This window comes from Neoarius graeffei, chromosome 17, assembly GCF_027579695.1.
Source record: "Neoarius graeffei isolate fNeoGra1 chromosome 17, fNeoGra1.pri, whole genome shotgun sequence".
Classification (NCBI taxonomy): domain Eukaryota; kingdom Metazoa; phylum Chordata; class Actinopteri; order Siluriformes; family Ariidae; genus Neoarius; species Neoarius graeffei.
In genome coordinates this window covers 6,032,331-6,176,509 of record NC_083585.1, presented here as the reverse complement: position 1 = coordinate 6,176,509, position 144,179 = coordinate 6,032,331, and the positions used below count along the sequence as shown (strand labels likewise).

Genomic DNA, 144,179 nt, shown 5'->3' with positions numbered 1-144,179 from the left:
AGTATCTTAATATACCTTTCCTTTGAACCCTCAAAACAGGGTACCCTCAAAAAAACAACTTTTCCACTGAATGCCCATCATGTGACACAAATAGTGACATAAAGGATTCATATAAAATGTAAAAGTGTGAAGTTAACTGAAAGTTAGTTGATACCTTGGGCTTGTCACATTGGATGACAAGTGCTTAAGCTGAGCAACAGTTGTTCACAGTTTATACTCACACACTGAGGTGAGAACTGCCATATGATCTTGGAAAGATCCCTTAATATATTGGGAAAAGGAATCCAGCCAGGTTATGCTTTCACATTGAGCTCATCCTCTGAAAGAGCTCAAGTTCCGAGTGATGCCAAGTTTGTACCTTGCTTGTACGGTCCGCTGTACTCCAGCTCAGACCTCATGGTGCAATGGTAGCGCATCTGACTCCAGATCAGAAGGTTGCGTGTTGAGGTCATGCACCAAGATAATGCTGTTGTTTTTTATGCACAGTCTCATGCAGAAACTTTCAGATAGACTCCTATCTCTATGATGACCATTCAGGATTTTGTTAAGCTCATGCAAAAAGCTAAGATTGCTCTGCTAACAACTCTTTCACCAATGTGCCTTTCGTAACTTCACAACGTAATGCAATATGTTTCCAAAATTTGTCCACTGGGCTTGCTTGAAAAAATGCTGCAAAATACTGCTTGAGAAGCTTTCAGAACACAGGTTTCAGTGGCCTTGTTGACGGATGTCTGAGCTTCAGAAAATGGTATAGGTAACTCAAAGAATGTTGAACCTTGGTCCTATCTACTGAGCTGTGCAGGCTCTAAGGTGAGCTGTATTGTGTGAAGTTAACTTAAAGAAAGTTGACACCTTGGTCTTGTCACATTGGATGACGAGTGCCTAAGTTGAGCATCAGTTGTCCACACTTTATACTCACACACTAAGGTGAGAACTGCCATATGATCTTGGAGATATGGTTTAATATATTGGGAAGAGGAATCCATTCAGTTTATGCTTTTGTACTGAGCTTGCGCGCGCGCACACACCCCTTCTGTACAAATAATTGTTCAGTATCTCTTTAATTTTTTTATTCTACTTTCACTTTCTCCTTTTCCGCATTTTGAAATTTTTTTTCAGAGAATGCCAAACTCTGGAAGTTTTAACTCCCATGCAAAGACCGCAAGCAGAAGCCATCCATATCGGATCTTCCTTAATATCAACAGATCTTCAATTGAGGTATGTAAATCCATTCATCATAGCACATAAAAGGAGTCCTTTTTCCCCGCGAGTGTTGGCATTAATTACTAATCTTTTTTTAAATTTTTTTCTACAAATAATTTTCCAGCCCTGTGATGACCTGGCGACTTGTCCAGGGTGTACCCCGCCTTTCGCCCATAGTCAGCTGGGATAGGCTCCAGCTTGCCTGCAACCCTGTAGAAGGATAAAGCGGCTAGAGATAATGAGATGAGATGAGATGAAATAATTTTCCAGTATCATCTTCATTGTACTGTCGCTTTCCTTTTTGTACTTTCCACTTTCACTTTCCTTTTTTTTTTCTTTTTTCGGAAGAACGCCAAGACCGAAAGCTTTCTTTTTTTTCCCCCTCCTCCTGCGTAAAGACCACAAGTGGAGGCCATCCACATCGGATCTGCCTTAATATCAATAGATCTTTGATTAAGGGTATGTGAATCTTTTCATCATGGCACACTTTCAGCCTGTTCAGTGTGCTGAGTGCAGGATGTTTAGTCATTCTTCCTCTGTTGCTAGCAATAGCTTTATTTGTGATAAGTGCAGATTAGTTAGCTGTCTGACAGAGAAGATTACAGTGCTAGAAGTGCGTGTCCAGGCTTTAGAGAAGGTCAGTGAGCATGAGACCAGTGTAGTTTCTGTAGAGGAAAGTCTGGATGCCCTAACTGGCAGAGGAGGAGGTGTTGTGGTTATTTATAATGATTATCTAGGTGCAGGGGCGTAGCCATCATTTTAGAAGTGAGGGGGACAAATTGTTCAGAGGTCTATTGAGTGATTTATCATCCTCTCGCATTCATTTGCACCTCTCCTTCGCAGCTAAAGAACCACATAACCACAAACAGCACAGCACCAGGGAACCAACTTTAGTTCTTTAAAATGATGTATCAAAATCTAAAGTCAAAATCTATAAATCCATAAAGTAAAATTTATAAATAGAATTAAGAATAGTAGTAGTGACATAGCTAGTTATATTCTCTTCTCACCTGTGACCCTCTAAGTTAGCTAGCTAGCTTAACTAACTAAATTGACATCTATTTGTCATCTTTTAGCTAAACATTATCTACATTCAACAGCCTTACTCAACTTAGTGTTTGGAAAAAACTGTCTAAAGTCTTTAGCCTCTTGGCTGGTTTGCTGAACATACAGAAGCACTGCCCAGATCTGAATCACACCAAAGATACTCATACAATATTTTCTAAAGCATCTCTGATCACACACAACAGCGGTGTTTGTTTGCCGCCTTAGCTCCGCCTGCTCATGATGCGTTTAGAGGCAGCTCGGAAAAACACGTTTCCACATGTTAAAAATGAATTGAGTGGTTGTAATGGCTGTAAAAAATGTGCGGGGGACAGAGGGTACAAATACGGGAAGTGCGGGGGACATGTCCCCCGCGTACCTCACGTCTGCTACGCCCATGTCTAGGTGTAACACAAAAGCCTGGTTATAAATTCAATACATTTGAAGTTCTTTATACCCATATAATGTATGTAGCCTCGAAAAATAAGTCTACTCAGTTAATTCCATTACTTATTATTTACAGGGCCCCGGGGCAATATTCTGAGTTTCTTTCTGAATTTGCAGATTTTATCTCAGATCTGGTTATTTCCTTAGACAAAGCTTTAGTTGTCAGAGATTTTAATATTCTCTTCGATAACCCAGAAGACCCTTTGAAAACAGCGTTTGTGTCCATTTTAGATTCAGTAGGGATTAATCAGAATGTCATAGGACCAACCCATAATGGTGGTCACGCCCTCGATCTAATACTAACATTTGGGTTAAACGTAGAAAATATAGTCATATTTCCACAGTCTGAAGTTATCTCCGATCATTATCTCATCTCATTCAAATTATGTCTGAGTAATAATATATGCACCTCACCACGCTACTGTATTAAACGTACATTCACATCAACTACTGCACAGAGCTTTATAAATGATCTCCCAGAGTTATCAACTTTGACTGGGTCACTGTCAGCCCCTGCAGAACTCGTCCACTATAGACACATGCACACCTGTAGTATGTAGTAGCAATGATTTCATGAATTTTTTTAATGACAAAATTGAGAATATCCGACAAAAAATTCAAACTAGTAATTTAAGGTCAGACAATGTAAGTGACCCTGTAGTTAACAATATCAATCAATCAATTAATCAATCAATCACTTTTTTATTGTCATTGTCATAAATAACAACGAAATTCTGTTGGAGCAACCCAGCCATACATAGTAGGTGTAAAAGTGCATAATGTAAAAAGTGCATAGTAGTGCAAAGTCCCATAATACCCATTATAAATAGAGTCCAGTGTAGGCACGAAATGTAAACGGTCATAGTCGTATCAGCAAGAAGTATATCAGAAAACAGATCAAGAACAGGGGCACCAAAAACAGAGAGCATGGTCAGATGTGGAGTTAATGTAATGTTGCAGCAATGCAGAGTCCAGTTCACAGTTATTGTAGGGTGAGGTGTGGTCTACTGTCCATGGGAGGAGGGGAGAGGGGCACTGTTCAGCAGCCTCACTGCCTGAGGGTACAGGCTTTGGGCTATTCTGGTTGTTCTGGCTGGTAAGGCCCTGTACCTTCTGCCTGAGGGCAGCAGGTGGAACAGGTGATGGGCCGGGTAGTGTTGGTCATGGAGAATGTTACACACTCTCTTCAGACAGTGGGAGGTGTAGATGGTACTGATCTCTGGTAGAGTGGTCCCCATGATTTTCCCTGCTGTTTTTACCACCTGCTGGAGTGCCTACTGTTCGGCCTTAGTGCAGCTGGAGAACCACACAAGGAAACCATACATCAGAACCCTGCTGATGACACAGTTGTAAAAGTTCACCATCAGCTGTTTCTGGATCCCAGCATTCTTCAGTTGCCTCAGGTAGTAGAGCCATTGCTGGGACTTTCCTACTGCTGAGGTGGTGTTGATGCCCCAGGACAGGTCCTCAGTGATAGTCACTCCCAAGAATTTGAAGTACATCACCCTCTCCACTGCCTCATTGCCGATAAAGAGTGGAGGGTGGTTGTTTTGTCTCTTCTTGTGGGGGTCCACAATCATCTTTTTGGTCTTCTTGATGTTCAGTATGAGATTATTACCCACACACCATGACGCTAGATGTTGCACTTCAGCCCTGTAATCCATCTCATTATTGTTGTTGATAAGTCCGAGCACTGTGGTGTCATCAGCAAATTTAACAATGAGATTGGAAAGAGAAGAAGCAGAGCAGTCATGTGTGAACAGGGTGTAGAGCAGAGGGCTAAGCACACACCCTTGGGGGGCCCCAGTATTGATTGAAAGGGTGGAGGAAGTGTGCTTGTCTACTCTCATATTCTGTGTTCAGTTTGTCAGAAAGTCCACAATCCAATTGCACAGTGAGATGTTCAATCCAAGATGGTGTAGTTTGGCTTAGAGCTTGAAGGGCCAGATTGTATTAAAAGCTGAGCTGAAATCAACAAAGAGGAGCCTCACATAGGTGGTGTTCTGCTCGAGATGCTCCAATAGTGAATGGAGCACGATGGCAATAGCATCCTCAGTCGACCTGTTCTGTTTGTATGCAAATTGGTATAGGTCAAGTGTTGGTGGTATTGTGCCTTTAATGTGTTTGATGACCAGTCTCTCAAGGCATTTGGCAGGAATGGAGGTGAGTGCCACAGGTCTGTAGTCATTCAGACATGTGACATTTGACTGCTTGGGGATGGGAACTATTGTAGCTGCCTTAAAGCAGGCAGGGATCCATGATGTGGACAGCTATGTATTGTAAATGGAGGTGAAGACATCTGTTAGCTCCACAGCACAATCTTTCAGCACGCGGCCCAGCACACCATCCAGTCCAGCTGCTTTTCTGGTGTTGATGCTGCGGAGGACACGTCTCACCTCATGAGAGCTCAAGACTGGAGCAGGGTCAGAGGAAGGGAGGGGGGGCAGCACCGGGTCTGTTTTCCCCCTGTCAAAGCGGGCATAAAAATGGTTTAAATCCTCAGCTAAGGTGGCATCAGCTGAGGAAGATGTTACTGTTGCTTTGCTCTTGTAGTCCGTGATGGCCCTGATGCCCTCCCATACCTGCCTGGGGTTTATAGAGTTGTTGAAACAGGCTTCAATACGCCTCCTATGTTGTTGGTTGGCAGTATTGATACCTTTCCTCAGTGCAGCCCTGGCTCTGCTGTATGCCCCAGAGTCCCCAGAGCTAAGTGCCGCCATTTTCCTACATTATAACTGCATCAGATCATCAATTAGAATGTTTTACTCCCCTAAAAGAAACTGAATTACTTTCATTAATCTCAGCATCAAAAGACTCAACTTGCATACTAGATCCCTTACTGACACGTCTATTCAAACAGATAATACCTGAAGTAATTGAACCCCTTCTAAAAATAATAAATTCTTCTCTTAGGATTGGCTATGTACCCAAATCCTTTAAACTAGCAGTTATCAAACCCCTAATTAAAAAACCTGACCTTGATCCTTGTCAGCTGTCCAATTATTGGCCAATATCAAACCTCCCCTTTATCTCCAAGATCCTTGAAAAAGCTGTGGCACAGCAGTTATGCTCATATTTACATAGGAATAACATCCATGAAATGTATCATTCAGGATTTAGACCTCATCATAGCACAGAGACAGCTTCGGTTAAAGTAGTAAATGGCCTACTGTTGGCATCTGATCAGGGCTGTGTCTTGCTGCTTGTGTTGCTTGACCTCAGTGCAGCATTTGATACCACTGACCATTCCATTCTTCTGGATAGAGTAGAAAATGTTGTGGGAATTAAGGGAACAGCTCTCTCCTGGCTCAGGTCTTATTTAATTGATCGCTATCAGTATGTTGATATAAATGGTGATATTTCTAGACGTACTGAGGTAAAGTTTGGTATTCCACAAGGTTCTGTTTTGGGTCCACTGCTTGTTTCTTTATATGTGTTACCTCTGGGTAATATTATTTATAAACATTGTATTAGGTTCCACTGTTATGCTGATGACACACAGTTGTATGTTTCTGCAAAACCTGATGAGAGACACCAGCTTAATAGAATTGAGGAATGTGTGAAGGACATTAGACACTGGATGCTTATTAACTTTCTTCTGCTTAACTCTGACAAGACAGAAGTACTTGTACTAGGACCACATGCAGCTAGAAGTAAGTTTTCTGATTACACAGTAACTCTGGATGGCCTTTCTGTTTCTTCAGGTGCAGCAGTAAAAGACCTTGGAATTATTGACCCGTCTTTCATACGAAACTCACATTGATAACATTACCCAGATAGCTTTCTTTCATCTCAGAAATATTGCTAAGATAAGAAATTTAATGTTACTACATGACGCGGAAAAAAATAGTTCATGCTTTTGTTACCTCTAGGTTGGATTATTGTAATGCCTTACTGTCTGGATGTTCCAAGAAGTGCATGAACAAGCTCCAGTTAGTTCAAAATGCAGCAGCAAGAGTCCTTACAAGAACTAGAAAATATGACCACATCACCCCTGTCTTATCCACACTGCAATGGCTCCCAATCAAATTTCATATTGATTATAAAGCACTACTATTGACCTTGAAAGCACTGAATGGTCTCACATCACAGTACCTGAGTGAACTTCTGCTCCTCTTTGACCCACCCCGCCTACTTAGATCAAAAGGTGCAGGCTATCTGCTGGTACCTCCCATAGTGAAGGCTACATCAGGGGGCAGAGTTTTTTCTTACAAAGCCCCACAGTTATGGAATAGCCTTCCAAGTAGTGTTCGGGAATCAGACACAGTCTCAATGTTTAAGTCTTGGCTGAAAACATATCTGTTTAGTCAAGCCTTTTGTTAATGGTGTTTGAGGTAAAGGTGTAGCTCTGGAGGGTCCTCAGACATAGTGTTTTGGTAAACTGGGATGTATGGATGCTGTCAGTCCCCACTCGCTTGCTCACTCAAGTTTGTTGATGGTGTAGTGGCTGCTGCTTTATGTCCCAGGGCTCCCTCATGCCTGTGTTACCTTCTGGCTCTCCCCTTTTAGTTATGCTGTCATAGTTAGTTGCCGGAGTCCTTGCTTGTACTCAGTGCAATATGTATACTGTTCCTACTTATTCAGGTGACATTGGGCATACCCAACAACCTGTGTTTTTCTCTCAGTTCTCTCCCCCCCCAATCTGTCCCTGTGAGTTACATGTCGGTCCTGGGATTGAGATGCTGAACCTCTTCTGCTCCTCGGACCTGCCTGATCCATCCTGGTGTCCTGTGTCTGGTTGGAGTCTCATCGCATCACTCCTGTGGAGGACGGCCCCATATGGACAGTTGGGGATCATGCCTGGAGGATGCTCTGGACTCTTGCAGTGGTGCTTTTGTGGCTGGGGACTGCAGTTGACTTGCTGGCTTTGAGACTGTGGTTGCTGTGAACGGTTTTGCACTTGGGTTTCCGTCGGTGGGGGGTTTATAGCATTAACAAAGCTGACTTTATGTTAGGACTGTTAATGTTATAGCCATGTTGTCTGTTGTTGCCCGGATGGGGATGGGTTCCCTTTTGAGTCTGGTTTTTCTCGAGGTTTCTTCCTCATGTCATCTGAGGGAGTTTTTCCTTGCCACCATCGCCACAGGCGTGCTCATTGGGGATAGATTAGGGATAAAATTAGCTCATATTTTAAGTCGATCAAATTCTGTAAAGCTCATGACCATAGGTGAGAGTCGAAACGTAGATCGACCGGTAAATTGAGAGCTTTGCCTTTTGGCTCAGCTCCTTCTTCACCACGACGGACCGGTAAAGCGACCGCATCACTGCGGATGCTGCACCGATCCGCCTGTCGATCTCACGCTCCATCCTTCCCTCACTCGTGAACAAGATCCCGAGATACTTAAACTCCTCCACTTGAGGCAGGACTTCTCCACCAACCTGGAGAGGGCAAGCCACCCTTTTCCGGTCGAGAAACATGGCCTCGGACTTGGAGATGCTGATTCTCATCCCAGCCGCTTCACACTCGACTGCAAACTGCCCCAGTACATGCTGAAGGTCCTGGTTTGAAGAAGCCAACAGGACAACATCATCCGCAAAAAGCAGAGATGAAATCCTGTGGTTCCCAAACAGGATTCCTTCCGGCCCCTGGCTGCGCCTAGAAATTCTGTCCATAAAAATTATGAACAGAACCGGTGACAAAGGGCAGCCCTGCCAGAGTCCAACATGCACCGGGAACAGGTCTGACTTACTGCCGGCAATGCGAACCAGACTCCTGCTCCATTCGTACAGGGACCGGACAGCCCTTAGCAAAGAGCCCCGAACCCCATACTCCCGAAGCACCCCCCACAGAATACCATGGGGGACACGGTCGAATGCCTTCTCCAGATCCACAAAGCACATGTGGACTGGTTGGGCAAACTCCCATGAACCCTCGAGCACCCTATGAAGGGTATAGAGCTGGTCCAGTGTTCCACGACCATGACAAAAACCGCATTGTTCCTCCTGGATCCGAGGTTCGACTATTGGTCGAATTCTCCTCTCCAGTACCCTGGAGTAACCTTTCCCTGGGAGGCTGAGAAGTGTGATTCCCCTATAATTGGAGCACACTCTCCAGTCCCCTTTCTTAAAAAGAGGGACCACCACCCCAGTCTGCCACTCCAGAGGCACTGTCCCCGACCGCCACGTGATGTTGCAGAGGTGTGTCAACCAAGACAGCCCCACAACATCCAGAGACTTGAGATACTCAGGGCGGATCTCATCCACCCCCGGTGCCTTGCCACCAAGGAGCTTGCAAACCACCTCAGTGACTTCGGCTTGGGTAATGGACGAGTCCACCTCTGAGTCATCAGCCTCAGTCTCCTCAGTGGAAGACATGACGGTGGGATTGAGGAGATCCTCAAAGTATTCCTTCCACCGCCCGACAATGTCCCCAGTCGAGGTCAACAGCTCCCCACCTGCACTGTAAACAGTGTTGGCAGAGTACTGCTTCCCCCTCCTGAGGAGCCGGACGGTTTGCCAGAATTTCTTTGAGGCCGACCGATAGTCCTTCTCCATGGCCTCCCCGAACTCCTCCCAGTTCCGAGTTTTTGCCTCCGCAACTGCCCGAGCTGCAGCACGCCTGGCCTGCCGATACCCGTCAGCTGCCTCAGGAGTCCCGGAGGTCAACGTGGCCCGATAGGACTCCTTCAGCTTGACGGCATCCCTTACTTCCGGTGTCCACCACCAGGTTCGGGGATTGCCGCCACGACAGGCACCGGAGACCTTGCGGCCACAGCTCCGAACAGCTGCATCCACAATGGAGGTAGAGAACATGGTCCACTCAGACTCAATGTCCCCCGCCTCCCTCGGAAGCTGGGAAAAGCTCTCCCGGAGGTGGGAGTTAAAGACCTCCCCAACAGAGTGCTCGGCCAGACTTTCCCAGCAGACCCTCACCATACGTTTGGGCCTGCCAGGTCTGTCCAGCTTCCTCCTCCGCCAGCGGATCCAACTCACCACCAGGTGGTGATCAGTTGACAGCTCAGCCCCTCTCTTCACCTGAGTGTCCAAGACATAGGGCCGGAGGTCAGATGAAATGACTACAAAGTCGATCATCGAACTCTGACCTAAGGTGTCCTGGTGCTGCGTGCACTTATGGACACCCCTATGCTCGAACATGGTGTTCATTATGGACAAACCATGACTAGCACAGAAGTCCAATAACAAAACACCACTCGTGTTCAGATCGGGGAGGCCGTTCCTCTCAACCACGCCCCTCCAGGTGTCACTGTCGTCGCCCATGTGAGCATTGAAGTCCCCCAGTAGCACAATGGAGTCCCCAGTCTGAGCACCCCTCAGTACCTCTCCCAGGGACTCCAAGAAGGCCGGATACTCTATACTGCTATTTGGCCCGTAGGCACAAACAACAGCAAGAGCCCTCTCCCCAATCCGAAGGCGCAGAGAGGCGACCCTCTCGTTCACTGGAGTAAACTCCAACACCCATGGTCATGAGCTTTGGGTAATAACAGAAAGAACAAGATCGCGGATACAAGCGGCCGAAATGAGTTTCCTTCGCAGGGTGGCTGGGCGCTCCCTTAGAGATAGGGTGAGAAGCACAGTCACTCGGGAGGAGCTTGGAGTAGAGCCGCTGCTCCTCCACATCGAGAGGAATCAGCTGAAGTGGCTCGGGCATCTTTTTCGGATGCCTCCTGGACGCCTCCCTGGGGAGGTGTTCCAGGCATGTCCCCCCGGGAGGAGGCCCCGGGGAAGACCCAGGACACGCTGGAGGGACTATGTCTCTCGGCTGGCCTGGGAACACCTCGGTGTTCTTCCCGAGGAGCTGGCCGAGGTGTCTGGGGAAAGGGAAGTTTGGGCTTCCATGCTTAGACTGCTGCCTCCGCGACCCGGTCCCGGATAAGCGGAAGAAGACGAGACAAGAAATTCTGTAAAGCTGCTTTGCGACAATGTTTATTGTTAAAAGCGCTATACAAATAAACTTGACTTTCAGGAAGTGCACCTTCCAAGAGCAATCTTATTCAGCCATGTACCAGAAGAGGGAAATTGGAGGGTCTTGGATGCAGATCATGAATGCAAAATTCCAAGTTCCTTCTACTTAATACTGGCTTCCTTTGCATTCTTTGTCTCATCCTGGGACTTGACCATGTCTCAGTAAAATAAACAAACAAACAAATTAATAAATAAGTAAATAAATGAATGACTGATAAACTTAAAGTCTTCTGGGCAAATGCTGATATTTTTGAAAATATTTCCTTTTATTGTGAAGGATAATGTTTATGTCCAATTTATCATAGAATTAACTGAGATGAGACTGAACTGGCTGCATCAACTGCTAAATTGGCTGTATTGCAGGCCTCAGATCTGTAAAGTTCTTCTCAAGCACCCTCAGATGGCATGAACTATCTCGAAAGGGAAAAACGGAAATGGCAATCCATCAACATCTTAAATCCTATAGTGAAGGAATACAATCTGTGATTTTGGAAGCCAACAAAACAAATCAGTGTGATGAAGGGATCATTTCCATCTAATGACCCACAATTACCAGATGTGCAAAGAAAGGAAATGGAACAGTGGTCTGAGGCTGCCTCAAAGCAGTGGAACAATCCCAATGAGCAACAGCAAGAAACCAGTATTATGAGAACATTATAACAAATTTGTCGCCAGCCAACAATGGCACCAATGGAGGGTGAGCAGAGGCAATTCTTATATCAGCAAAGTGGTCAATATTCATCTAGTGACCTCCTTACCATCATGCACAGACAAAACGACATAACTGCATCTTTAGTGCGACAACAGTACATTGTCTCTGCCACCCCAAGAAATTCCCATATTTGAAAGGAATCCACTCCAGGAAAGGGCATTTATCAAAGTCTTTGAACATGGAATGGAGCAAAAGGCAGGAAAGGCAGACTGCTTGTACCATTTGGAGCAGTTTACAAGAGGATGACCACAAGAACTAGTGTGCAGCTGTCAGCAGATAGCTCCTGAGAAAGGCTACAGTGCTCAGCAAAAATGAGTACACCCCCTTTGAAAAGTAACATTTTAAACAATATCTCAATGAACACAAACAATTTCCAAAATGTTGAAAAGACAAAGTTTAATATAACATCTGTTTAACTTATAATGGGAAAAAGTAAGGTTAATAATATAACTTAGATTACACATTTTTCAGTTTTACTCAAATTAGGGTGGTGCAAAAATGAGTACACCCCACAACAAAAACTACTACATCTAGTACTTTTTATGGCCTCCATGATTTTTAATGACAGCACCAAATCTTCTAGGCATGGAATGAACAAGTTGGTGACATTTTGCAACATCAATCTTTTTCCATTCTTCAACAATGACCTCTTTTAGTGACTGGATGCTGGATGGAGAGTGATGCTCAACTTGTCTCTTCAGAATTCCCCATAGGTGTTCAATTGGGTTCAGATCAGGAGACATACTTGGCCACTGAATCACTTTCACCCTGTTCTTCTTCAGAAATCCAACAGTGGCCTTAGATGTGTGTTTAGTCATGTTGGAAAAGTGCATGACAACCAAGGGCATGGAGTGATGGTAGCATCTTCTCTTTCAGTATAGAGCAATACATCTGTGAATTCATGATGCCATCAATGAAATGCAGCTCCCTGACACCAGCAGCACTCATGCAGCCCCACATAAGGACACTGCCACCACCATGTTTCACTGTAGGCACCATGCATTTTTCTTTGTATTCCTCACCTTTGCGATGCCATACAGTTTTGAAGCCATCAGTTCCAAAAACTTTTATCTTGTTCTCATCACTCCAGAGTATAGAGTCCCAGTAGTAATAATAATAATAATAATAATAATAATAATAATAAATTTCTTAAAAACGCATATTCACATAGAAATCTCAATGCTTTTTATAGTAAAAATCATGAAAAATACTAAAAAAAAAGTGATAAATATAAAGAATTATCCCCCCACCCCAAAAAAAAACATTTATGGCAAGAAGAAAAAGATGATAAAATGATACTAGTAGCTAATAAAAAATAATCATGGTGGTTAATCACGTAAACAAAAACGTCTTTAACTTAGATTTAAAACTATCTATTGAAGGAGAGTCTTTAAGCTCAGCAGGGAGAGCGTTCCAGAGCTTCGGTGCTACTACAGAGAAAGCACGATCTCCATAAGTTTTTGTGTATGTGCGCGGAACAGCCAAGAGATTCTTCGTAGTGGACCTCAGACATCGAGTTGTAGAGTAATCGTTCAAGAGACAAGTTAGGTATTGAGGTGCAAGGCCATTACGTACTTTATATGTCAGTAACAGGATCTTGTAGATTATTCGATCTCGAACTGGGAGCCAGTGTAACCTCCTCAGAGTATCTTGGATATTATCATCAGGCTTTGGTCTTGCGACAACTCTGGCAGCAGCATTCAGGACCCGTTGAAGCTTGTTGATCTCGTAAGCAGGTAAGCCATACAACAGGCTGTTACAGTGGTCCACTCTAGAGGTGACAAAAGCATAGACCAACTTTTCAGCTTGGTCTTGATCCAGATATCATCAAATCTTTGCAATGTTACTCAAAGCCATAAAAGACACTTTGCAACAATTAGTAATCTGACCCTTTAGAGATAGATTATGATTGAAGAGAACACCAAGGTTGTGGGCCTCAGGCTTGGGTACTATAATTTTATCACTGACAGCAATTCCAGGTAAGGTAGAGAGTGACCGGGCAAACTTTGAGTGAATGTGCAAGAGTTCAGTTTTGCCATCATTCAAAACAAGCTTGTTGGCAGAACACCAGGACTTGATATCACGTATGCAGTTCTCAAGAGTAGATTGTGCAGAGTCTTGCCGATGCTTCTGGATAACACAATACAGTTGTGTATCATCAGCATACATCATAGGCGATATTCCATGAGATGTAAATATGTCTTCCAGTGGTGCAATGTAGAGGCAGAATAGGACTGGTCCAAGAACAGAATCCTGTGGAACGCCAGAGTCCAGTAGATAGTTGGGTGATAAGGAACTATCAATCTTGACGCACTGAGTCCGGTTGTTAAGATAAGAATGAAACCAAGAGATAACAGTGCCAGAGAACCCAAAATGCTTTTCAAGATGTTGGAGAAGTAGACAATGATCAATCATATCAAATGCAGCTGAAAAGTCTAGCAAAATCAGGAATGCCTCATTGCCTTCATCCAGAATTCTAAGAAGATCATTGTGGCAGTGGGGGTGTGGTCAAGAGTTGGTCTGTGAATGGAGGGCGGAGTCAGGGAAGGTAAGTGGCAGAATCACTACACCTGATGTGAATTAACCTGTGTTTGTGTGTCTTCCCAGCAACCACGCCCTATATAAGGAGAGAGAGGGCAGAGGAAGGGCTCTCTCCCGAACCAAATGTCTTATGTCTGTGTGTATGCATGTGGCTGGGAGAGTGTACGTGTGTGTCACTGAAAAGTGCAAGAATAAAGAGTTTTTGGAACTTAGTTCTGGCCTGCCGCCCTTCTGTGCTCCACCCACCTGCTCTGAAGTCTACAATCATTTTGTACGCGGAGTAGTGCAGTCTCGGTACTATGGCAAGGGCGATAAGCAGATTGAAATTCAGGATACAGTTTATTCTCATGTAGATAGGACAGCAGTTGAGGAAGAACAGTGCATTCAAGAACTTTCAAAAGAAAACGTAGATTGGAGATAGGTCTATAGTTATTCAGTATGTTAGCGTCCAATTTCGGCTTCTTAATGCAGGGAGTAACCAAAGCGGACTTGAAGACACTAGGAACAGATCCAGAGGCCAGAGAACTATTGATGATGGAAGCAAAACATCAATGCATTCCTTTAACAACACGGTAGGCACAGGATCCAAACTACAGGATTTAGAAGGCGATCTCATGACAATTGAGCGAATTTCATCAGTATCTGGCAAGATAAATTCCATCAAGTGTACAGAACATGTGTTTTCAGGAAGAGCAAATAGATGTTCAGAGTCAGTAGTGGATGATTGAAGATTGTCAACTTTGCTTTTAAAATGGTCACCAAAAGCAGCTGGCAAATCAGACTTATCAATGTAAGTCGGTAGAATCGTGGCCTTTCTTCCATGGACAAGCATGTCAACTTCTCTGAATAAAGCTTTTTGGTCAAGATCTTTCAACTTGTTATGATAGGTAGACTTGGCATGCTTGAGTAGCTGTTGGTAAATTGCACAGTATTCATGATATATTTGGCGATCTACTTCCAAACGAGTCGAATGCCATTTTCTCTCCAAACGACATTTAATGAGCTTGGCATTCCTTAGTGAGTCATCGAACCAAGGAGCATGAGGACGTAACATTACATAGTGCGTATGTTGAGGTGCATGCTGTTCAAGAAGGTCACATAAAACGGTGTCAAATTGTTCTGTTAGTGATGAAAGGTCAGCAAAAGGTTCACAAGTCAAAGACGAACAGATCACTGATTCCCTAAATTCATCCAGATTGATGCTATGTAGGTTACGGCGAGTCACCAGAACTCTAGTCGGGCATGGTCTAGGCAAGGTTACACAACAAGAGATCAAGGTGTGATCAGATGGTAAACCAAAGGTGACATTAGGCTTGATGACCAATCCGCCAACTGATTTAGTAATAATTAAGTCGAGTAGATGCCCACATTCATGTGTAGGATCTTGTACATGTTGGATCAGCCCAAAAGACAAGAGGAGATCAGCGAAAGTAGAAGCATCAAAATTACTGGAAATAGCATCTAATTGAAAATTGAATTCGCCAGCAATTATAAGATTATGGGTAGGGATCGAAACAGTCTCCAGAAACGTCGAGAACTCATCAAAAAATTGGGAAACAGACAAGTTATTTTTCCTTGATGGAGAAGGACGATAGACAACAATAATACGAAAATGAGTAGATCCAGATTCAACTCGTAGATCCAAATGCTCAAAAGATTTAAATACAGATGTAGTGTTCCTTTTGACAGAGAAACCTTTTCTCAGTATAGCACATATGCCACCACCCCTTGAGGACCTTGACTGTTGGAATACTTGATGATCCATCAAACTGTTCGTAATGTCTGCTATAATGGGTGAATCACGGACATCATCTTTAAGCCAGGATTCTGTTATAAGCATGATGTCAATATTCTCAGAAAGTACAGTATCGCACACAGCCATAGTTTTTTTAGTCAGTGAGCGAGCATTCCATAAAGCAAGATGAGAATCAACATTTTGAGAAGAAGCTTGATTTTGACTAACATTTATTTTAATCAAAGTTCTTTCACGAACGGAATTAGCATGTCTCTGTGTGCAACGTTGCGTAACAATAGATTGAATTTTTAAGTTCGAGGAAGACCTTTCTTTTACTTTCTTGCCAGCTCTGTTTCCTCTATAATGTGACTTGAGTTCAGGAAAAGCTACTTGAGGAACATAGCAGCACTGGTATTTTCATTGGAGCGAAGTAGGGCCAGTAAAATGACGACACAAACCACTCAAATCTGGCATGATGTTGTACAGGACCAGTCTTCATCTTTGTCAGCATGGGCCCTGGCAAACTCTAGGTGGGCTTTTTTGTGCCTGGGCTTTAGGAGAGGCTTCTTTTGTGGACGGCATCCATGCATGCCATTCCTCTGCAGTGTACGCCGTATTGTGTCACAGGAAACAGTCACCCCAGTTTGGCTTTCTACTTCTTTAGATAATTGCAGTGAACTTGCATGCCGATTTTCTTCAACCCTTCTCGTCAGAAGACGCTCTTGTCGAGGTGTTAACTTCCATGGACAACCTGGATGTCTCTGTGAGATGGTTGCAGTTCCATCTTTCAAATTTTTGTACCACTTTTTCTACAGTATTCTGACTGATAAGTAAAGCTTTGCTGATGATCTTGTAGCCTTCACCTTTGTGGTGTAAAGAAATTATTTTCTTTAGGGAATTCTGAAGAGACAAGTTGAGCATCACTCTCCATCCAGCATCCAGTCACTAAAAGAGGTCACTGTTGAAGAATGGAAAAAGATTGATGTTGCAAAATGTCACCAACTTGTTCATTCCATGCCTAGAAAACTTGGTGTTGTCATTAAAAATCATGGAGGCCATATACAAAGTACTAGATATAGTAGTTTTTGTTGTGGGGTGTACTCATTTTTGCACCACCCTAATTTGAGTAAAGCTGAAAAAATGTGTAATCCAAGTTATATTATTAACCTTACTGTGGCAGCGGGGGCGTGGTCAAGCGCCGGTCTGTGACAGGAGGGCGGAGTTGGGGAAGGTAAGTGGCAGAATCGCTTCACCTGAGTGTGATTAATCTGTTTTGTGTGTGTTCTCCCCAGTAAACCGGGCTATTTAAGGAGGGAGAGCGAGAGCAGAGGAGCTCTCTCTACAACCCGAGGACCGGAATGTGTGTGTGTGCGTGCGTGTGTCAGCAGAGCCAGCACCAGGCACTCGTCACGCTCCGGAAGAAGCAGGAGCAGCGCTTCGAAGCCCTGGTGCTGGCTCAACAGGAAGACCGAGAGGCGTTCCGGCGCCTCCTCGCGTCGGCGGGGTCCGCCAGTGCACCGGCCGCGGGCCCGTCTCCCATCACCTTGACTAAGATGGGCCCGCAGGACGACCCCGAGGCATTCATCGCGTTGTTCGAACAGGTCGCCGAAGCCTCGGGGTGGCCGATGGAGCAGCGCGCGGCGCGCCTCCTCCCCCTCCTGACGGGAGAGGCACAGTTAGCCGCACTACAGCTCCCCGCCGACCACCGGCTGGCCTACGCCGACCTTCGCCGGGCTGTCCTCCAGCGCGTGGGGCGCATGCCGGAGCAGCAGCGCCAGCGCTTCCGCGCGCTGCGAATGGAGGAAGTCGGCAGCCCATTCGCGTTCGGCCAGCAGCTCCGGGACGCCTGCTGGCGGTGGCTAAGGGCCGAAGATCGCAACGCCGAGGGGATCATCGACCAGGTGGCGCTGGAACAATTCATCGCCCGCCTACCCGCCGGAACCGCGGAGTGGGTCCAGTGCCACCGCCCGGCGTCGCTGGATCAGGTCGTAGGACTGGCGGAGGATCATCTGGCGGCTGTCCCGGCGGCAGGACAACGGCTGTCATCTTCTTCTCTCTCCTCTTCTCTCTCTCTCTCTCTTCCCCCTCCTCCCGTGTCCCGTCCTCGCCCCATTCCCCCACCACGGAGGCGGGGGCCGGCTCCACCCCAGCCGGCCCGCCGCACCCGTGGTGCCCTCCCGTTTCTCCCTTCTGTGTCTGTCTCTCCCCCCCCTCAGGTGAGTGACCCTCAAACCACAGCTGCAGAGGGGAGGCCCGGGCCGGTTTGCTGGCGCTGCGGGGAACCGGGCCACCTGCAGCAACAGTGTGTCGCGATGGAGGTGGGGGCGGTGGTGCGGATCCCTGACGCGCCAGAGGCTGCCCTCGATCAGGCCGGAGCATATCGCATACCGGTAAGTGTACAAGGGGCGACATATCAGGCGTTGGTGGATTCGGGTTGCAACCAGACCTCGATCCGCCAAAGCCTGGTGCAAGACGAGGCATTGGGGGGAGCACAAGGGGTGAAGGTGTTGTGTGTGCACGGGGATGTTCACTGCTACCCGTTGGTGTCGGTCCACATACATTTCAGAGGGGACAAATCCATAGTAAAGGCGGCGATTAATCCTCGCCTTACCCACTCTTTGATCTTGGGGACTGATTGGCCGGGATTCCGGGGGTTGATGGCACACCTAGTAAAGAGTGGGTCCTGCCGGTTAGCGGGGGGGGGTCCCGGTGTCATTTTGGCTGGAGCTGCGGTCGCAGAGCCGTCTACGTCATCTCCGCGACAGAGTGAGGAGCCCCCGGCCCCTCCTCTTTCTATTGGGGAATCCCTCGCGGATTTCCCACTGGAACAATCGCGAGACGAAACTCTGCGACACGCATTTGACCAAGTGAGAGTAATCGATGGTCAAACGCTCCAGCCGAACGCCACCCCGAACTTCCCCTATTTTTCCATTTTAAAGGATAGGTTGTACCGAGTGACGCAGGACACTCAGACGAAGGAGCGTGTCACCCAGTTGTTAATTCCAAAGAGCCGCCGGGAATTGGTATTCCAGGCGGCTCACTTTAATCCCATGGCGGGACACCTCGGGCAGGATAAAACACTCGCCCGGATAATGGCCCGGTTCTATTGGCCGGGGATTCGCGGCGACGTCCGTAAGTGGTGTACGGCGTGCCGCGAATGCCAGTTAGTAAATCCCGCGGCCATTCCAAAAGCGCCTTTGCGCCCCCTACCATTAATCGAGACCCCGTTTGAAAGAATTGGGATGGATCTCGTCGGGCCATTAGATCGGTCAACACGAGGGTACCGCTTTATATTGGTTCTGGTGGACTATGCAACGCGATACCCGGAGGCGGTGCCTCTTCGCAATATCTCCACACGTAGTATTGCAGAGGCCCTCTTCCACGTCATCTCCCGGGTCGGAATCCCGAAAGAGATTCTGACTGACCAAGGCACCTCGTTTATGTCACGAACACTGGCCGAACTGTATGGGCTACTGGGTATTAAGCCGATCCGCACCAGCGTGTATCACCCACAGACGGACAGTTTAGTCGAACGGTTCAACCGCACCCTCAAGAATATTATCAAAAAATTCGTAAGTGAGGACGCACGTAACTGGGATAAGTGGCTCGAACCCTTGTTGTTTGCAGTGCGAGAGGTCCCCCAAGCCTCCACGGGGTTCTCCCCGTTTGAATTATTGTATGGGCGTAAGCCGCGCGGCATCTTAGATGTACTGCGGGAAAATTGGGAGGAGGGACCTTCGCAGAGCAAAAATGAAATTCAATACGTTATGGATCTGCGCGCAAAACTCCACACACTCACCCACTTAACTCAGGAGAATTTGCGGCAGGCCCAGGAACGGCAAACCCGCCTGTACAACAAGGGCACGCGCCTTAGAGAGTTCACTCCGGGAGATAAGGTACTCGTCCTGCTGCCCACGTCGAGCTCCAAATTAATCGCCAAGTGGCAAGGGCCCTTCGAGGTCACACGGCGAGTCGGGGACGTCGACTATGAGGTTAGGCGAACGGACAGGGAGGGGGCGCTACAGATCTACCACCTCAATCTGCTGAAGCTCTGGAACGAGGAGGTCCCCGTGGCATTGGTGTCGGTAGTTCTGGAGAAGGCGGAGCTGGGGCCGGAGGTCCAAAAAGGGTCATTGGCATCTCGCACCTCTCCGGTCCCCTGTGGAGACCACCTCTCCCCGACCCAACTCACGGAGGTCGCCCAGTTGCAGGCCGAGTTTTCGGATGTGTTCTCGCCCCTGCCCGGTCGCACCAATCTCATAGAACACCACATAGAGACGCCCCCGGGGGTGGTAGTGCGTAGCCGTCCTTATAGATTACCCGAACACAAAAAAAAGGTGGTTCGGGAAGAACTTCAGGCCATGCTTGAAATGGGCATCGTCGAGGAGTCCCACAGTGACTGGAGCAGCCCGGTGGTCTTGGTTCCCAAGGCCGACGGCTCGGTCCGGTTCTGTGTGGACTATAGAAAAGTCAACGCGGTGTCTAAATTCGACGCGTACCCAATGCCTCGTATTGATGAGCTGCTCGATCGACTAGGCACGGCTCACTTTTACTCGACACTGGATTTGACGAAGGGATATTGGCAGATCCCCTTGACTCCATTATCCCAGGAAAAAACGGCCTTTTCCACACCGTTCGGCTTACACCAGTTCGTCACACTTCCGTTTGGGCTGTTTGGGGCGCCCGCTACGTTTCAGCGGCTGATGGACCGGGTCCTCCGGCCCCACGCCACCTATGCGGCCGCTTACTTGGATGACATCATCATTTATAGTAATGACTGGCAGCGGCACCTGCAACATCTGAGGGCTGTCCTTAGGTCGCTGAGGTGGGCGGGGCTCACTGCCAACCCGAAGAAGTGTGCAATTGGGCGGGTGGAAGTACGGTATCTGGGCTTCCATTTGGGCAACGGGCAGGTGCGTCCCCAAATTAATAAGACCGCAGCGATTGCGGCCTGCCCGAGGCCCAAGACCAAAAAGGGGGTGAGACAGTTCCTGGGGCTGGCTGGCTATTATCGTAGGTTTATACCTAATTATTCGGACGTCACCAGCCCGCTGACTGACCTCACTAAAAAGGGGGCACCAGATCCGGTCCAGTGGACGGAGCAGTGCCAGCGGGCTTTCTCTTAGGTAAAGGCTGCACTGTGTGGGGGGCCACTGTTACACTCCCCTGACTTCTCTCTCCCTTTTTTGTTACAGACGGATGCGTCGGACAGAGGGCTGGGGGCCGTTTTGTCCCAGCAGGTGGGGGGAGAGGATCGCCCAGTATTATACATTAGCCGGAAGCTGTCGGTGCATGAGGGGCGCTACAGCACTATCGAAAAAGAGTGTCTGGCGATCAAGTGGGCGGTCCTCGCCCTCCGTTACTACCTGCTGGGGCGCTCTTTCACCCTCTGTTCGGACCACGCGCCCCTCCAGTGGCTCCACCGCATGAAGGATGCCAACGCGCGGATCACCCGTTGGTATCTAGCGCTCCAACCTTTCAATTTCAAGGTGGTCCACAGGCCGGGGGCGCAGATGGTCGTTGCGGACTTCCTCTCCCGTCAAGGGGGGGGGGGGAGTCGGCTGCGGGCCGGACGGGCGCCCGGCCTGAGTCGGGCGGTGGGGGTATGTGGCAGCGGGGGCGTGGTCAAGCGCCGGTCTGTGACAGGAGGGCGGAGTTGGGGAAGGTAAGTGGCAGAATCGCTTCACCTGAGTGTCATTAATCTGTTTTGTGTGTGTTCTCCCCAGTAAACCGGGCTATTTAAGGAGGGAGAGCGAGAGCAGAGGAGCTCTCTCTACAACCCGAGGACCGGAATGTGTGTGTGTGCGTGCGTGTGTGACTGAGAGAGAGAAACGCTTCCGCTGAAAAGTGCGAATAAAAGAGTTTTGCGAACTCAGTCTCTGTCCTGCCGTCCTCTGTGCTCCACCCACATCTAGCGAACCTTTACACTTACTTTCACGTTATAAGTTAAACAGATGTTATATAAAACTTTGTCTCATCAACATTTTGGAAATTGGTTGTGTTCACTAAGATATATTGTTTAAAATGTTACTTTTCAAAGGGGGTGTACTCATTTACGCTGAGCACTGTATATAGTGGCAAGGGATCTTTTACAGGAACGCTTTGGGAATCCATAGAAAATTGCAACTGCCTATATGGAAAGAGCTCTGGCATGGCAAACAATAAAATCTGAGAATGTTAAATCACTTCAAGCCTACTCCTTATTCTTGCATGGTTGCTGTAATGTAATAGAGGAGCTGCCATATGTGCAAGAGCAGGACATGCCAGTGAATATGAGGACCATCATCTCAAAGTTACCTTTTAAGATAAGGGAGCAATGGAGGATTAAAGCACATGAAATAATGGAAACAACTAACCATAGAGCTCGTTTCAGTGATCTGGTTACATTCATTGAACGACAAGTCAAAATTCTCTCCAATCCTTTGTTTGGTGACATACAGGATCCATCATTTGGTGCCGTAGGGGAAAAGAATCCCAACAAGTTTAAACTGCAGCCCAGGGATAGAATAAAAGGAAATATTGTCACCACAACAATAACATCTATGGATTTGTCTGAGGGAGTTATTGAACCAACTTCAGATTTAGAGACATCTAAAGGAGTTGTCTGTCTTTGTTGTGCTCGTAGTCACACTTTGGATGAGTGTAAGAAGTTTCAGAGAAAGGGGCACAAGGAAAAGATAATCTTCCTGAAGGAAAGGGGAGTTTGCTTTGCATGTTTATGTTCTGGACTTATGAGTCATAATTGCCAGCAGTGCTTGATGTGTAAAGCATGCAGTCAAACTCATCCTACTGTGCTTCATATTAAGGGGCATCTTGCAACTCTGGAACAATCAAAGGAACCATCCAATGACCAGTTGACCCCACTCAAAACATGTAGCCCAACAGGGGCCGGTAAAGACCGAGGTGCTCTATCCATTTTACCTGGAAAGGTGAAATTAACAAAGGGGAATCAAATTATACATACATATGCCTTCCTGGATGCCAGTAGCTTGGCTACATTTTACTCAGAACATCTAATACAGAAATTGAATGTTACAGGCAGAAGAACTAGCCTCCTGTTGCGGACTATGGGCAAGAAAAGATTGTTCCAGCCTATTCTTTGACTGGTTAAGAGATAACTGGTCTGGAGAGCAATGATTTTCACATCCTTCTCAAGGTTTTTACACAGAAGGAAATGCCTGTCACTGTAGATGATCTGGTAACTCCTGAAGACCTGACTAATTGGCCATATTTGTCAAAGGTGCACATCCCAAGCATTAAGGCAAATGTTGTGCTGTTAATTGGTATCAATGCTCCCAAGATAATGGAACCTTGGGAGGTCATCAACAGCTGTGGGAATGGTCCATATGCCATTAGGACATTGCTGGGATGGGTCATCAGTAGTCCACTGGCTAGAAATGATGAGAACTTGGAGCAACGGTTTCTTTCTGCTACAGCAAACAGGATTTCTCTGTCCAAATAGGAGAAAATGCTGACAGATCAGTACAACTTTGTAATAAAAAGGGGATACATTTCTGTTTTTCATGTATTTTGATCATGCATTGCATAAAAAGTGGGATTTTCCTCACTGAAACAAAATTGTCTTGTTTATCCATCATTCAATGCAGGCACAATCTTTAACAGGTTCCACCAACATTTGAACTCAGATGCCTGGATTCACCATCCAGAGTGCTAACCATGACACCATGGAGCCAAATCATTCAGCACTTGTGCTTTTTGGAAGATCAATACAGACATATAGTGGCCAATACCATCAAAGCTGCGATGATATTGCAATAAAGCCCAGATTCAAAATTGCAGAACTGGCCCGTACCTATCTTGAAAAGAAGTTGTTTCATGGTGACAGACACAAAGGGTTTGGGACATAAAAGCTGGCTTGACCAAAAGGAGCCTTCTGTTGAGACAGTCTGTGCATGTTTGGAAGCTGCAAATGAAGGATTCACAGGTTCCACTGAGATTTGAACTCAGATCACTGGATTCAGAGTGCTCACCATTACACCATGGAACCAAAGTCAAACAGTGTGATTGTTTTAACTATCAAATTACTGGCATCGACCTGGCAAAAAAAAAAGCACAGACCAAGATGTACACAAGCCACAGTCCTTGATGCTGAAATCTGGGCTTGAGCCAAAGATGCTTAGATTTTCAGCTAACACACTCCCAACTGAGCTATTTCAGCAACTCCTGGGGCAATTACATCACGGCTCTATCCAAACAGCTGGATACAAAATTTGTCCCTTGTCAAATACATACAGCAAGCTGAAATTTTGTTTTGAGATTACATTAGAATACATTACAGGCATTTAGCAGATGCTCTTATGGGACTGTGGTCGCAACAGCTCCAGTTCAAATCTGTGTGACAGCATTGCTTTTTCCAGGTCACTCTTGAATGCTGGATCAGTGGAAAATATCGATGGACAAAAAGTGTTTGCCCATCAAGTGAGCGGTCCTCACTCTTCGGTACTACCTGCTCGGACACCCGTTCACCCTCTGTTCTGACCAGTGGGACCACCGCGCGGATCACTCTGGGTATCACCCTTCAGCACTTTAAATTCAATTTGGCCTTCAGGCCGGGGGCTACATATGGTGGTGGCAGATTACCTCTCCTGCCAGGTAATGCCAGGAAAATGACAAAAAGGAGGTCATCAAGATTGATGTCCATTGACCTTCTCAGGGCTCCGAACCAGGCTTTTAGCCTATCAAATGCACATTCTATTACCATCCGTGCACGGCCCAAAGACAGTCCGAAGTACTGCTCTTGGGCAGTGCTCCCCCCATTGGCGTATTCTTTGATCAGATATGGGAGCAGTGGATACGCGGGGTCGCCCAGTAGGTAAATTGGTATGGCCTCTTCTTCGTCAATAATTTGCCTGGGACAGGGTGGAATATTTCCATTTTTCAGGTCTGTGTTTATGTAGTGGGATGAATGGGCAGAGCTCCTGGTAATGGCGATCATGAGCCAATGGGTATGCTGGGAGCTTATATATAAGGATATGGAGATCTGGCCCAGGAAAAAATGCCTTCATTTCCTGGTCCTACCTTGGCTCCCCGTATACCCATTTCCGCCTGATCACCGGTAAGATTTCCTGTTTGTTTGATGCACGTTGTTCTTTGTCGTGGCTTATTCCTCGCATTGTGGGTAATGTGTTCTACTTTCTGCAGCCTCCGTTGGTGAGCTACGTTAATACCTTGCTGCACGTTTGAGTCTGTATATCCTGTACCGGTAGGTTCCCGTTCAGTTTATGTTGGCAGCTTGTTCCGTGTTTATTGTAACCAAAAAACTTTCTGCAGTATTAAAGAATCGTGACTGAACCTGTGGAATTCGGCATCGCAAGCAACTTGATACTGCTCCCCCGGTATGCAGCTTGATAGAGCATTGGAATGAACTTGTTGTTTCACCTATTTTTTTTATTAGCGTGACATTTTATGATGCATTTTAGGAATCGTGGGCATACGCGACATTCATTGGGGTGCCTTCTGCTGTTTTGCTTGGCCCTGATTTTGTGTGATTGGCCTGACGGCGAACAGAGTTTTTGCTGTATGTCAGCTGCAATTGTGTGGCGTTGCTGTTTTGTTCACATTGTGTGTGATTGTCTGTGAGAGTGAGAGAGTGCCTGTATTTGTAATTCATCTTTGTTATATTTTGTTTTCTGTTGGCCTACTTTGTGTGGGCTAATTGTTTTGTGTGTCTTCTTTTCCTTTGTGTACTGGTGGGAGGATTTCTGACAACTACCGTGGATCACCAGTATACACTTTTCATTAGTTGTTTATTGGTTTGTTTTTGTTTGTTTTGGGTTGCTTTGTTTGAATTAATTTTGTGTCAATTCAGTTTAACTTGTATTTTATTGTGTTTGATTTATACCAATTTTGTTGAGTAGATGTGTGTATGTGTCTTTGGGTGTGTTTGTTAATTGTGTCCACCTCCAGTTATATTAATTCTCTTTCCAGTGTGCTGTGGTCACGTGTGATTGTTAAGTTGGATATCTTTTGCTGTGGGTGTGTTCACATGTGAGTGGGTGTTTATTCCTGGGACCTTTTCTAGGCCAAAGACTTGCCCTTTCCGTGGGTAAGCCCCCAGCCTAGACATTTCTCTTTTTTTTCTCCTCCTTTTCCCTCTCCATTTGAGGTGGTACATACAATTGTGTGGTTGTGAGGGCTGAGTCTGTGTTTCATAAATATATATTTTTATACTTTTTCAATAAACTTAATTTCATGGATGGAAACACGTTTCTTGTCTTGCGGGTACAACGAACCTGTGCACTATAGAACAGTCTATGGGTAATAACTGAGACACCTGTTAAGGTGATACTGGTCTAGGTAAATTCCCTAGTGGCATAGTCAGAATATTACAATCTCCCCTCCCCCTTTTGCTACAATTTGGCGTAGCCAGCAGGATTTGCCCAATATTAGCAGAAACGTGTGTTCCAACCCTATGGTATTCATTGTTGATTAGTCTATTTTGTTTTGTGCTAATTTAGATTATTTTCTTAATACTGTTTATTTCTTTTTCTGGTGTGAGTTGGTCAAGCAAAACAGCAGTGGGTGCCTGCCGAAGCGCTGTGAGATCTGGTTGGTAGAATTTACTGAGCGTCACTTCAATCATAGTAAGTCTTTAGTCTAAATATTTGCCATGGAGGATGAATTACAAGAGTTAAGGGAACTGGTTGCACAACTAAAAGCGGATAATGAAAAATTAAGACAGGAAAGGGTAGCTGCTGCGTCGCAGGGCGATGGTGCTGGGGTCTTTGTGGTCCCTGTGGATTCTGCACCACCAGCTATTGAGGCAGCAGCCTCTGGAGGTCCTGGCACTTTGGCCGCCTCCATAACTAGTGTTATTACGGCCCCTTCGATAACTGAAAGATTGGTTTTTGTCCCACGTGACCGAAAGTGTCCAATGTTTAATGGCAAGTCAGGAATAAATGTAATTGAGTGGGTCGAAGAGGTGCAAGCCTGTATGTGGGCTCGTCGTCTCTCAACAGCCGACCAAGGTTTTTTCTTGTATGATCATCTAGAAGGGGAGGCAAGGGAGGAAATTAAGCACTGTTCCAATGCTGATAAGAGTGACCCTGAACGAATCATTGCCATCTTACGGGAACTGTATGGGTGCTCCCAGTCCTATGTAGCCTTCCAGGAGGCCTTGTTCTCTAGAAAGCAGCAAGAGAGTGAGACTTTATTGGAGTTCTCACTGGCTTTGATGAAGCTGATGGATAGAATTAAGCAGTGCGCACCTAATGGTTTAGCAAATTTTGAGGTTCTTTTGCATGACCAGTTTGCCAAACATGTGATTGATGGTGCATTACATAGGGAGCTTAAGCAACTAACACGGCGCCAGCCCACCATCACCATGTTATAATTAAGAGCTGAGGCAATCAGGTGGGAATGGGAGGGCTTGCCAGGCGGAGCCAGAGGGCGTAGCTATTCAGTCCCATCAGCATGTGATATTCAATATGGTGTACAGGGGGGCCCCAAATTAGTCCTAGTGCCTCCTCTGGGTCTGAAATGGCAGAGTTAAAAGAGCTGTTGAAACGTCAGCAAGATCAGTTGAACCAGCTTTCACAGAGTGTTTCCTTGTTACAACGGTCCCGCTTCCCACCCCGTAGTAATCCAATTATATGTAAAAGGTGCCAAAAGCCTGGCCATTTTGCTCGGGAATGTGATGGGGAACGGGTTGTTCCTCATACCTCACCTCCCTCAACAGCTCCCTCTAGTGGGAATAGACAGTCTTCTCACATCCCGGAGGGAAACTAGCTCCCACTGAATTGCAGAGCCACAGTTTAGGTGGGGGCCTGATTGGCTCAAGTGCTAGTGGTGGCAGGACAAGCTTAATGTCATCATGCCTGCATTTGGATGTGCTTATGGAGGGGGGGGTATGTGTGCCCTGCCTAATAGACACCGGTTCTATGGTGTCAACAATTACTGAATCCTTCTTTATTGCTCACTTTCAGTCATGGGGCTCTGACTGTCTGCAATCTTGTCAGTGGTTGCAGCTCTGTGCAGCTAATGGCCTGGCTATTCCTTACATTGGCTATTTGGAACTGGATATAGAACTCTGTGGGGAGTTACCTCATTGTGGGGTGTTAGTTGTTAAGGACCCAGCTGGTGGGGTAGGCTTGCAGTCCCCAGGGGTCGTAGGGATGAATATACTGAGCAAATGCTACCATGAGCTCTTTGGTCAGCATGGCCCTGCCCTTCTCAATCTGCCATGGGTCTCACAGGCTCATAGCTTAGTTGTTCAGGCTTTGCAATTTTGCCATCGTGCAGACAGCAACGTCACCAGGCCTGGGAGGGTAAAGGTCCAGGGTAAGCAGGCATATCGAATTCCTGGTGGCACCAGGATGATGGTCACCATGACATGCTCAGCCCAGTACTCCCATAACCCTGTGTTATTTGAGCCCCCCGAAACAGGCTTACCAGCTGGCCTGTTGGCTTCCCACACCCTGATTCGAGTGACTCGAGGCACTGGCTTTATACCTGTGGTTAATGTAGGCAGTGATGATGTTTTATTATACCCTCGTACATGCTTGGGTAAGTTGTACAGTGTACAAGTGGTTAGCTTGCCTGCAGATGTGCTGGAGGTTGATGCCATGACAGTAACCATGGCATCCCATACAGTGGTTCCTTCCATGCTGGATCAGATCGAGGCTATAGACTTGTCTGCTCTGTCTGATGCAGACCAGGGACAAGTCACTGCTGTGCAAGTTTAGTGGAGTCTTTTCTACCCACGATGGAGATTTGGGTTGTACTAACCTTATTTGCCATCATATATCCCAATCGACGATGCCCCTGTTCGACAGTGACACAGGTGTATCCCTCCCTCTGAGTATGAGTTGGCCAAGGCTCATATCAATCAGCTGTTGGAGGCGCAGGTCATCAGGGAGAGCAGTAGTCCTTATGCTTCTCCTATCGTCTTGGTGCAGAAAAAAGACGGTATCCTGCATGTGTGCGTGGACTACCGCCAACTTAACGCCAAGACTCGTAAGGATGCCTTCCCTCTACCCTGAATAGAGGAGTCTCTGGATGCGCTGGCAGGGGCCCGGTGGTTTTCCACAATGGACTTAGCCAATGGATATAACCAGGTTCCTGTCAATGAGGGTGATCTTTCTAAGACCGCATTTTGCACTCCATTTGGCCTCTTTGAATGGAATTGCATACCATTCGGGCTTTGTAATGCCCCTGCGACCTTTCAGAGGCTAATGGAGTGGCTTTTTGGGGATCAACAATGTCAGACTTTACTCTTGTATCTTGACGATATTGTGATTTTTTCTTCTTCAGTTTCCCAACATCTGGAGCAGTTAGAGGTGGTCTTGGGGCGCTTACAGCGGGAAGGCCTGAAGGCCAAGCTGGGGAAGTGTGCTTTCTTCAAGCAGGAGGTAGGCTATCTGGGCCATGTCATTTCACAACATGGGGTAGCCACAGATCCCAAAAAGATTGAAGCTGTTGCTAGTTGGCACTTACCCAGCACAGTGTCAGAATTGCGCTCCTTCTTGGGCTTTGCCAGCTATTACCGCCAGTTTGTGGAGGGGTTTGCCAAGTTGGCGGCACTCTTGCACGGACTGGTGGCTGAGCTAGGTGCTACAAAGTCCAGGAGAGGCTCCAGCCATAGTCTTGGCTCTTCCTGGATGGAGCAATGCCAGCATAGCTTTGAGGAATTGAAAAGAAGGCTCACCACCGCTCCTGTTCTTGCTTATGCTGACTTTAGGCTGCCGTTTATTTTGGAGGTTGATGCCAGCCATAGTGGCTTGGGAGCGGTACTCTCCCAAGAGCAGGAGGGAAAAGTGCACCCCATAGCATATGCTAGCCGAGGTCTGAGGCCCACTGAGCGCAATATGTCCAATTACAGCTCCATGAAATTGGAGTTCCTTGCACTCAAGTAGGCCATGACCAAGAAGTTTAGGGAATATCTGCTGGGACATCATTGCTTGGTCTATACAGACAATCCCCTCAGTCATTTGTCCTCGGCTAAGTTGGGAGCCCCGGAACAACGGTGGGCTGCCCAGTTGGCCTCTTTTGATTTTGAAATAAAGTATTGTTCCGGTCAGCATAATCATAATGTGGATGCCCTGTCTACACAGCACCCCACAGACTTGTCTGGTTCAGTAGAGTTGGCCTTAGGCACCGTCCTCCCTGCCTCATTACAGCAGGCAATAGAAGCACAGCCAACAGCAACAGTCACCCAGACCATTATTACTGCCCTACCGGGACATAGTAGCTCGAAGTTGTGCTCCATGCTGGAAGCAGATCCTAGCTTACAGGAGGTTCTGCCCCACTGGCAACAGAAAGTGAGGCCTAGCTCTGAGATGCATAAGTGCATGTCGAAATCTGCGATAATCCTGTTACGCCAGTGGGATTGACTGGTGGAGAGGGAGGGAATCATGTACCGAAGGGTTCTGCAGCCAGACGGTGCAGGAGAGTGTTTTCAGTTGTTATTACCAGCCAGACTCCAAACAGAGGTATTGACTCAGCTCCATCAGGATCACGGCCACCAAGGCATCGAACGTACTATGGAGCTGGTTAGGAAATGATGCTATTGGCCGGGCATGTCTACTGATGTGGCCCGTTAGTGCCTTGAGTGTGACCGGTGCCAATTGGCCAAGGACTCTCAACCAGTGGCCCATAGTTTTATGGGACATCTGCTGGCTTCACAGCCACATGAAGTGTTTGCCATTGATTTTACCCTGTTAGAGCCATCTCAGTCTGGCCTGGAGAATGTCTTGGTTATGACTGATGTTTTTAGCAAATACACTCTGGCCATTCCCACTAGAGATCAATGCGCTGCCACTGTAGCCCAGGTGCTTGTTTGTGAGTGGTTTTATAAGTTTGGTGCCCCAGCTTGCATTCACTCTGATCAAGGCAGGTGCTTTGAGGCATCCTTAATTCAACAGCTTTGCCATCTCCATGGGATTAAGAAGTCTCGGACTACCCCCTACCATCTGGCTGGAAATGGCCAGTGCGAATGCTTTAATTGCACATTATACAACCTTCTCCACACGCTACCTGCATCACATAAGAGAGACTGGGTAGTTTGCCTTCTGCAACTACTCCTTAGCTATAACTCCACCCACCATCCAGTCACTGGGGAGTCCCCATACTTCCTAATGTTTGGTCAAGAACCGTGGTTACCCACTGATTTTTTGTTGGGGAGGGTTCAAGAGCCAAGAGCAGGCAGCCTCCATGACTGGGTCATGGAACATCAGACCAGATTGCAGGTGGTCTTTCAGGGAGCCCGTGACCATTTGCAGACTGCAGCAAATCAGAGAAAGGAGACTCATGATCGTCGGGTCCATGATGCACCATTGGGGGAGGGTCAGCTGGTATATCTGCGTGACTTAAATGTGCGAGGTAGACATAAAATTCAGGACCTGTGGAGCCCAGTGGTGCATCAAGTTATCAAGGCCCCCCCCAGCCGGAGGAGGGGTGTATACTATTGCACCAGTGGGCGATCCCAGTAAGGTAAAACATGTACATCGTAGCCTATTGAAGGCTTGTCTAGGACAGGACCCTCCCGTGGGCCCTACTCAGACTGGGCCACTGGTTGTGGAGGCTATTTCTCCAGAACCGGAGGAGACGGCCGATCTAGCCCTCCTTGTCCCTGATGGACCACTGGTAGTGGAGCGGGTGACCCCACAGGAGGAGGAGAGGGTGGATTCGGCTCCCCCTGGCCTTGAGCTTGCCCAACATCCTCCAGAAGTGCCTAGAGCTGTGCCTGCGCTTCCCCCTCATGCCCCTGAGGCCACCTTGGGCCCAGCCGCCATACTAGACCTGCCCCCCATGCTATTAGGCTCCACCATGACTAATGTGAATGTCCCAGTTGTACCATCAACCCCTGTAGAGGACCAGTGTGGTAACATCAGGCTATCCTTACGTCAGACCACAAGGCCCACAGCTGGTCACCACCCTAATATTTATCATCTACCACGACCAGTAGGTGGTGGGGCACTTGGTGCTAGCAACTCTGCATCAACTACCGTGGATCACCAGTATACACTTTTCATTAGTTGTTTGTTGGTTGGTTTGTTTGTGTTTGTTTGTTTTGGGTTGCTTTGTTTGAATTAATTTTGTGTCAATTCAGTTTAACTTGTATTTTATTTTGTTTGATTTATACCAATTTTGTTGAGTAGATGTGTGTGTGTCTTTGTTAATTGTGTCCACCTCCAGTTATATTAATTCTCTTTCCAGTGTGCTGTGGTCATGTGTGATTGTTAAGTTGGATATCTTTTGCTGTGGGTGTGTTCACATGTGAGTGGGTGTTTATTCCTGGGACCTTTTCTAGGCCAAAGACTTGCCCTTTCCGTGGGTAAGCCCCCAGCCTAGACATTTCTCTTTTTTCTCCCCCTTTTCCCTCTCCATTTGAGGTGGTACATACAATTGTGTGGTTGTGAGTGCTGAGTCTGTTTCATAAATATATATTTTTATACTTTTTCAATAAACTGAATTTCATGGATGGAAACACGTTTCTTGTCTTGTGGGTACAATGAACCTGTGTGCTACAGAACAGTCTATGGGTAATAACTGAGACACCTGTTAAGGTGATACTGGTCTAGGTAAATTCCTTAGTGGCGTAGTTGGAATATTACAATCTCCCCTCCCCCTTTTGCTACAATCAGATTAGAATTTGCAAACATACGAGCATCATGGACGCTCCCCAGCCGTTCATTTTTACATGATGGTGGCACAGGTAATGGTGACAGGCCGCAGCAGCTGTGTGTGAGCGTTGTGATCGTATGAATGTCAGTGCGTGTTTTTTAAGCACTAACCTCCTTGTTTTTTGTCTTTATCATCATTACTAACAAGTTCGGACTATTGTTACTATTTACTGCAACAATTACAATGACTTACCGCAGTATATTGGGCCTTCTGTTTCTCATCACTTTCTTCTGTCACCTACTGAGTGGATTATGTGACCACCAAGGGCCTCTCCAATACGGCCGCGATTTCCTGCTGCTTCTGCGGGACAACAACGCTGGCAGTGTGGATCCCTAATCCACCTTCCCCGCGGAGATCATCTGTCCAGTATACAATCAGCGGTAACCAGGGCTGGGGTCCCAGGCCATTGAGGAAGAGGAGGAGACGGGGTAGTGTGCACCAGAGACTGAAGAGGCAAGGCCACCGCCAGATTCCTCTGCCTACTGTCATCTTAGCCAACATCCAGTCACTTCGCAACAAGATCAACGAGCTCCAGGCAAATGTCAAGTTTTCACCTGAGTATAAGAATGCTTGTCTCCTTGCCTTGACTGAGACATGGCTCAAAGATCATGACCCCCAGTCCAATTTGGAGATCAACGGCTTTGGGGAGCCTGTTCGCTTGGACAGAGGTCCCTCGGTGACAGGTAAATCACTGGGGGGAGGCTTACGTCTCTATGTTAATAAGAACTGGTGCAGCACGGTGATAGTCACTATGTACCCCCGACATTGAACTGTTGTCTGTGCCCCTTCATGCATTTTATATACCAAGGGAATTTCCACAGTTATTTGTAACACTTGTCTACATTCACCCAAAAGCTAATGCCAAGTTAGCAACCCAGGTTATAGTCAAGGCAGTGCAGCGGCTACAAGGGATTTCCCCGGATGCACTGGTCCTTGTCATGGGTGATTTTAACCATTGTAAACCAGGGAAGCCCCTGTGTAATTTTTACCAGTATGTGACTTGTCTGACTCGCCATGGAAAATGTCTGGACCTCTGTTACAGTTCTGTGAAGGGTGCTTACAAGTCCTTGCGCAGAGCCCCACTTGGTTTGTCGGATCACAACACCGTGTATTTACTTCCATCCTATAAACCGGTCCTGAAGGAACACAAGCCAGTGAAACGTTTGGTTCCGGTTTGGTCAGAGGAATCAATCCAAAGTCTACAGGACTGCTACAGCTGTACAGACTGGGCCTTGTTTAAGGAGGTCTGTACTGATCTAGATGATCTCACAGAGACTGTGTCAGCATATGTAATCTTCTGTGAGGACTTGGTTATTCCACTCAAACAGGTTTCTTTCTTTCCGAACAACAAACCATGGATTTCCAAATCAGTTAAAAACTTAATAAATCAGTGTAACATTTGTTTTTATCAGGGGGACACTACTAAGTACAGAGAGCTACAGAAACAAGTTAAGAAAGAACTTAAGCTTGCCAAGTGTAGCTATAAAGAGAGAGTGGAGAACCTGCTTTGTGCTGGTTGCTCCCGCCCTGCATGGGAAGTGGTGAAATCCATGATGGGTATGAAAACCAAAAAATGTCCTATTTTCCATGGCAACATGTCTGACCATTAACTTTCAAATGAACTGAATGTTTTTTATAACCGTTTTAATACACACAACTTTGCAGTGGAACAATCCCATTTTAAGGCTGTGACAGCGGGCCAAAATCCAGTCCACATTGAGGAAGGTATGGTCCGGAGACTTTTCCAGGGTGGGAAGGAGAGGAAAAGTCCAGGCCCTGATGGTATCAGTGGCCACTTACTCAAAAATTGTGCAGATCAGTTGTCTGATATTTTTTGCTATATTTTTAGACGCTCCCTCCATCTCAATAAGGTCCCTTGCTCATGGAAAGATTCCATTATTGTCCCCGTCCCTAAAAACAGAGCTCCAAAACAGCTGAATGACTACAGGCCCATTGCCCTTACATCCCTTGTTATGAAGTCATTTGAGAAGATAGTTAAGAATGCACTATTATCCACTGTGAAAACCAGCTTGGACCCATTGCAATTCGCCTATAGGCCAGGTACAGTAGAGGGGTGGACGATGCCATATGCACTTTACTGAACTTGGTGCTCTCACACCTTGAGGCAGCTAACACCTTTGCACGTCTTGTTTTTATTGATTTTTCCTCTGCTTTTAACTGTATCCAGCCACATATTTTAGCTAATAGGTTAAAGAACACACATTGACCCTGGTCTTATTTCTTGGTTGATGGATTTTTTAACTGCCAGATCCCAACGTGTCAGGGTCAACGATGTTTTATCTGATGCTCTGCTCTCCTCCACTGGTTCACTGCAGGGTTGTGTTCTCTCCCCCCTTTTATTTGTTTTATACACAAATTTGTGTCAAAGCCAGCACACAGGACGGAATATTTTAAAGTTTGCTGATGACTCTGTTATTGTGTCTCTTTTAAAGTCAGATGATCCTGATCATGGCTCAGTGGTGTCTGATTTTATTCACTGGTGTAAGTCATCCTTTTTAGACATAAAAAGGATGACTTACACCAGTCCCAGTCCCCCCCTTGTTCTCAGAGTTCTCCCTTTTACCATCCGGATGCAGATTTGTTTTAAAAGGTTGTAGAACCAACAGACTCAAAAACTCATTTTTACCTGCTGTAACCGTCCTTTTAAAACACTTCTTGATGAATGTTTTTATTGTTCTAATTGTTTATGGTTGGTTTATGTCTCAATTGTGACTGTATTTATTGTTGGTGCATGTTTTTTCTGCTGGCTGCAAAATGAATTGTCCTCAGGGGACATTAAAAATACCTTGAACCTTTCACCACCACGTCCATGAATGTATATTTGTAGTCACAGGTAGCTTGAATATTTAAAGTATACCTGCCTTTCCTGTTAATGTAATCTGTGGAATTGGCTGAAGGTTGTTTTATCTCTGTGCGCGCCATCTACAGCACCTAGACACTGGGGGAGGCTGTGCGCTTGCTGAAATCAGTGCACAAGCTGTTGTACAGGAGTTTCTGTTGTCGGCAGTCGTATGTACTTAGGACCAAGGTGCATGGTAATCGCTTTACACACTTGTCTGATTATTATGGAAACCATCGACCTAGAGAGCCCGAATGTATTTGCCGTTTTCTGTATTCTACCCTCATCAGCTAAATAATATAGGGTGCAGGCTACTTTTGTCAATACACTGACTGGGCTCTGCATGACAGCCATCTGGCCTTCAATGTAGGGATGCAGTAACCCCGCAAGCGAGAGCAGCGATGACTGCGACATTCAGAAGTTCTCATGCCATTCCTCCGGGAGAACAATTTCATTTGTGAAGTTTAGCCACCAGGCAGCAGTTTGCCCGGGTCAGATCCAAAAGCAGCGGCGATGTTAGTAAGCAGCAAGCCTTTGTCTTGGTGGGAGGAAAAGTGCCTGAAAAACTGTGACCCTCCTCGCAGTCCTAATCCTCTGCTCCTCATAAAGCAGTTGTAGTCCTATTTGCAAATGCAAACAAACCAAAAGTGTTTGCAAATATGTAAAAAGGACGACCACCCGTGTTGCATCCATGAGACCATCAAACCAAAATATTGAGCACCTGACGCAAATATTGTTCTGTGACACATATCGTGACGTCAGGAAAACCTAAAACTCCGTTTTCCACTATTTACATGCAGGCATGAAAACAGAGTTTTCAGAAATCTCCACTTTGCCCAGAGTTTTCAAAGATATCCGTTTTCAGTGACTGAAACCTCCGTTTACGTGTAAATGAGAGGTGCAACCGCATAAATAAATGTGCGTCTTTATAGATATCTGGCTACGTGTAAACGCACCATGAGAAAGCATGTCGTTTTATAGCTCTGCGGAACACTGGGAGCTGTTTGAGATGCGCTATCCTGGGGTTTAATATTGAAGGCACGTTCACGCTGTCCCTCTTCTTCCTTGTCACCCGCTTCCTCCTTTTCATCACTTTGTTCGCACTGAACCCATTTTATAAAGCTATCCAAGAAGTCTTTGTAAAACTGAAATTTTGGTTCGTACCAGTCTGTATGATCGGCCTCTCTTTCATAGTCCTCTTTTATCAATCTCTGTACTGATGCTTGCAAGTTATTAAACTCAACGAGAAATCCCTCAAATAACTTAATTTGTTTCTCAAAAGTTTCTTTATCTTGGCCGGATTCAATAAGGCTGTTGATTTCATTACGTTTATGTGTTAGAACACCAAGCTTCCCTCTGCGTGTTGCAATTAACTTAAACAGTTCTCATTCATTTGAGAAATCCTGGTCTTCAGTCTCTTCCTCACTCATATTGAAACTTAACTCAAAAGCTTTAAACACAAAAGTTCATTACTAACTTAAAAAGGTTGAACACAGCGCAGTAGGAAAGGCGAAAGGCAGCGCGCGCACAGGCTGGTTCAGTTTGTAAAGTGCGCGCAGCAGCCCGTTCAGCAGTTTAGCCTTATTCTCACCAACCAGAAAAGTCAGCCAATCCTAGAAGCACGTAAATCCACATCCACAAACTCCCGACAAGTAATCCACAAGCTTGAGACAACGCAGCTTCCAAATTTTCCAAGTATCCAAAGCAATATTCGAATTTCCAGCGCTGTCGCCCAAACTATCGCAATGCTTCCAAACTGTGGTTTTCCAACTTGCAGGAGATTTTGCTCCTTCAGACTGGGTTTTCCAACTTTCAACAATGCAATGTCTTCTTATAAGACACTAGACGCCAGTCAGAGGTTTCAATAGTTGTTGTTTTATTCCAAACATAAATTAAGTAGTAAACAAAATGGTTCTTAAAGTCCATGAAACTAAACTTCACGCAAAAGAAAACGATAAGCAAACAAGCGATTGAAAAACCGTGTGCCTGCTGGCGTCTCCAAGCTTCTAAACTTTCCATACACCCTTGAGCACTCACGCACGCTCCACTAATTAGCACAGGTGAACCAATTAACCCTTTCATGTACCGGGCTCCACTTAAGGCCAAGGCCAACATCTCATCTCATCATCTCTAGCCGCTTTATCCTGTTCTACAGGATCGCAGGCAAGCTGGAGCCTATGTTGCAACAGAAGGCTTGGTTCGTCTTAGAAATGGTCAATGCACGACATAGGGGATGGTGTACGAATCCCCAAGAACGTCACAAGAAACTAAATTGCTATAGAGCATAATATTTTGACGCTGAATTTTCCCGATTCAGGGATTATTCTTTTGAGTACAAATTCCAACTCTGGACCCACCAGAGGCATCCATCCATCTATCGATCTAAATTGTGTCCGTCATTGGTCAAGGGGTTGGCTTGGGAAACAGAGAATTTTGAGGTCAAAAATCGCAAATCATTGCTGATCAGTGGTGAAGGTTTTGGGTTAAGAAGCAGAACATTTAGAGTTTAAGAACACAATTATGGCTGGTTAAGTGGTTAAGGTCATGGGTCAAGAATTAGAAGGTTTTGAGGTTAAAACAGCAATCAATCATTGCTAGTAAAGGGGTCAAGGTATTGTATACAGAATTAGAAGGCTCTGAGTGTAAGCAGCCAATTAAGCCAAGTGTATCATATAAAGAATTGGAAGGCTCTGAGTGTAAGCAGACAATTAAGCCTAGTGGGGGTATCCAGTCAATCAGACTTGTTTTAAGGGCTATTCCCCGCAACCCCCAAACCTAACCACAACCTCTACACCTAAACTTAACCGTGATCCCAGTACCTAACCCTAACCTCTCAGCCCTTAAACCTAATCTCAACCACTAAAATCAAATCTTGGATCTAGACCTTCCCCTCATCCCGTTCCCGAACCCTGGTTGAGGACCATCAGACTGATCACCAACTCCTTCGACCAACATCCAGATTAAGGTACAGAAAGATTGTTTGCTTGGGAGTGTGGTGTCTGGGCTGTGGGGGGTGAGAGAGTAGATGGATTTTGGACAGGCCCATGCAGAACACAGGCCCCAGCTTTTGCTGGGGCAATGGAAAACTTTCACCCTCACCCTAATCTAATCCTAACCAGAGGTAGCCTATTTTGGGGAGTGGGCCAAAGATAGCACCTTCTGGAACACCAAACTTTACTTTAGCATGCATACGAAAGTCACCATTTACATACAACTGACAATGATCAGTTAAATAAGACCTGAGCCAGCAGAGGACCATTCCTTTACCTCCAATGACATTTTCTTGTCTATCCAGCAGAATGGAATGATCAGTGGTGTCAAAAGCTGCACTAAGGTTAAGCAGCACAAGCAAGGAGGCACACCCCTGATCAGGAGCCATTAGTTGGTCATTTACTACTTTAACCAGTGCTGTGGCTCTGCTATGATGAGATGTAAATCCTGATTGATACCTTTTTTTGGATGCTATTCCCATGTAGATATGAGCATAACTGTTATGCCACAGTTTTTTTCTAGGATTTTGGAGATAAAAGGGAGGTTTGATATTGGCCTATAATGGGACAGCTGACAAGGGTTGAGGTTAGGTTCTTTAATCAAGAGTCTGACAACTGCTAGGTAAAAGGATTTAGGTACATAGCCATTGCTAAAAGAATAACTGATTGTTTTTCAAAGAGATTTGATTGCTTCTGGTGTTATTTGTTTCAAGAATCATATAGGTAAGGGGGGGGAAAATCGTATAGGCAAGTACACAAGTTGAAGATTTTGATTGAATAAGTGAAATTAGTTCGGTCTCTTTAAGGAGTGTCTCATCTCATCTCATTATCTCTAGCCGCTTTATCCTGTTCTACAGGGTCGCAGGCAAGCTGGAGCCTATCCCAGCTGACTACGGGCGAAAGGCGGGGTACACCCTGGACAAGTCGCCAGGTCATCACAGGGCTGACACATAGACACAGACAACCATTCACACTCACGGTCAATTTAGAGTCACCAGTTAACCTAACCTGCATGTCTTTGGACTGTGGGGGAAACCGGAGCACCCGGAGGAAACCCACGCGGACACGGGGAGAACATGCAAACTCCACACAGAAAGGCCCTCGCCGACCCCGGGGCTCGAACCCAGGACCTTCTTGCTGTGAGGCGACAGCGCTAACCACTACACCACCGTGCCGCCTCTTTAAGGAGTGTAAAACACAAATCATTGCTCAGTCATAGTGTTGGATACTTATCAAATTGTTGCGTTTCAAATTAATAGTTTGATATTTTTGCCTGATATTTTCAATTTTGCCATTGAAAAAACTTCATTAAGCCATCGCTACTACATATTGAAGGTTTGCATGTTTCTGTGGTGGTCTTATTCCTAGTTAATTTTGCTAAAGTATCCCATAAAAATTTATTGATTGATTGCTTTATTCCGAACAGTAAAGATATAAAAACAAAAAAACAAAAAAAAAATGCAATCATCACGACATCGTCATAAACAGAATAGCGTAGCCACAAGGCAATAACATAATAATGTTCGGAAAGGATTAGGAAGAAGTAAATAAATTATCAAATCCTAACCCTCTATACCACCATTAATCAAATGGCACTTTCCACCATAATAAACTATATATACAAAAGAAAGCAAAATCAACAACAACAACAACAAAAATAAACATACCAACATACCAAGACATACCAACATGGTATAATATCACCCAAATCAAATCATATATATACAAATACTTATGCTATGCATATATACAGTACATACACATCCATACGTACACAGACACCCATATCATAATTATGCATATTATGCTTATATATTATATACAATTATGCACTCATATATATATATATATATATATATGGCGGCACGGTGGTGTAGTGGTTAGCGCTGTCGCCTCACAGCAAGAAGGTCCTGGGTTCGAGCCCCGGGGCCGGCGAGGGCCTTTCTGTGTGGAGTTTGCATGTTCTCCCCATGTCCGCGTGGGTTTCCTCCGGGTGCTCCGGTTTCCCCCACAGTCCAAAGACATGCAGGTTAGGTTAACTGGTGACTCTAAATTGACCGTAGGTGTGAATGTGAGTGTGAATGGTTGTCTGTGTCTATGTGTCAGCCCTGTGATGACCTGGCGACTTGTCCAGGGTGTACCCCGCCTTTCGCCCGTAGTCAGCTGGGATAGGCTCCAGCTTGCCTGCGACCCTGTAGAAGGATAAAGCGGCTAGAGATAATGAGATGATATATATATACACAAATACTCACTTTTTATATATCCGAATGTACCCATACCCACATATATACACTTATATTATCAATAGCATGTTATTGTAATTCCTCCTCCCTATACCTCATAAAGATCTGTTCCTTATACCTATTTTTGAACTGGTTTATAGTTGTACATTTCATGAGCTCAACATTCAAACTGTTCCATAGCTTTACTCCACAAATAGAGATACTGAACATTTTTAACGTTGTCCTAGCACTGCAAATTTTAAATTTCAATTTCCCCCTAAAATTATAGCCCCCCTCTCTATCCGAAAACATTATTTGGATATTCCTTGGTATTTTATAATTCCTTACTTTGTACATTACTAAGGCAGTTTTATATTCTATAATATCCCTGAATTTTAAACATTTTGAATTTAAGAATTGTGAATTAGTATGATCTCGGTAACCAGCACTATGAATTATTCTTATCACTCTTTTTTGAAGTATAGTTATAGTTAAGTGAACATTTATACTTATTTCCCCACACCACTGAGTAGTAATTTAAGTACGGTAAAACCAGGGAACAGTAAAGGATGCGGAGTGAATTATAGTCCAGGATATGCTTGCTTTACTCAACACAGATATGCTTCTTGATAGTTTCATTAGTATGCATTTTATATGTGATTTCCAATTAATTCTATCATCTATTATTACCCCAAGAAATTATTAGAAACTCTTTCAATATCAACACCATCTACCTGTACATTTATTGCCCTATTTATTTTATAATTATTAAATAACATGATTTTTGTTTTAGACAGATTTAATGATAAATTATTTTGATCAAACCAACTTTTTAACCTGCACAATTCTGAAGAGATTATGTTTTCTAACTCATGTAAATTTGTTCCAGAACAAAACATATGTGTCATCTGCAAATAATACCATCTTAAATATCTTTGATACATTTCACATCTCATTTATATCAAGAATAAACAGTTTAGGACCCAATACTGACCCCTGAGGGACACCACAATCAATATTCAAACGAGTTGAGACAGAGTCACCCAACTTCACAAATTGTGCCCTGTTGCTCAAATAACTTTTTATCCAATTTAATACAACTCCCCTTATCCCATATTGTTCCATCTTATTAATTAATATATCATGATTAATAGTATCAAAAGCTTTTTGAAGATCAATAAATATCCCAGCGACATGTTTCTTATCATCTATAGAGTTACTGATTTCTTCAATTGATTCCATTAGTGCCATCTCTGTTGATCTATTTGCTCGAAATCCATATTGACTATCACTGAGTACTTTGTATTTTTCAATGAATTTATCTAATCTGTTATTGAATAGTTTTTCAAGAATTTTGGAGAATTGAGGAAGTAAAGAAACAGGTCTATAATTTGTGAAGTTGTGTTTGTCCCCAGATTTATACAATTGAATTACTTTTGCTATTTTCATATTGCTTGGAAATGTACCGGTTTGAAATGACAAGTTACAGATGTATGTTAATGGTTTAGAAATCCCCCCAGGGCGGCACGGTGGTGTAGTGGTTAGCGCTGTCGCCTCACAGCAAGAAGGTCCTGGGTTCGAGCCCCGGGGCCGGCGAGGGCCTTTCTGTGTGGAGTTTGCATGTTCTCCCCGTGTCTGCGTGGGTTTCCTTCGGGTGCTCCGGTTTCCCCCACAGTCCAAAGACATGCAGGTTAGGTTAACTGGTGACTCTAAATTGACCGTAGGTGTGAATGTGAGTGTGAATGGTTGTCTGTGTCTATGTGTCAGCCCTGTGATGACCTGGCGACTTGTCCAGGGTGTACCCCGCCTTTCGCCCATAGTCAGCTGGGATAGGCTCCAGCTTGCCTGCGACCCTGTAGAAGGATAAAGCGGCTAAAGATAATGAGATGAGATAATGAAATCCCCCCAATAATAGTTTTCACTAGTTTCATATCAATATCATTACAATTTGTAGATATTACTACATTTATTAACTATATCAATAATTTCCTTCTCATCTACTGGTGTAAGAAACATAGAACAAGAATTCCTCTTTATAATATTATCTATACAATCATCATTTGTTACTGGATCAGAAATATTTTGAGCTAATCTTGGTCCAATATTAACAAAAATATTAAAACTATTAGCAACTACAGCCATATTATAATTTTCGATACCTTTGTCATTAAAGTATTTAGGGTAATGTATTTGTCCAGAACCATCCTTAATAATACTATTTAATATATTCCATAAATATTATTTTTGTTATTATATATTAATTTACCATAATAATCCTTCCTACATCTCCTTATGATACTTGTTAACTTGTTTTTATATTTATTTTCTGCCTCTTTGGTTCTTAATTTAATAAATTCTCTATATAGTGTTTTTCTTCTTACAAGCATTTTGTAATCCCTTAGTAATCCAAGGTTGGTCATTATAGTTTTGTTTTGTACTATATTGCTTCAGTGGGCAATTTTTATCATATAATAATTTGAATATACTTAAAAAGTTATCATATGCTCGATCATTTCTATTCTCTATATAAACTGATTCCCAGTCTTGCATTAATAAATCATTATTTAATGCAAACATGGCCTCCTCAGTCCTAACTCTTCTATACTTAAGTTTATGGTCTGTCACATTTCTCTTATGATTACAGTCATAAATTGTAAAAACTGGTAGATGATCACGAATATCATTGATTAATATTCCACTTATGTTATTATCTATATCACAGGTAAATATATTATCTATTAAGGTAGCACTATGGTCAGTAATTCTGGTGGGTCTGGTAATTTTTGGGTGGAGACTCATACTGTACATGGTATTAATAAATTCTTCAGTCATACTGTGCTTAGTAGGGTTCAACAGATCAATATTAGTATCCCCACAAATGAAGATAACTATTATCTACTGTAAATGTATTTTCTACCCAGTCCTTAAACGCCTCAATACTAGTTTCTGGCGCTCTATACAGTGGGGCAAAAAAGTATTTAGTCAGTCACCAATTGTGCAAGTTCTCCCACTTAAAATGATGAGAGAGGCCTGTAATTTTCATCATAAGTATACCTCAACTATGAGAGACAAAATGAGAAAAAAAATCCAGAAAATCACATTGTCTGATTTTTAATGAATTTATTTGCAAATTATGGTGGAAAATAAGTATTTGGTCAATAACAAAAAAGTGCATCTCAATACTTTGTTATATACCCTTTGTTGGCAATGACAGAGGTCAAACATTTTCTGTAAGTCTTCACAAGGTTTTCACACACTGTTGCTGGTATTTTGGCCCATTCCTCCATGCAGGTCTCCTCTAGAGCAGTGATGTTTTGCGGCTGTCGCTGGGTAACATGGACTTTCAACTCCCTCCAAAGATTTTCTATGGGGTTGAGATCTGGAGACTGGCTAGGCCACTCCAGGACCTTGAAATGCTTCTTACGAAGCCACTCCTTCATTGCCCGGGCGGTGTGTTTGGGATCATTGTCATGCTGAAAGACCCAGCCACGTTTCATCTTCAATGCCCTTGCTGATGGAAGGAGGTTTTCACTCAAAATCTCACGATACATGGCCCCATTCATTCTTTCCTTTACACGGATCAGCCGTCCTGGTCCCTTTGCAGAAAAACAGCCCCAAAGCATGATGTTTCCACCCCCATGCTTCACAGTAGGTATGGTGTTCTTTGGATGCAGCTCAGCATTCTTTCTCCTCCAAACACGACAAGTTGAGTTTTTACCAAAAAGTTCTATTTTGGTTTCATCTGACCATATGACATTCTCCCAATCCTCTTCTGGATCATCCAAATGCTCTCTAGCAAACTTCAGACGGGCCTGGACAAGTCTGGCACTGCAGGATTTGAGTCCCTGGCGGCGTAGTGTGTTACTGATGGTAGCCTTTGTTACTTTGGTCCCAGCTCTCTGCAGGTCATTCACTAGATCCCCCGGTGTGATTCTGGGATTTTTGCTCACCGTTCTTGTGATCATTTTGACCCCACAGGGTGAGATCTTGCGTGGAGCCCCAGATCGAGGGAGATTATCAGTGGTCTTGTATGTCTTCCATTTTCTAATTGCTCCCACAGTTGATTTCTTCACACCAAGCTGCTTACCTATTGCAGATTCAGTCTTCCCAGCCTGGTGCAGGACTACAATTTTGTTTCTAGTGTCCTTTGACAGCTCTTTGGTCTTGGCCATAGTGGAGTTTGGAGTGTGACTGTTTGAGGTTGTGGACAGGTGTCTTTTATACTGATAACGAGTTCAAACAGGTGCCATTAATACAGGTAACGAGTGGAGGACAGAGGAGCCTCTTAAAGAAGTTGTTACAGGTCTGTGAGAGCCAGAAATCTTGCTTGTTTGTAGGTGACCAAATACTTATTTTACAGAGGAATTTACCAATTAATTAATTAAAAATCCTACAATGTGATTTCCTGGATTCTTTCCCCCCATTCTGTCTCTCATAGTTGAAGTGTACCTATGATGAAAATTACAGGCCTCTCTCATCTTTTTAAGTGGGAGAACTTGCACAATTGGTGGTTGACTAAATACTTTTTTTGCCCCACTGTATATACAGCTAATTAATACATTTCTACTTTTTTCAATAATTTCAATTGTTAAGCATTCTAATAAGTTATCAATCACTTGTCATGCCATCTATTAACTTATAATTCAAATTACAATCCACATACACTGCCACTCCTCCACCACCTTTATTTTTCCTGTTTATATAATTAAATTCACATCCAGCCAGTTCGAAATCCACTCCTTTCTCCAGGTCAATTCAGGTCTCCGTTATGGCAATTATGCTGAATAGATGAGTAAACAGACTTAAGTATTTCTTGATGTGTTTGAAGTTAGTACATGCTTCTGCTGTTGAAGTATATTACTGATAATTTTCCCACAGCCTCAGTGGACTGATTGGACTGTTCCTCTGTGTAATGGTGGCAATTGTGCTGAAAAAAAGTTATTGTTCGGGTCTATGTCATTTTCTGTATCCAATAGTTTATGATCAGTGAATTCATGTGGTTTCAGTGCCAGGTTTTCATAATCAACAAGCATTTGCGTGAGCCGAGTAGTGTTCCGGGTAATGGATGAAGGAGTTATTTCGGTGTGTGTCATGGCTGGGTTTGGTGTAGTGTCATGTCGGTATTGATTACCGTACAGTCCTGATAGCATCACTGGTATTTGTCCAAGTCCTCGATGTTCTGTATGACCAGAACTCTTGCCTCCTCCGGTGTCCTGTTCAGCTTGATGGAAACGTTGCAGTTGATGATCCATGTCGATTGAATTTTATTTTCCTTCTTCAGATGTTGTGCTTTTCTGGTGATGTCAGCATTGCGTTTTGTCATGTGCTCGTTGATATAGACATTTGTCCCTTTCAGTTTCCTTCCTTGTTTCAGTAATGTAGCTTTATGTTTCCGACTGATGAATCTCATGATGATGGTCTGTTTGTCTCTGGTGTTCCTCCTTGGTAGCGGGTGGCAAGCCTCGATGTTCTCGCAGTCCAGGTGAATTCCCTTGGACTGCAGGAAAGCAGCTACTTGCTGCTCCGTGGAGCTCACATCCAGCTCCCCAGGCTCCTCCCCACTGATAGCGGTCACCGCTCGAGCGTATGACCGAGGTTTTACCTGGAGCCCGGTGACGACAACGTCGTTCATTCTGGAGTACTGCTCCAGGTCGGCCACTCGGCTTTCCAGGTCGGCGATCCGCTTATCCTTCTCCACATTCTGGATCCGCAGCATTTTCACCTCTTCCACCAAGTCCAATATGCTCTTTTGCTGCAGCCTGACAGCAGAAACTTCTTCAGTTATGAAGTTGTGTGACTTTTTTATGTCAGTCATCGACTTCCTCAGCAGTGGGGATCTTCTTTGGGCCCATACAGCCCGGTAGCAAGTTGCTGGGACAACCAGCTTTCGCCATCAGCTGTTAGCACAGCCAACTGTTCGCCTCACTGCCTTTCTGAATTTTCCCGACAAAGGAAGAGGAAAACAGAAGTGACGCTCTAAGCTCCGCTCTAAGCTAAAATTATTTGAGATTATTTTTGTTATCTTCTATTATGGTGGAGAGAAACATTGAAAAAACAGCATTAGAAGCTTGTCTCTGGAGTTCCAGTGGCTCTCATTCCATGCTAATTGGAATACTATCAATTTTGTTTGACACCATTTTCTAATTTTACATGTATTTTGTATGTTTTAAGGTGCATGTGTGATTGTTATACCAAGGTGCTAGGTTTTTTTTTCTCCTGAATTATTTTCTTTTAAGTGGAGCTACATTAAAGTAAAGCAGAATGTTGACTCGAAGCATTCAGTTGTCTGATCAAGTTCTGTGAGGTCAAATGGGGATCCAATCATAGTTGATAACTCTGGGGAAACTACTGATAAAACTTTATGCAGTAGTTGCTGTGAATGTACTTTTGATGTGATAATGTGAAAGGTGCATATATTATTGTTAAGACATTTCAAAAAAGATGAGGTAATGGTCTGAGGGAGCATCAGACTGTGGAAGTATGACTATATTTTCTATATTTAATACAAATGCAAGTGCTAGATTGAGAGTGTGACCACTAGGAATCATACCAAAACCTGAACAAAAATAGGGTTAGGTCCTATGACATTCTGATTCACCCCTACTGAATCTAGAATGGACACAGATGCTGTTCTCAGAGTCTTCCAGGTGATCAAAACAAATAATATCTCTAACAGTTAATTTGTTGTCTAAAGATACAACCAGGTTTGAGAAATTCCACAAATTCAGAAAGAACTTCAGAATATAAATCACAGGTCTGTAAATAATTAGTTGAATCAACTGCATAGATTTTTTTTTTTAGCTACATACATTAGGATAAAGAACTTCAAGCATACTGAATTTTTGTTCAGGTTTTTGTACAATTCCTAGAATATTATAAACAACTTTGATGCCTTCTCCTCAACCAGTGAGACGAGGTGGATATTGGAGGAGCTTCATTTAAGTGCTCCGTACTCATTTGGTTTGATTAACATTTCCATTAAACATTAAAATCCTGATTAGTAATAATTCCATGAACAATTAGTCTCATGCTGCAGTACTACACTAACAAGTGTTACAGTTAAATCATTATTTGTATGGTGGTAATTAATGACTACTTAAGAACAAAAGAAAACTTTAACAGTCTCATTTTAAACATCACTATAAGGTTACATATTTTAAAACAGTCATAGAACACTGGTCTACAGCCAAAATGCTTCTGAAATAAATATAGTCAAACTTTACTAATTCTGGATCGCTGAGAACAAAAATGAAACTTAAAATTGTTCATTGGCTCGTTTTTAATATTGGCTCTATGAATAAATCTATGAGTGGGTTTGGATAGTACAACCCCAACTCCAAAATGTTGGGACAAAGTACAAATTGTAATAATGTGGAAGTTTCAAAATTCCATATTTTATTCAGAATAGAACATAGATGACATATCAAATGTTTAAACTGAGAAAATGTAATCACTTGAAGAGAAAAATTAGGTGATTTTAAATTTCATGACAACACATCTAAAAAAAGTTGGGACAAGGCCATGTTTACCACTGGGAGATATCCCCTTTTCTCTTTACAACAGTCTGTAAACATCTGGGGACTGAGGAGACAAGTTGCTCAAGTTTAGGGATAGGAATGTTAACCCATTCTTGTCTAATGTAGGATTCTAGTTGCTCAACTGTCTTAGGTCTTTTTTGTTGTATCTTCCGTTTTATGATGCGCCAAATGTTTTCTATGGGTGAAAGATCTGGACTGCAGGCTGGCCAGTTCAGTACCCGGACCCTTCTTCTACGCAGCCATGATGCTATAATCGATGCAGTATGTGGTTTGGCATTGTCATGTTGGAAAATGCAAGGTCTTCCCTGAAAGAGACGTCATGTGGATGGGAGCATATGTTGCTCTAGAACCTGGATATACCTTTCAGCACTGATGGTGTCTTTCCAGATGTGTAAGCTGCGCATGCCACACACACTAATGCAACCCCATACCATCAGAGATGCAAGCTTCTGAATTGAGCGCTGACGACAACTTGGGTCGTCCTTCTCCTCTTTAGTCCGAATGACACGGCGTCCCCGATTTCCATAAAGAACTTCAAATTTTGATTCGTCTGACCACAGAACAGTTTTCCACTTTGCCACAGTCCATTTTAAATGAGCCTTGGCCCAGAGAAGACATCTGCGCTTCTGGATCATGTTTAGATACGGCTTCTTCTTTGAACTATAGAGTTTTAGCTGGCAACGGCCGATGGCACGGTGAATTGTGTTCACAGATAATATTCTCTGGAAACATTCCTGAGCCCATTTTGTGATTTCCAATTACGAAAGCATGCCTGTATGTGATGCAGTGTCATCTAAGGGCCCGAAGATCACGGGCACCCAGTATGGTTTTCCGGTCTTGACCCTTACGCACAGAGATTCTTCCAGATTCTCTGAAACTTTTGATATTATGCACTGTAGATGATATGTTCAAACTCCTTTCTGATATTGCTCAACTATTTGTCGGCGCAGAATTAGGGGGAATGGTGATCCTCTTCCCATCTTTACTTCTGAGAGCCGCAGCCACTCCAAGATGCTCTTTTTATATCCAGTCATGTTAATGACCTATTGCCAATTGACCTAATGAGTTGCAATTTGGTCCTCCAGCTGTTCCTTTTTTGTACCTTTAACTTTTCCAGCCTCTTATTGCCCCTGTCCCAACGTTTTTGAAATGTGTTACTGTCATGAAATTTCAAATGAGCAATATTTGGCATGAAATTTCAAAATGTCTCACTTTCGACACTTGATATGTTGTCTATGTTCTATTGTGAATACAATATCAGTTTTTGAGATTTGTAAATTATTGCATTGTTTTTATTTACAATTTGTACTTTGTCCCAACTTTTTTCGAATCAGGGTTGTACTTACTTTTTTGGCAAAACAATGAATGATGCAATTTGAAGCCGGTATTGCATCATACATGACATGTTATTCCTAGAAGTCACTGATGATGCATTCATAAGTCAACTGACATCACTCTGCTGAACAAACTGTCTTATAGCAGTTCAAAAAAAAAAAAAAAAAATTCATAGTGCTATGCACTCGAGATCAAGTCTTTGCTTGACAAGAGATGCTCCATTTCATGAATACAAGAGACAAGCTGACAAAAAATAAATAAATAAAAACCCACTGCGTACGCACAGAATAAGGACCAAACCTATGCAGTACTTATACCAGGGTTCGTACACATTTTCACCAACAAATTTCCATGACTTTTCCATTAGTTGGCCACAAGTTTCCATGACTACGTATAACCTCTAAAATGTCAATATTAGGTGTGCTGTATGTATACTTTTGACCGTGTTGATTTCAGAAAACCCAAAGAAAATTAAAACTTGTGCACCAAATTCGTGTTTTTTTTTTAAATTAAAGATGTATGCTGTACATTCTGCCACAGAAAAAGAACAGTTCAAAGAAATTACTGAAAGCCTAAATATTGCCATGACATTCATGTCACTGTATGTAAACTTCTGACCACAACTGTGTGTGTGTGTATATATATATATATATGCCAAATATTATGTAAACCATAGTTAGTACAAAGTAGTGTTTAATAGAAACGACGATGCAACCAAAATGTGCACACCCTTAGAACAAAATTAAAAGGAATTTTCCACATAACCATTTAAGTTTATTTATTCAGTAACTACAGTGAAACTGATAGGAAAGGTGTGTTGTAGTAGGGGTTCACAAATGTGAACCTAGACATTTAGTGGATTAATAGGGGTTTTCTTGAGTTACATTCTTTCTGCTTCTCTTATTTGGTGCTGCATTCACCTCATTCCTTCTCACTTATTTTGTCTGAGTTGAAGACTGGAGTCCATTGTTTGCGTTGTTATTCGATCAACATGTTCAAACATCAAACATGTTCAGAATAAACAGGATATAAATGTTATGGCTGCTTTCACAATCTCGCATTCTCTTCTTTAAATTATGAAGATAGTCCAAATGTGCAGAGATATGCACACTTGCGGTCACCGCACGCAAATCTTGTGGCTATCTGACTATCAGGAAACATGGCCTGGAACAACTAGGCTGTATCCTCACACGACTTGGAGTAGTGAGCTTTGATTACCTTTAGCGCCCAGAATATCTCCGCAGTAAGCGAGTCATTTCTAGTCACAGCACTTGAAAGCATTCCTTGTCTCAAAGACGAAGTGGCAGTAATGCAGGTAGCTGTCGGCCTGGATGTGGGTGTCGTCGTGTGAGGTTGAAAAAACTGGTGATTGAGTTTGCTTGGCAGGCAGCGACTACAGCTTGGTGCTTAGCGCCTTTGGCATGGCTAGTAAGAGCTGCTTCTCCCATGTTAGCTATGTCGAATATTTTACTGCACAAGACACATTTGGCTCTTCCAGGGTCCTCTACCCTCTCCAACCACGATTTGTATTTTTCGGCATGAAGCCAGACATTATTAAATGTACATTTCCCTGGCATTGTGTACTTTGTCTCTTGGCATAGTACAAGCCACGCGATCTGATCTAAAGACTGAGGGAAGTTTACACTGCATCTAGGCAACGCACGTCACACGTGATATGAACAGTGGCTGGAGAGGGGGAAAAAGTGGATCAGTAATGATCTCTGCACGGGCCGGTTAATCAAATCAGCATGCACGATTTTCTTATTACAAGCTGTTTACAATATACAATAACCAATTTTAAGTCACATTGTCTGTTCACAAAGGAAGGCGGATAAATTCCATAACTTTTCCAGGGTGCTCGTGTTTCCAGGAGTATTCCAGTCCTGGAAAAAGACATAAATCACATTCCATAACTTTTCCAGGTTTTCCATGACCGTACGAACCATTATACATAATTGGTTTTTACAATTTGGTTCATAATACATTTTATTTATATGAACTTTGTGCTGATTTTCTAGTGTTACATAAAGAGAACAAGTGAAATACCATGTAAACCGACCATAAACACAGAGACCAAGTTTTACAATTTATATTTAAAACATTACGATCTACACAATGTACATAAGTATAAAATTTAAAATCTTAAATATCTAGGAAGTCATAGCCAATCAGTTGATTAACTGTCACTTCTAATTCAAGACACCAAATTTCATGAGAGCCAATTTCATCTCTGAAGCAGACAACTTCTGAAAAATTGCTGACCAGTGTAACATGAATAAAGTTCAAAGTACAGGTCATTTTCAGTCAAAACTGGAATAACCATATTTAATTTGACAACTTTAAATCATGCAATGTCTCAGAGATGTGCACTTGAAGGTCTTGAATGTAACTAAATAAGCAAACATCTTTCCAAACCATGATCAGTTATACGGCTTCTGTCCTGTGTGACTGTGCTGGTGTCGTTAAGGATTACTCTGACGAATAAAACTCTTCCCACACTGAACAGTGATGCGGCTTCTCTCCTGTTTGAATGCGCTGGTGTGTTTGGAGATCACTCCGTACAGTAAAACTCTTCCCACACTGTGAGCGGTGATATGGCTTCTCTCCTGTGTGAATGCGCTGGTGTCCTTGGAGATCACTCTGCTGAATAAAACTCTTCCCACACTGAGCAGTAATACGGCTTCTCTCCTGTGTGAATGTGCTGGTGTGTTTGGAGATCACTCTGACGAGTAAAACTCTTCCCACACTGAGCAGTGATACGGCTTCTCTCCCGTGTGAATGCGTGGTGTGTTTGGAGATCACTCCGTTCAGTAAAGCTCTTCCCACACTGTGAGCAGTGATACGGCTTCTCTCCTGTGTGAATGCGCTGGTGTGTTTGGAGATTACTCTGACGAGTAAAACCCTTCCCACACTGAGCAGTGATATGGCTTCTCTCCTGTGTGAATGTGCTGGTGTATTTGGAGATCACTCTGCTGAGTAAAACTCTTCCCACACTGTGAGCAGTGATACGGCTTCTCTCCTGTGTGAATGTGCTGGTGTCTTTGGAGATTACTCTGACGAGTAAAACTCTTCCCACACTGTGAGCAGTGATACGGCTTCTCTTCCGTGTGAATGCGCTGGTGTCGTTGGAGATCACTCTGCTGAGTAAAACTCTTCCCACACTGTGAACAGTGATACGGCTTCTCTCCTGTGTGAATGCGCTGGTGTATTTGGAGATTACTCTGACGAGTAAAACTCTTTCCACACTGTGAGCAGTGATACGGCTTCTCTCCTGTGTGAATGCGCTGGTGTTGTTGGAGATCACTCTGCTGAGTAAAACTCTTCCCACACTGTGAACAGTGATACGGCTTCTCTCCTGTGTGATTGCGCTGGTGTCGTTGGAGAGCACTCTGATGAGTAAAACTCTTCCCACACTGTGAGCAGTGAAACGGCTTCTCTCCTGTGTGAATGCGCTGGTGTCGTTGGAGATTACTCTGATGAGTAAAACTCTTCCCACACTGTGAGCAGTGAAACGGCTTCTCTCCTGTGTGAATGCGCTGGTGTCGCTGGAGATGACTCTGACGAGTAAAACTCTTCCCACACTGGGAGCAGTGATACGGCTTCTCTCCTGTGTGAATGCGCTGGTGTGTTTGGAGATGACTCTGATGAGTAAAACTCTTCCCACACTGTGAGCAGTGATACGGCTTCTCTCCCGTGTGAATACGCTGGTGTATTTGGAGATCACTCTGACGAGTAAAACTCTTCCCACACTGTGAGCAGTGATAAGGCTTCTCTCCTGTGTGAATGCGCTGGTGTCGTTGGAGATGACTCTGATGAGTAAAACTCTTCCCACACTGTGAGCAGTGATACGGCTTCTCTCCCGTGTGAATGCGCTGGTGCATTTGGAGATCACTCTGACGAGTAAACCTCTTCCCACACTGTGAGCAGTGATACGGCTTCTCTCCCGTGTGAATGCGCTGGTGTGTTTGGAGATGACTCTGATGAGTAAAACTCTTCCCACACTGTGAGCAGTGATACGGCTTCCCTCCTGTGTGAATGCGCTGGTGTCGTTGGAGATCACTCTGCTGAGTAAAACTCTTCCCACACTGTGTGCAGTTATACGGCTTCTCTCCTGTGTGAATGTGCTGGTGTGTTTGGAGATCACTCTGCTGAGTAAAACTCTTCCCACACTGTGAGCAGTGATGCGGCTTCACTCCTGTGTGAATGTGCTGTTGCGTTTTGAGAGCACTCTGGTAAGTAAAATTCCTACCACGCTGTGAGCAGTGATGTGGATCTACTCCTGTGTGAATGTGCTGGTGTGTCTTGAGTGCATTCTGATAACTAAAACTCTTTTCACAATCTGAGCAGTGGTGAATTTCCTTCTGTATATCATTATGGGAAGTATCAGAATGGATATCAGATGATGTTGGCTGACTACTGGAGTCTTCAGAGGGGATCTGAAGCTCATATTTAATCTCTCCTAATTCTCCCAGTCTCACATACTCTTCATCGTGGCATCTCTGGATGTGTTTGCCGAGGTAAATTTGAGATGCATCGGAACGAGGGCATGTGGAGCAGGAAAAGACTTGCAGCAGAGCGTTCTTTACTTCTGGAGAAATGAAAGGACAAAAATAACAGAAATTGAACATGAAATGCAACAAGATTATAAAATGCAACACTAACCTAATGTAAGGAGTGCTTTTACTGAAACTTGATCAAGATTCTATATGAATCAAGACTGAGACAAAAACAAAAGGTTGGGGACTATATATATATATATATATATATATATAGCAGTTTCTAGCTTGGAATACTGGGAGATTCAATAAGGTCCTGGAACAGCAGCTATGCACAGCATTAGCCATAGCCCTGTGGGTCTAAGCGACCAAAGGGGAGTTGTTGGTTCCTCTTGGACATCATGTCAAGTCTAGGTAATGGCAAGCCTAGCCTTATTTACATCTCATCCAGGATTGAGAAGGAAACTCAGCCCTCACATTCAAGGTTCTGAAAGATCCAAAAATGGGCCTTATCAAACTGGATATGAATAGATTTATTTGCAAATAGTTTCTAGTAGCATTTACACAAGCAAATCTTTATTTTCTATCTGGATTTTTTTTTCTATGGATTAGGTTGTCAAGTTTAAAAAACACATTAATTTCAATTACACACAAATCTCATGAAATTAAGTTTTGTGGGATTTTGTGAAGCCCCATGATTCATATTAATGTAATTGATGAAAGCAAGCCAACATCCATAAATTAAGACACATAACAATAGTCATTTAATTTAAATGTAGGCGTATTAAAAAAAAAAAAAAAAAGACACACTGCATCGGTTCAGATGGCATTCAAGTAGGTCTGCAGCAGTAGGAATTTCCTGACTGCAGTATTTGAAGAATGCCATGGTGTGGTTTGTAGTAATAAAGCAGCCAAACCTCCATGTGTTTAATTATTCATTAATTCAATCGGACGCTATTTGTTCCTTAACATGTTGCAGTTCTTCAACTGCCAGAGTTTCAAGTGCATATCCTGGACCAATTTCATTTTTTTTTTTATATGAAAAAGTATGTTCCTTTACACACTCATCCAGAAAGGGTAATTTTGCACAAGGCCATCTGTCGACAGAAGAAAAAAATAAAATGTCTCGTCTCGTCTTCGTCCACTTATCCGGGGCCGGGTCACAGAGGCAGCAGTCTGGAGCATGGAAGCCCAAACTTCCCTTTCCTCGGACACCTCGGTCAGCTCCTCGGGAAGAACACCGAGGCGTCTCTCAGCTGGCCTGGGAACAGAGTCCCTCCAGCATGTCCTGGGTCTTCCCCGGGGCCTCCTCCCGGGAGGACATGCCTGGAACACCTCCCCAGGGAGGTGTCCAGGAGGCATCCAAAAGAGATGCCCGAGCCACCTCAGCTGATTGCTCTCAATGTGGAGGAGCAATGGCTCTACTCCGAGCTCCTCCCGAGTGACTGTGCTTCTCACCCTCTCTCTAAGGGAGCGCCCAGCCATCCTGAGAAGGAAACTCATTTCGGCCGCTTGTATCTGCGATCTTGTCCTTTCGGTCATTACCCAAAGCTCATGACCATAGGTGAGAACCGGAATGTAGATCGACCGGTAAATCGAGAGCTTCGCCTTTTGGCTCAGCTCCTTCACCACAACGGACCAGTAAAGCGACTGCATCACTGCGGAGGCTGCACCGAGCCGCCTGTCGATCTCACGCTCCATCCTTCCCTCACTCATGAACAAGATCCTGAGATACTTAAACTCCTCCACTTGAGGCAGGACTTCTCCACCAACCTGGAGAGGGCAAGCCACCCTTTTCCGGTCGAGAAACATGGCCTCGGACTTGGAGGTGCTGATTCTCATCCCAGCCACTTCACACTCAACTGCAAACTGCCCCAGTGCATGCTGAAGGTCCTGGTTTGAAGAAGCCAACAGGACAACATCATCCGCAAAAAGCAGAGATGAAATCCTGTGGTTCACAAACAGGATTCCTTCCGGCCCCTGGCTGCGCCTAGAAATTCTGTCCATAAAAATTATGAACAGAACCGGTGACAAAGGGCAGCCTTGCCAAAGTCCAACATGCACTGGGAACAGGTCTGACTTGCTGCCGGCAATGCGAACCAGACTCCTGCTCCATTCGTATAGGGACTGGACAGCCCTTAGCAAAGAGCCCCGAACCCCATACTCCCGAAGCACCCCCCACAGAATACCACAAGGGACACAGTCTAATGCCTTCTCCAGATCCACAAAGCACATGTGGACTGGTTGGGCAAACTCCCATGAACCCTCGAGCACCCTATGAAGGGTATAAAGCTGGTCCAGTGTTCCGCGACCAGGACGAAAACCGCATTGTTCCTCCTGGATCCGAGGTTCGACTATTGGCTGAATTCTCCTCTCCAGTACCCTGGAGTAAACCTTCCTGGGGAGGCTGAGAAGTGTGATTCCCCTATAATTGGAGCACACTCTCCAGTCCCCTTTCTTAAAAAGAGGGACAACCACCCCAGTATGCCACTCCAGACGCACTGTCCCTGACCGCCACGAGATGTTGCAGAGGCATGTCAGCCAAGACAGCCCCACAACATCCAGAGACTTGAGATACTCAGGGTGGATCTCATCCATCCCCGGTGCCTTGCCACCGAGGAGCTTGCAAACCACCTCAGTGACTTCGGCTTGGGAAATGGACGAGTCAACCTCTGAGTCGTCAGCCTCCGCTTCCTCAATGGAAGATGCGACGGTGGGATTGAGGAGATCCTCAAAGTATTCCTTCCACCAACCGACACTGAACCCAGTCAAGGTCAACAGCTCCCCCCCTGCACTGTAAACAGTGTTGGCAGAGTACTGCTTCCCCCTCCTGGGGTGCTGGACGGTTTGCCAGAATTTCTTAGAGGCCAACTGATAGTCCTCCTCCATGGTCTCACCGAACTCCTCCCAGTTCCGAGTTTTTGCCTCCGCAACTGCCCGAGCTGCGGCACGCCTGGCCTGCCGATACCCGTCAGCTGCCTCAGGAGTCCCGGAGGCCAACATGGCCCGATAGGACTCCTCCTTCAGCTTGATGGCATCCCTTACTTCCGGTGTCCACCACCAGGTTCAGGGATTGCTGCCACGACAGGCACCGGAGACCTTGCGGCCACAACTCTGAACAGCCGCGTCTACAATGGAGGTAGAGAACATGGTCCACTCAGACTCAATGTCCCCCGCCTCCCTTGGAAGCTGGGAGAAGCTCTCCCAGAGGTGGGAGTTAAAGACCTCCCCAACAGAGTGCTCAGCCAGACATTCCCAGCAGACCCTCACCATACGTTTGGGCTTGCCAGGTCTGTCCGGCTTCCTCCTCCGCCAGTGGATCCAACTCACCACCAGGTGGTGATCAGTTGACAGCTCAGCCCCTCTCTTCACCCAAGTGTCCAAGACATAGGGCCGGAGATCAGATGAAACGACAACAAAGTCGACCTCCGACCTAAGGTGTCCTGGTGCCATGTGCACTTATTGACACCCCTATGCTCAAACATGGTGTTCGTTATGGACAAACCGTGACTAGCACAGAAGTCCAATAAAACACCACTCAGGTTCAGATGGGGGAGGCCATTCCTCCCAATCACGCTCCTCCAGGTGTCACTGTCATCACCCAAGTGAGCATTGAAGTCCCCCAGTAGAACAATGGAGTCCCCAGTCTGAGCACCTCTCAGTACCTCTCCCAGGGACTCCAAGAAGGCCGGATACTCTACACTGCTATTCGGCCCGTAGGCACAAACAGCAGCAAGAGCTCTCTCCCCAATCCGAAGGCGCAGAGAGGCAACCCTCTTGTTCACTGGGGTAAACTCCAACACATGGCGGCTGAGCTGGGGAGCTTTAAGCAAGCCCACACCAGCCCACTGCCGCTCACCATGGGCAACTCCAGAGAAGTGGAGAGTCCAGCCCCTCTCGAGGCGCTGGGTTCCGGAGCCCAAGCTGTGCATGGAGGTGAGCCCGACTATCTCTAGCCGGTACCTCTCAACCTCCCACACAAGCTCAGGCTCTTCCCCCCCCCAGCGAAGTGACATTCCACGTCCCAACAGCTAGCCTCGGTGTTCGGGGATCAGGTCGTTGAGGCCCCTGCCTTCGACTGCCACCCAATCCACACTGCACCGGCCCCCTATGGCTACCTCTGTGGGTAGTGAACCCACAGGAGGTCGGGCCCACATCACCGCTTCGGGCTGAGCCCGGCTGGGCCCCGTGGGAAAAGGCCTGGCCACCAAGCGCTCACAGACCCCGGGCCACGTCACGATCCTTGATCTATTATCATCATGCGTAAGGGTTTTGGTGAACTGCTCTTGGTCTGGCCTGTCACCTAGGACCTGTCTGCCTTGGGAGACCCTAACAGGGGTGTAATGCCCCCAACAACATAGCTCCTAGGATCATTCAAGCACACAAACCCCTCCACCGCAATAAGGTGGCAGTTCGAGGAGTGGAAAAAATAAAATGCATCTGGAAAAATCCCAAGGGAGTCTGGAGCCAGATTCTTGACGCTACCTGCGGAAGTGCCAGCAGGCTGCGAGAGCTTGCATGGTTTCAGTGCACAGTCTGTGCGAGTGTGTGCGCGCGCCTCACATGAAGCACTCCCATTTCTCTCTCATTGTCCGGTCTTTTGGAAAACGATGAGTACTAATCCCATCATGACTGGTGTTGCTACACCCTCCTACAATACATCTGTTAACCATTTTAATAATTATGTGAAAACGTTGAAGAAATTTGCAGAAAACCACCAGGTTTTCTTCTCATAAACAAACCAGCGCTGACGTAGGAGTCAGAGGGAAGCGTCCCGCACGCGACGTCACGAAAATCAATATTTGGCGGAAAATCCAAATGGCAAGTTTTTTCCAGAGGCGGATCAAGTCGCCTGAAATGGCTTGATTTCAACTGAATTTTTCTGGTATTGCGCAAGATAAAAAAATTGCACAAAATGCAAAATGTTACAGATGATATTTGACCAAAGTTTAATATAAAATAGGAGAATTACATTCATCTTGCTCCTGAATTTACCCGTGATATGCACTTAGAGCTAAAATTTAACATAATTAAAAAGATAAGTTCTCCATGGTATGACTCGTGGAATTTTTGAATTCCATAAAAATACTAAAATTGTTATCGCTTGTTAAATTGCTTGATAATATAACCATCACATATGCTCCTGAAATAAAGCAAATGTGTTGCAATTGATTTGTATAATGGTTGATGGGTTTGACTGAAATCTGCATTATCCAATTAACAACATTGCTTGGTTCAGACACACTGCATGTGTGTGTTCAACTAACTTCTTTCCAGCCAGCTGGTTATATTGCACTGAAGGTATTTTAATGCCGCCCCCCCCCAGTGTTTCTGTAATATGGGGAGGTCTGACATTATCCTATATTATGTGTTTACTGTGACGGGGCATTCCCCCCGGATTTCTCCCCAATTTTCTTCCTAATTTAGCCATGGCCAATTCCAACCCATCAGACTCCCCTCCAGTATCACATAACAGCTACCAACCAGGGAGGGCTATCATGTGCTTCCTCCAAGACAAGAAACACCAGTTGACCACGTTTTACTCATACAATGTCAGGGGGCTGCAAAGCACACTCAGACGAAAGCCCAATCCACTTACTTCCTATTAAATGTGCTCTCACACATCCATGACTGGCCAGTGTAACTGACAGAGCAGAGAAGAGAGAGCATGCCATCTCTCCCTCCCAGAGAGGCCAGACAATTTTGCTCTCTTGCGCTCCCAACCACAGATGATTGTGGCGTCATCAGGATTTGAAAGTGGAAATATCTGGATGATGGGGAGGATGACTGGGACAACACTTTTCTGCTGTGCCACTCGGGATCGACAGGGCATGCATTTTACGCTACTTCTGGTTAAACTAGGCATGATAAATAAAACTACAACAATATCTTGTCGTTTACTATATACAGTGGTGCTTGAAAGTTTGTGAACCCTTTAGAATTTTCTATATTTCTGCAAAAATATGACCTAAAATATCAGATTTTCACACAAGTCCTAAAAGTAGATTAAGAGAACCCAGTTAAACAAATGAGACAAAAATATTATACTTGCTCATTTATTTATTGAGGAAACTGATCCAATATTACATATCTGAGAGTGGCAAAAGTATGTGAACCTCTAGGATGAGCAGTTAATTTGAAGGTGAAATTAGAGTCAGGTGTTTTCAATCAATGGGATGACAATCAGGTGCGAGTGGGCACCCTGTTTTATTTTAAAAAAAACAGGGATATATTAAAGTCTGATCTTCAAAACATGTTTGTGGAAGTGTATCATGGCATGAACAAAGGAGATTTCTGAGGACCTCAGAAAAAGCGTTGTTGATGCTCATCAGGCTGGAAAAGGTTACAAAACCATCTCGAAAGAGTTTGGACTCCACCAATTCACAGTCAGACAGATTGTGTACAAGTAGAGGAAATTCAAGACTGTTACCACCCTCCCCAGGAGTAGTCGACCAACAAAGATCACTCCAAGAGCAAGGCGTGTAATTGTCGGCGAGGTCAAAGGACCCCAGAGTAACTTCTAAGCAACTGAAGGCCTCTCTCACATCGGCTAATGTTACTGTTCATGAGTCCACCATCAGGAGAACACTGAACAACAATGGTGTGCATGGTAGGGCTGCAAGGAGAAAGCCACTGCTCTCCAAAAAGAACATTGCTGCTCGTCTGCAGTTTGCTTAAGATCATGTGGACAAGCCAGAAAGCTATTGGAAAAATGTTCTGTGGATGGAGGAGACCAAAATAGAACTTTTTGGTTTAAATGAGAAGTGTTGTTTGGAGAAAGGAAAAACACTGCATTCCAGCATAAGAACCTTATCCCATCTGTAAAACATGGTGGTGGTACTATCATGGTTTGGGCCTGTTTTGATGCATCTGGGCCAGGACAGCTTGCCATCATTGATGGAACAATGAATTCTGAATTATACCAGTGAATTCTAAAGGAAAATATCAGGACATCTGTCCATGAACTGAATCTCAAGAGAAGGTGGGTCATGCAGCAAGACAACGGCCCTAAGCACACAAGTCGTTCTACCAAAGAACGGTTAAAGAAGAATAAAGTTAAATGTTTTGGAATGGCCAAGTCAAAGTCCTGACCTTAATCCAATCAAGATGTTGTGGAAGGACCTGAAGCGAGCAGTTCATGTGAGGAAACCCACCAACATCCCAGAGTTGAAGCTGTTCTGTATGGAGGAATGGGCTAAAATTCCTCCAAGCCCACCGGCTTGGAGGAATTTTAGCCCATTCCTCCATACAGAACAGCTTCAACTCTGGGATGTGCAGGACTGATCAACAGTTACCGGAAACGTTTAGTTGCAGTTATTGCTGCACAAGGGGGTCACACCAGATACTGAAAGCAAAGGTTCACATATTTTTGCCACTCACAGATATGTAATATTGGATCATTTTCCTCAATAAATAAATGACCAAGTATAATATTTTTGTCTCATTTGTTTAATTGCGTTCTCTTTATCTACTTTTAGGACTTGGGTGAAAATCTGATGATGTTTTAGGTCATATTTATGCAGAAATATAGAAAATTCTAAAGGGTTCACAAACTTTCAAGCACCACTGTAGTCAGTTTCGCAATAGCAAGATATGCAGTGGGCGGACTTCATGTGTCTCAAAGGAAGCTGATAGACTTCACCCTCTCTGGTTGGTCACGGTCATATGATCAAGAAGACCTACCTGGTTGGTGGAACAGGCCAAAATGAGTTCTCTGGGGAATGCTCTAGTTATTGCAGACTGCATTGTACAACAGCTTTCATCCCAGAAACACTGGTAGGCTCAGAAACGTCATGAAATGATGCAGAAAATAACCTCTATAACCTCTTGGACAAAAGTAACACCTTGCTGTCTGGTTGTTCCTGTAGGTGCAGGACTGAGTTCTTTGGTGTACTCCTCTTCATGCCACACCAAGAGCTCCTGTCCTGGGTTAATGGGTCGACAGCAACGATACAGAATCGCCCCTCGATACTGAAATGCCACAAGATTCTGTTCTTCTTCATTACGGGCACAATTCACATACCTAAAAGAATGAGGCAACGTTTCAGAAAAAGGTAAAAATCAGATCAGAGTTACAGACTTGGAGAAAGCATGGCGGAGATATCAATGACATGAAGATAAAGTTCTTCCAACAAACGAGGAGCTGTAAAATCAAAATCGCTAAAACGACCCAACAGCTGGTGTACTGCTCACCTCATCCAATTCACATGCGTCTCTCTTTTGGCATCGATGTATTCTTCACACTGTATGCTCCTGTATACCTGTAGAAAAAAATACCACATTTACATTTTTTTTTATACACGAAATCAATATATGGCTTTAAATGGGGTTTACAGAAACAAGAGCAATGGCTCATGCCAATATTATTAAGCCTCATGAAGGCTGAATTAAAGGTTTTTGACTGTATCGTAAGATTCACAAAACAGCTGACAAGCTCCGAGTTGAATTTAGTAACTATAGGAAAATGCAGGCAAGGCTTTATCAGAATTTAGGCAAAGGAAAGGTTTCTCATAAAAAGGCTTTACTTCTGACATGGCAAAGCTGTGCTGTGAATCAGACCTCTCTGATAAATATCTGTCCCTTGTGTTTTGGTCTCTAAACAGACAGCAACAAAAAGACACAACTTTAAAAGTCAGTTCTGTCCCTAAATGGGTTTTATATAAAATATTTTTGATCTGTACAAGTCATATTTATTTGGGCGCCAATGTTGTTTTAGTTCAGTGTAGCAGTGTTCATCTTTAATTTAAATGATTTTAAATTTACTTTTAGTCTTGTGTCCTGAAAATAGTAGTTACATTTTAGTCTTTTTTTTTTTTGGTCAAGATTACATCAATGGAACTCAATTTTAATTTTAGTCTAATTCTATCAATGTTTTAATCATAATTTCCTCAGATAGTTGCATGGTACTTGTAAAATATACCCTGCAGTTTTAAGAGGGCCTGTTGCAGCAGGGGTTTAGCCAGATTCCCCCCCAGCATATGGCTGGTTTTGTCACTATGCAGATGTTACAGTATTCAGCGTAAATGAGTACACCCCCTTTGAAAAGTAACATTTTAAACAATCTCAATGAACACAATTTCCAAAATGTTGACAAGACAAAGTTTAATATAACACCTGTTTAACTTATAACGTGAAAGTAAGGTTAATAATATAACTTGGATTACACATTTTTTTCAGTTTTACTCAAATTAGGGTGGTGCAAAAATGAGTACACCACACAACAAAAGCTACTACATCTAGTACTTTGTATGGCCTCCATGATTTTTAATGACAGCACCAAGTCTTCTAGGTATGGAATGAAAAAGTTGGTGATATTTTGCAACATCAGTCTTTTTCCATTCTTCAACAATGACCTCTTTTAGTGACTGGATGCTGGATGGAGAGTGATGCTCAACTTGTCTCTTCAGAATTCCCCAAAGAAAATATTTTCTTTACACCACAAAGGTGAAGGCTACAAGAAGATCAGCAAAGTTTTACTTATCAGTCAGAATACTGTAGAAAAAGTGCTACAAAAATTTAAGAAAGATGGAACTGCAACCATCTCACAGAGACGTCCAGGTCGTCCACGGAAGTTAACACCTCAACAGGAGCGTCTTCTGATGAGAAGGGTTGAAGAAAATCGGCATGCAAGTTTACTGCAGTTATCTAAAGAAGCAGAAAGCTAAACTGGGGTGACTATTTCCCATGACACAATACGGCGTACACTGCAGCGGAATGGCATGCATGGATGCCGTCCACGAAAGAAGCCTCTCCTCAAGCCCAGGCACAAAAAAGCCCGCCTAGAGTTTGCCAGGGCCCATGCTGACAAAGATGAAGACTACTGGGACTCTATACTCTGGAGTGATGAGACCAAGATAAATGTTTCTGGAACAGATGGCTTCAAAACTGTATGGCGTCGCAAAGGTGAGGAATACAAAGAAAAATGCATGGTGCCTACAGTGAAACATGGTGGTGGCAGTGTCCTTATGTGGGGCTGCATGAGTGCTGCTGTTGTCGGGGAGCTGCATTTCATTGATGGCATCATGAATTCACAGATGTATTGCTCTATACTGAAAGATGCTACCATCACTCCGTGCCCTTGGTCGTCGTGCACTTTTCCAACATGACAATGATCCCAAACACACATCTAAGGCCACTGTTGGACTTCTGAAGAACAGGGTGAAAGTGATTCAGTGGCCAATTCGGTCTCCTGATCTGAACCCAATCGAACACCTATGGGGAATTCTGAAGAGACAAGTTGAGCATCACTCTCCATTAGGGTGCATCAGTTGCCCCCTAAAAAAAAAAAAGTTCCTCCGATCATGATGCATTTTTGTTTTTATGTTCCTTTTGGTAAGAAAACACACTGGGTGAAATATTTTGACAAAATTCAAAAGTTTAATGGTGGCACCAGGAGCTCAAAGTTATGGAAAAAGCTGCTATTTTATGACTTTTATGACAAAATTTCGATCACTTTTCATGAAACATTATGGCACCTTATAGAGTATACCAAATATCTTAGATACACATTTTTAGTACATATTCTAAAAATATTATCAAGCACAGTTTGAGTTTTAGCTGTTCATTGAATCATTGTTCAACTACTTTTAAACAATACAAATGTATTATGAATCACATTAATGCTTCTCAATCCCTTGCAAAGGTTCTTAACATGATCTCCGGGTCACAAGAAATCAATAAATGGAGTCCAACATTATGATTCAAACCTTGCTGGAAAACATAAAATAAGCATTTTTTGGCAAAAAATTAACCTCATGGTGCCACCATTAGACTTCTGAATATGGTCAAAAAATTTTACAGGATGTCTTTATTGGTGAAAAGGAACACCCAAACAAAAATGCATCAGATTTTATGAAAGTGAGGGCAACTCGTTTGCGCACTTCCTGCTTCCTGAGTTGTTCGCGCCGAGTCCTTTTTCCCGCGAGTGCCGGCGTTAATTACTAATCCTTTTTTTTTTTTTTTTAACTTTTTTTCTACAAATAAATTTCCAGTATCCTCTTCATTTTTATTGTACTGTCGCTTTCATTTTTGTACTTTTCACTTTCGCTTTCCTTTTTCCGTTTTTTTTTCCTGGTTTTTTTCTCTTTCTTTTTTCGGAAGAACGCCGAGACCGGAAGCTTTCTTTTTCTCTCCTCCTGTGTAAAGTCCACAAGCGGAGGCCATCCACATCTGATCTGCTTTAATATCAACAGATCTTCATTTAAGGTACGTGAATCTTTTCATCATGGCACACCTTCAGCCTGTTCAGTGTGCTGAGTGCAGGATGTTTAGTCATTCTTCCTCCGTCACTAGCGATAGCTTTATTAGCTTTACTTGTGATAAGTGCAGATTAGTTAGCTCTCTGACGGAGAAGATTACAGTGCTAGAAGCGCCTGTCCAGGCTTTAGAGCAGGTTAGTGAGCGTGAGAACAGTGTAGTTTCTGTTAGGGAAAGTCTGGACGCCCTAGGTGGAGTTAGCAATCCCCCAACTCCGGCATTAGAGCCCTTACAGCGGGGTGAATGGGTGACGGCTCGGCGGCATAAGCGTAGAGCCAAAGCTACCGCTGAGGCTCGCCCACGGGAGCACCACTCCTCTCCGCATCACGTGTCGAACAGGTTTGCTCTCCTTAGTGATGCACCCACTGAGAAACCTGAAAGAGCTCTGGTTATAGGGGACTCTATCATACGGCACGTGAAATTAGCTCAGCCTTTAGGGGCACCAGCAGCTTTAGTCAGGTGTATACCGGGAGCCAGGGCGCCGGACATAGCAGGTAGTCTTAGGGTCCTAGGCAAGCACAGGTTCTCAAAGATAGTTATTCATGCAGGAGCTAATGATATACGCCTTCGTCAGTCTGAGGTTACTAAGAGTAACTTTGTAGAGGTGTTTAAATTAGCAAAGGCGATGTCCGATGCTGTAGTATGCTCTGGCCCCATCCCAATGCGGCGTGGCGATGTAGCTTACAGCAGGTTATGGTCGCTGAACTGCTGGCTGTCCAGGTGGTGCTCTGAAAACAGTGTGGGCTTTATAGATAATTGGGCTAATTTTGAGGGCACTGCTGGCCTGTTAGGGCGGGATGGTATCCATCCCACTCGGGAAGGTGCTGCTCTCATTTCCTGCAGCATAGGTCATAGTCTCAGAACAGGCCTAGTTAATTTCTGACAATCCAGAGCCAAGGCCAGGGAGCAGACGAACAGGCTAAACCGACTGTCTGCTAGCTGCACAGAGTCGTCACTCAGGGCCCACTACATCGAGACTGTGTCTGTTCCCCGAGCTCAACAAAAAGGTAGAAATTTTCAGAGAGTTTGTTCCAGTAACCTAATCAATATAAAATTAGATCAGACTGACTGTACAGCTGCTGCCAGCACCTTTGATCTAAAGGTGGGGCTATTAAATATTAGATCTCTTACATCTAAAGCGCTAATGGTTAATGAACTCATTACTGATCAGGAGTTTAATGTACTGTGTTTAACAGAAACATGGATTAAGCCAAATGAATATATAGCATTAAATGAAGCGAGTCCTCCTGGATACAGTTATATACACCAGCCTCGTCTAACTGGCAGAGGAGGCGGCGTTGCGGTTATTTATAACGATTATCTAGGTGTAACACACAAACCTGGTTATAAATTTAATACATTTGAAGTTCTTCATACTCATATAATGTATGTAGCCTCGAAAAATAAGTCTACCCAGTTAATTCCATTGCTTATTATTTACAGGCCCCCAGGGCCATATTCTGAGTTTCTTTCTGAATTTGCAGATTTTATCTCAGATCTGGTTATTTCCTTAGACAAAGCTTTAGTTGTCGGAGATTTTAACATTCACTTCGATAATCCAGAAGACCCTTTAAAAACAGCGTTTGTGTCCATCTTAGATTCAGTCAGGATTAAGCAGAATGTCATAGGACCGACCCATAATGGTGGTCACACCCTTGATCTAATACTAACATTCAGATTAAACGTAGACAATATAGTCATACTTCCACAGTCTGAAGTTCTCTCAGATCATTGTCTCATCTCATTCAAAATATGTCTGAGTAATAATATATGCACCTCACCACGCTACTGTATTAAACGTACTTTCATGTCAACTACTGCACAGAGCTTTATAAATGATCTCCCAGAGCTGTCAACTTTGATTGGGTCACTGTCAGCCCCTGCAGAACTTGATCAGGCAACTGAATGCTTAGAGTCAACATTCCACCATACTTTAGATAATGTAGCTCCTCTAAAAAGGAAAATGGTCAGAGAAAAAAAATTAGCACCCTGGTATAATGATGACACTCGCACATTAAAACAGACCACTCGAAAATTGGAACGTAAATAGCGTCAAACAAAATTGTTAGTGTTCAAATTAGCTTGGAAGGAGAGCTTCCTGAAGTATAGAAAAGCTCTTAGTGCTGCGAGATCAACATATTTCTCCTCCCTAATAGAAGTTAACAAAAATAATCCTAGATTCCTATTTAATACTGTAGCAAAATTAACCAGGAATAAGTCCACTATCAACACATGCACACCTGCAGTATGTAGTAGCAACGACTTCATGAATTTTTTTAATGACAAAATTGAGAATATCCGACAAAAAATTCAAACTACTAATTTAAGGTTAGACAATGAAAGTGACCTTGTAGTTAACAATATAACTGTATCAGATCATCAGTTAGAATGTTTTACTCCCCTAAAAGAAACTGAATTACTTTCATTAATCTCTACATCAAAAGCCTCAACTTGTGTACTAGATCCCTTACCGACACATCTATTCAAACAGATAATGCCTGGCGTAATTGAACCGCTTCTAAAAATAATAAATTCTTCTCTTATGATTGGCTATGTACTCAAATCCTTTAAACTAGCAGTTATCAAACCCCTGATTAAAAAACCTGACCTTGATCCCTGTCAGCTGTCCAATTATCGGCCAATATCAAACCTCCCCTTTATCTCCAAGATCCTTGAAAAAGCTGTGGCACAGCAGTTATGCTCATATTTACATAGGAATAACATCCATGAAATGTATCAGTCAGGATTTAGACCTCATCATAGCACAGAGACAGCACTGGTTAAAGTAGTAAACGACCTACTGTTGGCGTCTGATCAGGGCTGTGTCTCGCTACTTGTGTTGCTTGACCTTAGTGCAGCATTTGATACCATTGATCATTCCATTCTTCTGGATAGACTAGAAAATGTTGTGGGAGTTAAGGGAATGGCCCTCTCCTGGCTCAGGTCTTATCTAACTGATCGTTATCAGTATGTTGATATAAATGGTGATATTTCTAGACGTACCGAGGTAAAGTTTGGTGTTCCACAAGGTTCTGTCTTGGGTCCACGGCTTTTTTCTCTATATATGTTACCTCTGGGTGATATTATTCGTAAACATTGTATTAGTTTCCACTGTTATGCTGATGACACACAGTTGTATGTCTCTGCAAAACCTGATGAGAGACACCAGCTTAATAGAATTGAGGAATGTGTTAAGGACATTAGACACTGGATGCTTATTAACTTCCTTCTGCTTCACTCCGACAAGACAGAAGTACTTGTACTAGGACCACATACAGCTAGAAGTAAGTTTTCTGATTACACAGTAACTCTGGATGGCCTTTCTGTTTCTTCACGTGCAGCAGTAAAAGACCTCGGAGTGATTATTGACCCCAGTCTTTCATTCAAAACTCACATTGATAACATCACCCGGATAGCTTTCTTTCATCTCAGAAATATTGCAAAGATAAGAAATTTAATGTCATTGCATGATGCAGAAAAACTAGTCCATGCTTTCGTTACCTCCAGGTTGGATTATTGTAATGCCTTACTGTCTGGATGTTCCAATAAGTGCATAAACAAGCTCCAGTTAGTTCAAAATGCAGCAGCAAGAGTCCTTACTCGAACTAGAAAATATGACCACATCACGCCTGTCTTATCCACACTGCACTGGCTCCCAATCAAATTTCGTATTGATTATAAAATACTACTATTGACCTTGAAAGCACTAAATGGTCTCGCACCACAGTACCTGAGTGAACTTCTGCTACTCTATGACCTGCCACGCCTACTTAGATCAAAAGGTGCAGGCTATCTGCTGGTACCTCGTATAGTGAAGGCTACATCAGGGGGCAGAGCCTTTTCTTACAAAGCCCCACTGTTATGGAACAGCCTTCCAAGTAATGTTCGGGAATCAGACTCAGTCTCAGCATTTAAGTCTAGGCTGAAAACATATCTGTTTAGTCAAGCCTTTTGTTAATGGTGTTTATGAGGTAAAGGAGTAGATCTGGAGGGTCCTCAGACATAGAGTGTTTTGGTAAACTGGGATATATGGATGCTGTCAGTCCCCACTCGCTTGCTCACTCGAGTTTGTTGACGGTGTAGTGGCTGGCTGCTTTATGTCCCAGGGCTCCCTCATGCCTGTGTTACCTTCTGGCTCTCTCCTTTTAGTTATGCTGTCATAGTTAGTTGCCGGAGTCCCTGCTTGTACTCGGTGCAATATGTATACTGTTCCTACTTATTCAGGTGACATTGGGCATACCTAACCACCTGTGTTTTCTTTCTCTCCCCCCCACCCCAAATCTGTCCCTCTGAGTTACATGGAGTCAACAGGAAATCTTTTGGTGGAGAGGGTGGAGACCTCGACTGGCTATCGTAGCCTGCAGGGAATCGGCCGTCAGACATTCTGTCGCATGTCCCAGACCCGGTGAAATGTAACTGAATTGTCTTGGCCAGCCCTAAGGGTCCCATCTGCATCTCATCATTGCTGAGGAGTGTGCTCCCATCACCCAATCAAGCATCCAGCCAGAGCAGGTCATGATATATTTTACCATATTAACATGCCATTGTTGTGTGTTATGCCTGATGTAAAGACTCTCGTCTCTGCGAGCCTACCACACAGATTTAATACTTGTCATTTTTAGGGCACACCTAACAACGTGTTTTCTTTCTCTCTCTCCCCCCCCCCCCCTCTCAATCTGTCCCTCTGAGTTACATGTTGATCCTGGGATTGAGATGCTGGCCTCTTCTGCCCCTCGGACCTGCTTGATCCATCCTGGTGCCCTGTGTCTGGTCGGAGTTTTATCGCACCGCTCCTGTGAAGGACGGCCCCATGAGGACAGTTGAGGGCTATACCTGTTAAAACTGTTAATATTATAGTCAGGCTGTCTGTTGTTGCCCAAATGAGGATGGGTTCCCTTTTGAGTCTGGTTCCTCTCGAGGTTTCTTCCTCATGTCGTCTGAGGGAGTTTTTCCTTGCCACCGTCGCCACAGGCTTACTCATTGGGGATAGATTAGGAATAAAATTAGCTCATGTTTTAAGTCATTCAAATTCTGTAAAGCTGCTTTGCGACAATGTTTATTGTTAAAAGCGCTATACAAATAAACTTGATTTGATTTGAACTGATGCACCCTACTCTCCATCCAGCATCCAGTCTCTAAAAGAGGTCATTGTTGAAGAATGGAAAAAGACTGATGTTGCAAAATGTCGCCAACTCGTTCATTCCATGCCTAGAAGACTTGGTGTTGTCATTAAAAATCAAGGAGGCCATATACAAAGTACTAGATGTAGTAGTTTTTGTTGTGGGGTGTACTCATTTTTGCACCACCCTAATTTGAAGTAAAACTGAAAAATGTGTAATCCAAGTTATATTATTAACCTTACTTTCACGTTATAAGTTAAACAGATGTTATATTAAACTTTGTCTTGTCAACATTTTGGAAATTGTTTTCATTGTGATATTGTTTAAAATGTTACTTTTCAAAGGGGGTGTACTCATTTATGCTGAGCACTCTATGTGGAGTTAGGCACGACCGTAATGGTGATGAGCGCCATTTTCATATGAAGACGTTACTTTGTTCAGACCAATGCTGCGTGTGTATCTTGACTCATATACCCGTTAGAATCCAGTAGCAGTATGAAAGCCATGCGAGCAGGGAAGTGAGCGAGTCTAGCAAACTGGATTCACTCCCGCTTCCCAACTATGGTCAGGAACGTGAAAAAGAGGGAAGCCAACATACTGGAATGGATTTTGCTAAGGATATTTCCCCTAGCTGTAAAAATTCCCTTGAGAAGTAAGCTAGGATGACTGTCTGAACAGAACCAGCTATCTTGGGTTACGTTTATTTGTCAGGGCATAATGAACAGAGGTTTTGTTTTGCCGTGCTTTTACCGGCCCTCGCTGTGGGCCTGCCATTTTGGGTTCACATGACACCATACGTGTTTTCACCGGTCAATTACAACCAAGTTAGTTAATGCACATTAAACATTCTACACTAATGCAAAAGCAGTGTGCAGCAGTGAAACAAAAGCCATGGAAAGGTAAAAAATTAAAGGAGGGGCCAAAAAACAAAAACCAGGGATTAGAGGCATAGGCTTCCAAATGTTTAAAAAAAAAAAAATCTGCATACTGTTTGGGCATCAGCACCCTGAACTGGCCTGCAATCCCATTTTCAAGGACCAGAATGAAGAGCTTAAAATGGACATTAAAACATAACTATAGACTAGGCGGTTGCCTCTCGTGGTTACCAGAGGACTAGCCCCCCGTAACCCTAGCTGTATACAGGGTTCTCCATGGATTGAAAATATAGGGGGGTGGGGGTCAATCGGATGACCTTGAAACAAAGTTGCATAAATTTACATGTCATTTGCATAAAATACTCTCAAATAGTAATCTTTTAGAATAGAGGAATCAATTGGACTGGTACAAAAAAACACATCATACATCAAACATTACACACTTACACATCATATTCAGACACATTGTTTGAAATGGAACTGGAAAAAATATTTTATTTAGCAAACTACAAAAAAAGAACAGAAAAGTACAGAAAAAGTTTTTGTATTAACTATATTCACACTGCTCCACAAAAGCTGACATTGTTTGAAATGGAAATGTAATTGCAGGCACCACTGGAAAAAATAATTTATTTTTAGAGAGTAAAGTCCATTGAAATGTTGTTTTCACTATATTTACACTGCTCCATGGCTATATTTACACTACTCCATCCATGTTCACCAGTTAACAGTTTAAGAAGATAAAAAAGAAAAATGACATTGTAATTTAAACTCATTCATACAGACTCAAGCAAAATGCATTGTAATAGTTACACAGCCTAACATGATCTCTAAAATATTGTTGCACAAAATGCTTTGATATTTGAAAGAAACTAACTTAAAATTAACTGCTTTCCTCTTTTCCTAAACATCCACTTCGAAGGTGATCTTCCTGTTCCTAATGCCTGCCCATAGTTTTGCAGCTTTGTGAAAATCAAACTCCTCTGGTGGAGGCGGCCTTACGCGTAAAACCGAATCGCTCGAGAGACATTTCGACAGAGTGTACGCACTTCAAGAGCTACAGTAACACTGACAGCCCGGTTATATCCTCACGGTTTTATAGGCAATATCACGCTTGCCACACCAACTTTGAACTTTTTTTATCCTTTATTTCTCTGCCGACAATAACAATCAGTTATCTCGAACTTGGTGTCGATTCACGCGTTTTTATAAAGGCGTGTTATCTCCCGGCGCAAGAACAATGTGTCAAAAACGCCGAAGGGTGAAACGCTTTTCTTAGACTATAATCGTCAGACTGACTAAACTAATTGCTGGTAAATGAGTTTCACACTCGGGTGTTGTCGCGTTGTCGGTACTCCAACAGAGAAAGGCCATCTGTCACAAAGAAAACAAAGGGACATCTCTTCCTTTTGCAAAGGGGCGGCAGAAATTAAACGGGGGCGGGAATCACAGAAAGGGGGACGGCCCGCACCTCTAAAACCCCTCGTGGAGAACCCTGTGTATAGGGGCGAGGCCGAGGGCTATGAAAACGAAGGTCAGCACCGCCCAGTGTGCCTGACTGCATGGAGCGGGAAGGACTTTAGAGATGGGCTAGGCTGCATGTTCATTTAAAACTGCTGTAACTTGCCCAACCATAACTGACCATCATATGTACAAGAGATTTCCAAGCTTGTTGGGGCTGAAGCACATCAAAAGGTCAAATTAGAATGTCAAGGCACACCAAATTAAAGTTGGCTATCGATTATGAAGAATGTCACACACATTATGATGGGCTAGAAGGTCATTTGCAAAATTTGACCCAGATTCCACTACAGCAGATTGTCAAATAATTATTAAAACAGATAGGTAACTCAGACAGGCAATTGTATAATGTATTAAAAACGTGAGGCAACGCTCGTTACAGTGTTTTCCGTGAGTTACCTAGACTGTAGTGACGGAAGCATTTTCAGAACACAAACACCATTTGATTTGAGACTGATAACATTAACTTTACAGTGTCCACTCCAGTCATCCACTAGTTATCAATTTAAAACAGCAAACATAACATAAATGGAGAAGTTAGCATTGATAATTAGCATTCATCAAACTTGAGCTTAGTTAGAGAACGTTAACATCAGCATGTCCGAATCTCATCTCCTCGCTTTAAAACAGTTCACGGTAAAATTTGTAGAGTTTTAGCTTATTTGAGTCAGAAAAGCTGCCAACACATCCGGTAGCATGTATTTGTCATTCAAAACACAAGTGCATGCTCTAACCAGAGTTCAAAATAGGTTTATTTTTGACTAAAATGAAGTTATTCTGCATGCTCTCTCAATATTTAAAATTTTCTAAAAAATAAATAAACCAGTTGAACACAGGTAACCACTTCTGCTTCATTTCTTTGAGGGCTGAAATGTATGCTCCAGTCATTTTTTTTTTTAACTGTTTAAGAACTGTTAAACTCCTTAACCATGCTTTGCGGGTGTGGCCTTTTTGCTGTGGCATCACCATTCATATCGATACAACCAGTGTGTTTATGCTTAAATTACTAAAGCACAAAATTGTTTTGTGCAAGTTCTTCATAGATCTAAAACTCTTAATTTTGCTCTCAAAGTGCTCCAGTTTGATACATTTAACTTTAAAATAAACAAAATTATCTCACAGGGGAGCATGCCCCCAGAGCGAGCTCCACTGACCCTAGTTTCACAAAATCCTGAGGGAAAAACACTATTATTCTGTCTGTTTTTTTTTTTAATAACTACTGCCAGTGGAAAAGCTACCTGTTCTTTTGCAAGTTAGGGTAGCTGTGAAAGAAATCTCTCTCAACTCAAACATACAAGTAGGTGACCATGATTATGCAACATATCCTAGAAGCATGTTGATGTTCAAAAATAAACTTGACGGGTAGTGGACTAATGTGGCAAGTGTGTGTGGAAGGTGAAATCATGAGATGGAGAGCTCCGCTTTTGAATATAAAAGTGTTATTGCATATCGTACAACGAAATTGGACGCCATCCTACCAGTACAACATCTGCTTATTTTAGATATAATTATTTATTTTGGTCATTTCAACAACATACACACTGGTTACATAAATATCAGCAAGAAAGACCAAAAAGGATTAGACTGAAGCAGAAGCTTCAAAAGCAAAAGCTACCCTCATCACATTTCATAAATTAATAAATCTTTTTTTTTATGCCAAAGGAGTTAAGAAAAGAAACAAAAAGGGGAAAAAAATATTAGTATCCGTTACATTTTGTTCAATACAATTTTACAGCTTTCAATTTCAAATGAACACCAAAACATACATAATGGATTTTGACGTTTTCGTATTCTGTAGCGTTACATATCAAGTAACTGGATCAAATTTAAATCAAACCATTTTTTTTCCCAAACATATTTCATATCTCAGTTTTGTATTTACTAATAATCTTGTTTGTATGCTTTTTTTAAGGTCTTTAAGCGTATTACACAGTTTTTCCATTTTCTAGACCATTCCATAAATTAACTTCTGTTATAGATATACGCCTCTGTTTCACATTTGTTCTGAACTTTGTTTTAACAAACATACGAGTTCCTCTCAATTCATAATGACTCTCTCTGATTTGAAAGAACCTCTGAATACAGTCAGGGATAGTTTTGTTTTTGATTTTCAACATAAATTGAGCAATTTTGTAATCCACAAAATCACGAAATTTAAGGCCATTCAAGTTTATAAACAACTGATTGGTTGGTTCACTATAACATACGTTGTGTATGATCCTAATAGCTCTTTTCTGCAATATGAAGATCAGGTTTGTGGTTGTTTTACATGCATTTCCCCAGACCTCCACACAATAAGTTATGTATGGAACAAGCAGAGAATTATAAAGTGCGTGCAATGATTTTTGGCTTAGAATGTGTTTAGTTTTATGAAGTATTGCAATAGACTTGGACATTTTTGTTTTTACATGTTTAACTTGACGGGTAGTGAACTAATGTGGCAGGTGTGTGTGGAAGGAGAAATCATGAGACGGAGAGCTCCGCTTTTGAATATAAAAACATGTCATTGCATATCGTACAACGAAATTGGATGCCATCCTACCAGTGCAACATCTGCTTATTAAAAATAAAGAAATAAAATATGGTCCACATAATATATATTAACAACTCAAAAAAAAAAAAAAAAAAAAAGACATACACGCACAAAACATTCACACTTTTTTTTTTTTTTTTTTTAATTGCACAGTCCCTTTAAAACAAGCAGTGTTTAGTGCAGTTATGGCTCTTGGGTAGAAGCTCTTTTTCGGTCTATAGACCCCTTAAGGCCAATTTATGCTGACAACCCAGTCCTCGCAGATAGCGTCGCAGACAGTGTCTGCGTAGCCCCCCCCCACCTTCGCAGACGCTCTGCGCGCACCTCCCAAAAATTGTGACCACCGCAGAAGCCTCGCAGACAGCGCCGCAGACAAGAGGGCTCTGATTGGTCCACTCTACATCCGCTGTAAACGCACTTCCGCTTCCCTACTTTCCCGGTTTGTTTTGTTTTCACAACTGGCATTTTTAAAAACACGAGCGAAGATGGAACAGCATGAAGAGCGGTTGATTGAGGAAGTACGTACATCTATTCGACTCCAGTTCTAGTCATTATTAAAAAAAAAAAAAAGTTCTAGTCATTATAAGTAACCGGAGGATAAACACTCCACTAACCACACCCACCAACTACTCCTAGCGACTTCGCGCCCCCTTGCGTTGTGCCGGTGAATAACATCGCGCACGCCTATTATCCCCGCTCAACAATAAATTACAACTGTCTGCGAAAAGCTATCTGCGAAAGCCTTGTCGCACGAGCATGCAGAGGCCTTTACACTGACATCACATTTACGTTAGCAATTGTCACTACCCTACCCTATACCTGGGGACAAGCAAACTTTGTTTACATACTGTTCACATACTGAAGCCAAGCAAAGATGTCAGACGTCCGTTGCTGTTGTCTGAAGAAAACTACAGCTAAAAAAGCTCTACTAACAGATTACTTGGATAATCTTAGTTATAAAGAAGTAAAGGATACATGGAAATTAGAGTTTATTAGTGGCTATGATCTGTACAAAATTCCTCAAAACCAATGGAGTGACGGTGCAGATTTGTGGCCAAGTGTTAGATACATGTTGGAATGTACTTTCCTTTTCCTGAAGAATCCGGACATGGAAGAGCAGTTAAAAAAAACAAACAAACAAATAAACAAACAAAAAAAACGCATACCCCACTACATAAACGAAAACCTTTGTGTAAAGAATTTTTACCGACATCAGCTTTAGGCCACACCAATTCAATTAGTTGGTTCTCGGAATAGCCGCTTGAAGAAAATGCAAAACGAAAAAAGAAATCGAAATAAAACTCCCGCCAACAGAAAAGGTCACGTGATGTCGAAAACCAATCAAATCACCCCTTTCACTTTCGTTAAAGACTTCTGAATTAGCCTACTCCTGGTCAAATCTTTTTTTCTGAGCATTGTAGATGTTCAATTGACTGTAATTCAATCGTTTATTTAGCCTATCTGTTTACTGGTTTGCCTGTATTGTTTGGTCTATTTCCACCACTAATTTTACCATCAGAGCATTTTTTTATTTCACCCGCTCGCTTCATATTTCTCCTGAAAAAATCCGAGAACCAACTCATTAAATTGGTGTGGCCTTGGAGAACAGAATGCTGCAAAAGCCTGAGCATTTACTCTCAAAGGACTACTACTTGAACTGTGGGCTAGATGGTATTCCCGGCCCTCCATGACTCAACAACCTCAAGGACATCAAGTTACAGAGCTATTTGCACTCATTTATAGATTGATATTTATGATTTGTTTAAAAATAAACAAATCTCTGAAGTATTATTATTTGTAAAATAACGTTATCTTGCTCTAGACTTTCAACGTTGTAAGATTTTATTTTAATTTTATCTAATAGTGGATGGTACAATTACAAATGCAAACAGAATCGGCACATTCCAGTTGTAGTTGTAGTCATATAGCTAACTATAAATCACCCTTGTAATAATAACTTCAATAAACTGTTCATGTTCAGTTCCCTCTTCATTTATTCTCTATTCAAAAGGCACAACTGAGTCACACAGGTTGATAAGTGTGCAACAGACAGTAACAATTTTATCCAAAATAGTTTTTCCTGCCTTAGTCGATTTATTTCCATTTCACATGCCTGCAGCTGTTGTAAAGTTCAGTGCGTTTGTGTAGAACTCTCTCAAACTGTAGGTTCATTACTACATTCTGGCTCCAGGTTGACATTTTGCACAGGACTGAGTTCCTCTAATAACAGAAGCAAAGCTTCAGCGCTTTTGCTCTTAATCTTTTCTGTTCTTTCAGGATGCATCAGTTAATGCATCAGGATGCATTAACGAACATGTCAGCGTTGTTTGTTTGGTGCCCAATCTGGGTTTTCCATGTCGAATAAGGAAGTTGGTTCATCTGGAGGAAAATCATTTGATTTTGTCTGAACACTTTCATGAAGAAGCTAATTCAAATGTGAGCAGAAATAAAAGGAGATTCTTAAACACTTCCATACTCTGTTGCGCCTGTCTATTTTTTTTTTAAATACATTTTAAATAGTCGCAAATTTCTCTGGAGTTTTCAGGGTTAGCTCCTCTCGCTGTATTCTCTTTAACCACTCAATTCTCCATTGTTCTTGAAGCATTTGCTTCTCTTTAACATTTTTCTTCATAGCAGGGAAATGGTAATATCTTTTATCTATTCCTCAATTTAAATGATTGGAGCAACCAAAAACAGCGCAAAAATGAACCATATTTAAGAATTATCACGTGATGCATAACGTCATGTGCAAGGGGTCTATTTGTCCATTTCTTAATTGACCTGAACTGCCTGCCCAAGGGCAGCAGTTCAAACAGAGAATTTCTGGGGTGGGACGGATCTTTTAATATACTGAGGGTTCTTTTGAGGCAGCAGGAACTGTAAAGCTCTTCCAGGCAGGGAAGAGGGCATCCGATGATCTGCTGGGTGGTGGTGACAACCCTCTGGAGAACTTTTCTCTCTGCTCCTGTGCAGCTGACAAACCACACACTGATACAGTATGCTCTCTATGGAGCAACAATAGAAGGACACAAGCAGTTTTTGAGGGAGGTCGTTCATCCTGAGGATCATCAGGAAGTAAAGTCTCTGCTGTGCATTCTTTATCACTTGTGTGGCATTAGAGCTCCAGGTCAGCTCCTCCTTTTTGTGCACCCCAAGGAACCAGAAGTCCAGGATCCTCTCCACACATTGCGCACTGATGAGAACAGGCTGAAAGTCCGTTTTCTTTTTCCTGAAGTCTATGATCAGCTCCTTGGTTTTGGTGGTTGAGGACCAGGTTTGTTGTCTCAGCACCACCCAGACAGCTGCTCCACTTTGTGCTGATAAGCAAACCCCTTCCCCCCAGAGGTGAGCCCCACTATGGTATCATCATCCACAAATATGATGCCATTACAGGAGTGAGCAGGGTCCAGTTCTAAGTGTAGAACAACTTGTTTAATCCTAGAAAAAGCTGTGGCACAGCAGTTATGCTCATATTTACATAGGAATAACATCCATGAAATGTATCAGTCAGGATTTAGACCTCATCATAGCAAAGAGACAGCTCTGGTTAAAGGAGTAAACAACCTACTGTTGGCAGCTGATCAGGGCTGTGTCTCGCTGCTTGTGTTGCTTGACCTTAGTGCAGCATGTGATACCACTGATCATTCCATTCTTCTGGATACACTAGAAAATGCTGTGGGAGTTAAGGGAACGGCCCTCTCCTGGCTCAGCTCTTATTTAACTGATCGCTATCAGTATGTTGATATAAATGGTGATTTTTCTAGACATACTGAGGTAAAGTTTGGTGTTCCACAAGGTTCTGTCTTGGGTCCACTGCATTTTAGAAATAAATAAATAAATAAATAAATAAATAAATAGTAGCAGTTCGATAGGGGTGAGTGGAGCACACAGGACGGCAGGACAGAGATCAGGTTTCTAAAGGGCTTTATTGCCACACTTTTCAGTGACCAACTTCTCAAATGCACAGACACACAACAACCAGCGTCTAGTTCAGGGATGCTCCTCTGCTCTCGCTCTCCCTCCTTAAATAGGGCGCGGTCACTGGGAAGACACACACACAAACAGGTTAACTGCCGGCAGGTGTAGTGATTCTGCCACTCACCTTCCCTGACTCCACCCTCCTGTCACAGACCGGCGCTTGACCACACCCCCGCTGCCACATACCCCCACCGCCTGACTCAGGCAGGGCGGCCGTCCGGCCCGCAGCCAACTCCCCCTGACGGGAGAGGAACTCCGCCACGACCATCTGCGCCCCCGGCCTGTGGACCACCTTAAAGTTGAAGGGTTGGAGTGCCAGATACCAACGGATGATCCGTGCGTTGGCATCTTTCATGCGGTGGAGCCACTGGAGGGGCGCGTGGTCCGAACAGAGGGTGAAAGGGCACCCCAGCAGGTAGTAACGGAGGGCGAGGACCGCCCACTTGATCGTCAGACACTCCTTTTCAATGGTGCTGTAGCGCCCCTCACACACTGACAGCTTCCTACTGATGTAGAGGACGGGGCGGTCCTCCCCCTCCACCTCCTGGGACAAAATTGCCCCCAGCCCTCTGTCCGACGCACCGGTCTGCAACACAAAAGGGAGAGAAAAGTCAAGGGAGTGTAGAAGTGGCCCCCCACACAGTGCAGCCTTTACCTCTGAAAAAGCTCGCTGGCATTGCTCCGTCCACTGGACCGGATCTGGGGCCCCCTTTTTAGGGAGATCAGTCAGCGGGCTGGTGACGTCCGAATAATTAGGTATAAACCTATGGTAATAGCCAGCCAGCCTCAGGAACTGTCTCACCCCCTTTTTGGTCTTGGGCCTCGGGCAGGCCGCAATCGCTGCCGTCTTATTAATTTGGGGACGCACCTGCCCATTGCCCAAGTGGAAGCCCAGATACCGTACTTCCACCCGCCCAATCGCACACTTCTTTGGGTTGGCTGTGAGCCCCGCTCGCCTCAGCGACCTAAGGATGGCCCTCAGATGTTCAAGGTGCCTCGGCCAGTCATTACTATAGATGATGATATCATCCAGATACGCGGCCACATAAGTAGCGTGGGGGCGGAGGACTATCAGCCGCTGAAACATAGCGGGCGCCCCAAACAGCCCAAATGGAAGGGTGACGAATTGGTGTAAACCAAACGGTGTGGAAAAAGCCGTTTTTTCTCGGGATAGGGGAGTCAAGGGGATCTGCCAATATCCCTTTGTTAAATCCAGTGTCGAATAAAAGCGAGCAGTGCCGAGTCGATCGAGCAACTCATCAATACGAGGCATTGGGTACGCATCAAATTTAGACACCGCGTTGACTTTTCTGTAGTCCACACAGAACCGGACCGACCCGTCGGCCTTGGGTACCAAGACCACCGGGCTGCTCCAGTCACTGTGGGACTCCTCGACGATGCCCATTTCGAGCATGGTCTCAAGTTCTTCCCGAACCACCTTTTTTTTTGTGTTCGGGTAGTCTGTAAGGGCAGCTACGCACTACTACCCCCGGGGGCATCTCTATGTGGTGCTCTATGAGGTTAGTGCGACCGGGCAGGGGCGAGAACACATCCGAAAACTCGGTCTGCAACTGGGCGACCTCCGTGAGTTGGGTCGGGGAGAGGTGGTCTCCACAAGGGACCAGAGAGGTACGTGATGTCAATGCCCCTTTTTGAACCTCAGGCCCCAGCTCCGCCTTCTCCGGAACCACCGACACCAACGGAACGGGGACCTCCTCATTCCAGAGTTTGAGCAGATTGAGGTGATAAACCTGTAGCGCCCCACCCGTCCATTCGCCTCACCTCGTAGTCATTTGGATTATCCAGAAGAGGATTGGGAGAATGTTATATGGTCAGATGAAACCAAAATAGAACTTTTTGGTAAAAACTCAACTTGACGTGTTTGGAGGAGAAAGAATGCTGAGTTGCATCCAAAGAACACCATACCTACTGTGAAGCATGGGGGTGGAAACATCATGCTTTGGGGCTGTTTTTCTGCAAAGGGACCAGGATGACTGATCCGTGTAAAGGAAAGAATGAATGGGGCCATGTATCGTGAGATTTTGAGTGAAAACCTCCTTCCATCAGCAAGGGCATTGAAGATGAAACATGGCTGGGTCTTTCAGCATGACAATGATCCCAAACACACCGCCCGGGCAATGAAGTGGCTTCATAAGAAGCATTTCAAGGTCCTGGAGTGGCCTAGCCAGTCTCCAGATCTCAACCCCATAGAAAATCTTTGGAGGGAGTTGAAAGTCCGTGTTGCCCAGCGACAGCCGCAAAAGATCACTGCTCTAGAGGAGATCTGCATGGAGGAATGGGCCAAAATACCAGCAACAGTGTGTGAAAACCTTGTGAAGACTTACAGAAAACGTTTGACCTCTGTCATTGACAACAAAGGGTATATAACAAAGTATTGAGATGAACTTTTGTTATTGACCAAATACTTATTTTCCACCATAATTTGCAAATAAATTCATTAAAAATCAGACTGTGATTTTCTGGATTTTTTTTCTCATTTTGTCTCTCATAGTTGAGGTATACCTATGATGAAAATTACAGGCCTCTCTCACCTTTTTAAGTGGGAGAACTTGCACAATTGGTGACTGACAATACTTTTTTGCCCCACTGATTTTTTATTTATTTATATATATATATATATATATATATATATATATATATATATATATATATATATATACACACACATACATACATACATACATACATACACACACAGAGTTAGGTCCATATATATTTGGGCACTGACAAATTTTGTTTTTTTTTACCTGTTTACTGAAACATTTAAGTTATATAATGGACAAAGTCCAGACTTTCAGCTTTCATTTGAGGGTATCCACATTAAAACTGGATGAAGGGTTTAGGAGTTTCAGCTCCTTAACATGTGCCACCCTGTTTTTAAAGGAACCAAAAGTAATTGGACAATTGACTCAAAGGCTATTTCATGGGCAGGTGTGGGCAATTCCTTCATTATGTCACTCTCAATTAAGCAGATAAAAGGCCTGGAGTTGATTTGGTGTGGTGCTTGCATTTGGACGATTTTGCTGTGAAGAAAACATGCGGTCAAAGGAGCTCTCCATGCAGGTGAAACAAGCCATCCTTAAGCTGAAAAAACAGAAAAAAAAACCCACCCGAGAAATTGCTACAATATTAGGAGTGGCAAAATCTACAGTTTGGTACATCCTGAGAAAGAAAGAAAGTACTGGTGAACTCATCAATGCAAAAAGACCTAGACACCAACAGAAGTCAACAGTGGTGGATGATCGCAGAATAATTTCCATGGTGAAGAGAAACCCCTTCACAACAGCCAACCAAGTGAACAACACTCTCCAGGAGGTAGGCGTATCAATATCCAAATCTACCATAAAGAGAAGACTGCATGAAAGTAAATACAGAGGGTTCACTGCATGGTGCAAGCCTCAGGAATAAAAAGGCTAGGTTGGACTTCGCTAAAAAACATCTAAACAACCCAGCACAGTTCTGGAAGAACATTCTTTGGACAGATGAAACCAAGATCAACCTCTACCAGAATGATGGAAAGAAAAAAGTATGGCGAAGGCGTGGTACAGCTCATGATCCAAAGCATACCACATCATCTGTAAAACATGGCGGAGGCAGTGTGATGGCTTGGGCATGCATGGCTGCCAGTGGCACTGGGTCACTAGTGTTTATTGATAATGTGACACAGGACAGAAGCAGCCGGATGAATTCTGAGGTATTCAGAGACATACTGTGTGCTCAAATCCAGCCAAACTGATTGGTCGGCATTTCATAATACAGATGGACAATGACCCAGAACAAAGCCAAAACAACCCAGGAGTTTATTCAAGCAAAGAAGTGGAATATTCTTAAATGGCCAAGTCAGTCACCTGATCTCAACCCAATTGAGCATGCATTTCACTTGTTGAAGACTAAACTTCAGACAGAAAGGCCCACAAACAAACAGCAACTGAAAACCGCTGCAGTAAAGGCCTGGCAGAGCATTAAAAAGGAGGAAACACAGCGTCTGGTGATGTCCATGAGTTCAAGACTGCAGGCAGTCATTGCCAACAAAGGGTTTTCAACCAAGTATTAGAAATGAACATTTTATTTACAATTATTTAATTTGTCCAATTACTTTTGAGCCCCTGAAATGAAGGGATTGTGTTTAAAAAATGCTTTAGTTCCTCACATTATTATGCAATCATTTTGTTCAACCCACTGAATTAAAGCTGAAAGTGTGAACTTCAACTGCATCTGAATTGTTTTGTTCAAAATTCATTGTGGTAATGTACAGAACCAAAATTAGAAAAATGTTGTATCTGTCCGGGGGTGTGTGTGAGATATATATATATATATAAATAAATAAAACCTCTGGGTGATATTATTCATTATTCATAAACGTATTAGTTTCCACAGTTATGCTGATGACACACAGTTGTATGTTTCTACAAAACCTGATGAGAGACACCAGCTTGATAGAATTGAGAAATGTGTGAAGGACATTAGACACTGGATGCTTATTAACTTCTTTCTGCTTCACTCTGACAAGACTGAAGTACTTGTACTAGGACCACATGCAAGTTTTCTGATTACACAGCAACTCCGGATGGCCTTTCTGTTTCTTTACGTGCAGCAGTAAAAGACCTCGGGGTGATTATTGACCCCGGACTTTCATTCGAAACTTACATCAATAACATTAGCCGGTTAGCTTTCTTTCATCTCAGAAATATTTCTAAGAGAAGAAATTCAATGTCACTACATGACACAGAAAAATTAGTTCATGCTTTTGTTACCTCCAGGTTGGATTATTGTAATGCCTTACTGTCTGGATGTTCCAATAAGTGCATAAACAAGCTCCAGTTAGTTCAAAATGCAGCAGCAAGAGTCCTTATTAGAACTAGAAAATATGACCACATCACCCCTCTTTTATCCACACTGCATTGGCTCCCAATCAAATTTCACATTGATTGTAAAATACTATTATTGACCTTGAAAGCACTGAATGGTCTCGCGCCACAGTACCTGAGTGAACTTCTGCTCCTCTATGACCCGCCACGCCAACTTAGATCAAAAGGTGCAGGCTATCTGCTGGTACCTTGTAAAGTGAAGGCTACATCAGGGGGCAGAGCCTTTTCTTACAAAGCCCCACAGTTATGGAATAGCCTTCCAAGTAGTGTTCGGGAATCAGAAACAGTCCATGTTTAAGTCTAGGCTGAACGCATATCTGTTTAGCCAAGCCTTTTGTAAAGAGTGTTTATGAGGGAAAGGAGTAGATCTGGAGGGTCCTCAGACAGAGTGTTTTGGTAAACTGGGATGTATGGATGCTGTCAGTTCCCCACTCGCTTGCTTGAGTTTGTTGATCCTGTAGTGGCTGCTGCTTTATGTCCCGGGGCACCCTCATGCCTGTGGCTCTCCCCTTTTAGTTATGCTGTCATAGTTTTGCCAGAGTCCCTGCTTGGGGCTCTGGCAAAACTCAGTGCAAAATGTATAGTGATCCTACTCGTCAGGTGACATTGGGCATACTCAACAACCTGTGTTTTCTCTCCCCCCTCAGTCCCTCTGAGTTACATGGCAATCCTGACCTCTTCTGCTCCTCAGACCTGCCTGATCCATTCTGATGCCCTACATCTGGCTGGAGTCTCATCACATCGCTCCTGTGGAGGATGGCCCCATATGGACAGTTGAAAGTCACACTTGGAAGATGCTCTGGACACTCACAGTAATGCTTTTATGGCTGAGGACTACAGTTGCCTTGCTAACTTTAGGACTGCAGTTGTCATGAACAGTTTTGCACTCAAGTTTCCGTCAATGAAGAGTTAGAACATCAACAAAACTGACTTCATGTTAAAAATGTTATCACATTGTCTCTTCTCACCCAAATGAGGATGGAGTCCCTTTTGAGTCTGGTTCCTCTCGAGGTTTCTCTCTCATGTCATCTGAGGGAGGTTTTCCCTTGGCACCATTGCCACAGGTTTGCTCATTGGGGATAGATTCGGGATAAAATTAGCTCATGTTTTAAGTCGTTCAAATTCTGTAAAGCTGCTTTGCAACAATGTCTATTGTTAAAAGCACTATAAAAAATAAACTTGACTAGAGGGTGAAGAGTGGGGAGCCATTGCTGAGGCGATGTGGGGGCCTTCTCTCACCCTCTGTGAACGATCAGACAGGAAGTCCTTTATCCAGAGGCAGATGGATTAAGACAGTCCCAGGTCTGTCAGGTTGGACACCAGTCTGTGAGGGAGAACGGTGTTGAATGCGGAGCTAAAGTCCACAAAGAACAGCCCGGCATAGCTCTCCTGCTGCTCAAGGTGACTGAGGGCAGTGTGGAGAGTTGTAGCTATGGCGTCCTCTGTAGACCCGTTAGCTCTAATAAGCATACTGGTGTCTAACATGGGTGGGGGACTTGCGATGATGCAAGTCTGAACCAGATGCTCAAAGCGCTTCATGATGACGGGAGTAAGTGCCACTGGACAGTGGTCAATCAGGCTGCTAATGGTCTTTTTTTTGGCAATGGAAGACGGTAGAGGACTTCAGGCAGGGTGGGATGGTGGACTGGGATAGGGACTGATTGACTTATGTGACATCCTATGCTCTGTACATAACATGGTTCTAGATGTTTTATTTTACTACAAGATACATGCCTATCAGAAATACTGGACAGAGGTGGTCAATTACTGCAGGAGTTTTGGTCAAGGTGGCTCATTGCTATTTAGCCTCTAATGTTCTCCAAGCTTAAACATTAACAGACTCATGAGCCTTTGCACTCTGGCAAGGCTCCGTGGAATTGGCAACAACTAAAGTGACTGCCTTTTCTGGTCGCTACAATAATAATCCTCCTCCCTGGACCCAAATTTATTTTCAAAATGAGATTAAAGGCCATTTAGATTTTAAAAAAAAAGTAAAAGTTAAAAAAGTGACTACCTACAAACATTTTTAATGAAAAAGTACAGTCATTGTTGTATTTTAAAAAATATTTCATGAGCCTGCATAAAAATGCATGGGGTTGCTCAAAATTCCACAGAACACTTCACTTTGTCTCACAGCACACTGGGTATATACTGTACATATCTAAATCAACCCTCACTGAACCGATGTTCAAATTATATTTTGTCTGCATTTGTGAATTCATGGAAATGAAACAACGTCACACCAACTGCAGACCCTAGCATCAAACCAACTTGCATAGTGGCAAATTTTGTGGCATCGAAAACCATTGGCTCGTTGGTATGGTAACAAGTTTTATATTAACTTTAGCATTAATTATAGTTAACAGTATCTGTTCAAATCCTGTAGTGTCATGCTTCTCTGTTTATCCTTGACATTTAGAAAAGAAACAAACTAAGTGTAAATGAATACATTTCTTGTGTGTGTGTGTGTGTGTGTGTGTGTGTGTGTGTGTGTGTGTGAGTGAGTGAGTGAGTGAGTGAGAGAAGCTACCATGTTGTGCATGCAGCAGAGTCAAGGAAAACTTGGTACAGTTTTCCTCAACTGCATTTGGGAAAACAGACTATAATGGAATGTTGATGACTAATATTTTGTGTAATACAGGAAGCTGACCATGTTTAGGAGTCATTATGGGAGGACCTATGTTGGTGACTACCTGGGCTTGTGATTTTAAGGGACTTTCATGAATGACTCATCTCTATCTCTAGCCACTTTATCCTGTTCTCCAGGGTCGCAGGCAAGCTGGAGCCTATCCCAGCTGACTACGGGCGAAAGGCGGGGTACACCCTGGACAAGTCGCCAGGTCATCACAGGACTGACACAGACAACTTGAGCACTGAGGTGTTACTAGAATTTTATTAACAAGCAAGTTCCACCACACTGGCTAAAAGAACCAATGTCGGATCGCATTGTGCTCAAACTTGCGATTTACACCACTACTCCACATATCTGCGAGAAGAAACTGATATTCATTGGCGCTACCTTCATCTAGTCATCATATTTTGTTACATAAAAATATACAATCTTTATCATAAAATTTATGACAAACTCACAACCGAGGAATCTCCACTGTTCTTGGCTTCCTCTCGGTTCACCAGCTCTCCCTGGCAGGGTCCGAAGTGTGCACCTACTGGAACAGTCTCCCCCTTATTAAACACTCCCAGGTCTGCATCAGGAATACTGGACTTCTGGATTTCTAGCCCAGGAGGAAGAGTTTGTCTGGCTCGGTCAGGGACTCCCATGGGAACAGGAGTATCGGGGATGAAGAGGGGTGGTCCATGAACCTCGCATTTGTTGAGGAAGAAGGATTTGCAAACTTCACAGTCTGGGAGTAGAGAAAACACAACAGGAAGAAATGAGGCCCAAATGTGTGTGCAATCTGTGTGTCCATCTAACACCATATACGGTACATTAGTACTGTATAAAGATTATCCTAAGAAAACTTGCCAGTAAGGTTCACTGAGCATCTGGTTGAGACTAGAGGTGTCCATCAGGACTGGTATCAAACAGGACACAAAGTACCAGTATTGGCAAAAAATATGGAAACATCTACCAAAATGACAAAACACGACAATTTGACCTTTTGTTCTCAAGTTCTCTTAATAAACTAAGCATTTTCATCATAACAAACAAATGTTACAAGTAGCCAGAGTAAATCATTCTAAAATATTATCAATATTTGGTATGGAACCCCTTGACACTGAAGTGCACCGACACAATCAGGCATGCTATCAAAGTTTATGAATAAAATCAAGTGGAATTGATCTCCATACATCTTGCAACACTTCCCAGAGCTGTGGCAGGTTTGAAGGAGCCCTTTTCACCTTCTCTCGCTCCATGTAGTTCTAGACTTGCTCAATTATATTCATGTCAGGACTTTGGGCTGGCCAATCAAGAATTGTCAAGCTGCCATCTTGTTCTTTGTTTTGTAAATACTGTTTAACCATCCCGGCTGTGTGTTTTGGGTCATTATCTTGCTGGAAGATAAAGTTGTTGCCAATGAGAGCTCTTCCAGAAGGCACAGCATGATGGATAAGGATTTGTCTGTACTTGTCAGCAGTGAGGGTCCCATCTATTTTGTAGAGATGACCAACTCCATTGTAGGTGATGGCTCCCCATACTTGCAGGACCCCTCCGCCATGTTTTACTGGGAGAAATACAGTTTGCCTTGTATCTTTCTCCCTTTCTGCACCTGACTTACTGTTGCATAGCGTTGCCAAATAATTCAAATCTCTTCTCATCTGAGAACATGACCTTTTTCCACTGCTCAGAAGTCCAACTCCTATGAATTTTTGCCCAGTTAAGTCTCTTCTGCTCATTTCCACCTCTCAACAAAAGTTTTGCGCACTGACACATGACCTTTGAGGCCTTCTGCTGAGAGCGTCTTCCTAACCAGGTGTGGGGAGACATCCTTGCCTGTAGCATCTTGGAGGTCCTGTGCCAGTTCCTTGCTGGATTTCTTCCTCTCTCATAGGGATGTAGCCTTGAGGTGCTGGACATCGGCTTTAGTCAACTTTTTCTTCCTTCCTCTGCATGAAATGTTCTTGAAGTTCCCAGTCTTCTGGTGATGCTTGAGGCATTTCCAGACAGCACTGTGGGTCACATGCAGTTTCTTTGCTATGGCTCATTATGAATGGCCCTCCTCCCACAAAACTTTCATCCCAATACCCTGCTCTTCTGTAGTTTCTCTCTCTGATGCCATTTCTGCCTGTTGCCTGGCTGTAGTCAGAGGATAAAAACTTTTTCTAATGAATTATTTGTAGAGACCACATGATTTAGTTAATGGTTTTCACCGGTGGAATAATTAGCATATCATGGTAGGATTGCCCAACAAGGAGTGATTAAGGTGGGTGTTGGGGCTAAACTAAACAGAAAGAGATACTAATTTCCAATGGTTTTATGATGTTTATAACACAACGATGGCCAAAACTGCTAGTGTTTTCACAGTTAAAGTATAAAATTGTAGTTAATAGATGTCTCTGTATTTTCATAATGTATTTCAGTTGCCTTCAGTGCAGATTCTGATGTCATTTGCACGGATTAAGTATGCAAAATCGATCTTTTCCTAGGCATTTCCATATTTTGTGCCAGTACTGGATGAGTGTATGAGTTTTTTTACTTCCTTGTGGGAGTAAAGAAATGGTCAGATACGAAGCTTGCAGGGCAAAATAAAATGAATGTTCATTAACATGACTGTGGCACTGCATGATGTATTTACAGTATTCTCTTAGGACTTGCCTGGTCAGGGTTGTTTTAAGCTTAGCTACTTGTTTGCTTATCTTCTGGGGAACAGAATTTCCCAAATTTGTTATGAAATCATATGCAGGTACGAACAAAATTAACTGCGGCACGGTGGCGTAGTGGTTAGCACGGTCACCTCACAGCAAGAAGGTTCCGGGTTCAAACCCAGCGGCCGGCAAGGGCCTTTCTGTGTGGAGTTTGCATGTTCTCCCCGTGTCTGCGTGGGTTTCCTCTGGGTGCTCCGGTTTCCCCCACAATCCAAAGACATGCAGTTAGGTTAACATGGGGCGGCCTTGGGCTGAGGTGCCCTTGAGAAAGGTACCTGACCTCTGTCTGCTCCCCGGGTGCTCTGGTGTGGCTGCCCACTGCTCCGAGTGTGTGCGTGCGCATGTGTGTTCACTGCTTCAGATGGGTTAAATGCAGAGGATGAATTTCACTGTGCTTGAAGTGTGCATGTGACACATAAAAAGGTTTTTTCTTCTTCTTCTGTCCACACAGTAAGTAAGAAAGTAAGTAAATAAATAAATAGTCCAACGCACATCTCTATTTGAGCTTGCTGCCAATTATGGCATTTCTAAATCTAGACATCCCCCCCCCCCATGACATACATATAGGGTTCATATTTAATTAAAAAAAACAAAAAAAAAACCCCACACACCGAATGGCAATTTAAGCATAAGCAATTTGCTGAAGAAGAAACCAGTGGACCCAGAGGAAACCTACACTGACGGTGGGGGAGACTTGCAAAACTTCACACAGACAGCAACCCGAGCTTAGAATTGAATCCAGGACCCCAGAGCTGCGCCACTGTGATGCCCCGAAATCCGTATATTTGGACTCCTGTCTCTCACACCCACTGTCTCTTATTGAACATTCCATTCCAGGGGCATAATGAGGGGCTACTCTCTGTCCCCTATTAAATCACAGCTGGGTGGGATCTTCTGAGAGCTTATGCATGTGGGGAAGAGAGCACATAGCACTGTCCTCTAGGTGTGTTTTGCTATCATGTGACACAGCATGAGCTGCAACTGAAAAAGAGGAGTTTGATGGCTTTACATGTCTTGGAGGAAGTACATGTTAGCCTTCACTCACATGGTTAGAGAGACCTGGCAAGTGGGTGGATACTAGCAGGTCCAGTGTGATCACGACAAATGGGTGGGTTGGGGGGAACAAAACTATAATCTAACGTGGTGAAGACGTTAGGACACATTTATTTATTTATTTATTTATCTATCTATCTAACATTATGGAAGAGTCTTCAGGACAGAGGACTTTGTGCTTTCTGGTTTCTCAGTCACATGACATCCCACATTTTTTTTTTGGTCTCAGAATAAAACAGAAGTGGCAGGAGAGAATGACAGACATTCTGTAACATTAAATGTAAACAGAAACAAAAAAACATTCAATATGTCATTCATTAATAAATTAAAAATTGCAATAACAAGCAAATCACTATGGTTTGAGGGGAATCATACATTTTGGGCCATGCTGTTATATGAAAAATCACATGGCATAGATTTTTTTAATACACACCCATCGTGTGATATTCCATACTTTTTTTTTATTCAGGTTAACATCCTCAGTTTATAATGACTAAAGTATTTTAAATAAATAAAGTTTCTCTCACTCCTCGCTACCACGTTACACGCTCTATAAACAAAGTTCATACTTCAATCAATAAAAAAAAATCTAAATTTCAATGTCACAATTTGTTGATTAAAATTATAAGAGAGACTAAGGCTACGTCCCAAATGTACTGTATTGCACTTTTAGTGCACCAGATAGTGTGCAGGGTAGAATAAACAGTGAGTGTTACTGAGCACCAGAGTGGCCTAATGTCTTACAGAGATGGTCTTTATCGTCAGGATCTTCCACTTTAACGGAGAGACCTTCAGGTGGGTTGTCGAGATCGTCTACATAGTTGTAGATATTCAGCTCAAGCGTCTCCTCTTTCTTCACACAGGCTTCTGAGGTCTCTCCATCCGTGGATGTCTCCGTTTTCATGTCCTCACACAGCTAAAGATCAAACAACAAATCTGTTAGGGCGGGACGGTATCCATACCACTCGGGAAGATGCTGCTCTCATTTCTCGCAGCATAGCTCATAGTTTCAGAACAGGCCCAGTTAATCCACAACAATCCAGAGCCAAGGCCAGGGAGCAGATGGACAGGCTAAACTGTCTGCTACCTGCACAGAGTCATCACACAGATTTCATTACATTGAGACTGTGCCTGTTCTCAGAGTTATACAAAAAAGTAGAAATACTCAGAGTTTGTTCTAATAATCTAATTAATATAAAATTAGATCATACTGATTGTACAGCCGCTGCCAGCAACTTTGACTTAAAAGGTAAGACTTTTAAATATTTTCTCTCTTATGTCTGAAGCACGAACTGTTAATGAACTTCTTACTGATCAGCAGTTTAATGTACTGTGTTTAAACAGAAACGTGGATTAAACCAAATGAGTCTGTAGCATTGAATGAAACTAGTCCTCCTGGTTACAGTTATATACACCAGCCTCGTCTAACTGGCAGAGGAGGCATCGCGATTCTTTATAATGATCATCTCGGCATGACACAAAAACCTGGACAGTTAGTGTGAAGAACTTTAAACGCATTTGTGGCAGTGGGGGCGTGGCTTAGTGTCAGTTTGTGAATGTAGGGCGGGGCCAGGGAAGGTGAGCAGCAAAAGTCAATGCACCTGTTGTCAATTAAATGTGTGTGTGTTTGTTGCAGTGACTGTGGAGAACAGAAAAGGAGGGAGAGAGCAGAGAGGAGATCTCCCCAGACCAAAACGCAACTGTGTGTATGCACGTCTGTGTACCTAAACGGACATTAAAGCTGAAAAACAACATGAAAATAAGTGTGTGTGAATGTAATCTCTCGCCTGCCATGCTTCTGTACTCCACCCACATGAGGGACGTATTAGAGTGGTACCGAAACCCGAGAGTACAGAAGGGAACCACCACATGAAGTATTCCCCATTTAAGGATCTCATCCATGCCCTCGCTACTGCCCAGCAGAACCAGAATCAAGCACTGACTGCCCTCCGGAAGGAACAAGAGCAATGCTTTGAAGCCTTGATACTGGCCCAGCAGGAAGATCGCCAAGCGTTCCGGCATCTGCTTGTCTTGTCGGGGACCTCGACCGCAGCGGACCCTCCCCACATCACCCTCACAAAGATGGGCCCGTACAACGATCCAGAAGGCTTTAATCGTTCACTTCAAGCCAGTGGCCTAAGTGTGGGGGTGGCCAGTCGAGCAGCGTGCAGCATGCCTACTTCCGCTCCTGACTGGTGAGGCACAGCCCTCCACACAGCAGCCGGCAGCCAGCTCACATACAACCCCGATTCCAAAAAAGTTGGGACAAGGCCATGTTTACCACTGTGAGACATCCTCTTTTTCTCTTTATAAGAGTTTGTAAACGTCCAGGGACTGAGGAGACAAGTTGCTCAAGTTTAGGGATAGGAATGTTAACCCATTCTTGTCTAATGTAGGATTCTAGTTGCTCAACTGTCTTAGGTCTTTTTTGTCGTATCTTCCGTTTTATGATGTGCCAAATGTGTTCTATGGGTGAAAGATCTGGACTGCAGGCTGGCCAGTTCAGTACCCGGACCCTTCTTCTACGCAGCCATGATGCTGTTATTGATGCAGTGTGTGGTTTGGCATAGTCATGTTGGAAAATGCAAGGTCTTCCCTGAAAAAGACGTCATCTGGATGGGAGCATATGTTGCTCTAGAACCTGGATATACCTTTCAGCATTGATGGTGTCTTTCCAGATGTGTAAACTGCCCATGCCACACGCACTAATGCAACCCCATACCATCAGAGATGCAGGCTTCTGAACTGAGCGCTGATAACAACTTGGGTCGTCCTTCTTCTCTTTAGTCTGAATGACATGGCGTCCCTGATTTCTATAAAGAACTTTAAATTTTGATTCGTCTGACCACAGAACAGTTTTCCACTTTGCCACAGTCCATTTTAAATGAGCCTTGGCCCAGAGAAGACGTCTGCACTTCTGGATCATGTTTAGATACAGCTTCTTCTTTGAACTATAGAGTTTTAGCTGGCAACGGCGGATGGCACGGTGAATTGTGTTCACAGATAATGTTCTCTGGAAATATTCCTGAGCCCATTTTGTGATTTCCAATACAGAAGCATGCCTGTATGTGATGCAGTGTCGTCTAAGGGCCCGAAGATCACGGGCACCCAGTACGGTTTTCCGGCCTTGACCCTTACGCACAGAGATTCTTCCAGATTCTCTGAATCTTTTGATGATATTATGCACTGGAGATGATATGTTCAAACTCTCTGCAATTTTACACTGTCAAAACTCTTTTCTGATATTGCTCCACTATTTATCGGCGCAGAATTAGGAGGATTGGTGATCCTCTTCCCATCTTTACTTCTGAGAGCTGCTGCCACTCCAAGATGCTCTTTTTATACCTAGTCATGTTAATGACCTATTGCCAATTGACCTAATGAGTTGCAATTTGGTCCTCCAGTTGTTCCTTTTTTGTACCTTTAACTTTTCCAGCCTCTTATTGCCCCTTTCCCAACTTTTTTGAGATGTGTTGTCATGAAATTTCAAAGGAGCCAATATTTGACATTAAATTTCAAAATGTCTCACTTTCAACATTTGATATGTTGTCTATGTTCTATTGTGAATGCAATATCAGTTTGAGATTTGTAAATTATTGCATTCCGTTTCTATTGACAATTTGAACTTTGTCCCAACTTTTTTGGAATCAGGGCTGTACACCGACCTGAAGAGAGCCATCCTGCAGTGTGTCGGCCACTCTCCGGAACATCGCCAGTGCTTCTGGACACTGACGTTGGAGGAGGTCAGCCGGCCGTTCACATTCGACCAACAGCAGCTGAGGGTGGAAGACCATGACACCAACAGGATCATCAATCAGGTGACACTGGAACAGTTTATCGCTCAACTTCCGGAAGGAACGGCAGAGTGGGTCCAGCATCATCACTCAGCATCACTGGAGCAAGCCATCAAGTTGGTGGAGGGCCATCTGATGCCGATTCAGACAGCAGGTGGATGGGTCGCCTCTTCTCGCTCTCTTCCCCCTTCTCTTCCCATCCCCACCCCATTCCCCCACCACAGAGACGGGGGCTGGCTCCCCACAGCTGGCCCACCGCACCAGTGGTGTCCTCCCGTATTCTCCTTCCGCGTCTGTGATTGAGGAATCACACAGTGACTGGAGCAGCCCGGTGGTCCTGGTACCCAAGACTGATAGATTGGTCCGGTTCTTTGTAGACTATAGAAAAAAAAAAGTCAATGCGGTGTCTAAATTCAACACATACCCAATGCCTCACATTGAGGAGATGCTTGATCGGTTAGGTGCTGCTCACTTTTATTCGACGCTGGATTTAACAAAGGGATATGGGCAGATCCCCTTGACTCCTCTATCCCGAGAGAAAATGGCCTTTTCCACACCATTTGGATTACACCAGTTTGTCACACTTCCTTCTGGGTTATTTGGGGCTCCCGCCACATTCCAGCAGCTCATGGACAAGATCCTCCATCCCCACGCTGCCTATGTGGCAATGTACCTTGACGACATTATCGCGTACAGCAATGATTGGCCTCGGCACCTTGAACACCTTAGGGCTGTCCTAGAGTCACTGAGGCATGTGGGTCTCACAGCTAACCCAAAAAAAATGTGCAATTGGGTGGGTGGGTGGGTGGAAGTACGGTATCTGGGTCATGGGCAGGTGTATCCCCAAATTGACAAGACTGCTGCGATTGTGGCTTGCCCGAGGCCCAAGACCAAAAAGGGGGTGAGGCAGTTCCTGGGGCTGGCTGGCTACTATCCTAGGTTCATACCTAATTATTCGGACGTCACCAGCCCACTGACTGATCTCACTAAAAAGGGAGCACCAGATCCAGTCCAGTGGACGGAGCAGTGCCAACAGGCTTTCACCAAGGTAAAAGCTTCAGTGTGTGTGTGTGGGGGGGGGGAACTTTTACACTCCCCTGACTTCTCTCTCCCCTTCATTTTACAGACAGACCCATCGGACAGAAGGCTGGAGGCCGTTTTGTACCAGAAGGTGGAGAGCAAGGAACTGTAAATCAGCTGCAAGCTCTCGATCCGTGAAAGTATGTACAGCACCATTAAAAAGGAGTGCCTGGCCATCAAGTGGGTGGTCCTCACCTTCCAATACTACCTGCTGGGGTGCCCCTTCACTCTCTGTTCGAACCACGTGCCCCTCCAGTGGAGCTCCACCGCATGACTGATGCCAATGTGCGGATCACCCATTGGTATCTCACCCTCCAGGAAGTTACATTCGAGGTGGTCCACAGGCTGGGGCACAAATGGTGGTGGCAGACTTCCTGTTCCATTGGAGGGGGAGTCCACTGCAGGATGGATGGCTCCCCGGCCCGAGTCGACCGGTGGGGGTATGTGGCAGTGGGGACATGGCCTAGCGGCAGTTTGAGAACGGAGTGTGGGTCCAGGGAAGGTGAGTGGCAGTCAATGCACCTGTTGTTGATTAATGTTGTGTATGTTTGTTGCAGTGATGGTGAAGGACAGAATAGGAGGGAGAGAACAGGGATCTCCCCAGACCAGAACACAACTGGGTATTTATGTGCGCATGTCTGTCTGTCTAAACGGACGTTAAAGCTGAAAAGCAGCACAAAACCCTTGTGCAGCAGGAGAGCTATGCTAGGCTGTTCTTTGTGGACTTTAATTCAGCATTCAACACCATTCTCCCTCACAGACTGGTGTCCAACCTGACAAACCTGGGACTGTCTTAATCCATCTGCCTCTGGATAAAAGGACTTCCTGTCTGATCGCTCACAGAGGGTGAGAGAAGGCCCCCACAATGGCTGGCCACTCTTCACCCTCTAGTCAAGTTTATTTGTATAGCGCTTTTAACAAAAGACATAGTCGCAAAGCAGCTTTACAGAATTTTAACGACTTAAAACATGAGCTAATTTAAACCCTAATCTATCCCCAATGAGCAAGCCTGTGATGACAGTGGCAAGGAAAAACTCCCTCAGACGACATGAGGAAGAAACCTTGAGAAGAACCAGACTCAAAAGGGAATCCAGCCTCATTTGGGCAACAACAGACATGACTAACATTAACAGTTTTAACATGAAGTCAGTTTCGTTGATGTTATAAACTCTTCATTGATGGAAACTTGAGTGCAAAACTGTTCATGACAACTACAGTCCTAAAGTTAGCAAGTCAACTGTAGTCCTCAGCCATAAAAGAATTACTGTCAATGTCCCGAGCATCTTCCAAGTGTGACTCAAATGTCCATATGGGGCCATCCTCCACAGGAGCGATGTGATGAGACTCCAACCAGACATAGGGCATCAGGATGGATCAGGCAGGTCCAAGGAGCAGGAGAGGTCAACATTTCAATCTCAGGATTGACATGTAACTCAGAGGGACAGGTTAAGTATGCCCAGTGTAGGAACAGTGTGTGTGTGTGTATATATATATATATATATATATATATATATATATATATATATATATATTTTTTTTTTGCACTGAGTACAAGCAGGGACTCCGGCAAAACTAACTATGACAGCATAACTAAAAGGGGAGAGCCAGAAGCTAACACAGGCATGAGGGAGCCTCGGGACATAAAGTAGCAGCCACTACACCGTCAACAAACTCAAATGAGCAAGCGAGTGGGGGACTGATAGCATCCATACATCCCAGTTTACCAAAACACTATGTCTGAGGACTCTCCAGATCTACTCCTTTCCCTCATAAGCACTCTTAACAAAAGGCTTGACTAAACAGATGTATTTTCAGCCTAGACTTAAATGCTGAGACTGTGTGTGATTCCCGAACACGACTTGGAAGGCTGTTCCATAACTGTGGGGCTTTGTAAGAAAAGGCTCTGCCCCCTGCCCCTCTGCCCAATATTATTATAGTTTTTAAATGACCCAAATTAGATGAAACATGAAACTTGTCACCTTCGTCAATCACACCGGACTCGGCGCACCGAGAGCCCACTTCCACGTTCATAAAAGACTGTTCACATGGTAACGGCATGATAACGACTTTCACTCATTCAGTTTCAATTGGTCTCTCTTTCGCGGTGGGAACACCCACCATAAAAACAGGTTAAAATCTGTCAGACATACTTCAGGCTGTTTGGAGGTAAAACTTGTTTCAAGATGGCACGCAGATTTTATGTGCTTCGGATGATTCAGGACAGCAAATCAATTTCAGGACAGCAAATCAATTCATGATTCAAGACAGCAATTCAATTCAATTTTGAGAACTGCGACACTGATGAACAGTGCCTTTTTTATTTTTAAACTTCAACTCGATCCAGCCAAAGATCAAAGGTAAGTGTAAATATTTCTTCTATTTTTGATGAGCAGATCAGTTGATGTGTGCACTGTAGTGCATACACAGGAAAAATGACTGAGCAATTTTTCCAGAGTTAACAGACCATGGAAAATTATTTTTGTGATAAAAACACTAATCTGTAGCGATCTAAAATATAAATTAGAAACATTTATATACAAATATAAAACGTAGGCATTTATGGACGGATTTATGATTCAAAAATAGTCTCCAATCTATCCAGACGGGTCCCGACCACATGCCCCAAATATTTTAGCCACGCTATCCCACACACCAATTTCACACTGATGCAAGAATTCACACAAGACACACTACATGATTTCTTCTTCTCGTGATGGCACAAAGCAGCATATCATCTTTCTTCAAGAAGAAAGACAACCTGCCTAATATTGCCTAGCTTTCAGCTTTTTTCTTATTAAGAATGTTCAATACATATGGAATCAATATTGTGCCAAAATGTTCATACGAAACATTTGAAATATCAAACAAAACCGAGAAGTCAAAATACACAAAGAAAAAAAGTCAATTTTTTTAGACTGGCAAACAAATTATTATGGCCCTTTTCCACTACCCTTTTTCAGCTCACTTCAGCCCGACACGGCTCGCGTTTCGACTATCTCAGAGCAGCACGACTCAGCTCGCTTCAGCCCTGCTTAGCACCCAAAACTCGCACCGTTTTGGAGTGGGGCTGAAGCGAGCCAAAGCGAGCCGAGTGGGGCTAGGGGCATGAGGAGACACTCCCCTGTGCACTGATTGGTGAGGAGGAGTGTTCTCACACACCCACACACGCCCCGCGAGCACGCTGGGATCTGTAAACACCGTAAACCCGGAAGAAGAAGAATTACGAATTACGAGAATTTCTGAAGCCTTATGCGCCTCGCCTCATCTATATGCTCTTGCCAGTATCTGTTGGCGTTGTCAGTGACAACAAGCCACAGCACCAAGACCAGCAACACTAACGACTCCATGTCCTCCATGTTTATTGTTTACTCTCCGGGTCGTGAGACTACCGCTTAAAAGATCACTGATGTCACTGTTTGCGCCGCCTAATGACATCACGTGACGTCCACCCACTTTCACTAACTCCACCCAATGTGTCCACCCACTTCCAGCCAGCACGGCTGTAGTCGAAATGCAACTCCAACAGCCCCACTCAGCTCGACTCAGCACGGCACAGCTCAGCCCAACTCAGCCGCGTTGGTAGTGGAAAAGCGGCATTAGTGTAATAGTGCAAAATAGTCTATCACTCTTCAGAAACCTTTTATTTTCATTCCGCATCTTTCTCAGTTTTGTTTGATGTAATTTATTTTGGTTGCGATTCCAGCTTTCTCGTTTGCGCTCCCTGACTTTTTGCTTGCAGTTTTGGCACAAACTTGACGTGTGGGTGGGCTGTCCAGGAATGCATTCCCATTGGGTAACTTGTGTTTGACTTACAGCTACGCTCAGTGATTCCCCCAGAAGCTGTTGCGGCCATTTCCTACTCAGATTTTGGCGGACTGTTTGACGAGTGACAGTAAACAAGGATCGAGTGGACTTCAGTGGCGACTATGATATTGAATTAATTCAACAAAGTACAAGTACAGGACAAACGTGTTGTATGTGTTGCAGTAGTACACATTATGGAGGCGTGTTTAACGTTAGCAAGACAGCTTTTATATTGGGTAGTGGAGCTAAGTCTAACATTTGACTTGCCACAAAACACCTGCATAATGTGTACTACTGCAACACATACAACACATTTCCCGGTTAGCTTTCTTTCATCTCAGAAATATTTCTAAGAGAAGAAATTCAATGTCACTACACGACGCGGAAAAATTAGTTCATGCTTTTGTTACCCCCAGGTTGGATTATTGTAATGCCTTACTGTCTGGATGTTCCAATAAGTGCATAAACAAGCTCCAGTTAGTTCAAAATGCAGCAGCAAGAGTCCTTATTAGAACTAGAAAATATGACCACACCACCCCTGTCTTATCCACACTGCATTGGCTCCCAATCAAATTTCACACTGATTGTAAAATACTACTATTGACCTTGAAAGCACTGAATGGTCTCGCGCGACAGTACCCGAGTGAACTTCTGCTCCTCTCTGACCCGCCATGCCTACTTAGATCAAAAGGTGCAGGCTATCTCCTGATACCTTGTGTAGTGAAGGCTACATCAGGGGGCAGAGCCTTTTCTTACAAAGCCCCACAGTTATGGAATAGCCTTCCAAGTAGTGTTCGGGAATCAGAAACAGTCCATGTTTAAGTCTAGGCTGAACGCATATCTGTTTAGCCAAGCCTTTTTTAAAGAGTGTTTATGAGGGAAAGGAGTAGCTCTGGAAGGTCCTCAGACAGAGTGGTTTGGTAACCTGGGATGTATGGATGCTGTCAGTTCCCCACTCGCTTGCTCGCTCGAGTTTGGTGATCCTGCAGTGGCTGCTGGTTTATGTCAAGGGGCGCCCTCATGCCTGTGTTACGTTCTGGCTCTCCCCTTTTAGTTATGCTGTCATAGTTAGTTTTTCCAGTGTCCCTGCTTGGGACTCTGGCAAAACTCAGTGCAAAATGTATACTGTTCCTACTCATCAGGTGACATTGGGCATACCCAACAACCTGCGTTCTCTCTCTTTCTCTCCCCCCTCCATCCCTCTGAGTTACATGGCAATCCTGACCTCTTCTGCTCCTCAGACCTGCCTGATCCATTCTGATGCCCTACATCTGGCTGGAGTCTCATCACATCGCTCCTGTGGAGGACGGCCCCATATGGACAGTTGAAAGTCACACTTGGAAGATGCTCTGGACACTCACAGTAATGCTTTTATGGCTGAGGACTACAGTTGACTTGCTAACTTTAGGACTGCAGTTGTCATGAACAGTTTTGCACTCAAGTTTCCGTCAATGAAGAGTTAGAACATCAACAAAACTGCTCCTGCTGCTCAAGGTGACTGAGGGCAGTGTGGAGAGTTGTAGCTATGGCGTCCTCTGTAGACCCGTTAGCTCTAATAAGCATACTGGTGTCTAACATGGGTGGGGGACTTGCGATGATGCAAGTCTGAACCAGTTGCTCAAAGCGCTTCATGATGACGGGAGTAAGTGCCACTGGACAGTGGTCATTCAGGCTGCTAATGGTCTTTTTTTGGCAATGGAAGACGGTAGAGGACTTCAGGCAGGGTGGGATGGTGGACTGGGATAGGGACTGATTGACTTATGTGACATCCTATGCTCTGTACATAACATGGTTCTAGACGTTTTATTTTACTACAAGATACGCCTATCAGAAATACTGGACAGAGGTGGCCAATTACTGCAGGAGTCTTGGTCAAGGTGGCTCATTGCTATTGAGCCCCTCATGTTCCCCAAGCTTTAACATTAACAGCCCCATGAGCCTTTGCACTTTGGCAAGGCTCCGTGGAACTGGCAACAACTAAAAGCGACTGCCTTTTCTGGTCGCTACAATAATAATCCTCCTCCCTGGACCCAAATTTATTTTCAAAATGGAATTAAAGGCCATTTAGATTAAAAAAAAAAAAGTAAAAAAGTTAAAAAAGTGACTACCTACAAACATTTTTAATGAAAAAGTACAGTCATTGTTGCATTTTAAAAAATATTTCATGAGCCTGCATAAAAATGCATGGGGTTGCTCAGAATTCCACAGCACACTTCACTTTGTCTCACAGCACACTCGGTATATATCTAAATCAACCCTCACTAAACCGATGTTCAAATTATATTTTGTCTGCATTTGTGAATTCACGGAAATGAAACGTCGTCACACCAACTGCAGACCCCAGCATCAAACCAACTCGCATAGGTGGCAAATTTTGTGGCATCGAAAACCATTGGCTCATTGGTGTGGTAACAAGTTTTATATTAACTTTAGCATTAATTATAGTTAACAGTATCTGTTCAGATCCTGTAGTGTCATGCTTCTGTTTATCCCCGACATTTAGAAAAGAAACAAACCAAGTGTAAATGAATAAATTTCTTGTTTTTGTGTGTGTGTGTGTGTGTGTGTGTGTGTGTGTGTGTGTGTGTGTGTGAGAGAGAGAGAGAGAGAGAGTGAGAAGCTGCCATGTGCATGCAGCAGAGTCAAGGAAAACTTGGTACAGTTTTTCTCAACTGCATTTGGGAAAACGGACTATAATGGAATGTTGATCATGACGACGACTAATATTTTGTGTAATAAAGAAAGCTGACCATGTTTAGGAGTCGTTATGGGAGGACCTATGTTGGTGACTACCTGGGCTTGTGATTTTATGGGACTTTCATGAATAATTATACAATAAAGGAATATTTGCTTGAGCATTACTTGATTTACTTGAACACTGAGGTGTTACTAGTATTTTTATTAACAGGTAAGTTCCACCACACTGGCTAAAAGAACCGATGTCGGATCGCATTGTGCTCAGACTTGCGATTTACACCACTACTCCACATATCATCTGCGAGAAGAAACTGATATTAATTGGCGCTACCTTCATCTAGTCATCATATTTTGTTACATAAAAATATACAATCTATCATAAAATTTATGACAAACTCACAACCGAGGAGTCTCCACTGTTCTTGGCTTCCTCTCGGTTCACCAGCTCTCCCTGGCAGGGTCCGAAGTGTGCACCTACTGGAACAGTCTCCCCCTTATTAAACACTCCCAGGTCTGCATCAGGAATACTGGACTTCTGGATTTCTAGCCCAGGAGGAAGAGTTTGTCTGGCTCGGTCAGGGACTCCCATGGGAACAGGAGTATCGGGGATGAAGAGGGGTGGTCCATGAACCTCGCATTTGTTGAGGAAGAAGGATTTGCAAACTTCACAGTCTGGGAGTAGAGAAAACACAACAGGAAGAAATGAGGCCCAAATGTGTGTGCAATCTGTGTGTCCATCTAACACCATATACGGTACATTAGTACTGTATAAAGATTATCCTAAGAAAGCTTGCCAGTAAGGTTCACTGAGCATCTGGTTGAGACTAGAGGTGTCCATCAAGACTGGTATCAAACAGGACAAAACAAAGTACCAGTATTGGCAAAAAATATGGAAACATCTACCAAAATGACAAAACAACACAATTTGACCTTTTGTTCTCAAGTTCTCTTAATAAACTAAATATTTTCATCATAACAAACAAATGTTACAAGTAGCCAGAGTAAATCATTCTAAAATAATCAATATTTGGTATGGAACCCCTTGACACTGAAGCGCACGGACACAATCAGGCATGCAATCATAAAGTTTATGAATAAAATCAAGTGGAATTGATCTCCATATGTCTTGCAACACTTCCCAGAGCTGTGGCAGGTTTGAAGGAGCCCTTTTCACCTTCTCTCGCTCCATGTAGTTCCAGACTTGCTCAATTATATTCATGTCAGGACTTTGGGCTGGCCAATCAAGAATTGTCAAGCTGCCATCTTGTTCTTTGTTTTGTAAATACTGTTTAACCATCCTGGCTGTGCGTTTTGGGTCATTATCTAGCTGGAAGATAAAGTTGTTGCCAATGAGAGCTCTTCCAGAAGGCACAGCATGATGGATAATAGAATGCCTTTGTTGTCACTATACACATGTACAATGAGATTAAAGCATCTCCAATAACAGTGCAAAACAGCATGTTGGGGGGGGGGGGGGGGGAGTTTGTAAGGGGGGTAAGGTGCACAGTCCTGAGGTGTATGTGTTGTGTTACACATTATGGAGTGAGGTATTGCTCATTGCACATATAAATTATTGCAAATAATTGCACAGAGAGAGAGAGAGAGAGAGAGAGAGAGAGAGAGTCACATAAAATAAAATATTACACATTTATGAAGTACTGCAAGGTAAGGTAGGTGCACAGACTTGGTGTGTGCGTATGTAAGGTGCACATTCCTGAGGTGCATGTGCTGTATGCAAGGTGCACAGTCCTGAGGTGAGGTGAATGTGTTGTGTTTCACATTACGGAGTGAGGTATTGCACATTATAAAAAGTATTGCACAGAGAGAGCCCCTTATAAAGTACTGTACATTATAAATTATTGCACGAGGAGAGTCACATGGCAAAATAAAGAGACTATAAAGTCAGAGCATATCCAAGTTCAGGGCGGTTATGGCTTTTGGAAAGAAGCTGTTTTTGAATCGGTTTGTCTTTGACCTGATGCACCTGTAGCGCCTCCCTGAGGGCAACAGGTCGAACAGATTAAAGCCAGGGTGGAAGTTGTCCTTGATAATGTTTTTAGCTCTACTAAGGCAGCGGGAGGTGTAAATGTCCATCAGGGAGGGGAGAGGGCAGCCAATGATCTTCTGTGCTGCCTTAAATACCCTCTGGAGCCTCTCCCTGTCTACAGCAGTGCAGCTGCCGTACCATACTGTAATACAGTACGTCAGCAAGCTCTCGATGGATGAGCGGTAGAAGGTCAGCAGCAGGTTGGAGTTCAGGTTGTACTTCCTGAGGACTCTCAGGAAGTGTAGCCGCTGCTGAGCCTTCTTAATGACTGCTGTGATGTTTACTGACCAGGAAATGTCGGCGGAGATGAGGACACCGAGAAACCGGAAGGTGTGGACCCTCTCCACATACACGTTGTTGATGTAGAGGGGGGCTATGTCGGTACTGTGCTTCCTCAAGTCAACAATGAGCTCTTTGATTTCCTTGGTGTTCAGAGTGAGGTTATTTTCTGAACACCAGGCTGCCAACTTCAGGACCTCCTCTCTGTAGGCTGCCTCGCCTCCCTTTGAGATATGAGTCCGACCACTGTGGTGTCGTCAGCAAACTTGACGACGAGGTTGTTGTTGTGGGTCGAACTACAGTCGTGGGTGTAGAGGCAGTACAGGAGGGGGCTCAGCACACAGCCCTGTGGAGAGCCGGTGCTCAACGTGTGGGTGGAGGAGAAGTGGGGGCCAAGTCTCACAGTCTGGGGCCGGTTAGTAAGAAAGTCCTTTAACCAGGCACATCTGAGAGGGGGGAGGCAGAGAGTGTCCAGTTTTCTAATAAGGATGTCCGGGATTATTGCATTAAAAGCTGAACTGTAATCCACAAAGAGTATGCGGACATAGCTCTGCTGCTGCTCCAGGTGATTTAGCTCTCCACTCTGCGCTACGGCAATGGCATCCTCCGTGGATCTGTTTGTGCGACATGCGAACTGGTAGGGGTCGAAGTCTGGGGGGAGGTGGTCCTTGATGTGTTGAAGAACTAGCCTCTCGAAGCACTTCATGATTACCGGGGTGAGGGCCACAGGACGGTAAATCAATCATTCAGGCTGGTGACAGGAGACTTCTTCGGCACTGGGATTATTGTTGCAGATTTTAGGCAGGGCAGGATGACTGCCTGAGCCAGGGAGAGGTTAAAGATCCTGGTGAAGGTAGGGGCGAGCTGGTGGGCGCATGCTCTGAGCACCTTACCAGGTACACCATCTGGGCCGGCAGCTTTCTTGGGGTTCACTGCCAGGAGTACCCGTCTGACATCGTGCTCCTGTACAGTGAAAGGAGTGGTATAGGAACTGTGTGGTGGTGGGGGCAGGGCAGGAGCAGATGAGTGCTGCTGAGATGTTTCAAAGTGAGCAAAGAAGCGATTTAGCTCCTCTGCTAGCGGTGCACTCCAGTCTCCTGTTGGCGCATCACAGTCTCTGAAGTTCGTGATGTCCTGAATGCCCTGCCACACCTCCCGCGTGTTGTTGCTGGACAGGTGGGATTCTATGCGCAGCCTGTGGTCCGCCTTGGCTTTATTTATTCCTCAGATCAGCTCGAGCAGCTCTGTACAGAGCTCCATCATCTGACCTGAAGGCAGCATCACGAGCCCTGACGAGTGCGCAGACCTGGCTGGTCATCCAGGGTTTCTGGTTTGGGAAGACCCGAATGTTTTTGATCCATCGTCACATTCCCGACGCAGAACTTGATATAGTCCAGCACCGTTCCTGTGAATGTCTCCAGCTCCTGGTGTTCAAATAATTCCCCAATCTGTCTGTTTAAAGCAGTCCTGTAGTTTGGAGAGTGCATTGTCAGGCCAGGTTGTGATGGTCCTTGTGGTGGGCCTGGCCCTGCGTCTGAGGGGGGTGTAGGCTGGGGGAGAGCAGGAGGGAAAGATGGTCTGACTGGCCGAGGTGGGGGAGGGGTATGGCTCTGTACGCATGCTTGATGTTGGAGTAAACATGATCCAGAGTGTTCTCCCCTCTAGTAGAACACTTAACATGTTGGTAAAACTTCAGCAGTACAGTCTTCAAGTTGGCCTTATTAAAAGTCTCCTGCTATTATGTGAACACCGTCAGGGTGGGCTTGCTGCTGTTTGTTCATGGTGTTCAGCAGGAGAGAGAGCGCCGTGTTTACACTGGCATCAGGTGGAATGTACACAGTTGTGACAAATCACTACAGTTAGCTCTCTCGGTAGAAAAAAAGGCCAGCATCTTACAGACATGTACTCTAGGTCTGGGGAACAGTGTTTATCTATAATTGTTCCGTTGTTACACCAATTGTCATGCACGTAAATACAGAGCCTCCCCTCCTCTATTCTTACCGGGGTTCTCATTTCTATCCCAGCGGAGCAGAGTGCAGCCTGCTAGCTGCAAGATAGCATCGGGTATTTCCAGATGAAGCCAGGTTTCTGTGATAATTAAAACACAGCAGTCCCAAACATAGCGATTTCCAGCGAGTTGTAATTCCAGATCATCCGTTTTATGTACCAGGGATCTAGCATTGGAGAGATACAGGCTCAGTAGAGGTGGCTTGTGTGGTTGTTTTCTTAGCCTTAGCATAGCACTGGACCTGCAGCCCCGCTTCTGCTTCCTCTCCCTCCTCCATCTGCACCGCCTCCTAGACCTGACAACAATCCACGGAGAGCCCGGCAGTCTCGCTATCTGGGATGTTATGCATGAAGAGAAAGTCGCTCAAAACAGATATCTGGAGGTTGGTCACCAATGGCTAAAAGTGTCTGGCGGGTGTACTGGATGTTTGCAGAACCGATGGTGCACAAACAAGCAAGAAAGAAATACAAAAACAAACAAACAAAAAAAAGAGCACTGAAAAGGAGAGCCATAAGCCGCTGCAACCACGTGCGCCGCCATCTTGAGCCATTTGATTTATCCAAATCAAATAAGGACTTGTCTGTAATTGTCAGCAGTGAGGGTCCCATCTATTTTGTAGAGATGACCAACTCCATTGTAGGTGATGGCTCCCCATGCTTGCAGGACTCCTCCGCCATGTTTTACTGTGGGAGAAATACAGTTTGCCTTGTATCTTTCTCCCTTTCTGCACCTGACTTACTGTTACATAGCATTGCCAAATAATTCAAATCTCTTCTCATCTGAGAACATGACCTTTTTCCACTGCTCAGAAGTCCAACTCCTATGAATTTTTGCCCAGTTAAGTCTCTTCTGCTCATTTCCACCTCTCAACAAAAGTTTTGCGCACTGACACATGACCTTTGAGGCCTTCTGCTGAGAGCGTCTTCCTAACCAGGTGTGGGAAGACATCCTTGCCTGTAGCATCTTGGAGGTCCTGTGCCAGTTCCTTGCTGGATTTCTTCCTCTCTCATAGGGATGTAGTCTTGAGGTGCTGGACATCGGCTTTAGTCAACTTTTTCTTCCTTCCTCTGCCTGAAATGTTCTTGAAGTTCCCAGTCTTCTGGTGATGCTTGAGGCATTTCCAGACAGCACTGTGGGTCACATGCAGTTTCTTTGCTATGGCTCATTATGAATGGCCCTCCTCCCGCAAAACTTTCATCCCAATACCCTGCTCTTCTGTAGTTTCTCTCTCTGATGCCATTTCTGCCTGTTGCCTGGCTGTAGTCAGAGGATAAATACTTTTTCTAATGAATTATTTGTAGAGACCACATGATTTAGTTAATTGTTTTCACCGGTGGAATAATTAGCATATCATGGTAGGATTGCCCAACAAGGAGTGATTAAGGTGGGTTTTGGGGCTAAACTAAACAAAAAGAGATACTATTTCCAATAGTTTTATGATGTTTATCACACAACGATGGCCAAAACTGCTAGCGTTTTCATCGTTAAAGTATAAAATTGTGGTTAAAAGGTGTCTCTGTATCCTCATAATGAATTTCAGCTGCCTTCAGTGCAGATTCTGATGTCATTTGCACGGATTAAGTATGCAAAATCGATCTTTTCCTAGGCATTTCCATATTTTGTGCCAGTACTGGATACGAGTATGAGGTTTTTTTTTTACTTCCTTGTGGGAGTAAAGAAATGGTCAGATATGAAGCTTGCAGGGCAAAATAAAACGAATGTTCATTAACATGACTGTGGCACTGCACGATGTTACAGTATTCTCTTAAGACTTGCCTGGTCAGGGTTGTTTTAAATTCAGCTACTTGTTTGCTTATCTTCTGGGGAACAGAATTTCCCAAATTTGTTATGAAATCACATGCAGGTACAAACAAAATTAACTGTCCACACAGTAAGAAAGTAAGTAAATAAATAAAAATAGTCCAATGCACATCTCTATTTGAGCTTGCTGACCATTATGGCATTTCTAAATCTAGACATTTTTCCTCCCAATGCCATACGTATCGGATTCATATTTAATTTAAACCCCCCCCATACACATGGCAATTTAAGCATAACTAATTTGCTGAAGAAGAAACCATTGGACCCAGAGGAAACCTACACTGACGGGGGGAGAACTTGCAAAACTTCACACAGACAGCAACCCGAGCTTAGAATCGAATCCAGGACCCTGGAGCTGCGCCACTGTGATGCCCCGAAATCCGTATATTTGGACTCCTCTCACACCCACTGTCTCTTATTGAACATCCCATTCCAGGGGCATACTCTCTGTCCCCTATTAAATCACAGCTGGTTGGGATTTTCTGCGAGTTTATGCATGTGGGGAACAGAGCACATAGCACTGTCCTCCAGGTGTGTTTTGCCATCATGTGACACAGTATAGTGAACCCCAGCCAGACAATGATGACGCTTACTGATGTTTCAAGAAGCATTTTTTTTTGTTGTTCAGCGGTCATCCTTAAATTTAAACACAAATATACTTCCTTTCTTCACAAACACCGTAAGAGCTGCAGATGGATAAATAAAATAAAATTAGCTTTCAAGCATAAAAATTTCATAATGCCAGTTAACCACACGTGGGCATTTATCAAATATTCACTCACATAAATCGGTCAAAGCACATGAAAAGCTAGAAAACCTGCATTAACACAACATTACAGCTTATCCATATAGCACCCTTTCACATAAGCCAACCTTAGCATGGCTAATACAACAACGATATATCAGGGCTCAAAATTCGTATATTTTTTCACCAGCCAGCCAGACTAGTTACCTTCCAAAGTAACTAGCCAAACAGAAAATCAACTCACCAAAACTTGTTCATGTATGAATTTTACTTGGGGTGAAAGTAATTTATTTCTTGCCGGTACTATTATATCGAGTCAGTGCGCGCGCGCCGAAAAACACACCTAATTATTTATTATTGTCTATGAATGAATTTGAATTAATTTATTTATTTCATTTCGAACATGTATAAAAAGCAACTATTTGTACATAAAAAAGAAAGAAAACAAGAAATAAAAAATAAAATAAAATAAAGAGCCAAGACATTACAAAACACCGCACATTGTTCGAAAAAGGAGAGGGAAGAAGTACAATACCTTTTTAATTTCCCACCCCTTTTTAACCTCCTAAGGCCCAAGCTGTTTTTTTACATGCATTTTTTTATTTCTCTTTGCTATTTGGGCTTATTAGAACCTGATTAGAATAAAAACTAAGCATCATCTTTTGATAAGATGTACTTTTAGAGAAAAAGTATGTCCACATATGTGGATTCTTGTTCCGAATTTCCATAAAGTGCTGTCCACGCATGTGACCGCTAAGCCCCAGGAGGTTAACTACCCCGAAATCTAAACTACATTAAATACACCTATAAAAATATATACCATACATACACTTCATGAATATCTATACAAATATATAATTACAAAAAGAAATCTATACTACATACCATGTATACACTTCATAAATATCCATATAAATATATAATTACAAAAATACATATCTACTACATACCCATCCCTGTAAATATAAATATATAAACTATCCCCATAAATAAATATATACCATATACTAAGTTAGTTCTAATATAACAAATCAACCCTATTCTATTTATAGATTTATCCCTCATCATCCTCCGTTAACATACTTCCTCTTCCATATACTTGTTTAAAAATATTTTTTGTACCTTTTTTTTAAACAGATTTATATTTTCACTTTGTTTTATTTCTGTCTCCAGTCTGTTCCATCAAGTCACCCCACAGCTCGATACGCACATGCTTTTCATATTTGTTCGAACCTTTGGTTTTTTAAAATTTAGGTCTCCCCTTAGATTATATCCCCCCCACTAAACATTCCTTGTACATTTTTTGGCAATAGATTATTTCTCACTTTGTACATTATTTGTGCTGTTCTGAATTTGACCAGATCCATAAATTTCAACGTGTGATTTTATGAAGTGAGTTTGTGTGATCTCTGTATCCTGTTTTGTTTATTGTTCTTATTGCTCTTTTCTGTATTGTACATATCGGCTGTAGAGTGGTTTTGTAGGCGTTTCCCCAGACTTCGACACAGTAAGTCAGATATGGCAAAAATGACGAGTAATAGAGTATGCAAAGATTTGCAATCAAGAATATGTTTTGCTTTCCACAGAATTGCCGAGCACTTTGCCAGTTTTGCTCGTATGTATCCTACATGAGGTTTCCAGCAGACTTTATGATCCAAAATCACACCAAGAAATTTAATTTCCTGTACCATTTCTATCTTAGTATTGTCTATTATCAATTCTACATGACAATCTATTTTGCGTCTCCCAAACAACATGATTTGTTTTGCTTAGATTTAATGATAATTTATTTTTGTCAAACCACAGTTTTAGTTTATTTATTTTAGTTGTGATTGTCTCCAAAGTCTGCTGCAAATTCTCACCGGAACAAAAAAATATTGGTGTCGTCTGCAAACAAAAATTTCAGTACTTGCGAAACTCTACATGTGTCATTGATATATAATATGAATAATTTCGGACCTAATATTGACCCCTGTGGTACCCCGCATGTAATTTTCATGAAATCAGATTTATGGTCACCTATCTGCACAAACTGTTGCCTGTTTCTTAGATAGCTCACAGCCAGCTCCATCCAACTCCCCTAACACCACACTTTTCTAGTTTACTTAATAATATACTGTGATCAATGGTATCGATTGCTTTTTTTTTTTTTAGGTCCACAAATACTCCAATTGCTATTTTTTTTAAATTGTCTATACAGTTTGTGATTTCCTCCATTAGTTCCATCGATGTTGATCTGTCCGTTCTGAATCCATATTGACTGTCCGTAAGGAGGTTGTGTTTTTCAATGAATTTGTCCAGTCTATCTGAAAAAAGTTTTTCGAGTATTTTGGAGAATTGGGGGAGTAAAGAAACAGGCCTGTAGTTTGTGAAATGGTGTCCATCTCCAGTTTTAAACAATGGCATCACTTTTGCAATTTTCATTTTGTCTGGAAATGTACCTGATTGAAAAGATAAATCGCAGATGTGGGTGAGTGGTTTCACAATTCCCTCAATAACTGTCTTTACTGTTAACATGTCTACATCATTCCAGTCTGCAGAGCTTTTGTTTTTACATTTTCTTACAATTTACATAAATTCATCATCAGTTGCAGTTAGAAAAATTGTACTTGGATTTCTGTCCCCCATATCTTCTATATCCCCACATTGTGTTGTCTCGGGTTCCTTTATTTTTGCCGCCAAATCTGGTCCCACATTTACAAAGAATTGGTTAAAACCATTCACCACATCCTCCATGTTATTGTCGTCATTTTCAGTGTAGTACTCCGGGTAGTTTGTAGTTTTGGATCCATTTCTCACAATACCATTTAGTACAGTCCATATACCTTTAATATTGTTATTTTTCTCCACTAATTTATTATAATAGTCTTTCTTACATATCCTCATAATATTAGGTAATTTATTTTTATATTTTCCCCCTGCCTCTATAGTTCGATGCTTTAAGAATTGTCTGTATAATATATTTTTCTTTTTGCAGGCATTTTGTAGCCCCTTGGTGACCCACGGACTATTTGTATATTTATGTATATTACTGTATTTCTTTATAGGACAATTATTATATAGTTCATTCAATATTATAAAAAATTCCTCATATGCTTTATCAACATCTTTTTCTTTATAAACTACATTCCAGTCCTGTATCATTGTCATTTTTTAGTGCAATCATGGTTTCTTCAGTTTTCACTCATTTATAATTTTTAGTATCCCTTTTCTTGCTATAATTACAGTAATATACATTAAAAATAGGTAGGTGATCACGGATGTCTGTTAATAGTAGTCCACTCTCTATATTATTTTCCAGGATATTAGTAAATATATTATCTCTTAAAAGTGGTGCTGTGAGAAGTGATCTTGCTTGGTCTGGTAATAGTTGGATACAGTCCCATACTGAACACTGAGTTAATGAACTCTGTCATTTTATGTTTCTTATGATTTAAGAGGTCGATGTTAAAGTCACCACAGATGTACATGACCTTCTGTGTTGTTTTTATAAACATACTTTCCATCCAATCTATAAAAACTTCTATGCTTGATCCAGGAGATCTGTATATACAGCTCACCATTATATTTTTCATTTCTTCACAACATATTTCTACTGTAATACACTCCATCCAAACAACAGCTACCGTCATTTTATTATTAATTTTATATTCCAAACTATTATCAACATATATTGCCACTCCCCCTCCTCTTTTGTTCTCCCTGTTGATATAATCAAGTTCATACCCGTTTAGCTCAAAATCTACTCCCATCTCATCATTGATCCAAGTTTCTGATATGACTATTATATTGAATGGAGTATTGAACTGACTAAGATATTCCTTCATTTTATGGAAATTGGCATACAGACTTCTGGTATTGAAATGAATAATTTATATCTTATTTCCTTCTCTGATCGTTGCATTTGTAGTTACAGTCCCTTTAAAAACTACATTTCCCATCAGCCAACTTCCGCGTTGACCTACGTCACGCGTGGGCGGGATCACCAACGTCACATCCACCATGAAGGCATAAGTAACGGAACACGTTTCCGCTTCCTCCTCTTTCCGTCTGGACTCCAAGCCGTCTGGATACAAAGAGGATTCGCTCCACGAGCAAACCCAAAATAAGACGTCTTTTCTTCTCTTTCTTGCAAGATCCATGATTTAACGCGATTTCTTTGTTTACCTTTGGCCACGGTAGACTCTAAGATCACGCAATTTTTAAACTCAGCTCAAGTTACAACCGGTTTATATTTCTATTATCAGGTACATACAAACTGCCGCCAAGCAGTTAATTTAAAAGTTAGGAGCGACCGAAATTCCTCCTAATTAAAAAGCTGTGCACGTTATTCTGATCAGAGACTTTTCATCACGAACGACCATCAGACCAAGAAATTCTCTGCGCTTTCTACAGAAGCAACTCACGTGCTTCACAACGGAAACTCCAAAGTCTCAGAACATCTCTTCATAATTTTGCTAAAGGCAAGATACTGAGTAAGACTTGGCATTTGGGCAAAAGCTAGTCTTAGGAATTAGCTTTTATTGAACTAGTGTGAATTTAAACTCAGGAACGTTTTAATTGTTACACTGTAGACACGCAGCTTGTTGAATTGATGATTGTTATATTTTTCATCTCTCAATTGTTTGATAGGCTGTGCATGCTTCTCTATTCCTCACTAACACTTTAATTTCCTTATCACACATCTTGACCTCAAGATTTCAGTGGATTTAGTAGTGTTATGAGCTAGCATTCCTTTGTCTTAGCTTAGCCACACAAGGTTAAACTAGGCCTACACAAACACGTGGTCACCAGGCCTGACACACACAAACACGTGGTCACAGGCCTCACCTGGCCTCACAAACACACCTCAGTTAGCATCCCACGCTAGCGTCTTTCTTTTGCTAGGCCATAGGCCTTACCACATGGTCAACTCCTCCCCCACAAACATACGTGGAGTTAGCTACCAGAGCTAATTTTTGTGTAGACCCCACACACACACAATCTTAATTAGCACACAAAGCTAATCTTTTGCCTTCACCACAACACACACACGCGCTCATCAAGGATATCTCACTGTTTGTATATATTTCAACTGCCATTATTCATTTTTATCTTTGTTATAATAAATTCATTTATTCTTGAAACTGTTTATTTGTGTTCCAATATCTTTGAAGTCCCCAATCTCCAAGAATTCAAAGGTGCATATGATTTATGTAATATGGTAAGTGATCATAATTTGGAATACACCATAATTTAGCTGTTTGGTAATTTATTATTAAGCGCCAAAATTAATGGTATTAATTAATGAGACTGATTCCATGAGTGATTTAATGATAAAATGAGTGATTCAATTTTAATTATTAACCTTCAGATTTAATGAGATTGATCACTCAATTACCCAAATGCACCTACACATTGTATTGATTTTCACTGCAATACCGGCAGCTGATATTGATGTTGCTGAAAAGATTATTTTCCGGATCAATATTAGTTTCCATATCTTGCGTTTTATGCTCAGTATAAAGGAAAAGTGTCCAGTTCTTGTTTCCAGTGTCCCGTCCTTGTGTCATGATTGTAAGTTGCTTTGATTGGCTCCCTCAGGATTTGTCCAGTTCCCCAATATCTCGGATGACCAGGATCTTAGCCTCTTCTGGAGATCCCTTCAGCTTTATGAATATTTTGCAGTTTTGTGTCCAAGTGTTTTGGATTTTCCCCTGTTTCCTCAGGAGTCTCGCCTTTCTTGCAATGTCTGCATTTTTTTTTTGGTTAAGTGCTCATTTAGAAAAACGTCCGAACCTTTCAGTTTCCTCCCTTGCTTTAACAGTTGCATTTTATACTTTCTGTTGGTAAATCTTATGATTAAAGCCGGTTTGTCTGTGTTGCTTCTCCATGGGAGAGGGTGACATGCTTCAATGTTTGTACTTTTTACCTCTATCCCTTTGGAGTGCAGGAATGCGGTCACCTGTTGCTCCAGAGTTAGCATTCTCCTTATTCTGCTCCTCTCCGTCTCCTCTCGCCACTGCTCCAGCATATGACCGGGGTTTAATCTGCAGTCCGGTCACAATGAGGGTATTTATCTGGGTGTATTGCTCCAGATCCTCCACTCGGTTCTCGAGAAAGGCGATCCTCTTTGCCTTCTCCGTGTTCTGCAGCCGCAGAACTTTGACCTCTTCCACCAGGTCCAGGATGGTCTTCTGCTGCATCCTGACAGCAGAGATTTCCTCACCCAGAAAGTCGAGGGATTTTTTGATGTCCTCAATCTCCTCGACCGTAGGAGCTCTCTTCGGGGGCATTGTGTTTGTTGTTGTTACGCAGCCTGCAGGCAGCTCTCGGCCCGCTCTCTTATCAAGTCTACTTATCAATACTCATCAAGCATTCACTAGGACTTCTCATCACTCAGTAGTACTAGTATAGTGCTTTTTTTTAAAAAATCACATTATCACTCTTTCATCCACCTGTATCAGTTTTTGATCATAAATAAATTGCAAAGACATCATTTCAACAGCACAATCGTTTTAATAACCTTTTTTTTTTTAGCTGAACAGTTGAAAACTACCTTTTCATTTTGGACATTCTGTCTACTAAAACACTTTGGATACCAGCTGTGCACGTTGGCGCAAGATGGTTAGTGCGCGGAGCCCACTGCTCATCCTGCACGTTGTCTGTAGAGTGAAAAACACGGAAGGAATTCACTTCAGACATAATTCAGACAGGTCAGAACGAGTTATATGCAATATATGTATTGAGGAAAACGTGTTGTTTTTGGTAAATTGACGTTAGCAGGTGTGTTATGCTGAAAATGCATTTTTTTTCCAGCAACAGTATATTTTTCTTTCCGGTACGGCCAAATCTTTTAGTGGTACGCCGGACCGGCCAGGACCGGCTTACTTTCACCCCTGATTTTACTTCTGTCAAAAATAACACAAAAGAGAGTAGTTACCATTGTTCATGACTAATGTGCATTTACAGTGGTGCTTGAAAGTTTGTGAACCCTTTAGAATTTTCTATATTTCTGCATAAATATGACCTAAAACATCATCAGATTTTCACACAAGTCCTAAAAGTAGATAAAGAGAACCCAGTTAAACAAATGAGACAAAAATATTATACTTGCTCATTTATTTATTGAGGAAAATGATCGAATATTACATATCTGTGAGTGGCAAAAGTATGTGAACCTCTAGGATTAGCAGTTAATTTGAAGATGAAATTAGAGTCAGGTGTTTTCAATCAATCAATGGGATAACAATCAGGTGTGAGTGGGCACCCCGTTTTATTTAAGGAACAGGAATCTATCAAAGTCTGAACTTAACATGTTTGTGGAAGTGTATCATGGCACGAACAAAGGAGATTTCTGAGGACCTCAGAAAAAGCGTTGTTGATGCTTATCAGGCTGGAAAAGGTTACAAAACCATCTCTAAAGAGTTTGGACTCCACCAATCCACAGTCAGACAGATTGTGTACAAATGGAGGAAATTCAAGACCATTGTTATCCTCCCCAGGAGTGGTCGACCAACAAAGATCACTCCAACAGCAAGGCGTGTAATGGTCGACGAGGTCACAAAGGACCCCAGGGTAACTTCAAAGCAACCGAAGGCCTCTCTCACATTGGCTAATGTTCATGAGTCCACCATCAGGAGAACACTGAACAACAATGGTGTGCATGGCAGGGTTGCAAGGAGAAAGCCACTGCTCTCCAAAAAGAACATTGCTACTCGTCTGCAGTTTGCTAAAGATCATGTGGACAAGCCAGAGGCCTATTGGAAAAATGTTTGTGGACGGATGAGACCAAAATAGAACTTTTTGGTTTAAATGAGAAGCATTATGTTTGGAGAAAGGAAAACAGTGTATTCCAGCATAAGAACCTTATCCCATCTGTGAAACATGGTGGTGGTAGCATCATGGTTTGGGCCCATTTTGCTGCATCTGGGCCAGGACGGCTTGCCATTATTGATGGAACAATGAATTCTGAATTATACCAGTGAATTCTAAAGGAAAATGTCAGGACATCTGTCCATGAACTGAATCTCAAGAGAAGGTGGGTCACGTAGCAAGACAACGACCCTAAGCACACAAGTCGTTCTACCAAAGAATGGTTAAAGAAGAATAAAAGTTAATGTTTTGGAATGGCCAAGTCAAAGTCCTGACCTTAATCCGATCGAAATGTTGTGGAAGGACCTGAAGTGAGCAGTTCATGTGAGGAAACCCACCAACAGCCCATAGTTGAAGCTGTTCTGTACGGAGGAACGGGCTAAAATTCCTCCAAGCCAGTGTGCAGGACTGATCAACAGTTACCGCAAACATTTAGTTGCAGTTATTGCTGCACAAGGGGGTCACACCAGATACTGAAAGCAAAGGTTCACATACTTTTGCCACTCACAGATATGTAATATTGGATCATTTTCCTCAATAAATAAATGACCAAGTATAATATTTTTGTCTCATTGGTTTAACTGGGTTCTCTTTATCTACTTTTAGGACTTGTGTGAAAATCTGATGATGTTTTAGGTCATATTTATGCAGAAATATAGAAAATTCTAAAGGGTTCACAAACTTTCAAGCACCACTGTATTTCAAGAACCGGAGTATTTTGATACTGTTGTTAAATACATAAATGAGAACAACACAGAGCACCATAATATAATAATCAACAAATAATAAATATATTGGACCCCCCCCCCCCGGTCTGCAGGTTGGGATGTCTGTAAACCAACCAGGATGCTCTTTGTCTAGCATGCACTTCATGAACAGGAACACATGCAGTCTCCCTCAGGCACTCCGTCATATGCGCGATACAGACATTGTTTCACGTGCACGCTCTTGCTCGCTTGCTCTAGATTCCGGGAGATGTTCTCCAATTTGCAGGCATCAGGGAGCAGTGTTGCCAGATACTGCTTACGTTTTCCATCCCAAAATATGTTCAAAACCCAGCAAAACGCACTTAAAACCGCCCAATCTGGCAACACTGTCAGGGAGCCATCATCAATATGCGGGAGACTCCCGGAACTTCCGGGAGATTTGGGATGCTTGTTATATGCATGCGCAGTAGTGAAAAATCCGACAGCCTGATGAACACGGACACGGCACGCGCTTAATATGTGGCGGCTTTAGTTGACGGTGTGTCTGAATCTTCGCTTCATGCATCTTTTTTTTTTTATTTTCAACTAGCCAGCCAGGCTGGCTAGTGACAGGAATTATGAATGAATGAACCCTTTACTGTCACCAGTGAAACTGACCATCAACCTGTCCTTACAGAGGGGGAACAGGACAGGAAGACAGGGATAAAAGAAAAAGAAACACAGTAGTAACATGAGGAAAGATGAGAATTACTTGCCAAATGAGAAATTAAGTCGCCTCGGGTGACCGGACCACCGCAAACTTCGAGCCCTGTATATGTAAACACCCTTTCGGCAGTTAATTAGGATAACACGTCACAGCAAACAGTCATAAAACAAGTTGAAACACACACACACAATACCTTGTTCCCATTTCCAGCTAGGCGCTTAATTATCCATAATAAAACTTTACATTGCAAGGCAACATCTTCAAAACACCTTTTCCTTCTGTACACTCTTCAATTAGCTGCCATTTACGTGTGAACACCTATGGCCAAGTTGCTGACTCTCAGATGAGAGTACGCCAGAAGGGCTTCAAAATAAAAAGACCCGAAAACATAAAAGGCACTAACAAAAATAAAACTTACAGGAAGTAGTTAACTTGCTTATATACCACCAGTAAGAGTCATTTACACTCCCACCAATCATGAGTACATAATGGAACAGTATACGGTTTACATTAGGCACGAATGATTTCAAACTGAAAATGACCTTCCCTATAGAAATAACTTGTTTAGAAGGTGGAAAACCCTTTTAAACCATGAACTATGAGCTTACAAGCTATAGCTAGAAGGTATTATTAACTATAGGGTGAACAGGCTTAAATCAATCTCCAGCAGCAAGACTAGCTTCTGGACTGGGCGCTCCACTTCAGACATCTTGTGGAGACGCTCCTCTTTCTTGCCAAGCTTGCCGTCATCGAGGCAGACCTTAACTCTCCTTCCTAGTCCGTCTTTGTCAGTAGTGGTTTCTGAAACTCTGCCCAACCTCCACTCGTTCCTGTGCACATCCTCTCCTTTCATCATTATGATATCTCCAACTTGCAGATTTCTCCTGGGAGTATGCCAGCGCTGTCTGAGGGCAATGTTGGCCAGGTATTCCTTTCGCCATCGACTCCAAAACTGTTCTGCCAGGTATTGAACATGTCGCCACCTTTTCTTGCTATACATGTCTTCTCTGATGAACTCACCTGGAGGCGGCATGGCCTTGACAGATTTTAGTTGGGAGATGATTAGGGGTGAGTGGCTCGAGGCTGTGTGTGTGTGTGGGGGGGGGGGGGGGGGGGTCATTGAGGTTAACAGTCAGTGGACGGCTGTTGACGACTGCCATAGCTTCACAGTGGAAAGCTCGTAGCGAAGCATTGTTTAGCCTACCAGAAGAAAGAGCAAGCGTGGCCTTAGGATGCCTTTCACTGTTCTAATCTGTCTCTGCCACACCCTTCCGACATGGCTCGAATAGGGTGCATTCATGCTGAACTCGCACTGTTTCTCAGCAAGAAATGCAGCCAGCCAGTCTGCACTGACTTCGAGTTCATTTTTGGCTCCAACAAAGTTGCTTCCTTGATCAGACTTGATTTGACGAACAGTGCCACGTATGGCCATAAAGCATCGTAGATCATTTATGAGGGCGTCGGTGGACATGTCATCAAGCATCTCAATATGGATGGCGCGGGAGCTAAGACAAGTGAAGACCATACACCTCGTTCTCCTTTCTACCCTGTTTTGTGAAAAATGGACCAAAGTAGTCCATTCCACAGAAGGTAAAGGGGTGGGGGGGTAATGGTTCCACACGTTCAGGGGGGTAGATCAGCCATCCTTTGCTCTTCCATTGGTTTCCGAAGCAGTCTACAGGTAACACATTGACAAACGTAGGATGCTACTGCCTGATTGATGCTAGGAATCCAGTAGCCATGGGACCTGATGTCATTAATGGTAAGACCTTTGCCTTGATGTTTCATCCTTTCATGGTGATGAGCAATGATCATCTTTGCAATGTGATGATCCTTGGGGATGATTGCAGGGTGCTTGATGGAGTCGGGAAGAGAAGAGCTGCACGGCCTACCTCCCACCCTGAGGATGCCATCTTTGTCAAGGAAGGCATCAAGTGAGTATAATGGATTTTGAGATGGTAGGGGGAATCCCTTTGCTCAGCCATTTCAACTCTTCTTGATGCACGTTTTTCTGAAGGTCTATGATTATGCAATGTTCTGCATGTTCTCGTTCTGTTACAGTGGTGAGACCGTTTGATCTGTTCTTGCTGATGCACCTTAGTATGTGTGCAACAGCTCGAGTAGCCAGTGACCAAGCTGAGAGCTTAGACAAGCGATCAACAAGGCTTACTCGTTCTGTGGTTCTTGTACTAAGCACTAGAGCACTTCTAACCTCTGGATCTCCGATCATTAACTCTGGAATCTCAGCAACAGCTAGCTTCATTTCCTTGTTCCATAAGAACTTGGGTCCAGTGAGCCAGGTGGATGAACGAAGCTCGCTGGGAGTCAAGCCCCTAGAAGCATGGTCAGCAGGATTCTCATTGGTTGGGACGCATCTCCATTGCTGAGGGACCGCGCCGAGATGAATCTTCTGAACGCGATTAGCCACAAAAGGTGTGGAATCGTCATGCTTCATTGTTGATGTATCCCAAGATCACCTTAGAATCAGTCCAGAAGAACTCCTCAATCCCAGTAGATGCAAATTCGTCCTTGAGTATGTTGCTTATCTTCACAGAAACAACTGCAGCTGTTAGTTCCAATCTTGGAACAGTTGTAACCTTGGATGGTAAGACACGTGCCTTTCCTACAACTAAGGCACAGTGAACATCTCCCTCTTCATTTTGAAGCCTCAAGTACGAGCACTGGCCATAACCCTTAAGGCTAGCATCCGAGAAATGATGCAGCTCTGTCTTTGTGACCTTTCCAAACCTAACGGGTGAGTAGGTACAGGATATGGTAACAATCTAATTGGGCTAGATCACTTCTCCACTGTTCCCATTTTGGACGAAGTTCGTCTGGGAGAGGATCGTCCCAGCCTGTGCCTCGCCTATACATCTCCTGAAGAATGATCTTCGCTTTGAGCAGAACAGGCGCCACAAACCCGAGAGGGTCATACAAGGAAGCCACTACAGACAGGATGCCGCGGCGTGTTGCAGGCTGATCCTTTAGACTGACGTTAAGCTGGAAGTGGTCGGATTCCACATCCCACTGAATCCCTAGGACTCCCTCAAGTGTCAGGTTGTCGAAGGGGAGGTCCATATTTTTTCACATTAGCTGCTCGTTCTGAGGGTGGTATACTCTCTAGGACGTCTCTGTCGTTCGACACAAACTTGTGTAGTCGCAGACCACCCGTGGTGCACAGTTTGCAAGCTTTTCTGGCAAGCTGAATAGCATCTTCAGTGCTTTCAACACTGGCAAGCCCGTCGTCTACATAAAAATCCCTCATGATGAACCGGGAGCCTTTAGGGTAGAGGTTGCTATATTCTTTAGCTAGATGCTTCAGCCCGTAGTTTGCGCATCCAGGAGAGGAAGCAGCACCGAACAGCTGCACCTTCACCCGGAACTCGCTGGGTGGTGAGTTCAAGTCTCCTTGCTTCCGACAGAGAAAGCACAGGTAGTTGCGATCAGCCTCATGCACATGAAAAAAAAAAAAAGTTATTCCATCAATTTCACACATCAGAGCAACAGGGTGTTGTCGAAAGCAAATGAGAACACCACTCAACTTGTTCAGCATGTCAGGACCAGAGAGGTGGTGGTCATTTAGGCTGGTTCCTTCGCATCTGGCGGTGCAATCGAACACTACGCGAAGCTTTTCTGGCTTCTTTGCATGGCGAACACCGTGATGGGGAACGTACTCTCTCACCTTCACTCCCACCATCTTCAACCTGCTCTGCATCTCCGTTCTCGATTACCTCCTCCATGAACTCGACATACTGCTCCTTATACCTTTCGTCCCGTTGCAGTTTCCTTTTCAGGTGGTTGAGGTGCATCATGGCTGAGTCTTTGTTATCAGGCAAGCTAGGTCTGTTTTTGAAGGGCAGGGGCATTTCATAGTGGCCATGCGTGTTTTTCCGTATACACTCATCTAGCTTATGGAGGAAGGCAATGTTGTCTTGTGACACTGCTTTGCTGTCTTCACTGCCATCCTTGAAGTCAGATTCTAGAATGCGAATAGCATTGGCAGAAGTTACCAGAGGCAGCTCTTTAACCGTGATTTTGTGACACAGGCGACTTGTGCTCAACGGATCATGGCCTTGGGCTGAGCGCCCCACAATAGTCCATCCTAAGTCTGTCCGTATTGCACAGGGTTCCTCACCTCCTCCTAGGATGACCTGCCTTGGTGCCATGGCTCTGGAGCAGTTGTAGCCTATAAGAAGTCCTACTTCACAGTCCTTTAGTGGTTGGATTTCGTCTGCTATTTCTCTGAGATGACTCCATTGTTTAGCTGTCTCAAGTGGGAATGCGAGCATGGTTAACGGGTATGCAATCCTTCGTGTAGGCAACTGGAAGATCAACCTGAATAGCAGAACTGTATCCCCTTACACAAAGGCCGGAGACACTCTCACTTGGGAGAACTGTGTCCCCCCCCACTCATGGTAGTCAACTTCAACTTCACTGGATACTTGTCAGCAATTAGACTGTCACTCACTTCTTGGTCGACGAATGTTCTATCGCTTTGAGTGTCGAGTAGAGCATAGACAAGCTTCTCAGCTATTGAATTGTTTTTAGTTGACACCCACACTGGCATTACCATCGATGTGTAGGATGAGCCTTTGCCTGTTACACTGAGTGATGTTACAGCAGCAGCACTTTGATTCATCCCTGTTTCAGATGAACACCTTTCCTTTCCATAGTTGTAATCATGGAGGACTGTAGGATGCCTTCCTTTGCAGTTGTCACAGAAGTGACTATGACGACAGTCTTTTGCGCCGTGTCCAGATTTTAAGCATCCGTAACAGTTTCTTCTCCTTTACGTAGTTCCGTCAACAACATCCCTGTCAACTTGGGACATGCATGAAATTGGTGTCTGTTATCTTGACAAAGGATGCATGGAGCTTTAGCCCTTTTCTGGTCTGACCTTTGATGTGCGTTATCTGTAGCTGTGTGAGTGGTGAGAACACTGGCCTTGTTTCTTTTTGTGTCTCAGATTTCTCTTCAGGTGTTCGAGTCTGATGAAGGAAGAGCATGAAGCGATGTAATTGGATTGCAGGCAATCTCAGCTTCAGTTGACAAATGTTGCAAAAGTCCTTGAAACCTGGAAATTCTTGCTTCTCATTCAGGCATTGGGTGACTTGTCGGTTCCAGTGTGAAGCTGCCCAGTCTGGTAGTTTGTGGGCAAGCTTCTGGTTCTCCTCACAGTCATTTAGTACATCAAGACCCTTGACGTGAGGCATGGCATCTTGACAGGCATTCAGAAAATCTGAGAAGTTTCCGAGTCCTTGAACATCCTTAGGTTGAATCCTTGGCCAATTGGTGAGCTTCTCTCTGAATGCTTGCTGAATGGCGAGTGGCTGGCCAAAGCAACGATTCGGCTTGTTCCAGGCCTCCTAGTAGGCTTAATCATCATTCCGGAAGAAAGTGCCTTCTAGCACCTGGCATGCTGGACCACCAACTTATTTCTTCAGATAGTGTTTTTCAACTGGTGTGATTGCTCAATGCTGCTTTCCATTCAATGAACCGTATTGCATCACCACTGAAGACAAATGGCTCTGGAACAGGGAGCCTATTTAAGGCTATGCTGTCTTGAAAGACCCGAACAAGAGGGGAAACATCTGTGTGAGGGGGTGTTGCAACATGATAGAGGGACTGCAGTTACAGGCACACTCTGTTTCATCATTAACGCAGTCAGCAGCTTCGCGTTCCATCTCTTTACCGTATACCTTTAGCTTAGCTTGAGCTGCCCGCACTTCCTTCACTGCCTGCAATCGCGCCAACTCATGCCTTTGTGCCTCCAGAGCCTTCTGTTGTTGTTGTTCCTCTAACTCTCGGATGACTTCTCTTTGTCTTTCTTCTGCCCCCATCACTTCATAATTTGCTTCCTTCACTGCTAGCTCTGCAGCTGCACGCTTGGCTGCCATGGACGAAGCTGTGGAGTGTTGGTCAGACTTGCTGTGACTTGTCAAGGAAGCAGCAGATCCATAGACAGACTTTGCATAGTCACGGTGGAGCAGTTCATGAAGGCGGCGTCTTTCCATGTCTTCATTAAACTCACCTTCTTCGTCTATTGCTCTGCCGTAGGCAATGGCGATGATTTCTATGGTAACTGATTCGCAAGTGTCAACTCCTCTTCTCACGCCGGTGGAAGGTGTGGCAAGATCTCGAATTCCAAAATACAGGTTCATTACATCTTCCTTCACTTTATTAAGCTCTTCAATGAGAGGCAAGAGCTCACTCTCTGGCATGTACGTCTTCAGCTGATCTTTTGCTTTGCGTATGTCGAGCTTCCATTTTCTGTACATGGAGAGCAGCCGTTTCTCCTTTTTCTTGGCCTCTTCAGCTTGTAGTGCACGCATTTTCTCTGTCGGGTTCCGCGCATGTTCAGAGTGCCGAGGCCCTTCAGGTTCCTTCAGGTCAGGTGTCTCAGACACAACTGCCACTGAGTGGAGCTCACTCTGGAAGTCTTGAACTTTGTGCTGGGAACCAGGCATCTGCTCCTCTGTCTCCTTGAAGCTACCTGACTTTGACATAATAATTTCAAATTGAGTTGATAATGTCAGAAGAAACTTCTTAAGTATGATCAAACCTTTGCAATAAACAGAAAGTTGCTGTAGATATCCAGGCAAGTATTACAATAAAGGCAAACCTTAAAGTACTTGAAATGCAAATATCAGAATATGAGCATGAACAACTAGCAGAGCTGCATTAACATGCAGACACTCAAACAACTGTAAATGCCCAGGTAAGTACTGTAATGAACACACTTAAAGTACTTGGTATGCAAAAAATATAAAATGCCCTTAATAAAAAAAAAGTGCGTATGTGAATGTGTCCATGCGTGAGTGTAAGCAACAGTTTCTTTCCTTTGCTGTAGATGAGAAGATGAGTATGAAAAGTTCACTGGTTCAGTCTAAAAGGGCTGTTCATGTGGAGCTCACCTTGTTGCAGTCTGTAGACTGTGTAATATAGGTGTGTACTCTCAGTTCTGCTTCAATGTCAGTGAATGTGACCGTACTTGACCATTGCATCGAATCCATGAAACCGCTGCCTGGATTGCCGAAGTGGATCACGTGCTGACACGTCGGGACATGTTCATGATGAATCCATGTAGACAGCACATGGCGAAGTAGTAGCAGCAGGCACGCCGTGAAGACCCTCCATCATGGCCAGTCATAATGGCAGCAAGTCGTCAGATCGATGAGGGCAAGCTCTTACTTTAGCGAACCCCAGCCAGCCAATGATGAAGCTTACTGATGTTTCAAGAAGCATTTATTATGTTCAGCCGTCACCCTTAATTTGAATACAAATATACTTCCTTTCCTTCACAAACACCGTAAGAGCTGCATATGGATAAATAAAATAAAATAAGCTCTCACAAGCATAAACGTTTCCATAATGCCAGTTAACCACACACGTGGACATTTATCAAATATTCACTCACATATAAATCGGTCAAAGCACATGAAAAGCTAGAAAACCAGCATTAACACGACATTACAGCTTATCCATGTAGCACCCTTTCGCATAAGCTAACCTTAGCATGGCTAATACAACAACGATATACGTAAACACCCTTTCGGCAGTTAATTAGGATAACACATCACAGCAAACAGTCATAAAACAAGTTGAAACACACAATACCTTGTTCCCATTTCCAGCTAGGCATTAATTATCCATAATGAAACTTTACATTGCAAGGCAATGTCTTCAAAACACCTTTTCCTTCCGTACACTCTTCAATTAGCTGCCGTTCACGTGTGAACACCTATGACCAAGTTGCTGACTCTCAGATGAGAGTACGCCAGAAGGGCTTCAAAATAAAAAGACCCGAAAACGTAAAAGGCACTAACAAAAATAAAACTTACAGGAAGTAGTTAACTTGCTTATATACCGTCAATAAGAGTCATTTACACAGCATGAGCTTCAGTTGAAAAAGAGGAGTTTGATGGCTTTACATGTCTTGGGGGAAGTACACGTTAGCCTTCACTCACACGGTTAGAGAGACCTGGCTAGTGGGTGGATACTAGCAGGTGACCACACTGGACAAAAAAAAAAAAAACAGGTGGAAGAAAGAGGGAAAAAAACAAAAACAACAACAAAAAAAAAACCTATTCTAATGTGGTGAAGATGTTAGGACACATTTATTTAACATTTATGGAAGGAGACCCAGATATCAGTCAGTGAGTTTCCCCAAGATGGAAGAGTCTTCAAGACAGAGGACTTTGTGCTTTCTGGTTTCTCAGTCACAGGACATCCCACTTTTTTTTGTCGCAGAATAAAACACAGGAGTGGCTGGAGAGAATGGCAGACATTAGGCCACATTAAATGTAAACAAACAAATTAAACATTCATTCAATGTGTCATTCATTAATAAATCAAAAATTGCAATAACAAGCAAATCACTATGGTTTGAGGGGAATCATACTCTTTGGGCCATGCTGTTATATGAAAATAAAATCACGCAGCATAGATTTTTACACACACCCATCTTGTGATATTCCATACTTTTTTTGTTCAGGTTAACATCAGTTTATAACAACTAAAGTATTTTAAATAAGTAAGTTTTTCTCACTCCTCGCTACCATGTTACACGCTCTATAAACAAAGTTCATACTTTAATCAATAAAAAAAATCTAAATTTCAATGTCTCAATTTGTTGATTAAAATAAGAGAGACTGAGGCTACATCCCAAATGTACTGTATTGCACTTTTAGTGCACCAGATAGTGTGCAGAGTAAAATAAACAGTGAGTGTTACTGAGCACCAGAGTGGCCTAATGTCTTACAGAGATAGTCTTTATCGTCAGGATCTTCCACTTTAACGGAGACACCTTCAGGTGGGTTGTCGAGATCGTCTCCATAGTTGTAGATATTCAGCTCCAGCGTCTCCTCTTTCTTCACACAGGCTTCTGAGGTCTCTCCATCCATGGATGTCTCGGTTTTCATGTCCTCACACAGCTAAAGATCAAACAACAAACCTGTTAGGGCGGGACGGTATCCATCGCTCTCATTTCTCGCAGCATAGCTCATAGTTTCAGAACAGGCCTAGTTAATCTGTGACAATCCAGTGCCAAGGCCAGGGAGCAGACAGACGGACTAAACTGTCTGCCTGCTACCTGCACAGAGTCATCACACAGGTACCATTACATTGAAGCATGAACTGTCAATGATCAGCGCGCACACACACACACGATTCCAAAAAAAGTTGGGACAAAGTACAATTTGTAAATAAAAACAGACTGCAAAGATGTGGAAGTTTCAAAATTCCATATTTTATTCAGAATAGAACATGGATAACATATCAAATGTTTAACCTGAGAAAATGTAGAATTGAAAGAGAAAAAAAGTTAGATGATTTTAAAATTTCATGACAACACCACATCTCAAACAAGTTGGGACAAGGCCATGTTTACCACTGTGAGACATCCCCTTTTCTCTTTACAACAGTCTGTAAACGTCTGGGGTCTGAGGAGACAAGTTGCTCAAGTTTAGGGATAGGAATGTTAACCCATTCTTGTCTCATGTAGGATTCTAGTTGTTCAACTGTCTTAGGTCTTTTTTGTCATATCTTCCGTTTTATGATGAGCCAAATGTTTTCTATGGGTGAAAGATCTGGACTGCAGGCTGGCCAGTTCAGTACCCGGACCCTTCTACGCAGCCATGATGCTGTAATTGATGCAGTATGTGGTTTGGCATGGTCACGTTGGAAAATGCAAGGTCTTCCCTGAAAGAGACGTCGTCTGGATAGGAGCATATGTTGCTCTAGAACCTGGATATACCTTTCAGCATTGATGGTGTCTTTCCAGATGTGTAAGCTGCCCATGCCACACGCACTAATGCAACCCCATACCATCAGAGATGTAGGCTTCTGAACTGAGCGCTGACAACAACTTGGGTCGTCCTTTTCCTCTTTAGTCCGAATGACACGGCGTCCCTGATTTCCATAAAGAACTTCAAATTTTGATTCGTCTGACCACAGCACAGTTTTCCACTTTGCCACAGTCCATTTTAAATGAGCCTTGGCCCAGAGAAAACGTCTGCGCTCCTGGATCATGTTTAGATACGGCTGCTTCTTTGAACTATAGAGTTTTAGCTGGCAACGGCGGCTGGCACAGTGAATTGTATTCACAGATAATGTTCTCTGGAAATATTCCTGAGCCCATTTTGTGATTTCCAATACAAAAGCATGCCCGTATGTGATGCAGTGCCGTCTAAAGGCCCGAAGATCACGGGCACCCAGTATGGTTTTCCGGCCTTGACCCTTACGCACAGAGATTCTTCCAGATTCTCTGAATCTTTTGATGTTATTATGCACTGTAGATGATATGTTCAAACTCTCTACAATTTTACACTGTCGAACTCCTTTCTGATATTGCTCCACTATTTGTCGGCGCAGAATTAGGGGGATTGGTGATCCTCTTCCCATCTTTACTTCTGAGAGCCGCTGCCACTCCAAGATGCTCTTTTTTATACCCAGTCATGTTAATGATCTACTGCCAATTGACCTAATGAGTTGCAATTTGGTCCTCCAGCTGTTCCTTTTTTGTACCTTTAACTTTTCCAGCCGTTGCTGTCATGAAATTTAAAATGAGCCAATATTTGGCATGAAATTTCAAAATGTCTCACTTTCGACATTTGATATGTCGTCCATGTTCTATTGGGAATATAATATCGGTTTTTGAGATTTGTAAATTATTGCATTCCGTTTTTGTTTACAATTTGTACTTTGTCCCAATTTTTTTGGAATCAGGGTTGTACATAATCTTCCTGCAAATACATTTTTCTTTTCCTTTAAATGTGTTTTAATCTAGGGCGGCACGGTGGTGTAGTGGTTAGCGCTGTCGCCTCACAGCAAGAAGGTTCTGGGTTCGAGCCCTGTGGCCGACGACGGCCTTTCTGTGTGGAGTTTGCATGTTCTCCCCGTGTCCGCGTGGGTTTCCTCCGGGTGCTCCGGTTTCCCCCACAGTCCAAAGACATGCAGGTTAGGTTAACTGGTGACTCTAAATTGACCGTAGGTGTGAGTGTGAATGGTTGTCTGTGTGTTAGCCCTGTAATGACCTGGCGACTTGTCCAGGGTGTACCCCGCCTTTCGCCCGTAGTCAGCTGGGATAGGCTCCAGCTTGCCTGCGGCCCTGTAGAACAGGATAAAGTGGCTAGAGATAATGAGATGAGATGAAAGTAAAACGTGAAATACTATCCATAATATCTGAATGGATGAAAACAATCTTATCAACCGATGACAAGAAAATGAAAGGAAATACAAATCAAGTTAATAATTAAAAAAAAAGTTTGCAAGTGCTTCTGGGTAGCCATACGTAGCGTACGTACGCATTCCCGCCAGTTCCGCTGACAGTTATTCGCCATTGGTAGCTACAGACGAGGCTGTGATAGGAAAAGGTGGAGGTGGCTTTGCTAATTATGACGATGTGGCAGCAGGGGCGTGGCCAAGCAGCAGTCTGTGAATAGAGGGCGGGGTCAGGGAAGGTAAGTGGCCAAGTCATTACATCTGGTGTCAATTAACGTGTGAGTTTGTTTGTTGCAGGGATGGAGTATAAAAGGAGGGAGAGAGCAAAGTGTCTTCCCCGACCAGAACGCGTGTGTGATTGTGTGAGTGAGAGAAGCTGAAAAGCTGATGAAAATAAGTTTAAAAAAAAAAAAAAAAAAAAGAAGTGTCTGTGTGAACACCAACTCTCGCCTGCCATGCTTCTGTGCTCCACCCACGTTAGGGATTACTACAGTGGTGCCGAAACCCAGGAGATACAGAAGGGAACCACCCCATGGAGTCCTCCCCATTCGAAGAGCTCATCCTTGCCCTCGCTACCGCCCTGCAGAACCAGCATCAAACCTCTGGAAGGAGCAGCAACAGCGCTTCGAAGCCTCGATGCTGGCCCAGCAGGAAGATCGCCAGGCGTTCCGGCACCTGCTCACATCAGCAGGGCCGTCGGCCACCGCTGTCGGCCACCCTCACAAAGATGGGACTGCAGGACGATCCGGAAGCGTTCCTCACTCTCTTTGAGCAGGCAGCCGAGGCGTGGCCGCAGGAACAGTGCGCGGTGTGCCTGGTCCTGACTGGCGAGGCGCAGCTCGCAGCGCAGCAGCTCCCTACTGACAACCGACTGGTCTATGCTGACCTAAAGGAAGCCAATCTGCAGCGGCTCGGCCGCTCCCCGGAGCAACATCGTCAGTGCTTCCGGACGCTGGCACTAGAGGAGGTTGGCCGGCAAATCCGGGATGCCTGCCGGCGGTGGCTGAGGGCAGAAGACCGCGACGCAGAGATCATCATCGCCGATCTGGCGGCACTGGAGCAGTTTATCCCTCAACTTCCGGAAGGAACCGCGGAATGGGTCCGGTGTCACCGCCCAGCGTCGCTGGAACGAGCCATTGAGCTGGCGGAGGACCGTCCGGAGGCGACTCCGACAGCAGGCAGATGAGGCGTCTCCCCTCACTTCTCTCTCTCGTCTCTTGTCCCCCTCTCCACCCCGTTCCCCTGCCACAAAGGCGGCCGCTGGCTCCTCCCCAGCCGGCCCGTCGCACCCGTCGTGTCCTCCCATCTCCCTCTTCTGTGTCTGTGTTGTCTCCCAAAACCGCCCCCAATCGGGCCAGAACGTATCGCATACCGGTGAGTATTCAAGGGGATACATATCATGCTTTGGTGGATTCCGGTTGTAATCAGACCTCAATTCACCAACGCCTGGTGCAAGGGGAGGCATTGGGGGGAGCACAAGCGGTGAAGGTGTGCGCGCATGGGGATGTTCACCATTACCCACTAGTGTCTGTCCATATTCTATTCCGGGGCCAAACGCATAGAATAAAAGGCGGCAGTTAATCCTCGTCTTACCCACTCGTTGATTTTGGGTACTGATTGGCCGGGATTTAAAGAACTAATGGAGTATTTAACACGTACTGGGTCATGCCCTAGTAGGTCACGGGAAGATCCCGGTACGGCATTGGCTGGAGAAGCTGTCACAGACCCGTCTACGTCAACACCACGTCAGAGTGAGGAGCAACCCACTCCCCCTCTCGGGGATTTCCTTGGGGATTTCCCGTTAAAGCAGTCGCGAGACGAGACTCTGCGGCATGCATTTGACCAAGTGAGAGTAATCGAGGGTCAAGCTCTTCAGCCACGCGCAGCACCAACCTTCCCCTATTTTGCCATTATTAAAGAGAGATTGTACCGAGTGACGCAGGACACTCAAACTAAGGAACAAGTAACCCAGTTGTTAATCCCAAAGAGCCGTAGGGAACTCATGTTCCATGCGGCTCACTTTAACCCCATGGCTGGACACTTGGGGCAAGACAAAACACTAGCCTGAATAATGGCCTGGTTCTATTGGCCAGGGATTCGCGGGGATGTCCGTCGGTGGCGTGCCGTGAATGCCAATTAGTAAATCCTGCGGCCACTCCAAAAGCGCCGTTGCGCCCTCTTCCTCTAATCGAGACCCCGTTTGAGCGAACTGGGATGGATCTCGTCGGGCCATTAGATCGGTCAGCATGGGGATAATCGCTTTTAGTTCTAGTAGACTATGCAACGCGATATCCGGAAGCAGTGCCTCTCCGCAACATCTCAGCACGCAGTATTGCGGAAGCGCTCTTCCACTTTATCTCCCAGGTCGGGATTCCGAAAGAAATCCTGACAGACCAAGGCACCTCATTTATGTCACGCACACTGCGCGAGCTGTATGGGTTACTGGGGATCAAGTCTATCCGCACCAGTGTCTATCACCCACAAACGGATGGATTAGTAGAGCGATTTAACCAGACACTCAAAAACATAATACGGAAATTTGTTAGTGAAGATGCGCGTAATTGGGATAAGTGGCTCGAACCCGTTATTCGCAGTACGAGAGGTCCCGCAAGCCTCCACAGGGTTTTCTCCCTTTGAATTATTATATGGGCGTAAGCCGCGTGGCATTCTGGAGGTGCTGCGGGAAAATTGGGAGGAGGGACCTTCACAGAGTAAAAATGAAATCCAGTACGTTCTTGACCTGCGCGCAAAACTTCACACCCTCACGCATCTAACCCAGGAGAATGTGCAGCAGGCACACGAACATCAAAGCCGGCTGTATGACAGGGGCACACGCCTTAGAGAGTTCACGCCGGGAGACAAAGTACTAGTATTATTGCCCACGTCGAGTTCTAAATTAGTCACCAAGTGGCAAGAACCCTTCGAGGTCACACGGCGAGTCAGGGACGTAGACTATGAGGTGAAGCGAACGGATAGGGGTGGGGCACTGCAAGTCTACCGCCTCAACCTTTTAAAACGTGGAAATGAGGGGGTCCCCGTGGCGTAGTCCCAGAGAAGGCAGAGCTGGGGCCGGAGGTAAAAAATGATAACATCTCCGACCACTCCGGTCCCTTGTGGAGACCACCTCTCGCTGACCCAACTCACGAAGGTAGCCAAGTTGCAGAAGGAATTTTCCGACGTGTTCTCGCCCCTTCTGGGTCGTACCCACCTCATAAAAAACACCACATCTAAACGCCCCCGGGGGTGGTAGCGCGTAGCCACCCTTACCGCTTGCCCAAAACACAAGAAAGAGGTGGCTCGGGACGAACTCAAGGCCATGCTCGAAACGGGCATAATCGAGGAGTCCCACAGTGACTGGAGCAGCCCAATGGTCCTGGTTCCCAAGACCGATGGGTCGGTCTGGTTCTGTGTGGACTACAGAAGGAGGTCAATGCGGTGTCTAAATTTGAGGCGTACCCAATGCCTCGCATTGATGAGTTGCTTGATCGGTTAGGCGCTGCTCGCTTTTATTCGACACTGGATCTAACAAAGGGATATTGGCAGATCCCCTTGACTCCTGGGCAATTCCATGTAAATGTCAACCTCACCATGCAAAAATAAAGCAACATGCAATACATCAAAACCATTCCCAGAGATATCACCTAGGCCTGTACTAAATAAATAAACAAATAAATACATACATAAATAAATATTTTGATCACCTAATACGTCACTGTCAGTCTTTCTTATAATGTAAAACCCAAGCTAAAATCAACTTTGATCATGTACAATTCTATATTATTGCCACAAGCCACAGAAATGTATGCTAAAATCCACAAAACAGCAAAACAATAGCCATCCTAAATATTATTTAAGAACTTTGATAGTTTTAGCTGATATTTAGAGAGTTTTTCAAAGGGTTATGGTGGTTAAATTGCTGATTTTCTAAACATATGCCATGTCTATTTCAGACTATCCCGAGAGAAAACGGCCTTTTCCACACCGTTTGGCTTACACCAAATTTGTCACGCTCCCTTTTGGGTTGTTTGGGGCATCCGCTACGTTACAGCAGCTTATGGACAGGGTCCTCCGCCCTCATGCTGCCTACGCGGCCACCTATCTAGATGACGGTCATGATTGGGAGCGACACTTGGAACACCTGAGGGCTGTTCTAAAGTTCCTGAGGCGGGCGGGCCTCACAGCTAACCCAAAAAAAGTGTGCAACTGGGCGGGTGGAAGTACGGTATCTGGGGTTCCACTTGGGACATGGGCAGGTGCGTCCCCAAATTAACCAGGCTGCAGCAATTGCGGCCTGCCCGAGGCCCAAGACCAAAAGGGAGGGGAGACGGTTCTTGGGGCTGGCTGGCTGGCCATTATCGTAGGTTTCTACCTAACTATTCGGACGTCACCAGCCCGCTAACCGACCTCACTAGAAAGGGGGCTCCAGATCCGGTCCAGTGGACAGGGCAGCGCCAACAGGCCTTCTCTGAGGTAAAAGCTGCACTGTCTGGGGGGCCACTTTTACACTCCCCTGACTTCTCTCTCCCCTTTATTTTGCAGACTGATGCATCGGACGGGGGTTGAGGGCCATTTTGTCCCAGGACGTGGAGGGCAAGGAGCGCCCGGTGCTGTACATCAGCCGAATGCTTTCGCGCATCGACAGCTAGTACAGCACAATTGAAAAGGAGTGTCTCGCCATCGAGTGGGCAGTCCCCGCCCTCCGATACTACCTGCTGGTGCGCCCCTTCACACTCTGTTCGGACCACGCGCCCCTCCAGTGGCTCCACCGCATGAAGGATGCCAATGCGCGGATCACCCGTTGGTATCTCGCTCTCCGGCCATTTAAGTTTGAGGTGATCCATAGGCCGGGGGCACAGATGGTGGTGGCGGACTTCCAGTCCCGTCCCGTCCGGGGGGGGCAGCTTCAGGCCGGACGGCTCCCCGGCCTGAGTCAGGCAGTGGGGGTATGTGGCAGCGGGGGCGTGGCCAAGCAGCAGTCTGTGAATAGAGGGCAGGGTCGGGGAAGGTAAGTGGCTAAGTCATTACACCTGGTGTCAATTAATGTACGTGTTTGTGTTGCAGGGATGGAGTATAAAAGGAGGGGGAGAGCAGAGAAGAGTCTCCCCCGACCAGAACGCGTGTGTTGAGTGTGCGATTGTGCAAGTGAGAGAAGCTGAAAAGCTGATGACAATAAGTAAAATAAAGTGCCTGTGTGAACACCAACTCTCGCCTGCCATGCTTCTGTGCTCCACCCACATCAGGGATTACTACAGACGAGTACGACAAAATTACTGTCGTGGCTTAAATCCGCGAATGGGAGCGTGGATCAGGAGAGAGGGAGAACTGAAGACGACGTGTGTGAGCCGAGCGCAGATGCTAACGACCGTGGCAAAACCAGCCCCAGAACTGCTAGCAAACGGCAGAAACCAGTGAGGAAGTATGACGAAAAATACATAAAATTGGGATTAATTTGGAGCGGGACAGAGGAGCTGCCCAGGCCGCAGTGTGTTCTATGTGGCGACGTTCTGAGCAATGAGTCCATGAAACCATTGCATCTCAAACGGCATCCTACAACCAAAACACAGCACTAAAGGACAAACCAATGGATTATTTTTTTTACGAAAACATGATGAACTGAAGCAGTCCAAGTCCACCACTCTGTCCTATGGTACACCCATAGCCAAAGCACAAGAAGCTTCATATCGTGCCAGCCTCCTGATCGCCAGAGCCGGTAAGCCACACACAATCGGGGAACAGCTGTGTTTACCATTAGCCAAAGAGAGGACACGCATCATGTATGGAGAGAAAGCGGCCAGAGTGTTAAACTTGGTGCCGCTCTCAAATGACACCGTGTCAAGGAGAATAAACGACATGGCTGACCATGTTAAAAAGACACTGAGCGCATTAAGAACAGTAGATATTTTGCCATACAGCTTGATGAGACTACAGATGTTGCAGATTTGGCCAATTTATTGTTTATGTGAGATAATGAATATGACGGTGTGGCGCAGGAGGACTTTATGTTCTGCAAATCACTGCAGACCAGAACTACATCAGAGCAAATATTCCAGTTACTGAACAAGTTCATCCAGGAGCATGGCTTGGACTGGGAAAAGCATGTGGGTGTATGTACTGACGGAGCGAGGTCCATGACGGGTCGCAACAGCGGGGTAGCAGTTCGCATCCGAGAGGTGGCACCCGAGAAGCGCTGGACTCACTGCGGCATCCATCGTGAGGCACTGACAGTGAAGAGGATGCCTGATGACCTGAAGTCTGTGCTGGATTGTGCTGTAAAAACTGAACTTCAAGGCCAGACTGATGAATGCTCGCTTATTTCATGTGCTCTGCGAGGAGATGGGCAGTGAGCATGTCCAACTCTTGCTTCATACTGAAGTAAGGTGGCTTTCAAGAGGAAAGGTGCTTTCGAGGCTTTTCGAATTGCACAGAGAGGTCCAGATGTTCTTGCAGGACACAAATTTCCCCCGTAAGACATTTTTGAGGACACTGTGTGGCTCAGTCAGTTGGCATACTTGTCTGACATTTTTTCACGTTTAAATGACCTGAATTTGGGACTACAGGGACTCTCCATCAATGTTTTTGATGTGCAGGACAAAATCAGTGCACTGCTGAAAAAGTTGGAGTTATCTGAAATCAAAGTCAAGACAGGTGATGTTTCAGCTTTCCCTGCATTGGAGAGTTTTTTGTCTGACAATGACCTGATACTTGATGATGGAGTCAGGGAGAACATCGCTGCACACCTCACATCACTCAGACAACAGTTCTGCAATTATTTCCTAGTGATGCCTAAATATGAAGCTAGCAGCTGGATGAGAAACCCTTTCAACATAGACACCCCTCACATGGCCTTAATGGACTTAACTGTTGTTGAGCAGGAGAGGTTAATAGAGCGGTCTTGTGATGAAACACTGAAGGCATCTTTCAGAAAGCACACTCCGTTGGACTTTTGGATAAAGCAGTACAGTGAATACCCTGTGCTTTCTGACAAGGCTGTGTGATTTCTCCTTCCTTTTGTGACCACCTACCTGTGCGAGAAAGGCTTCTCTTCACTTGTCATAAAAACAAAAGTACAGAAGCAGGGTGGATGCTGAGCCAAACCTGAGACTGAAGCTGACCTCTAGGGCCCTATGATTTCCGCGATGCGGAAAACACGGACAGAATCATGGGGACATAAAAGCGGATTTTTCTGATAAACACGGAATAGCGCGGAATTCGTTCATTTTTCTTTGCCTGAAATAAATTTAATCGCCCTCTTTCTAATTTTAAGACACAAACACTGTTTCTGCCCGATTCTGTCACATCTTTCACTTTCAGTGAGTCCGGGGTTGCCTAGAGACCATATCTTGTTAACCACGTGAGTTTGTTTCCTCACTGATGCGACTGCGAAGGAAATATGTCTAAATGTACAGCCCCTGCTGCAAAACCAGCAGTTTCTAAAAAGTTACGAAATACGCAGTTAACTGCCAAGCTTCGAGCAGAGCAATATCCAAACGATTATTATGCATCTGGCCAACAACTTTTCTGCAAATTCTGTCAGCATACAATTGACTGGAGCCAAAAGGACACTTGTAACGATCATTTGAAATCCAAGGTTCATCTGAAGAACAACGCAAAATCAAGCGGGAGAGCCCTCCAAGTGTCACTGGACGTAGCGACCAAGTCACAGGATGACAGACGGGAATTCGTGGAATATTTCGTGGCCATGTGTGCAGAGGCCGATATACCTTTAGAAAAAATGAAGATACGCCCCTTTCTAGTCAAGCACTGCAAACAGGGAGGTGCGCTGCCTGAGAATCCAAGCAGTCTTAGACAGATCCATCTACAGCGGGTGTTCAACGAGCACATGCAGACAGTGCTACAAGAGATCCGTGATAAGAAGCTCTTTGTTGTTGTTGACAAAACGTCAGATAACCGAGACCACAGTGTCCTCAACATTGCCATAGGTGAGTAGCCCCCTACCAAACCTACCCCCTCCCCCTTTTTTAGGTAGCCTGATAAAGCATATCCCTGTCAGTTTTTTAATTATGTTACAGGTACCAAAATAATATAAAAATAATAATAAGACCAACATCAATTGAGGTTAATGTTAAGCTATTTGCAGTTTTATTACAAAAGGTGCTCATTTAGTCTAACATGTAAATTAGGCTATTTCCTAAAATGCACATAGGCCTAATTATTTTTTTCCTTTGTTTCTGTTTAATTCAATAGGTACTGAAGGCAAATACTATCTGACGGATGTCATCTTCATGGACAGCTGCAACTTTTCAACATTATCACAGGCACTACTACAGTCACTTCACAGCAGTCAGATAAATTTGAATGATGTACTGGCAGTAGTCACTGACAATGCATCATACTGCCTAAAGGCCTACAAAGAAGTACTGAAAGGAGTAATGCCAAACAGCGTACATGCAACCTGCTTGTCACACATCATCAATTTGGTAGGAGAAACCTGGCAACACTACAGCTACTTCAGTGACGTTACAAGTCTGGTGATGTGGATCAAATCTGCCTTCTTCAAAAAGCCTGCAAGGAAAAGGTGGTTGCACTTTTTGTCTGCAAAGGATGCTGTGCATGTGAAGGTTCCACCTGAACCAGGAAATACAAGGTGGAATAGCTGGTTTGAAGCGGTGCGGGTCCATGCTGAACATGTCCACCTGTAACAAGGAGTTTTTCTCAGCTGAAAAGTCTTCTGCCCAGGCTGTGAAAAAACATCCTTGATCTGGTGGAAACAGATGACAAGCAAGAGACCCTTCAAATGAAGCTGACATTCATCTCTGAAGGGTGTGGGAAACTGGTCAGAGCCCTGACAGTTTTGGAGGGCACCCACACTCCTACAGCAGTCTCTGCCTACAACATCATGGAAGATCTAGGCTCCGACCTAGTCAATGGCACAGCCAAAACCTATGGTTTTGGAGCGAAAACCGACGAGTTGCTCACTGAGATGTCCATTCGAAAGAAGAAAACTGTGCTGGATTACCTTCATGATGCATTTCACATTGCATTTGAGAAGAAGTTTTCAAAGCACTGGGATGTCCATCCTGCCAAACAGGTCTATAAGATGATCAGGGTGTTTGATCCTAGACAGGCTCCAGCTATGGAAAGGCAGATTGAAGCCTATGGCACCCTGTCAGCATTGAAGACCCCATCTGCAGAGCTCAGTGAGGAGTGGGCTGCTTACCAGCACTGTGTCAGAAATGAAGGCCTCTCAGAATCATTGGACCTTGCTGAGTACTGGAAAGGTACAACCCAGCGCTTTTACAGAGATTGCAGCCATTGCCAAATCATACATGTATTTCCCAGTCAGCTCTGTTGACTGTGAGAGGAGCTTTAGCAAATATAAAACACTTCTCTCACTGACAAGAGGGAATCTCTGACCGAATACAACACCAAGTGCCTCACTGTCCTTTACTTCAATGGCGACGTGTCAAAAAGGTGGGAGATGCCTGGCTGCTCAAGAGATGTTTAGAATGGACAAATGAATTTTAGCTTGACAGGAGTTGATTAAGTTAAGCTGTATTAAGTTTATTAAGTTATGCTGTATAATTAAGTTGATTACAGCTTTGAGTTGCCATTACTGGGGTCTTAAGTTATGCATATCTACATTTGAATAAACAGTGGCTATAACAAATGTTTCTGTAGGTGTTAAAATAAAATTGTTAATTTGACATATGTGGTTGTATTTGTCATTGACTTTTAGAGCTAGATATAGATTAAAATTGTAAAAACCCGAAACAACAAAAAACAAATCCGAAAACCCAAAAAAATAAAATGGAATTTGAGGGGGGGAAAAAAAAAAAAAAAAAAAAAAAAACACAGGGATGAGAATGAAAAATATTTAAAAAGTCTGAAAAAACCAGGGCGGGGTCCATGGCCCAGGGGGGCGGGGCCCAGGGCCCAGGGGTTCCAGGGGCTAATGATTTTTGGCTATTTTTTATTCATTTTTTTTTTTTTTTTACCCCAAATCCATTAAATTTTATCAGCAAAAAGTTGCAATGTATTTGGAAATAAATTCCCCTTCTTGGTGGACTACCAGGTCAAAATGATTAATATGGTACAAGAGACTTGTTTTTAATCAATTCACATTTGATGATTTCAAAAAAAATCAATGCACCTTTTAATATAAACGAGCTCTACAGTATTATATTTCTGCATTTTTGCTATTCATGTCTTTGAATACTCTAATCCTTTACAATGAAGTGCAAACCAGAAAAAAGTTCTGTCATAATTCTCTGAAGCTTTCTTCTGATGTTATCATGGTAGCAGGAGCTCTTGCATATTAAGCAGGCAACATTCAACATCACTCATCACTTACCTTTCAACTGTTGTGTGTACTAACTAGGTTTTATCTGGACAGGATGTTGTGTAATGTAATGCATATACCATACGGTCAATTTGAAGATCGAGATGGTGATTTTGAGTTAAAGAACAGGCATGTACAATGGGCATTACAAATTGGAAAAATTTTTTAAATCAAAAACCAAGTTCATCTCGGCCTAAAAAAAATGTGGGCAGACGCTCCCGCGTGGCACAGGCCAGCAATTCCCCCCCATGAAATGAGCAACAAGTAGGAGAGTTATACACGGTATCATACCTAAAATTTTATCAGAAATATAGATATGATACTATGATTCTCCCCAACATGCTACATTAGACAAGCTAACCTCATTTATAAAAAGATACACACTTATACATGACGTGTATTTGATATATATGATGTATATTTATACATTGTTACTTTACAGAAATCTTCAATAAGTTTGCTCTTTTCATGACAGCCTGTTGTAGACCTATAGACCCTTTTCAGTCACGTGACCTTCGTAAACGCGACCACCATTTTGGACATGTAGCAGACTTCGGCTCGAATTGGTTTGAATGCGAGGAAGGCGACAAACGGAGAACATACAAGAAAAAGGAGCGAGATGCAGAAAACACCTTCGCTATCCAGCGACGTAGGGCATTTACAGGGCGAGCAGAGGGAGAAATAACAACAGTAACGACACATTAGCAACGCCGTACAGAAATAACGGTTTATGGCACAGACCCTTTCGGTTCTCGCTCATCTAGCTGCTACAATGACTGCTTAGACTACAACAATAATACCTAACACACATTTAAGTATCCGTCGTAAAGACGTGAAACTCATCGAGTGACGAGTGTGTTCATTGATAAGCTAACACAATCTAACAGTAGACATACCATCACACTGCCCTGGCGCTGTGTACAGTTTACCTTCTAAGGCTTGTGCACTCGCTATTTGCCATTACTTTCTCCAACCGCTGTTAGAGATTACAGGGAACGGCCTGGATTTAAGAGACAAATACATGTTCCTCTTGTTTTGAACGCTTAGCCCATGTTTACATTAGACCGTATCAGCGGATCATCAGATTAACGTTTTTAAAAGCGATTAGTGTGCACACAGCAACACCAATACACGATTCGTCTGCACACAGCAACACCAATACACGGATACACTCGGCTCCGCAGGCATCCTGCGCTCCAAATCACTCCGCCCTGAACAGCGAGTGCCCTCTGGAGGGTGCGCACTCCGGCCCTGCGCAGCTCACACAGCGCGCGAGTGAAGTGCACGAGCCACGATTCGGGACCGACTGTAGGACACTGCCTCCGATTTGTCCTACAGTCTACCAACAGCAAAGGAACACAACGCTAGCTAATGTCGTTAGCTAATAGCTACTACAGAAGAACAAAGAGGTTACAATGGGTTATTTTAGCCTATTTGGTTACACACTCGCCACCACAGAATGTTAACAGCAATGTAATGCCTTTTCTGGCTAATTTTATTCGTCTTACCTCCAATAAAGTGGTCACTACACAAGCGCTGGTATGCCGAGGGCTGCCAATCTTCTCTGTCGGGATCCGATAAAATGATAACCCTTGCCTTGTTTGTCAGGGTTCTCACCAGGATTTTTTTTTAGCGTAATGGGTTATGGCGAGGGAGCGTAGCGACCGAGCGGGGGGATGGTGCGGAGATTTTGAAAAATCATGCCCAAAATTGGCCATATTTGACGTTCCTGGAGGGGATAAATTGCATTTTTTATGTTGTATATCCTTGATGGAAAATTGTTACATCTTTGGATCTTGGCAATGTGTTACCTACTGTTGTATTTCACTGAACTACAAAGGGTGTTGTCAAAAGATATGTAAACTCAGACACAACCAAAGAGATAATGAATGTTTTATTGTATTAAGAAATTAAGAAATGCCTGAGCACATAAAAAAAAAAAAAAAAAACAAATTGCATTTTCATTCAGGCATAACATACACCCAGCCCCCTTAATAAATAATTAATATATAATCTAAAACTATTAAATTTCTTGTTTAATAGAAAATTTACTATTCTAATTAAAATTATAAAATTTTATAATTCTTGTTTCCACAACGGGTCGATGCCCGATTTTCTCCTGTTTTGGTTCGCCGTCTTCTGTTAACACCACGGGAGTAACTTTGATTGTAACCACTGTTAATTCTCTGATTTAAAGCCACAAGGGCGATCACGTTTGGCACATTGGAGCTGAATCCCATGACTAAAATCATATCATTAACCTCATTCTCACCTGTGAATTTCCAGCCTCTGCTCGTCTTCCTCCATCTCCTCCTCTATCTCCAACAGCGGGCTCTCCCCCACTAGGCCTACCTCCATCCTCTGCCCGTTTATCTGCTACCTCCTTTCCTCTGCCTCCTATGTCCTTTCCTTCATCTCCTCCAACCTCTCTTGTGCCTGTCTCCTTATAGAAATATAACGATGGATGGCATGCAGGCAGATTACCAGTGTGTTAATGTTAGCCACAGTGGGATCCAGTAAATTAGCGCTAATCATCCGATACGTGCGCCCTGTCATATTGCTAAACCTGCTTACAAAGTAGACGTTTTCATTCATCAAAGGGCTTTGGGTTAAGTTTTCAAGCGTGATGGAAAACCTGTAGAAGTGGTGCACTTACATTTCTAACTGTGAAGAAAGAGCGAATGTCTCTTTTTTTGCGAGGGGGTCCGTCATCCATTGTCATTCACCGAAGTCCAGCTCAAGAGAAAGTTATCGCCAGGATCTCTCTCTCTCTCTCTCTCTCGGAACTGATTTCCAGGCATGGGTTTCCTAACAAACGTAGGCTGATTTTGACACCTTGAAAACTGCTCAAGTGCGCAGGAAAAAAAAAAAAAACTTTTGGCGATGGTGATGAACAACTGAAAACAACCGTTACGCTATATTAAAAATTTAGCGTAGCGGGGGGAAATTACCGTTGCGGTCTGAAATTTTAGCGTAGCGGGCCGCAACCATATAAAGCGCTGGCGAGAACCCTGTTTGTTGATGGTTACTACATCCAGGTGCACAACAATATAGTGGCATGATGGAAGTCTTGCTGAAAATAAACACTTTCTTTGCTACCGTTCCTCAATGCTGGCTGTGGTAAACTACTGGTAGTACATGTCCAAAATGGCGGCCACGTTTGTCGTGACGTCACGTGAAAAGGGTCCATAATGCACATGAAATGACACTCCTCACCTCAACATGTCCTTTACAATCATTTAAGCCACCATGGGCAATGCTGAAATCACTGCTGCAAACAGTACATCGCGCGAAACTGTCATTATTTTCTACCCTTATTAGACAGGGAGATTCTTTTGTGTAATCTGAGCTGAAGTGGGTTTTGCACTTTCGTTTTTTGGGGCGCGCGCGCGCTCTCTGCTATGCCGGTCGGTCCTCGAGAAAAGGGATAAAAGCCCGCCCACACTGAAAGCTGATTGGCTTATTTTGCTGAGTAACCCAATCAGGATGCTCTTTGTCTGGCATGCGCTACATGAACAGGCACACAGGCAGTGTTGCCACATTGGGTGGTTTTAAGTGCATTTTGGCGGGTTTTGAACACATTTTGGGATGGAAAACGTCAGCAATATCTGGCAAGACTGCACACAGCCCCCCTCGCGCGCACACATTATAAGATGCGTGATGCAGACCTTAATGCTGCGCGTGCACACTCTTGCTCGCTTCTATCAATATGCAGGAGACTCCCGGAAGTTCTGGGAGACTTGGGATGTCTGCGTTATAAGGTGACCACAGATCGTTAATCATAACCCCCCCGAAAATTTCTCAACGGATTTACATCGATCTCAAAAACGATCATTTTGGTCTGAAAAAGTCGGAAATCTGCCGATCGGCGGAAAATTCTCATCCCTGAAAAAATAAAACGGATTTCATAGGGCCCTAGACCTCCATTGACCCAGACGTTGCAGGACTGTGTTCAGAGGCATGCACACCCATCACATTAAACTCAGTAAGTTGTCAAATCAATAGTCTGCGTATATTTAACTACAGCTGTTATTCTTAATGCTTTTCCTCACTTTTTTGTTTTAATTCTTAATCTTCTTGTTCTTCCTCTGTTTGTGGGTGTGTTTCTGTTTCAGAAAGCAGTCACTGAAGTTAAGAAACCGCAAGAACCGCAGCTATGCATAGCCTGTTTTGATTTTTTTCAAGTACATCAAGTAGAGTACTTTTTACTTAAGTACAGTACAATTATTTAACTTAAGTACATTTTCATTTAATCTAAGAACTGTCAATATATATTTTAGTACAATGTTTATTTCACTTGTGTGCAATAAATTTTTTGATTCATTAAGTACAGTGCTTTATTTTCCTATATTTAAACAGTGTTACTGTTCAAAGTAGTGTGTGTAAATGTTACAGTGGCCAACAATATTAAATACTTGTTAAATAAAACCTCCACCTTGTTTTTAATGAATAGATACCTAGGCCTACTACGCTACTGTATTTTAATGTTGGTCATTATGGTGGTACTTGGAGAGCCAAGTATTTTCTGAGGTGGTACTTGGTGAAAAAAGTTTGAGAACCACTGCTATAAATCATGTATCTAAAACCTCTCAGAGACCCTGAAAATGCACCCGAGAGCATCCATTTTCAAAAAATTTTTTGAAACCACTAGTTTCACTTCGCACCATTGGCACTCAATTGTCTGTGTCTTATCATGCCAGAATTTAGGGCTTTAAAAGTCTCCTTGCATCGTTTTTTCATTAATTGTGCGGTGGGTCTCTAGTATGAATGAATGCCCTGTGAGACGGTTTTGGTGGAAAAAAAAAATGCTGTGGTTCTCCTGTTTCAGGCTGTTCTAGTTTGCTGGAGGAGTGGGTGGTGGGAGAACGACAGGATTT

The 144,179-nt window shown here is 43.9% G+C and overlaps 1 pseudogene; it reads right to left on the bottom strand.

Moving 5' to 3' along the window:
* Positions 1–49,976: 49,976 nt before the first annotated feature.
* Positions 49,977–141,789, bottom strand: LOC132901315 (zinc finger protein 271-like; annotated as a pseudogene).
* Positions 141,790–144,179: the final 2,390 nt, after the last annotated feature.